The sequence below is a fragment of the Passer montanus genome, unplaced genomic scaffold (assembly GCF_014805655.1).
Source record: "Passer montanus isolate IOZ18808 unplaced genomic scaffold, ASM1480565v1 scaffold15, whole genome shotgun sequence".
Lineage (NCBI taxonomy): Eukaryota > Metazoa > Chordata > Aves > Passeriformes > Passeridae > Passer > Passer montanus.
In genome coordinates this window covers 13,372,889-13,508,064 of record NW_024362051.1, presented here as the reverse complement: position 1 = coordinate 13,508,064, position 135,176 = coordinate 13,372,889, and the positions used below count along the sequence as shown (strand labels likewise).

General features: G+C 59.3%; 6 protein-coding genes across 22 annotated transcripts; 2 read left to right on the top strand and 4 right to left on the bottom strand.

Moving 5' to 3' along the window:
• The first annotated feature begins 12,534 nt into the window (after window positions 1–12,534).
• Window positions 12,535–18,447, top strand: IL17B (interleukin 17B). 3 transcript variants are annotated; one of them, XM_039701470.1, is made up of 3 exons: window positions 12,535–12,916; window positions 17,408–17,694; window positions 17,837–18,447. In XM_039701470.1, the coding sequence occupies exons 2-3, from the start codon at window positions 17,435–17,437 to the stop codon at window positions 18,081–18,083; spliced, it is 507 nt and encodes a 168-aa protein (XP_039557404.1). In that variant the 5' UTR covers window positions 12,535–12,916; window positions 17,408–17,434; the 3' UTR covers window positions 18,084–18,447. The 3 variants fall into 3 exon arrangements, with proteins under 3 accessions (XP_039557404.1, XP_039557403.1, XP_039557405.1); XM_039701469.1 differs by lacking the exon at window positions 12,535–12,916 and adding an exon at window positions 15,640–16,564; XM_039701471.1 differs by lacking the exon at window positions 12,535–12,916 and adding an exon at window positions 16,575–17,054.
• An 807-nt stretch (window positions 18,448–19,254) lies between these two features.
• On the bottom strand, window positions 19,255–22,011 carry PCYOX1L (prenylcysteine oxidase 1 like). The gene is made up of 5 exons (XM_039701466.1): window positions 21,806–22,011; window positions 21,189–21,363; window positions 20,895–21,106; window positions 20,671–20,811; window positions 19,255–20,054 (listed from the first exon to the last, which is right to left on the bottom strand). Exons 1-5 carry the CDS (start codon window positions 21,828–21,830, stop codon window positions 19,396–19,398), a joined length of 1,212 nt encoding a protein of 403 aa, XP_039557400.1. The 5' UTR covers window positions 21,831–22,011; the 3' UTR covers window positions 19,255–19,395.
• A 2,021-nt stretch (window positions 22,012–24,032) lies between these two features.
• GRPEL2 (GrpE like 2, mitochondrial) lies at window positions 24,033–35,210 on the bottom strand. Its single transcript, XM_039701467.1, has 4 exons — window positions 35,012–35,210; window positions 30,981–31,149; window positions 29,784–29,865; window positions 24,033–27,875 (listed from the first exon to the last, which is right to left on the bottom strand). The coding sequence occupies exons 1-4, from the start codon at window positions 35,077–35,079 to the stop codon at window positions 27,517–27,519; spliced, it is 678 nt and encodes a 225-aa protein (XP_039557401.1). The 5' UTR covers window positions 35,080–35,210; the 3' UTR covers window positions 24,033–27,516.
• A 1,267-nt stretch (window positions 35,211–36,477) lies between these two features.
• AFAP1L1 (actin filament associated protein 1 like 1) lies at window positions 36,478–56,451 on the bottom strand. Of its 2 annotated transcripts, none has more exons than XM_039701440.1 (19): window positions 56,375–56,451; window positions 44,635–44,763; window positions 44,111–44,194; window positions 43,603–43,700; window positions 43,358–43,469; window positions 42,912–43,010; window positions 42,330–42,541; window positions 41,820–41,999; window positions 41,083–41,169; window positions 40,761–40,854; window positions 40,495–40,647; window positions 39,923–40,134; window positions 39,514–39,659; window positions 39,137–39,215; window positions 38,893–39,010; window positions 38,604–38,768; window positions 38,237–38,415; window positions 37,853–37,981; window positions 36,478–37,636 (listed from the first exon to the last, which is right to left on the bottom strand). In XM_039701440.1, the coding sequence occupies exons 1-19, from the start codon at window positions 56,388–56,390 to the stop codon at window positions 37,613–37,615; spliced, it is 2,316 nt and encodes a 771-aa protein (XP_039557374.1). In that variant the 5' UTR covers window positions 56,391–56,451; the 3' UTR covers window positions 36,478–37,612. The 2 variants fall into 2 exon arrangements, with proteins under 2 accessions (XP_039557374.1, XP_039557375.1); XM_039701441.1 differs by having other exon boundaries at window positions 38,893–39,007.
• Window positions 56,452–59,076: 2,625 nt separating this feature from the next.
• On the bottom strand, window positions 59,077–102,007 carry ABLIM3 (actin binding LIM protein family member 3). 9 transcript variants are annotated; one of them, XM_039701442.1, is made up of 23 exons: window positions 101,701–102,007; window positions 76,254–76,394; window positions 74,123–74,306; window positions 73,888–74,000; window positions 72,031–72,157; window positions 71,837–71,930; window positions 70,761–70,848; window positions 70,228–70,286; window positions 69,911–69,982; window positions 69,402–69,557; window positions 68,568–68,597; window positions 67,900–68,029; window positions 67,198–67,296; window positions 65,381–65,431; window positions 63,872–64,006; window positions 63,567–63,631; window positions 62,887–63,034; window positions 62,188–62,217; window positions 61,789–61,847; window positions 60,493–60,553; window positions 60,070–60,077; window positions 59,512–59,592; window positions 59,077–59,241 (listed from the first exon to the last, which is right to left on the bottom strand). In XM_039701442.1, the coding sequence occupies exons 1-23, from the start codon at window positions 101,711–101,713 to the stop codon at window positions 59,128–59,130; spliced, it is 2,058 nt and encodes a 685-aa protein (XP_039557376.1). In that variant the 5' UTR covers window positions 101,714–102,007; the 3' UTR covers window positions 59,077–59,127. The 9 variants fall into 9 exon arrangements, 8 of the variants coding, with proteins under 8 accessions (XP_039557376.1, XP_039557378.1, XP_039557377.1 ...); XM_039701444.1 differs by having other exon boundaries at window positions 63,872–63,991; XM_039701443.1 differs by having other exon boundaries at window positions 76,254–76,391.
• Window positions 102,008–107,882: 5,875 nt separating this feature from the next.
• Window positions 107,883–129,535, top strand: SH3TC2 (SH3 domain and tetratricopeptide repeats 2). Of its 6 annotated transcripts, XM_039701437.1 has the most exons (20): window positions 107,883–108,039; window positions 109,902–110,215; window positions 112,296–112,616; window positions 114,115–114,246; window positions 115,852–115,956; window positions 116,171–116,298; window positions 116,698–116,803; window positions 117,095–117,238; window positions 117,338–117,539; window positions 117,990–118,063; window positions 118,776–118,971; window positions 119,366–119,502; window positions 119,910–119,951; window positions 120,217–121,926; window positions 122,021–122,201; window positions 123,560–123,710; window positions 124,172–124,294; window positions 124,742–124,892; window positions 125,670–125,866; window positions 126,080–126,271. In XM_039701437.1, exons 3-20 carry the CDS (start codon window positions 112,490–112,492, stop codon window positions 126,269–126,271), a joined length of 4,098 nt encoding a protein of 1,365 aa, XP_039557371.1. In that variant the 5' UTR covers window positions 107,883–108,039; window positions 109,902–110,215; window positions 112,296–112,489. The 6 variants fall into 6 exon arrangements, 4 of the variants coding, with proteins under 4 accessions (XP_039557371.1, XP_039557372.1, XP_039557369.1 ...); XM_039701438.1 differs by lacking the exon at window positions 107,883–108,039 and having other exon boundaries at window positions 109,756–110,215; XR_005626693.1 differs by lacking the exons at window positions 107,883–108,039; window positions 109,902–110,215 and adding an exon at window positions 110,230–110,593 and having other exon boundaries at window positions 124,742–124,888; window positions 126,080–126,218.
• Window positions 129,536–135,176: the final 5,641 nt, after the last annotated feature.

Genomic DNA, 135,176 nt, shown 5'->3' with positions numbered 1-135,176 from the left:
CACCTGGCCTGGGGAGCGAAGATCCGGGGGAAGCAGGAGGCGAGGGAGGACGGAGGGAGCGGCCGAGCCCAAAAATATCTTTCCCAGGCGAACACTAACATCCTGAGCAGGGCTGAAGCTGATAAACAGACCATGCATCACGGCCCCAGCAGCCCCAGCAGCCTGATGAGAAGCAGATGCTGCATCTCTGCCATGAGCCCCTGCATCCGCCCGGCCCCCGGCCACGCGCAGCCGGCTGGGAGCGGGGCAGGAGCCACCCCGTGCACCAGGCTGGGCCCCACTGCTGCCCCTTCCTCCCTGGGGACAAGAGCCCTGTGGAGCCCCAAGATCGCAGCGTGCATTGCTGAGGAACGAGGGTTTGGAGCAGCCTTGGCCAGCACGAGTTGTGTCTGTACCAGCCCCGAGCCCTGGCCAAGTGTGACAAGAGCCACGGGGACCCAGAGCAGGGGAGGTGCTGCAGGGACCCTCCTGCCTTTGCAGAGCCTCTGCCTGGCCCTGCACGTCCCCAGGAAGGGGCTGATGTGCGTTCTGCAGGAGGGGTGTGTGCAACTGCAGTGTGCCCTGGGATCCAGCCCCTGGGATTTATCCTTTGGAATCCAGCCCCTGGGATCCAGCCCCTGGCATCCAGCCCCTGGGATCCATCATCTGGGATCGATCCTGTGGGATCCAGCCCCTGGGATTTATCCTCTGGGATCTATCCCCTTGGATCCAGCCCCTGGAATCCATCCCATGGGATCCAATCCCGCGGATCCAGCCGCTGGAATCCATCCTATGGGATCCAATCCCTGGGATCCAGCCCCTGGAATCCATCCTATGGGATCCAATCCCTGGGATCCATCCCCTGGGCTCCAGCCGCCCTGGCATGGCTGGCAGGGAAGAGGAGCCCATGGCTGTCCCTGCCTGTGCCCAGGAAAGGGCCCGTGGTGGTGGCAGCGTGGTGGCACATCATCTCTGCCATCTCTCGTGGCCATCTCAGGGGCTCTGCCATCCTCTCCTGTGTTCAGCAGCTTCCAAACCCCAGGGACAGCCTCGGCTGAGCCTGTAAAACACAGAGCATGGGAGTCAGCAGAGTGTGGAGCCACCACTCTTGGGTCTGTCCTGGGCAGCTGCTGTGGGGCCCCATTGGGTGCTCAGCACCCCTGGGCCTGAGGACAGCAGTGCCAACAGCTCTGTGCCCACCACAAACCCTTCAACAGCCACTCAAAATCCTCTTTTTGTTGCTCAAAGCCCACAGGAGTGGGACACGTCCCCTCTCCTGGGAGGTCCCCTGGGTGCGCCGAGCCCTGCTGGGCCTGGGGACGGCCCTGTCCCCCCTGCCACCATCCCCTGTGGGCACAGACAGGACAGAGCCTCGTGTGCCCCGTGCTGCTGGGAGAGCTCAGCTGCCGTCCCCAGGGAGGGGCTGGGGGGGAGAAACGCCGAGAAAGTCTGGAGGAATGCACATCCCGCCGGGATGGAGGCAGAACATCTGCACAGCTCGCCCAGAGAGGCTCCTGGGGCAGACACACACCCCAGCCCTCCCCTCATGTCCCCAAAATGTGACAGAACCCAGCACTGCGGGGCCTGCCCTGTCCCCCTTGATCCCACTCGCGGTTTTCTCCCAAATTCCCAAGGGAAGACGAGTGCCAGCAGCACACCACAGCTCACACTGCTGCTGGCACCTCCGTGGGGGGACACCAGTGTCCCCTGAGCCAGCAGAGCCACAGCCCAGGCTGCTCATCTCGCTCGTGCCACACGGAAGGATCCGGAATGACAAACGGCTGGATCGTGGGGCTGCCAGCACTGGGGATCCACCAGCCACTGCCACATCCCCTGTCCAGGGTGGCCAGAGGGTGCCAGGGCATGGCCAGGACAGTCCCCTGGCACCTTCCATGGCCACAGCTGGCACTGCCCATGCCCCGACCCTCCGCTCACCTCCAGCCTCGCCTGTCCCAAGCCGTGTCCCTGCGTGTCCCTGCGTGTCCCTGCTGCTGCTGGTGGTGCCCAAGGAGGAGGAGGAGGAGGAGTGGGCGAGTGCTCCGAGAGCTCCGTGGCCACCCCGAGCTGCTGGCGGCCGCGCTGGGCTGAGTCAGAGCTCGGCCCTCCCCGTGGTTACAACACAGCGCCCTTTCCCCTCTCCAGGCAGGCCTCCGCTGCAGGAAATGTCCTTTTTTAATAGCACTTGGGATTTGTTCCTCCTTGAAATTCCCCAGCCCTGCGAGGCCAGGCTGGGGCTCCTCAGGGACGCCTGAGCCCCCGGCCAGGGGGGTTCTGCTGTGAGCAGCTCACCACTGGAGGAGGGCAGGAGGGCACTGGGTGATGCTCAACCCCATTCAGGCGCCCTTTCCCCTCCTCCTGGCCCCCAAAATCCTGATCTCCACCAGCCATCCAACCCCATCCCTGCCCCAGACAAGCTTTAATCCATCAACTTCCCAAACAGCCCTGATGCCACCACCAAGGTAGCACCAGGCAAGGTAAATCCTGCCCAAGAACCCCCTCTGATGCCCCTCGTGGGTGCTGAGCACTGGGGTCAGTAGGAGAGCATGTCCTCGCTGGAAGGACTCACTCAGCTCCAGAAATGCAAGGGGCTGAGCCCAGGGCAGCTGCTGCTGCCTGTTGGGTGCCTGCAGGCAGTGATCCCACAGGATGCTGCTCCCTGGCACTCTGCAGCACGAGCTGGTGGCAGGAGAGCCCCAGTGCTCCTTCCCACCGGGGCCTGCCAGCTCTGCCAGCATCTCCATCCCGTCCTCAGCCTCTCCATCCCGTCCCCCACAGACCACAGCAGCCCCTGTGGAGGAGAGGTGCCTCCCCTCTCCCTTCCTCCCTCCCTCCCTCGCCAGCACTGCTATTAAATCAAAGGTTTATGAGAAAATGGAGGGGCCGGGGGAGATCCTAATCTGGTCACAGGCTGATTAACCCCGAGTTCAGGCTGAGGTCCTGATGCTGGGCTATAAATAGCTCTGCCTTCCCTTTCCCATCCTCCTGCCGGGGCTGCGTGCCTGCCCTTTTATGGTCAAAAAGGCAGATTTGGAGCCCGAGCAGCCCCCATCTCCCCCCATCTCCCTTGCTGGGGACGAGCCAAGGGGGCCCAGGGGGATGCTGCTCTGGCTCACTGGGTTTTGCTGCGATGAATTACAGTGCCAAGAACAAAGGAGCAGGTTTGGGGGGCTGCGGGCAGGGGATGGGTGCAGAGGGGAGAGAGCATCTGCTTTGTGGGGCCAGAGCAGGGAGAAATCACCTAATTTGGTGTCTCTGCAGAGCTGGGATCCTGCATATGCTGCTCTGCTGCTGGTGGCATGGCATGGCATGGCTGCAGGGAGCCCAGGGACCAACGAGGCCTCTGCCAGCCTTCTGTTTGTCACCCCAGGAAGGGCACTGGCCCCACTGTCCCTGCCTGGCCCCCGTGCCCGGTTCTGCCACGCAGAACCCACCAGTGGCAGTGCTGTGGTGAGGGGCTGAACCCTCCAGCTGCAGACCCTGGCCTGGGGGTGAGGAGTCTGCAGAAGGGGAGTGCAGCAGAGCAGGGACTGGTGGCTGGGAGAAGCCACGGAAGCTGCAGAAGAGCCCAGGCACACAGTGGTCACTGCCATTCCCACGGCCTCCGCTCTTCCCCGCCGCTGCCAGCCCTTGGATCACCCCATCCCCATCACCCCTGGCTGCCTTCCTCCCCCGGAGCTGCTCCCCATGCCCAGCCCGGCCCTGGAAGGGTTTTGGGGCACGGGGCTGGCCCTGGGGCACACGGAGCGTGGGAGCCCAGCGTCCCCACTCTGTTTACACGTCACATTCCGGCCTGCAGGAAGTGGTGCAGGGGTGAAGTCCCAGAGGGGACAGGCCAGCACGTCACCAGGAAGGGCTGGTGGGAACCCAGAGCACAGCAGGGACAGCTCCCCATGGATGCTGTTCCCAAGCAGTGCAGGGAGCTGCTCCAGCATCCTCCTGACCGCCGGGCTCTGCTCCTCAGCCCACTCTTGCAGGGCTCCTGATGGGACACCTGGGCGTGCAGGAGCTTCCCAGAACCTGGAGCTGGAGCTGCCTCCTGGGGCAGAGGCACAGCCATGGTGTGCTCCTTAAGCTGCCCCAGCTTTGGCTGCTTCTCCGAGTTCTATCATTATCTCTGCAGGTTGTAATTCACATCCCTCCCACAGGCTCCCAGCTTGCCCAGCCATCTAAACAATAAAAGGCACTAAAATGAAATGCCCTAGATGGCTCCAGTTCCCAGCAGTCAGGAGAGGAGATGTGGAAAAAGAGGAGAAAAATTGCACCAGGATTGGTGTAACAGGCATTGCTCCCCTGCAGCCTCCAGCAGGAATTGTGGGGCTGGGTGGGGAAGAATCAAAATGAAATTTTAAAAAATAAGGTTGAAAAAGGAGAGGGAAAAAAACCAAAAGACAAATCTGCAGTGAGGGATCCCAGTTAAAAAGGCCGAGCCTGTAGAGAGGCACAGTCCCAAGCACCAGTGGCCACCGAGCTGGTCCCACAGCGAGACCAGGGTGACCTGCAGGCCACCAAGAAGCATCTGCCCCACGTGTGGCACACCAGACCCCATAGCCCCTTCCTTGTGCAAGGGGAGCTGCTCCTCCTGGCAGAGTCCACCAGGGAGAGACAGCGCTGCCACCAAGGCAGGGCTGTCCCTGCAGCGTGGGGACACTGCTCAGGGCAAAGACGACAGCACCAGCCACCCCCACGGGTCCTGCTGGCCAGGGTGGGAATCTCCAGCACTGCCAGCACATCCCCGTCCCTGCCACCACACCCGGCACTGGCACAGCCCAGCTCAGACCCAGGCAGGGCCGAGCCCGCTGGGATCCACTGGGGCAGGTGGCACTGGTGCCACCCTGCAGGGCTGGCAGAGCCCTGGGCAGCCCCCCTCCTGCACCTCGACCGTCCCCAGCACTGCACACAGCAGGTTTCAGGCAGGGTAGGACAGGGAAGATGCTGCTGGCATCCAGCTCCTGCCTGGATGTGTCACCTCAAGCAGAGCCTGGGCAGGGTGACACATCTGTCACCCCCCCAGCTGGCAGCCATGCACGCTGTGCACACAATGGGGACACAGGGCTGGCCCATGGACCTGCCAGCCCTCCAGAGCCCCCTCCCCACAGGCAGCATGGCCATCCCCAGCTTGTCCACGATGCAGCTGCAGCCCAGGCACTGCCTCTGCACGGGGTCTGTGCCCAGCCCCTGCCCTTGGCTCCATGGCCATGCCAGCCTGTCCCTGCTGTCCCTGCCCTAAGCCAGAGAGTTGGGGCACCCCAAGGGCTGGGGGACCACCAGAACCTCCCAGACAGTGACCCTCTTTGGGGCCACTACAGGAGGAGGAGACCCTTCTCCCCTGTGCCCTCCCAGTGCCTGGCTGGCGGGTGCTGCTGGGCACACACTGCCCCAGCTCCCCTGGCATCCCCAGAGCGGGCAGGCAGCACATTCCCAGCAGCCAGGCAAGGAGACAGGGCTGGGGTGAGCACCCACAGTCCGGGCAGGCAGGGGGTTTGGGGTTCAGGAGCAGCAAGCACCCCCAGCACCACCAGCCTTCAGCCCCAGGACGTGCCCTGGGCCTCACCCGCCCTGGCTGGAGCTGTCCCTGGGCAGATCTGCTGCCATCGCCTGCTCTGTGCCAAGCCAAGGCCAGGGCATGGTGAAACAGCCCCAGAGCTCAGAGTTCAGCCTCTGGCCTCATTGCTGGGCTGCGCTGCCTCTGCCCTGCACAGGATCAGGTGCTGGGGCTGCTCTGGGGACAGCCGGGTCCCCAGCCTGGCACTGCCCTGTCTGTGCCACCCCACTGCCCAGCACCTGCATGGCACGGCACAGCACCCACCACAGCCAGAGCTGTCACTGAGCACAGGCAGCAGTGCCACAGCCAGAGCTGTCACTGAGCAGGGGACAGCAGTGCCACAGCCAGAGCCGTCACTGGCCAGAGACACCAGTGCCACAGCCAGAGCTGTCACTGACCAGGGGACAGCAGTGCCACAGCCAGAGCTGTCACTGACCAGGGGACAGCAGTGCCACAGCCAGAGCTGTCACTGAGCAGGGGACAGCAGTGCCATGGGCTGAGGGAGAAGCCCGTCCCAGCCCTGCTCTCCAGGGGCCTCTGCAGGATGATCCACCAGGCACCAAGCCCTGGCTGTTCCCCTCAGGAGAGGAGCAGGATGCCAGGGAAGAGCAAAGGCAGGTTGTGGGAAATGGGTTTGTAAAAATACCTGGGTGCTGCAGAGGAACAAGCCTGGGAAAAGCCTGATCAGGGACAGGGGTAGTTCTTGGACAGAAAAGGAGAGCAAGAGGGAAAAAAAGGCTCTTAATCATCTGCAGGCTCTCTCTTGACAAGCATGGAGGGAAATGCCACTCTATCCAGCAGCCACCCAGAGCTGCAGCCTGTCTAGACACAGCCTTTCCCAAATTCCTGCTGATAACTGCTTGGGAAATCTCTGGCGGAGCCGTCTGCCTGTGTTTGTTGGGAGCTGACTTCTCTCCTACCAGCTGGCAGTGAAGAGGCCATTCCGGTGTCCTTGGAGGGCTCCCTGGATGCTGCCCGGGGTCTGGGGAGCCAGGCTGGGCACAGGCAGGATACCCCGTGCCAGGGACATTGCCAGGGTGATGGGGACACAGCTGATGTGCCACCAGTGGCTCCCCAGCCCCATGTGCAGCATGCCAGTGCCAGGATGCTGCAACCTCCCCAGGGGCAGCAAGCAACAGAGAGAAAGCCTTGAGGAACAGCAGAGTGGGGACAGACTGGGACCGTGGTGGCCATGGCTGCAGTGCCCTGGTCACTGTCACTGTCCCATTGCAGAGGGACACAGAGCCTTACAGGACCTGTAGCCCCGGGGATGGCACCGTGCCCTGACTGGACCTGCTGTCCTTGTGCTGGACCCAAATAACACCTGGCAGTTGTCCCTGCAGGGGAAGGAGCAGGAGGACACCTTGCAGCCGCCGGGCACAGTGTCCCCAGGTGACTCTAGGAGGGGACAGCCACTGCCGGTGCTTTGGGAGCAGAGCAAGAGCACAGAGCCAGCCCTAAAGCCCACAGAGGCAGCCCTGAGGGACGAGGCATCACCCGGGGAGCCTTTGCAGGGCCATCAGCCCTGCTGGCCACCACCCGCTGCCCTCCTTGTGCCCTCCCTGCAGCAGGACGGGGCTCAGCTGCTGACCCCCAGTGTGCAGCCACCACTGCAGCTCCGGGGGATTGAGGATGCAGCCACCATTCCCCAGGAGAGCAGCAGAGCCAGGGAAGCGTCCCCGGCTGGGAAAATGCAGTTGGGGCAATTCCCAGAGGGGAATAGAAAGAGGCAGGGCACAGGCTGGGCAGTCCCGGGTCCCAAAAGCTGAGGGCAGCAGGGTGCTCCCAAAGCCACGGGCAGCAGGGTGCTCCCAAAGCCGTGGGCAGCAGCAGGGTGCTCCCAAAGCCACGGGCAGCAGGGTGCTCCCAAAGCCATGGGCAGCAGGGTGCTCCCAAAGCCATGGGCAGCAGGATGCTCCTAAAGCTGAGGGCAGCAGGGTGCTCCCAAAGCCTTCAGCAGCAGGATGCTCCCAAAAGCTGTGGGCAGCAGGGTGCCCCCAAAAGCTGTGGGCAGCAGGGTGCTCCCAAAGCCATGGGCAGCAGGATGCTCCCAAAGCCTTGGGCAGCAGCAGGGTGCTCCCAAAGCCATGAGCAGCAGGGTGCTCCCAAAGCCACGGGCAGCAGGGTGCTCCCAAAGCCATGGGCAGCAGGGTGCTCCCAAAGCCATGGGCAGCAGGGTGCTCCCAAAGCCATGGGCAGCAGGATGCTCCTAAAGCTGAGGGCAGCAGGGTGCTCCCAAAGCCTTCAGCAGCAGGATGCTCCCAAAAGCTGTGGGCAGCAGGGTGCCCCCAAAAGCTGTGGGCAGCAGGGTGCTCCCAAAGCCATGGGCAGCAGGATGCTCCCAAAGCCACGGGCAGCAGGATGCTCCCAAAGCCATGGGCAGCAGCAGGGTGCTCCCAAAAGCCGTGGGCAGCAGGATGCTCCCAAAGCCTTGGGCAGCAGCAGTGCGCTCCCAAAGCCATGGGCAGCAGGATGCTCCCAAAGCCACGGGCAGCAGGATGCTCCCAAAGCCTTGGGCAGCAGCAGGGTGCTCCCAAAGCCATGAGCAGCAGGGTGCTCCCAAAAACCATGGGCAGCAGGGTGCTCCCAGTCGGTGTGAGTGCGCTGGGAACGGCGGCTCCAACACCCTGCAAGCCTCGGGCTCTGAGCCCCAGCTCCATTCCCTCCCCAGCTCGTTTTCCCAAAAGGGGCAGCAGCACAGGAGCCAAGCAGGGTTCCATGTCCCTACTCTGGGAGGAGCCCACCTGCCCAGGCTCACCTCCGGCTTCCCGGATTTTCCATCCCAGACATCCACAGAGCAGGCAGCAATTCCTCCCCCAACCCCGGAGAGTCCATCCCCACATCTGAAGAGTGAGCCCCACCAAGCCCAGCACCAGGATGGAGCTAGAGGGACAGATTTTGGGACACCCCTTTGCCCAGGATCCCCTGACCCTGAGGAGGCTTCGGCCACTCCTTGCCAGCTCAATGCCCGGCAGATTTGCCAGCTCGTGGCTGCGCTCCACTCACCTCGCGGGGTGCAGCCCAGCTCCCCAGAGCTGCTGCTGAGCTTGCCGGGCTGGGCTGCAGGAGGGGATGCTGAGGAGCTGTGTTTTCAGACAGCTCCCACACCGCCCGGCAGCCCCACACCAACCTCCCCATCCCCTCTGCCCACACACCCACCCGTGCCCCCTCCCGCTCCCTCCATCCACGGCCGCCTACCTGCGAGCCCACAGCTGCCCTGGGCACCGCGGGGACACGGCCACGTGCTGCCACCTCCTCGTGGCACGTTACACCCCGCCACTGGCACCCCGGCCTCGCCGGCCGGGCCTTTTTGAAGCGGCCGGCACGGGAGCCCTGGGTGCAGAACTCCTCGCAGGCTCCTCAGAAGCTGGAAAAACCTTTTTCTTTTTACCTTATATGAGCTGGCGGGCGAGGCCAGGCCGCGGCGGGCAGCGCTGTCAGGGCCGCCGTGGGGATCCATTGGCTGGGGGGCCTCACGTGGGCCCCGCGCCGCCGCCAGGCCCCGTGTTGCTTTTACCCCCTAAGGAAGGGCCGCTTGACAATTTTCATATTTCTTCTAAATTTGGAGATTTCAGACAATGCTGGGAGGCTTGGCTCGGGCTGCCAGAGGCCCATGTGGAAGTCATTAAGGCGGAGAGGGGGAGCGGAGGGAAGGAGGGCTGGGGGAAGAGAGGGGGAGGAGGGCGGCCGGGGCTGTGCCTGGGAACCGGGGCCATCCCGGCCGGAGAAAGTTGTTTGGAATAACTCAAAACTCGCTTCCTCCCGGCGTGGCGCGCAGAGGACACGCATCCCACGGCCGTGGGGAGGGGGAGCAGGGGGCTGGGTGGCCGTGAGGAGCTGGAGCAGCATGGAGCCAGCGGAGGAAGCGGAGATGCTCTCCGGCCCGGCTGGAGCGGTCCCGTGACTGCCATGGCTTTGAAAAGCTCCACCTGGCCTGGGAAAAAAGGCCTTGCGGCAGCCCTGGGGCTCTGCTGGGAGTGCAGGGTGAGGTCCCTGCGTGTCCCCAGGGTGGGACACCCGTGGGGTGCTGGTGGCGAGGCTGGGGCTGCTGCACGGGGCCTTTCCCGGTTCCAGCGGTGTGGGATCTCCATCACCCAGCCTGGCCCCTCCTGGCCCCGTGTGGACTGAGTGAGTCCATGTATGGCCTCCAGCCCACACCGGGGCCCCACAATGAGCAGCAGCTGGCAGCTGGGGCGTTGAGCACCTTCATCCCCTGCTCCATCAGCCCCCGGCAGGGCAGGATGGGCTTTGTCCCTGCTCCGGGCACTGCTGCTCTGCTGGGTGACACAGGCAGTGAGTCCAGCACAGAGCTCAGCTCTGGAGCAGCAGGAGCAGCCTCTGCTGCATGAAATTACTGAGGGAGAGCCAGGGAGGCACCGCCAGCCTCAACTCTGGTTTCCCAAGGTGGTGACAGTCCCCGAGGGGAGCACAGAGCTGGGCTCTCATGTCCATCAGAACGTCCTGGCTGTGGGAAGGAGGCTGATGCTGAGCCATGCACAGGCACAGTGGTCGCTACAACCTGGATGGGGACAAATGTGGAGTAGGAGTCTGGCAGGGCAGCACTTCCACCAGAAACACATCCCAGAGAGGGCTCCTACCATCCTCAGACCCCTGAGCTGGTTGGGACAGCCCCAAGGCCTCTGTGCCATCGTGCCAGGCTTGGCACAGGGATGGTGTGGAGTGCTTGGCATCCCTGAGGCTCTCCCTGGACTTAGGCACCACCTCAGCACCAGAGCCAGTGCTGCAGGAGCTGAACATCCCCTCAGCACTTCGGGAACATCCCTCGTCCTGGAGGAGCTGCCCTGGCAGCTGCAGGGAACCAGCCTGTGCTGGACCAGGCACCAGGAAGCTGCCAGGAGAGCAGGGATGGGAGCAGCAGTGCCTGGATCTGCCAACAGCGTGCCCAGACCTGGCAGGGAGAGGCACCTGGTGGCCTCCGAGGAGCCAGAGCCACCTGCCAGGTACCTGGAATATGGAGCACTTCCCAAGGGCTGCTTGGAAAAAAGAAAAATAATAAAAACCCAACAATTCTTTACCTGCCAGGTACCTGGAATATGGAGCACTTCCCAAGGGCTGCTTGGGGAAAAAACAAAAAAAAAACCAAAAAAACAATTATTGTTTGCATTGCTGCACACACAGAGATGCAGCGGCCCTGGCAGCACGAGCCTTGGTTTCACCCAGGCCCAGGAGCAGCTCCCAGCAGGTCAGCAGGGCAGGGATGAGCCCAGGCTGGCTGACCTGCAGTGGGAATTGCACAGAGCACAGCAGCACAGCCCTTCCCCTGCTGCAGCCAGCCTTGGTGCACGGCACTGAGCTGGGACAGCACCTGTGGGACATCCCCAGGGCATGCTGGGGCTCTCCCTGGGCACAGACCCTCCTCACTGCTCCCAACCCCAATCCCCTCTCTGTCCCCAAACCCTTCTCTGTGCCCAGTTCAATCCCCATGCCCTGGGAGCCAGCAGGGAGATCTCCCAGCACTCCCACTCCCCTGCTCTGCTCTCGGAGGGCTGGCTTTGAGTGAGGCACAACCATTAAACAAACACTATAATTAGAAACCAGGTTCCCTAAATGAAGTGAAAAATGTAACGTTAGCCTCTGTTTGTTCGCTGGATGCTGCGCTCTTGTTCCATGACCCAGAGGGGTCGTGCCCTGCGGTTGCTGAGAAGCCTTAATAAGGTAATGTTTAGGAGGTTACTATCTTTACAGCTCTTGTCTTATTACAACTCCATAAGAAAAACATTTGGGGCAAAGCAGGATTCCTTGGCGCGGGTTTGTTTTTGTTACTCCTTCACTAAGATGCTGCCCAGCCATCCTTCCTCAGCACGGATTCAGTTTCAGTATCTCCACAAAAGTGACATTTTTTCCCACCTCCCGCTGACCTCCAGCCTCTCTGGCTGGGTGTGAGGGCAGGGGTCAAGTGGCAGTGCCAGCTCTGTCCCAGGCAGGTGGGGAGGGGACTGCTGCCTGCACAGGGGGTGATGCCACAGGGCAGTGGTGGAAAGGGAGCCCTGGGCTGCTCCCACCTTCCCAAGAGCCTGGGACGTGGAAAGAGAAACTCTTCTCCTGCAAGCCCTGCTAACATCCAAACACACCAAATTTAGAACCTTTTCATCTGCTGCCTGACATGGGAGGGGGCTGCTGGAGGGCAGGAGGGCATTTCTCAGCCCGGGTATTGTTACAGCCCCTGCTCCCTCAGCCCCTTGCAGGGCAGGACAGTGATGAACGGGCTGGAGCAGCTCTGAAGGTGACCTTCAGGACTGGCCAGTGCTGCCCTGTAAATCCTTCCCCCCTTCCTGCAGCACACGGGGAATGGTGAGCAGGGCAGGACATTGTCTGCTCTGAATTCAGAGTTCCCACCCAGGGATGATTCCCCAGCAGTCTGGGGGGCCCTGCATGGGATCCCTTGCCCAGGGGCACAGGGAAGTTTGGCTCAATCACGGCCCTCCAGTACAGACATCAGTGCCTCTGCAAGCTTTGCACTTACCTCTGCCCTTTGCCTTGCCCTGGGAACTGGGAGCTTGGACTCCTGCCCACCAGGAAAAGCCACCAAAGCCCTTCAGGGAAGAGGCTTTCTCCTCATAGACCCAGAGGGCACTGCTGCCCTGGCAGCCTGTCCCTGGGAGCACCCTCCAGCCCCCTGGCCTTGCAGGGAAGGTGGTGGGGATGGCTCCAGGTTGCTCCATGTGTCCCACATGGGGCTGAAGGACCAGCCCTTCCCTCAGCCAGGAGCTGGGATGCAGAGGGCATCCCCCGTCCTGGCAGGACTGTCTCACCTTTGCAGTCCAGCACAAAATGAAGCCACCCCTCCCAAGCACTCATGGGTTGGTGTGTGACTTCCTGAGGCTGCAGGGGGAAGGAAAACGGAATTATTTGGAAAGCCAGCATTGCCCACCCATGCTCTGTGCTGGTGGACAGGGGGCACAGCCAGGCCAGGCTGAGGCCAGGAGCCCAAAGGGCTGGAAAAGGCCAGAGGGCAAGCACAGGGAGCCAGGAGAGAGCAGGGCATGGGGCCAGGCTGGATGAGGGGACCAGGTCCTGCCTCAGTGGTCCCAGCCTGGAGGAGACCGTGGCTCTGTCCCCCTCTGTCCGATGGGGACCTGAGGCTGCCCCGCACGGAGCTCCCGGAGGGGCTCACCAGGACCAGGGTCTGTCCGTGCCGGGCACCCACCGGCCCCTCCAGCCCTCCCCGGAGCCACCACCGGGAACCACACACGGCAGGGAGGCACCGGGCCGGGCGCGGGGCCGGGCAGGGACGGAAGGAAGCGGCTGTTTCCAGCCCGGGGAGCGCCAGAACAGCCTTTTTCCATCAGGTGCTCTGTCTCCAGCAGCAGGAGGCAAAAGAAAACAAAAGGCAGGAGAGGAGCGGGACAGGAGGAACCTGCGCGTCTGGATCGTGTAAGCGGCGACGTGCAGTAAACGCGGGCGGGTGATGGATGTGCCGGAGGGGCCGCGCAGGATGCGCCCTCCCCGCATCTTCCCCTGCCCGCATCTTCCCCTGCCCGCATCTTCCCCTCCCCGCATCTTCCCCTCCCCGCATCGTCCTCCCCTCACCTTCCCCTCCCCGCACCTTCCCCTCCCCGCACCTTCCCCTGCCCGCATCTTCCCCTCCCCGCATCTCCCCCTCCCCACCGCTGGCCCCCGGCCCCGCTCCCCCCGGAGCCCCCCGTCCGGGGTGCTGCTGTCCCCCCAGCCCCGGGGGACAGCCCGGCTCGGCTCTGCCTCCCGACGCCCAAATCTGGCTGTTCTGGGATGCCAAGGGCGTGATTTACAGCCAGCCCCGAGCATCGCCCGCCCCGGCAGGCAGAAGGGCCGCCGGGGGAGCTGGATTGGGGCTGTATAAATAATATTGAGCAGGGCCCGGGGCAGCGAGATCTCGGGCTGCCAGCGTGGGCACCCCTCCTGCCCGCGGCACCCTGGCACCACGGTGGGGCAATGCCCCTTCCCTCCCTCGGGAACACCCCTCCTGCCAGGATGAGGGCTTTTGGGACAGCGGGGGCACAGAAGAGGAGGGGTCCTTGTCCCACAACAGAGCACCCATCCTGCTCGATGCCAGCAACAAATTCCTGGGCGCCCTGTCCAGCCGTGCCTGCCTCTGTGTTTATGCAATGGCAGGAGCCGGCAGAATGAAGCACTTTTTGTTTTTCCCTTTTTTGAGAATGGGGAGTTTTAATTCCCACCAAACAATGTTCTTTTTCCAGCAGGCTTAAAATAAGCTTTTTTGGCTCGGGCGTCTCTGGAGCCGTTGTGCAAATAAGGATGTGAGCTCCGTGCTCTGGCGGGGCCAGCGCTACCTGCCAGGGGGGTTTTGGGGGGACATGGGAGGCCCCCGGGCCTGACCCTCCTCCCACCACAGCACAGGACTGGCTCTGGCCGGGACAGCTCGCTGGAGCTTTCCTTTGATGAGTGGAAAATGTTGCTCACGCAGAGATAGGGATGAGGCCGCGCTGGAGCCTCTGCCAGAGCCGCCTGTCTGCCTGGGGTGGGTGTGAGCTCAGGTGTGCACAAACCCCACCAGGAGCTGCGTTCTGGAGCAGCCTGGTGCCCGGGGAAGTGGCCGTGCCCTGCAGAGTGGCACCAGCAGCATTGCTGCCCATTGCCCATGGAGGGGACTGCAGCCCCCACCCCAGAGCTCCCACCCCTGCAGGGACATTTCTGCTTGTGGGAAACTGCACAAAGCTGTTTTCTGCCAGCGTGGAGCTGTGGCCTGACTTGCCCCCACTCCCGTACCTGCAGTCCCCGTGGTGTGCTCTGCTCTGCCACACGATCCCTGCCCAGCACATCCCTGCTGCCAGGGAGCGTGGCACGACACGGATGCCCTGCATCTCTTGGCCTGGGGGGGGTTCCATGGGGCTTGTCTGGCAAATAAACACCTGGCTTTACTCAGGGCAGGTGGAGCTTTTCTTCACAGCCCCATCTGGATGCCCGTTCCCCATCTGCAGGCCTCGGTCTCCACCCAAACACCCATGGCAGTGTGGCAAAGTGCTGACAGCAGCAGAGATGAGCACGTACCAAACCTGAGAGCACCTCTCCTCTCCCCTCGGGGCAATCCCTGCCCAGGAGAGCCCTGGGGGGCTCCAGCACTCCAGCTCCAGCACACCCTGCTCCATCAGGGATGGCACTGGATGGCACACGGAGCCCCCAGCCCTCCCGTCCCAGCCTGGAGGCAGAGCTGGCCCTGACCCAGCCTCCCCATCCCAGCCCCTTCCCTGGGGCGAGGCCGGTGGGGAAAAGCCTCCCTCGCCCGCCCCCGCCTCCCCCAGCTTATCAAATTTGGCCATGTCTGAAAAGGCCTGGTTTCCTTTTCACCAAAAAAGATCAAAACTGGGTAATTGGCTGCCGGCACAGATGCCTCTGCGCCTCTCTCATGTGTAAACAGCATTGCCGAGCGCTGACACAACGCAGCGGCCGCGGCACACGCAGGCGCTGCCACCGGCCCTGCCGGGGCTGCCAGAGCGGGCTGAAGTCGCTGGGTGCAGGCAGGGCTTGGCTCTGCACCCCAAAAAATGCTGGTGGCCAAATGCCGGGTGCTGCCGCACACCCCAAGCACAGGCAGGTGGCTGCAGGGCTCCTCCGGCAGGTCCTGAGGTGACAAACGGGACACTCAGTGCTCAGGTCTCAGCCGAGGGGACAGCAAAGCCTCTGGAGCTGTGCTGGGGCTGTCCTTGGGGAGGTTAATGCGGGCTGTTCCCTCTGCATCCCAGGGCTGCCAGGAGGAGGGGGACAGCGCGACTTGGGGGTGCAGAGACCTTCACCCCATTTATGGGGTTTTCTAGAGGCACAGTTCACGGGCTGGGAAAAGGAGGTGGAAATTTCCCTCTGCCCTACAAAGCTCAAGGGCCTTGAGATCCCCGGGGATGCACAGTGAGGCGGGAGCAGCAGGAAAACATCCAAAGGAGCAGGGCAGAGCCTGCTGCCCGGGAGCGTGGGGAACAGCGGCGGCAGCCGGGGCTGCAGGGGAGGAGACAGGGATGCGGGGAGGGCGGAGGGATGGAGGAGGGATGGAGGGTGGAGGGATGCAGGGAGGGATGGAGGGTGGAGGGATGGAGGAGGGATGGAGGGGCGGAGGGATGCAGGGAGGGATGGAGGGCGGGATGAAGAGGAGGAGGAATGGAGGGAGGGATGGAGGGGCGGAGGGATGCACGGAGGGATGGAGAGGAGGAGGGATGCAGACGGGAAGGACTGGGAGCGCTCGGCTGGCGGACAGCACCATCGCGTGGCTCCTGACCGCACGGACAGCGACAGAGCAGGGGTGCAACGCCAGCCCTTGTCCCCTGGACGGGGAATTACAGTCAGCGCCCCCGTGCCTCAGTTTCCCCCACCGCAGCACCCTGCACCGCGGTGCCTGGCCCCGGAAGGCATCACCCTCCACACCCAGCCCCGCAGAGCCAGGGGCAGCTGTGGGCACAGCTGCTGTGTCCCCATGGCAGGAGCTGGAGCACAGCACAAGGGGAAGGGTCTGGGGACAGACAGACCAGGGGCGCAGGGAGTGATGGCTGCCACCATCTCACTGCTGGGCAGAAGGGTCTGGGGACTCCTGGGGACGGCAGAGCTGCTGCTGGGGGTGGCTCACAGATGACAGCAGACCCTCAGCCCCAGGTTACCTGCTCACCTTGCTGCCAGCACGGGGCACAGCCAGCCTGCCCCTGCTCTGCCAGCCCAGCAGCCGTGTCCCTCCGGCCCTGTCAGGCTGTGACCGTGCTGGTGACACCAAGAGAGCCCAAACGCCCTCCCCAGAGCATGTTATTGCCAGGAGAGCCCCTCAGGGCTGCCTGCTCCAGAGGGGACCCGCCACTGACCACAGTCGCCACCGCCAGCAGAGCCAGCGCCTGGGGCGGTGACGGGTGGCCGAGTCCCAGACCACGCTGGCCCCCTGCCCTGGCTGCTCCGAGGCTCCCTGGCACCCTGGGGACCGGACACACCTCTGGCAGGGCACAGCCGGGGGCTGGGGCTTTCCCTTTTTAGCTGCCCGGCTTGCAGGGACCGGCCACAGTGCAGGACAGCGGCCGGCACCCGTCCGTGGCCATGGAGAGGGCTCCAAACCTGGTAGGTGCCTCCCCGGCAGCTCAGGGCTTGCTCCTGGTTTTCCTTCTCTAACAGAATTATTTGCATGCTTGTTTACCTGGGGTTGTTTGCTTGGAGGTGCCCGCTGTGGCCTGCCAGGGCCATCGCCCCCATGCCCAGCAGGGTGAGGATGCAGCAGAGCCAGCCCAGCCGGCAGCCCGGCACCGAGCTGCCTGCCCCGGGCACTGCACACCCACGGGCAGGGTGTGGGGCAGCCTGGGCCACTGCAGGGACACCAACAGCAGCGAGCAGCACTACAGAAAGCAACTTTGTTCCCTACTGGGCAGCCTGCCGGGTGGCAGCACACGGCTGCACGGCCCGGCGAGGCCGGAGGGAGAAGGGAAGGAAAAAAGCATCTTTTCTCTCTCACCGTCCTCAGAGCACAGAGGGAGGGAGAGGAGGGCTTGGATAAAGATCTCATTCTTGACTGTCTCATCTCTGAAAGGCTCCTGTTAAACCAGAGGCTGCTCAGGTACAGCCTGAGCTGGGTAACTCCCAGCCAGCAGCTGCCTCGGGGTGGGCAGGGAGGGGACAGGGCACAGCTCAGGCAGGACAGGCAGGGGCACTTTGGGCAACACAAACTGCCAGCTCCGAGCAGGGTGAGGGGCAGCCACACGCATCAGCTCATCAATGACAGAGTGCCCTGCAAACTGCCCTGAGGTGTTTCTCACCTGCAGGCCAGCACTGCCTTAGGGCATTGAATGTGCCACCTCAAAGTCAGTGTGGTCCTGCCATCACCTGGTGACCCCGGGGAGGAGGGGGAGCTCCCCTTCCACGCCAGTCCTGCAGCCCAAGCAGCCACTCACCATCCTCCTTCTTCCTCAGCTGCTCCTCTGCATCTTCACCTTCGCCATGGTCCCGGTTCCCGAAGCCAAGGACCAGAGCAAGGCAGCCAAGGGCAGGAGAAGGGGCCTGGCACGGGCACCAACAGCCCCCCCTGCCCTGGCCTGGGCACCTGCTGACCCCTACAGCAGCATGGCAGAGTACGAGCACAGCATCCAGGACATGGTGCGCCAGCTGAGGAACGGCTCCGAGCCGGGGGACACCAAGTGCCAGGTGAACCTGAGGCTCTGGAGGTCCAACCGCAGGAGCCTGTCCCCCTGGGCCTACAGGTGAGCCTGGGGCAGGGACCTCGGGGACAGGCAAGGTGGCTCTGTGCCAGCACAGGGGCTGTGCTGGCTGCTGGAGGCTGTGAGGCAGAACCCAGCTTCACCCACTGCCCCCATCACCATCTCCCTGTCCTGTTTCCTCCAGGATAAACCACGATGCCACACGGATCCCAGCAGACATCCCTGAAGCACGGTGCCTCTGCACTGGCTGCATCAACCCCTTCACCATGCAGGAGGACCGCAGCATGGCCAGCATCCCCATCTACAGCCGCCTGCCCGTGCGCCGCCTGCTCTGCCCGCGCCCGGGCCGCACGCCCTCGGGCAAGCAGTGCCACAAGAAGTACCAGATGGTGATGGAGACCATCGCTGTGGGCTGCACCTGCATCTTCTGAGGCCGCAAAGCTACGCCCTGCAGCTCCCCCAGTGCTGGGCACCTCACCAGCTTGCTCTTGCTTCCCCAGCTTGCCCTTTGGGAGAGGCCACCCGGCTGGGCATCAGGGTGAGGGGAGGTCCCTGTGCAAGAGCTCCTCCAAATTCCCATGCAGGTTCCATCAGCCTCAGCCCCAGCAGCTGCTTTGGGGACACCCAGTGCAGAGGCAGCCCCTGGGAGTCACCCGGCCCCAGACACCGACTGCCCCCAGCCTCCAGGGAGGAGCTCAGCTGTGGGCTGGGGGAGAGAGGGAGCCAGCTGCCCATGGTCCTGTGGCTGGGCAGGGTCAGGGTCAGGATCAGGGTCAGGGTCAGGATCAGGATGAGGGTCAGGATCAGGAGGTGAGAGTTAGGATCAGGGTCAGGGTCAGGATCAGGATCAGGGTCAGGGTCAGGATCAAGATCAGGGTCAGGGTCAGGATCAGGATCAAGATCAGGATCAGGGTCAGGATCAGGGTCAGGCCTCCTCCCTTCCCAAAGTCCCCATTTCCCTTTGTTTGCTCCATCGCTGCAACAGCTCCCGGCAGCACCCAGCCCTCCTGTGCTTCCCAGTCCTTCCCAGTCCCTCCCAGTCCTCCCAAGTCTGTCCCAGTCCTTCCCAGCCATCCCACAGGTTCCTCTGTGCCAGGCTGGGCAGCACAAGGAGCGGGGTGAGCTGCTGGTGGTTTGGGCAGCTTCTGAGGTCTCAATAAAGTGCATTGCTGGCCCTGGTCTGAGCTGCTCTGCCTTGGCCCCTCACGCTGCCCCTCTGTCCTGCCCAGCTTCTCCCACTGAGGCTCTTCTGCCCCCCAGACACAATCCTGGACAGCCCCAGAAGCAGAGAGCGCCTGGCAGGAGCTGTGAGAGCCCCCCCTGCATCCCTGGAGCACAGGAGCAGGGCTGGGCTCCAGGCATGGGAGAGGCCGTGGGATCTGCAGCCCTTCCTGTGAGGCTCCCAAAGGCAGGAGAGAGCTGGGAGCTGGGAAGCTCGGGGGGACCCATCTGCTGCCAATGCCAGCCAGCCTCGCCCCTGAAAGCCCCCCAAGATCCCTCCCAAACACTGTGACCTTTTTCAGGAGAAGGCACAGGCTCCTTTCCAGCAGAGCCAGGGGTGAGGGAACAGGGAAACTGAGGCACACGGCGCAGACACAGCAACACTGGGCAGGAACTGTATTCCTGAAGGCTTTCAAGTCACCGGGACACAGCCTGTCCCTTGTCCCCCAGCCCCCCCAAGGCAATAAATACTCCCCAAACTACCACACACCAGAGCTCCTGGCCCACCACCCCTCGCGGGCGTCACAGCTCCGTCTTCACCTTGTGCATCAAGTCCTTCTGGTCGATCTTGTCCAGCTCCTGATGCCAGCGGTTGTAAGCCAGCAGGGCCACGTTCTTGGCGGCCACCGCCGTCATCTCCATGGAGCTGGCCACCCACTCCACGCCGCTGAGGTAGAAGAGGCTCTCGTGGAGCACGATGGGCGGCAGCGCCTTGGCGGCGTCGTAGCGCGGGTACGTCTGCCACTCCGCCACCTGCACCGAGTAGTAGGACCTGAAGAGGGTCTTCAGCTGGGGCTTGTCCAGCGGCTGCGGGGACAGCACGCGCCACACCGCCGCCTCCTGCGGCTGCTTGCGCCGGAACGCCGCCGAGATGTTGACGGGGCAGATGTTGTCCATGGCGTGGAAGAAGAGGTCGGGGGTGTCGGTGGTGAGGATGCTGGTGAAAGGGAACAGCTTGGGGTCCGGGAAGCCGAAGTAGGAGGAGTTGAGGTAGCCGTGCACCACCGAGGTGACGGAGGGCTGGAAGGCTCCGGGGAAGTCGGCGATGGGGGGGTGGAAGTTGTCGAAGGTGAAGTTGGTCCTGCCGGGATGCAGCGGAGTCGTCAGCACCACCAGGTCGTAGAAAGCCGAGCCCTGGCCTTCGGTGCTCTCGTAGTGGACCTGGTACAGGGCTCTCCCCTCTGAGGAGAGACAGGGGACAGTCAGGAGCAGCCCTGAGCCCCAGGTGGTGCTGCCTTGACCCTCTTTTATCCAACCCGACCTCCATCCCCTGGTTTTGCAGCACACACCAGTGCTGGACCACAGCACCCGATGGTTATGGATGAGTTTCTGATGCCTTAGGGTGGCAGAAAGGCTTCATTAAGACATAACATGTTTCCAGAGAGGCCCAGCCTAGTGCGGGCAAAGAGGACTGGGGGAACACAGCCCACATCCCAGGCCCCAGATATTCTTCTGCTGTGGTGGAAGGGGGAGCGAACCTGCAACAAGGATGGTGCCACAGGAGAACCTGGTGAACCTCAGGAGGGAGGGAGGGCAACCTCCCTGAGGTTGGTGCTGCAGGGTCCCCACTGGATCAGACAAAGGGAGAAGGACAGACCCTCAGGGCCGGAGCGAACCTGCAACAAGGATGGTGCCACAGGAGAACCTGGTGAACCTCAGGAGAGAAGGACAGACCCTCAGGGCGTCTCCCAAATGCTTCACCAGGACCAGGATGCCCTCCAGGCACAGCATTCCCATGCTGCCACCACCAGCCTCCCACCCTGGTGCACCCAGAGCCAAACCCACGCCCAGTCTCACCCGAGCTGTGCAGGGAGATGCCTGTCACCCTGGCAGAGATGACATTGGCTTTGGTCAGCTTCAGCAGACCTGAACACACCAGCTTATTCCCGCCTTCCACCGCCCAGGTGCTGCCCTGCGCTCCTGCCAGCGACATGGCCCCTGCAGAGAGGAAGACAAGGGTGGCCCCAGAGCCGCAGAGGGGACACTGAGGAGGGTCACCCAGCAGGAGGAGGTGGCTTCACCTGCGAAGGCGGGCACCAGCACAGACTGGCCGTAGCTGGAGCGCAGCACGGCGGCGATGACATCGTCCACGAAGCGCTGGGTGACACCGACCTCCAGCAGGGACTCGGCCACCGAGCGCTGGGTCATGTTCACAAAGGCCTCGCCCCCCAGCGAGCGCAGCAGCTCCTCCAGGCTGGAGAAGGCGTAGCCGTGTGCCTGGTACTTGTAGATCCTGGAGGGGACAGCAGCAGGGGGCACCTGGTGATGCTCTGGTGCCAGGGAAACAACCCCCCCAGCCCCACGGGCTCTCCTACCTCATGAACTTCTCCATCACCTCCTCCACCCACATCTGCAGGCGCAGGAAGCTGATGCCATAGTGCCACCAGAGGCGGAAGAGGTTGAGCAGGTACCAGTCGGTCTCCTCCAGGACGAAGTGCTCCCCGCTGAAGATGGCGCTTTTCCCGGCCACCTCGCGCCGCTGCTTGAGGCCTGCAGGAGCACAGGGACCTCGTGGCTGCCCCTCCCCGGGGCCGGCTGGCTCCTGGGAAAGGCCAGCACTGGACATGTCCAGGCAGGGATATGGGCAAAGATGCTCTTGGAGGAGCATCAGGAGTGAGACACCCCAAGGCACGGGCTCCCAGCCACATCATGTTGGGGCACCTCATGGAGCTGCTGCTGCCAGCTGGGACAGACTGGTAGGAGTTCGTGAACAACCGCCCAACACTAATTCCAGCAGGACCCCCTGATGGTGACCACCCTGTCCCTTCTCTCTCCAGGAGAGACAGCAAGGGGCTCACTACATTCCCTTGGGTGCCAAGGGGGACTGGCAGAAACCCACCGGCAGAAACCCACCCCACTCCCCCACGCACAGAGCCTGGGGGTGTCCCAGCCCCCAGCTCAGCCAGGGAGGCCATGCAAGCGCTGCTCTCACCCAGGATCTTGACGAAGTCCTGCATGTGGAGGCTGAGGGCGTGGATGGAGGCTCCCCGGCTCTCATACTGCTGCTTGTTGACGGTGACGGTGGCCAGGCGCCCGCCCACGCCCGCCGCCTCGTACACGTCCAGCTGCACCTGCGGCCCGAAGTGCTGCTGCAGGAAGTACGCGGAGGCCGAGCCCCCCAGCCCGGCGCCCACCACGGCTGCGGGCGAGAGCGGCGAGAGGCCGGGTCAGCATCGCCCCGGGGCCCCGCCGCTCCCGTGGCCGCGGCGGGGAAGCGCCAGCGCCGCCTGCGAGCGCGGCCACGCTCGGGGATGGGGATGCGGGGCGCGCAGCGGAGCGAGGGGCGCGGATCGCTCCGGCCCCTCCCGCAGGCTCGGCCCCCGCGCCCCGGGGAGGCGGCACCGGAGCCGGGGAGGGGCGCGGAGGGGGCACGGGGCACGCTGGCATGCTGCCGACATGCCCTGCCGTCCTGCAATCCTGCCCTGCCATCCTGCCGATATTCCCTGCCGTCCTGCTGATATTCCCTGCCGGCAGCTCCCTGCCCTCCGCTCCTCACACGCGTCCCACGGCAGCCCAGCTCAGTTTTCCGTGAGTCCATGTGCCCGGGTGATGCTCACGGAGCGGAGCAGGCTGGGTCCTGCCTGCCTCATACATGCAGCAGCAAAGACGTTTTTCCAGCTTTCGCTCGGAGTTGCTGCCCTGGGCAAAACAAGGTGCCTGACAGCGAGCGGTTTGTGCCAAGGGCATCCCACGGGAGCCCGCTGCTGCTCGGATTACAAAGGATAGCAAAGGCTGAGCAAAAACTCTCCAACAGGTTGGACGTGTAATTACAGACCCAGAGCCTGCTGCAGCCCAGGGCTGGCTCCTTACCAAGGGACAGAATTTTGTTTGAGAATACATCACTTCGTCTCCAGGAAACACAGCACAGGCACAGGCCCCTTCCTTTCCCCAGCCAGGAGCCACTTCAGGATTTCTGCATGGGGAGCACGTACAACCCTGAACCTCAAGGGTGAATATTTGGGGTGGGCACAGACAAAAATTACCCGTGCTCAGGTCCCACTCACAATGGGCAGGATCCCACTGGGATGGGGAGATGATGATCCCAAACAGCTCAAAACACAGCACACAAATATCTTTGCAGCATGTCTCGGGTTTTAACAAGCTCTTACTTAACCAGCCTGATTTCCCCAGGGCTGTGGGCGACAAGAAATCTGCTGTGCACACCGCAGGGCTCCCAGGCAGGTCAGCACTGCTCCCAGTCCCCGCCCTGCTCGCAGGAGTTCTGGATAGTTTATCATGCCATAAGCAAAATGCTCTGCCCCAAGCTCCGAGGCCTTTCTGCACATGGTGGTTTGAGAACTCCCAACTCTCCCTGTTGCTGCAGAGAGAAACCGGCAGGGCCAGAGATTGCCTAATGGCAGCAGCAGGATTTCCTGGGCTGGGGTGCATTTTAGCAGGATGAGGAAAAGCCCCTGCAATGGGCCATCACCCCTGCAGCAGGCTAGCTTTGCTGGCAGATCTTCAGCACGGAAATATTGATCTCACCCCCATAAAGACTATTTGTAAAGGGTCTTTTGCAAACGCTTTTTATTGCAGGGAGAAGTGCCCGGGGGCATCCAGAGCTCTGGGAGAACAAGGCCCACCCACACAGCCCCAAGTGGCACGGCTAAAGCAGGGATGGAGGCTCGGCTATTTTTGCAGAGAATGAAATCTGTTACAAACACGCCCTCACACAGAAAGCCTCGTCTTTTCTCCCTCAAATCTCTGCAATCACAGACTGCCTGTGGGTAGCACGGTGTGAAGGCACCCTGTAAATTAACAATCCCCTGGATTGCTGCAGCACAGCACACACAGGGGCAAAACAGGCAGCAGAGCCAGCAAAGATAAACCCACAGATCCAGATTTCAGCTGCTGGCAGAGCTCTGCTGATCCAGCCACCACCAGAGGCTGGCAGAAAACATTTCTCTCCACAGTCAGCAGGAGCAGACACAGCAGCAGGTGTGGAAATGCCTGGGCAGGTAATCAGTGCAGGAATCACTGACTCCATTTCTGGGAGTCCTCCTAAAGCATCGTTAATAAAATGTTCAGCCAAATGCCTGCTGTGGCCCTTTCACAGACAATGGGAGCAGGAAAAGCCAGAAACCTTCCCATGTGCAGTCCCAGCTGGCTGGAGTTGGAATGAGCAGCAGTTTGGGCAGGGAAAAGGCAAGAGGAGTCACTGCAATTCTTCTGTTTTATTAGCAAATGGACAGTATCAGGACAGCTAAAGGAAATCAGACCTTTCCAACATCAACACAAATGTTGTTGTCAATTTCTTGCACTGCTCTCACACATCTCTGTCTTTCATACAGCCAGAACCTTTGGGTAAACAAAGAGCACAGAAACACACAAAAATTACAATATATACATGTTTTGCCCCCACCTCAATGGCCTTGGATTTTTGGACATTAGCAACGCTTTGTTCGTTTGACTTTACAAATAATACCAAAACACCTCGAGTTTTAAAATAAAAAAATACTACAATATTCACAATATAAAACTTAAATACTTTTTTTTTTTAATTAAGGTACTGCTAGGAGCTATTGAGTGATCACAGCTCCTCCAACAGAAGCTCTGCTGCTGAAGCATTGGGAAGTTCAGGTTCACAAAGCAACATCCATGTCATTCTGCACTGCTCCTGGTCAGAGTTCAGACCTTGCCATGCTCATGACAGTGCCACCGGAGACTTGTCCAGGTGTGGAAATGACTAAAAGGTACAGGACACTTCCTCTCCTCTGCTATTCCTGCCCTGTTCATGTATTCCTGTGTTTTATTGAACAGTCACTGGATAAAGTGACTGCAGAGGAGCAGCTCGTGGGTCAGTGCCCTCCCTGCAGGAGTTACAGAAACAGGGCAGAAAAGGCAGCAAAAACCAAGGAGAAATTCAACCCACCCTTTCACAATCTCATCCAGAACAAAAAAAAAAACATCATTAAGTGTGCTTGAAAGGCAAGAGAATCAAATTTACCTGGGAAATCTGGATTCTGTGATGGAATCCAGGTTTGGTTATTTCATTTTCACTTCACCTTTCAAAGGAAGCAGAAACTGGGACAAACAATAGCTACAGGACTTATCTCTTTGGTAACATCTGTGAAAGTCTCTCAGCATTGCCTCCATTTCACAGGAATCATAAAACCTGATAGGATCCTGTAGAAGTTTTGCAGGTTTCACTGGGAGAAGAACTTGCCCCAAATTAAAGAGGGCCTCTGTGAGGGTGGGAAAGCCTGCAGAGGAGCTGGATCCCTCTGAGTCCTGCTGCAGCCACCCTGCAGTGCCTCAGTGAGAGCAGAGCCCAGACAGACAAACTGATAAATCCTCTCTCAGCACAGACAGAAGGTCTGGAGTGCATTTTAGGGAATTTCCTTAAGGCAGAAGTGGGTGATCACTGGCTGAGGAGACAGGCAGAGCTGGCAAACCCAAGTTGGACTGAGTGGCTGTAACACCTTTTCTACAGTCCAGTGGCTCCATGGGTGAGTTTAAAGAGGATTTGGATCCCATCACTGCTGGTCACACCCAGCTGCAGCCTCTCTGTGACAGAAAACTGTCTGTAGTGTAAAATGCCTGTGCTTCTGTTTGGTTCCTTATAACTAAAGTTTCACTTTCAAAGTTGGTTTCCAGCTCTCCCCTCACACTGCAAGACTCAGCTGATACAGCAGGGGCTGAAGGGGCAGCAGAGACTCCACTGTTCCCTCCAGCTGAGGACAAGGGTTCCTCACTTTTGAGAAGAACAGCCAGATTTGTAGGGTCACATTTCATTTTACCTATTCTTCTCTGGAGAAACAGCATACCCTGGTGACCTGCTCAGCACAACAATGGACAGAAATCCTGTTTATCTCTGAAACTTCCAAAAACATGGTAATAATACAAGACACTGAACAAGAGGTTTGCCCATGAGCTACAGCTGCCAGAAGTGCTGTTTCAGGGCTGAAATCTCCAGTACCTCCCTCAGAACCTACCTCACAGAGGAAGAAATCCACACTCCAAAAAGGATCCATTACAGACTCACACCACAGCTGCCACTAAAAAAGGTTGCATGGAGCAGGTTAGAAATTTAAATTCCTTAAATTTCTGGGATGGCAACCCACTAACTGCACACAGTCTCCCCAGGTGAAAGACTGGCAGCATTAAAGGCTGTGACAATCCTGAAGTCCACTACAAAAGGGTTTTTCAGCTGAAGCCTCCAAATGAATGGGAGAAGAACAAATTTTCTTCCAAACTAGGGATGGCATCCACTCTAACTAAAGCACTTTTGGAAGTGGGTTTGTCAGGTTATGGAACCAATTCCAGAAAGTAAAAAGAAGGAATAAATAAATCAGTAAGAAACAAGCTGAAAACCAACCATTCTTGGTTTTGTGGCTTAACTGTTCTTCTGTCATTTGACTGCTTGCTGCTCTGCAAAGGGTTAAGTTCTGATCCTCCTCAGTGACTGCATCCTTTCAGCTGAGATAAATGAACTCCCAGGCAATAGGGCCAGTGGGAAATACATATGTGCTGTGACAACAACATGCCTCCAACCAGGAGGACAGCTCGAGGTCAGCTTTCACTTCCTCAGCCTTCTGCTTCTCTTGCTTTCTTGTCACTGCTGCTAAAATTGGTTCAAGGGCACTTGAGACTTTGGAGCAGAGAAGATTTTTCTCCTTGCATCAAAACCCAAAAGGTTTCATATTTACTAGGATCATTGAAAGTAGAATCAGAATGTGGATTGGAAGTTGGTGTAATCTGAGGATCTTTACCAGAGAGCTGAGAAAACAGAACAGTCCAGATTTCCTGCTTAAGGGCACAGCTCCATTTTGCCAGCAGCTGCAACAAAGAGCACATAGTTTATCATGCTTGAAAGCTGCACAAATACCCACCAGGGAAGAGAAATTACTCTCCTCTAAAACATACATTTGGGTTGGAGATTAAGAGATGTGAGGACAGTTTTCTGGCTCCACCACAAATCACTGCTCCCTGTTTTACCTTTGGGAAGAAAGAGTCAAGCTGGAATTTTACCTGGAGAAGGAATATTACCATTAGCCTGACCTAACAACTGAATTCTTTTTAAACCCTCATCTCTATTCAACTCTAGTACAACAGAGATTCCATGAATTCCAGATTGTTTTCCTGAAGCAAGTAAGAAAAAGCTGCCCCTAAATGTTATTTCAAGTGATCATCTTCACCCCATCCGAGGGGTGTGGGGACAAGGGAAGACATCAAATCCAGGTGATAATAATACTCATCCCTCGGGACTTTTCCCAGTGCTTTGCACATGAAAAGCCTCACCACATCCCTGTGAGGTAGGTCAGTATTATTACAGTCCCTTAATACAGCTGTGGAAAGTGAGGCAGAGAAGTTCCTTTCCTGGAGGCCACTGCAGGAGTCTCCCTCAGCGATGGAACAGGGAGACAAAAAGAGAATTTCCCTTTCTCTCCACATCTCCCTTCTTCCCCATACAAACCATGGAGAAACAAGCAGAGAAGGAGGCTACAGTGCCCCACATTTCTGACAAACAGCAGGACTGCAGGGCTCCAAGGAGCATCATTAAACACACGCGTACCTCAGAACGAACGGCGACGCCCCCGAAGCCACCCCACGACACAAACCCAGCTCAATAAATAAGTAAACACACGCAGCTGTGACTGTCCCCAGCCCAGCCAGGTCCCAGGCGGAGCAGCTGAAGCCACGTCACTCCTGTGCCTCCACGGCCACGCCGACCAGAGCGTGCCTGATGGTGCGGCCGTGCAGTTTGTAGCCGTCCTGCGTGACCAGCGCCACCGTGCCCGGCTGCACGCCCTCGGCTGGCACGTGGCAGATGATCTCGTGCTCGTAGGGGTCGTACCTGCCACCCACGGGGTTCATCTTCTGCAGGCCGTGCTTGGCAAAGACGCTCTGCAGCTTGGCCTCGATGAGGGAGAGGCCCTCGTAGATCTTCTTCAGGGTGGGGCTGGGATCGCTGGGCTCCTGCGCGTGGCCCGCGGCGCTCTCGGCCGTCTTCTCCAGGATGTCTGCCACCTCCACCAGGTCCCTGCAGAAACTCTGGATGCCTGCAGAAGGACATGAAGGGCAGCTTACAGAACATCCAGAGCTCCAGGACCAAGGACAAAGTCACAGTGGCTTGAAGGCACCTTTAAAGCTGCTCATTGATTTGGAGTTAATTTAGCAAGACCAGGAGGTGTCTTCTGACTGCTGGAACCAAAGCTTCAGCATTGAAAGTAAGCTAAAGTCTCCCCAAACCAAGGTGTATGTAGGAAATGCACATCCATACCATGACTATATATATATTTGGTATTCCTGACAAAGCAGAGCATTAATGTCTCACTCCAAACACTTTTTTCAAGTCAGATTTGTCATTTAGGACTCTGCTCCACACCCTCTACTCCAGTCCCACTGACATAATTTTGTCACACAAATGCCCATTCCACAGGGAACAAACACAATGGGGGGAAGCAAAAACAATGCATGGCTATTCAGAAGTACAAAATCCCCAATTTATTCACAGTTTAAAACCACTGTAGAAGGACTGGACCAAAATGGTTCTTCAGTTGGTCATGAAAAGCCAGGCAGGTTTTGTCATTCAAAAATAATGACAAAGGGGTTTGACTGGCTGCATTTCCAGCAGTGGTTTCTTGTACAGCACAGAAATTCCAGGAAAAGCTGCCTCCCTCAGTTACATAAATGTCATAACTCTCTGACTGGAATGACACATTAGGGAAACAGAGAAAATGAGGCAATAGTCAGGTGCTGTCTGCAGCTGTACATGTGAACAAAGGGAGAGGAAGGAGAAGCAGCAAAGCAGCAGACAGAAGCCCAGCAATTACCACTCATTTCATGGAATCAGAGTCATTCAGGCTGCTCCAGACCTTGAAGATCATCAAGTCAGCACTGCCAAGGCCACCAATAAACCATGTCACGGTCTTTCCAACACCTCCAGGGATGGTGTCCCCACCTCTTCCCTTTGGCAACACTCTCAGTGAAGAAATTTCTCCTAAAATCTAATCTAAACCTCCCCTGGCACAACCTGAGGCTGTTTCCTTTTGTCTTGCCTCTCATCAATTGGGAAAAGAGACTAACCCTACCTTGCTATGATTTCCTTTCAGATTTTCCTCTTATCTACAGATCTCCAAGTCTCACTCTGCGAGCAATTTCTAATAAAGAACTTATTTTTTCTTCATGCTACATATCAAATCCCAAAAACTCAAAAACCCTTTCAAAATCAATCATCCTGTTGTTGATTATCTCCAAACTCAGCAGCCATTTTATAGCACCACGGGTGGAAGGTAAGAAAATACAGCAGCTCTAATTTCAAGGCTGCTAGAATTAGCTAACAATAACCTCTTGAGATCCATGCATTATGGAGAAAAACAGTTTTTCATTCTCAGAGATGGTTCTGGCACAGTGCAATGCCTGAACAGCACTTTCTTCCCCCCTCACCTGCTTCTGCTGCCAAAGCTACAAATCCAGCTCATTTCACTGATGCTAAAGTATTTATTTTAGAGGTTTTAAACATCTAATCTAGAGATTGACAACTACTGCCCCAGGCTGCATCCACCTCCAATGAAGTGAAGCAGAGGAGGCTGTTAATATAGTAAAGGAGATCACAGCCTGATGACACAGCTGAGTATAAAATACACCCTGCCAGAGCCAACCCTCAGCACACAGCAGAGCCTGCATTTTTAACCAACTCAGCAGAACTAAACTCAGCTGCACTGGGACTATTAAAAAAAATAGTCACAACTCTGTGATTCTGTGGGTAAACCTGACAGGACAGGACACAGCTGGACACAAGAGAAAAAAACAGTGATTAAGCCCAAATATCAAGAGTCCAGGCCAAGCATCACAGCAGGCTTTGGAATAAACGAGGGAGGGCAGGACAGGGGGACAGAAAAGCTGCTGGTCAGCATTTTCTGCTCGGGCAGGCAGGCCAGTGCAGTAAACACAGCCCTTGTGCTTACCAAAGAGTTTGGCATCTTCCACAAACTTCTGCGTTCTCCTGCGGACGTTCTCGGAATCTGCCAAAGCTCTCCGGTACCGCTCCTGTAACCAAGAGGGGACACATCAAACCAGCAGGTAAAACCCCTCCTGACACTGCAAACCCCCCAGAAATGCTTTAAAAAGAGCAGCTTGTGCTGGGCTCCTGCGTTTTCATACAAAGACAAGTCTTTCTACTGATTAACCAAAAACTGCAACTCTTTCACAAGGCCAAAAATATTCTGGGCACTGAATGGCTGAATTAGCTGAACAGCCACTGCCAGGCTGCTGCTGCTGAGATCCTCCTCTCTGTGACAGCTGATTTCTCACTCAGTGCAGGATTCTCAGGATGATTATCTCCAGAACAGCCCAGTGCTGTGGTATTTAATCCTCCCTCAGTCACGTGCGTTCTTCAATATAGAACCTGATTTCCATCACACACGGGCACTTAAAAGGGCTTCCCTCCTTGGATAATCTGGATCCAGTGTGACATAAAGCTGTTAAGGAGTGTCCAAAGGAGGAGCATGAGGGTGGGGAAGGGTCTGGAGGGGCCATGGGGGAGCAGCTGAGGGCACTGGGGTTGTGCAGCTGGAGGAGGCTGAGGGGAGACTCCTTGGGCTCTGCAGCTCCTCCCGAGGGGCAGCTCCGATCTCTGGCACAGGGACAGGGAAGGGCTGGAGCTGGGCCAGGTTGGATTTTGGGAAAGGTTCTTCCCCCAGAGAGTGTTGGGCACTGCCCAGGCTCCCCAGGAATAGGCACAGCCTGAGGCTGCCAGAGCTCCAGGAGGGTTTGGACAGCGCTCCTGGGATCCCAGGGTGGGATTTTGGGGCTGTGCAGGGCCAGGAGCTGGGCTGGATGATCCTGTGGGAACTCAGAATATTCCATGATTCTATGCCAACATGTGACACTAATGAGCACGAAGCTACTGCCACAAGGCTGTGAAAGAAGTGACCAACTCCAACACACAGCTTTTCCTGCCAGGAGCACACCATCAGTGCCCTGCTGCTGGCACTGCTGACAGATGGTGTTTTGGGGAAGCCAGGGTGGAATTTCACCCTCTCACACTCAGGGCACAGCTGCTCTTGAGCTCTGTGTGTGTGTTACAGCATTTAGGGAAAAATCCAGGGCTGAAAACCAGACCAAGCCAAGGGGACTGAAGCAAAGGCATCCAGCAGACTCACAGTCAAATCCCGGACTTGCTCTTCCAATTTGATGGCTTTGTGCTCCAAGGCACAGTCAGAGAGGGGGTGCTTGGGCTCCTCACTGGGGTCCTCTGGGCCACACTCGTCTCCTGTACTCCTCTGCTGAGCTGCAGTGCTGAAAGCACAGGGGCACCCTCTGAAATACAAACTAGGGACAAAGAAACAAAGTTGAGTAACTTCAGGGTCAATGAGAATTCAAGATTAGTGTCAGTATTAAAAGCAGGCTCTCTTAAAAGAGGTACACAGGATTCTACACACAATTTTAGTTCTTTTCACAAAACACAAACAGCAAAGAAACACAAAGAGGTGTTTTGAAATTCTTTTATTTTAGACTAGCATGGCACTCAGAAGCTTTACTCCACTTCTTTGGCATACCTTGGAAAGAGTCAAATTTTCACAGAAACACAGAATAAATGAGTTGGAAAACACCTTCTAGACCATCAAGTCCAACCTGTACCCAATTCCACCTTGTCACTAGCCCAGAGCCCTGAGTGCCACATCCAGTCATTCCTTGGACACTTCCACCACCTCCCTGGTCTTCTCCAACATAAACAATTCTGTGATTTCCTGACTGTGTTTCATTCCCCCTCCTACTGCACTGGCTTTTACAAAATAACCTAGACAGGGCTCATTCCTGCCATGTGAGCCTCAGCTCCACCTCCCTCTCACACCTCACACCAGGAAGAATCTGCAGAACAAAAGAGAATTTACTTCCAAAGCAGCTCCATCCAGGAAACGTTTCAGTACACACCTAACAAGGAAGGGTGTATTCTCCTTTTTTGGGAGTATCTGGGCTCTTCCTCTGAGCAAAGCTTTCAACACCCCCATCATGCAATGTTTTATATCCCCCCTATGTAATATTTTCCAAACATTAAGTGCACATCTACCCCGTGAAAGGCAGCACAGCCCAGAAATCCCCGTGCTGGCACCAACTCCCCTCCCTGTGCTTTTACAGAACAATTCCACTCTGCGCAGAGAGGCTCATTTAGACCCCAGAATCGATTCAGCTGAGCTCACATCACCAGGCCTGCACCATGAAGCATTCTTCCTCTTTAGCAAGGCTGCACTGCTCAGGTTCAATGTCACACAAGTGCACAGAACTTGTTCTGGGGTCTATCATGAAGCCTCACTGCTGTTCAGCTGTTTTGCCCCCTTTATTCCAGTACTGGAGCTGAGCAGAATTCAGTCTCAAGGAGTTAAACCAGCTGAAAAATAACCCTACAAAACAAGAGGACTTTTCTCTCAGTGTCCCTGAATAGGTGTGCTGATAGATCACATCAGTGCAAGTGCCAGTACCAAAGAGAAACCAAATATGTGAGATGGGGGCAGGGAGGAGGTGTCCTGAGGGTTTAGACTGGCTCAACCCTCAAAGCCCAGCTCAAGAGATCTGCATCTGCCCAAAGACCACCAGGCATCTCCTCCCACCCGCGTCTAACAGCCCAGATGTTTCCTCATTTAAATCCTTAATGGCAGGGTGCTAAATGTCCCACAGCACTAATGACAAACTTCCTCTCCCCACCTGAGGACATTTGCATGTTCAGTTTTTATTAAGTGGGTGTTTAAAACATCATCTGTACGTCAAACCACTCCTTTTCAACAAATTATGTGCCAAATACAAACCTCAAAGTGCTTTCTCTACTTATACTTGCTCTAGAGGAGGATTTTTCTCAGACTAATCTTTAAAGAACTGTCTGGTTTCCAGGAATGCCAACACAGGAAAAAAAACCCACATTTCATCCTTGGCTGCTGATTGGGGCACAAGACCCCAACCTGAATAATTTTTAAGATTCTTGTCACGTTCATTTTATTGACTGATTAACAGCACTTTATCAAAGCTAGAGAAAGTAGATTAAACTAGAGGGGAGGACAGAGCACAACCTCTTCACCAAGCCTTTAAAAATCAATCTGAGGCTTTCTTTGCACATAAAAACGTCCATGGGAAGCACCAGCTACAAGCTTTATCCTTTATCATCTCACATTTCATTTCAAAGAGCTGCAGGGATGGAAATCAGCCATGCTACAGACGAACCAAAGAACCTGAAACGCAGCTGAGAAATTGCGCCGGGCCCCTCAGAGGTGAAACTCCTGTGTTTTAAAAATAGGCTGTGTTAACTCCTCTGCCCCCGAGATGCCAAAGCTGGAGAGGTTTTTCTCCCTGTCGGTGGTTCCTGGCAGGGATGGGTGTGTTCTGCGTGGGAGAGGGGCATGGAGGAGCCGGTCCCAGCTGCCTACGTGGAGCAGGGAGCTGCCTGCATGGACTCCTCTCTGCAGCCTCCGAACCCAAATCCCAAATCCCAGAGCGCTCCCCCGCGCAGGGACGTGCCCTGGCAGCCACATGCTGCCTGGAAAAGTTATGGCCAAGAAATCCCAGCCTGACTCCAAAGGGAATTCTTCAAGCCTGTTAACGCGGGGTTGGAAGTGCCGCTCAATTTACTCCTTGCTGCAGGATGAAAGGAATTCTCCCCAACAAGTGGCAGGAGCTATTTACAGGCTGTCCACTGACTGGGCTCCATCTTCTAGAGGCTGGTTTGATCACAGCCACCCTAAAAATAGGCACGGGTCCCACGGGAGGAAGCTGACACATCCTGAAGCGACAGACACGTGGAAGCCCTGGCCGTGTGCAAGGGCGTTACACAAGTTGGTGTCACAGAAAGATTTACAAAGTGATGTCACAGAAAGCCAAAGGGATAAGAAAGAGCAGAGAAGTTGACTGCAGCCATATGGCTTAGGCCAATTGTCCTTCAGGATTAATATTTCAGGGGTGAGAGAGGGTTTCTGGTCAGAGCTATGGTATGGTCACCTCTTTCTGGCCATTCCGCAGTGGCAATCAGCTCTCTAACGCAAGGGTCCTTCCCCACCCTGCTGGAACACTCCCTCCTCCTCCCACATCAGCATGACAAAGCTCTCCAGTGCTGGAGAACATCTGCACTGGTTTCAGCTCCGATGAGCCTGCTTTGGAAGGAAATCTAATTAGGGCCCATTCCTCCGCGCTGTTTCACAGGGAGTGACCAGAGATAATGCACAGCGAGGAGGGGACTGTCCCGCTCTGGGCTGGCCTCACCTCCAGAGCCGGGCCACCTCTGCCTGCCAGGATGGGAGAAACACCCAAAGCTCCCAGAGAGTGTCCAGAGCAGGGACACGCAGATGGTGAAAAGCACATTTTCCAGTGGGGCAAAGCAGTTTCCACCCATATAAGAGGGAGAATTTCCTGACATGCATCTACACTTAGTCCCAAACAGTTTTTATTAAGTGGGTGCTTAAAACTTCATCTCTATGTCAGAACTTCATCTGTAAAACTTCATCTGTATGTACATAGCTGCCTTTACTATGCGCTGCAGATTTATTATATTTTAATAGTCTTTTAATAACCAAAGCACTTTATGGATTACTCTTTTCTAAGCCATATGCCGCATGAGTGCACATTGTCTAAATATTGACACAATTAAATGGATTCTCTTCCCGCGACCACCCAAAACACACTGATAGCACATGTGCCGCCTCACCACCAGAAACAGAACCCGAGGAGCACATTAAACCTGAATAATTAATGAATAAATTAACGAATACATGGTTCAGCCGGGCGAGACACATTACCCACCCACAGTGGCAGGAAACCACCTCCCAAAGTGACTTTACCGAGCGCGGAAATGCTTTGCCTTAAAAACGAACAATAATTTCAAAGAAATTTAAAAAAAAAAAAAAAACAGTTTTCTGGGAAAGCAGCTCGGTTATGGGGAGCTATTTCTGCTCCAGGGCGTTTTGAGGAGCCCAGAACGGCAATGCGGGGTTTCGGGGGATGATGGAGAGCGGCGGGACCTGGCTGTGGGTTCGGCTCGGGGTCCAGACCCGGGCCAGGGTCGTGGTTGGGGTCCGGATCCCGGTGTGGATCCGCTCCCGTTCCCGCCCGCCCGGGCCCGGCCCCGCGGCGCTGCCACGTCTGTCCCCGACACCCCGCGGTCCGGGCCGCCCCTGTCCCCCCGGCCCGGCCGGTCCCAGCCCGCCCCACGTACCTGCCGGTGCCGGCCTTGCCGGCCGCGGGCAGCAGGGCCCCGAGGCGGCGCAGGGAGTGGGCGGCCATGGCCCCGCACCGAGCGGCGGAGCAGGCGGCGGCGGTGCGCCCGCGTCACCGCGGAACTACAGCTCCCACACGGCCCTGCGAGCGGCCGGCGTGAGGGGCCGGGGGCGTGAGGGCGAGGCGGGCACGGGGCCGTGGAGGGCGGGCGGATGGTGCTCCGCCTGCCGCTCCGGTACTCCAGGACTCGGCTCCGGGCACGAGGGGCCGGGACCCCGGGTTTGGCTCCTGACACGGCTGCTGTCCCTCCACACTCGGATCTGGCACCGGGCTCCGGGACTGGGACCCGGACAGAGCTCCGGTGTGCCAGGGATCAGACCTGGGCACACAGCACCGGTTCCCTGGGGCTCGGTCTGGATACAGCTCCGGTGTTTCAGGGATCAGACCTGGGCACGCAGCACCGGTTCCTCAGAGCTCGGCCCGGATACAGCTCCGGTGTTTCAGGGATCAGACCTGGGCACGAAGCACCGGTTCCCTGGGGCTCGGTCCGGATACAGCTCCGGTGTTTCAGGGATCAGAGCTGGGCACGAAGCACCGGTTCCTCAGAGCTCGGTCCGGATATAGCTCCAGTGTTTCAGGATTCAGACCTGGGCACAAAGCACCGGTTCCCCGGAGCTCAGTCCAGATACAGCTCCGGTGTTTCAGGGATCAGACCTGGGCACGCAGCACCGGTTTCCCGGAGCTCGGCACCGGTCACCGCTCCATCCCCGGGACTCTGATTCTGAGCCGGCCCCAGCTCCTGCCCCCGGCGCAGTTCGGCCCTGGACACCGGGTGCACAGCTTGGGTCCCTGGGCTCAGACATGGGCACACGGCTCTGTCCCCACAGGGCTCAGACCCCGACACAGCTGTGCTCACCCCGAGACACACAGCTCACACCGCTGGCTGGGCAGGTTAAAGGTGATGACAGGTTTCACCTCCAGTTCATGAAAGGAATGGAAGAGACTGCCAGTGTTCCTTACCCGTGGTGAATAAACATTAACCAAAGCCCAAAGCCTTGGCTGAAGTTGCCAACGACTGCGTGAAGGATCAGGGGGAATGGCTTCGAACTGCCAAGCAGAGAGTTAGGTGGGATATTGGGAAGGAGTTCTTCCCTGTGAGGATGCTGAGGCCATGGCACAGAGTGCCCACAGGAGCTGTGGCTGTCCTATCCTGAAATGTCCAAGGCCAGGGTGGATGGAACCTAGAGGAACCTGGGATAGTGGAAGGTGTCCCTGGCCCTTGGAACGAGATGAGCTTTAAGTTCCCTTCCAACCCAAACCATCCTGGGATTCTCTGATGTGCTCTCAGGGAGCTGCTTGTCCCAGCAGCTGCTGCCACAGGGGTGCTGAGCCCAGCCCAGCCCCTTTCCCGGGCAGCAGGAGTGGCATTCCCACCCTGTTCCCTCAGCCACAGGACCGGGCAGGCCAGTGCCAGTGTTTTTATTAAAAGCTGCTTACCTAGGTACTAACACAGGGCTGTGCAAGAGCGAGCTCCAGAGGTTAATTGTGGCAGTCCATAGCATGAGAGGGTGATGGTGACTCCCTTGTTCCCAGCACAAAAGCTGGGGCCTTTCCTTTCCATTCCTGTCCCTTGTTTGTGCCTGTGCTGAATGACCTTACTCTATTTCACTTTTCTGCTCCAACAGCCCTGCTCTTTTGGCTTTTTTTTTTTATTTTTAGACTTCCCTTCACTCCATTTTGATCACATGCCTTACCAACCGGTGTCTGAATGCAGCAGCCCGAGTGTGAATGTGCTGTTGGCCAGGAGACAGCCCTGTCCCCTTCCCTGCTCCCCCCAAAACCAGCATGGGACCAGGGCAAGAAGCCGGCCTGCCTCCATCCCCAGCCCTCTGCAGCACTTCTAAGCTGTTTAGCAAAGGTAAAAGGTGCCCAGTGTTAATTTGCTTTCCAGTGCTGACACTTGAGCTTCCTTCATTCCAAGGGAAGGCAGCATGCCCTCACCCTTACTGCCTGGAGGACAAGAAGGAAATACTGGACAAAGGCACTTGGTTGAGGCACAGCAGGCTCGAGCCATGAGGAACCCTGAGATGAGACCCTGCAGAGCTGGGAGCATGAGCAGGGTGAACAACTGGCATCTCCGAAGTGGCTGGTCCTGAGCAGCTCCTGAATCCCAAAACTGAGGGGGCCAAAACCCCCAACGAGTCCGTGGTTGCTTTGGTAGATGTTAGCCTGGACACACACTGATCCCCCAAACTGGAGCACCTGCTGGGCAGTGCCAACTGCCAGCCCCAGGCTCTCCCTCCTTCCGTCTGCACCCACAGTTTGTGTCAGGCTCCTGGCTCTGGGGCAGGCTCCCCCAGAGCTGGGTTTCCCAGTAGTTTGTGACCCTGATCCACAAGGAACTCCCCTTCCCCACCCTCCTCCCCAGTCCCCTCCCGGCCCCTTCCCCAGGTTTTTAGTGGTGCTGGTGCAGCAGTGGTGGGGCTGCCAGAACGGCTCTTCCACCACGCCTTCCCAGCACCCTCCCAGCGTCTCAGAGAAAGGGGGCTGGCAGCTCCTCTGTGATCCCCAGTGTGTGTGCAGGGCTTGGCAGGCTGATTTAAGTCTGCTTCTTTTCCCATTCCTGCAGAAAGGAAGAAAAAAAAAAAAGGGATGAGAAGACATCACTGGAAAAGGAACACTTTAAGGCATCCCTCCAGCTAGGGGCTTTGGACCCAGCATCTTCCAAGCATTTCCCTCACCCACCCAGCCCTGCACTTCCATGATTTTGTGGTTAAACTAGGGGCAAAGACTGAGATTTCCTGCGGGGCCAGGGAGGAGAGGGAGAGCTGAGCAGGACCTTGGCTTTCCGCAGCACGCTCCCTGTGTTGGCAGGGATGATGGAGGGGCTTCTCTTCCTCAGCTCTGCCGCACAGTTCACAGGGACCAAGTGCTCAGGGGGGCTCCCGTTTGGCTTGTTTGTAGTTTCCTGTGGAAAAGGGGGAGCAAGAAAAGCTCAGGAAACCCAGGAAGCATTGACAAACAGATTAAAAGAAAAAAAAAAAAAAAGCATGGACTGTAGTGAGATAAAAGTTGAGGTGACCAAATTCAACTCACACACCTCTGTCCTCAAAGGGACAAAGCCACAGGGATGTCCCCTCTCCCCTGTGCTGCTCCCCACAATACCCCAACCACTTTTTCTTGCACAAGTTGGAGCTCTGAGTGAGGAAGAAGGGATGCATACCCCATTCTCAGCCTTGCTGGTCACGGCCAGCCCCAGGGCCGGCCCTCCTGCCAGCGACTGCTTCAGCTGCTCCTTCACTTCGGTCAGCTTGAGCTCCAGATCGACCCGAGACTGCTCCTTCTGCCGGCAGCGCTCCTCCAGCACCGCCACCCGCTGCTCCAGCTCCTGCAGCCGCGGCCCTGCTTGCACAAGCACCCAGCTCAGCAGAATGCACCCATCCTCCTGCACGGGGACACTAGATGGGGCTGCCAGCCCGGCAGAGCGCTGCAGCCAGCCCAGCTCCCGGCCGCACTGTCCCGGTGGCCAGCCCGGTGTCCCCGTGCTCCGTGCCCGACTGCCTGGCAGCGCTCGGATGGCCCCGACCTACCCGTGCTGCCCTTCATGGCTTCCCGCAGCTCCCGCTTCTCCTTCCGCAGCAACATCAGCTCGCTGCGGATCGACGCCTTCTCCTTCTCCAGCTTCTCCTTCTCCGTCAGGAATCGCCTGGCGTCCTCCTCGGCCCGGTTCTTGCCGTACCTGTACTGGTTGGCACCTGCAGGCACGGGGAGAGCCCATGAAGGGCTGCACTGATGGCACCCGTGGCCCAGCTGAGCCCACCCACATCCCCGTGGGGAGCTGGCCAGGAGCCCTGGTGACTTTGTGGCCCGGGGACTCACTGGACGCGTGTCTCTTCACTTTGACTTGCGGGTCCACCCGCCGCGACTTCTCGCTGCAGGACGAGGCGTGGCGCTTCACCTGAGCCGCCCCCGGCCGCCCCGGCTCCTCCTCTGCCTGCTGGGAGGAGAGAGAGCGAGCTGAGACACCTGCAGGGCCATCTCCCAGCTGAGACACCTGCAGGGCCACCCCAGCCCGACCATGGCTCCCTGGGCCACTGCAGTGGGAGCACCAAGTCGTGCTCACCTGGACCTTCTCGTAGGGGACATCATCATACACCACCCTAGAAGAGTCGGCTCGCTGGTCTTGGGAGGAGCTGGCCCACCTGCAGAAGGAGGAGTGGGGTCTTCCTTTCCAGAACATCCTTGCCAGCCCCTCAGGGAGCCCCTCCAGCTCAGAGGGATTCCTGCATCTCATGACCCCACCCTACCACACCCTCCATCAACACTGATGGAACCCTTTCAGCTTCCCATCCTGCCCTAGGGAACAACCCCTGAGGCACTGACTGTCCCTGAGATCCCAGCCACAAACCACAGCCCAGCCTGTGCCCATTCCAGGGACTCCACAGGGCCAAGGACCACCATGCCCACCCAGCCCCTGGCACAGCAGGAGCACAGCCTTACAGGTAGGAGTGTCTCACGGCCGTCACGATGTTGGCAATGGTCTCCACATCCACGTAGTCGTAGTGCAAGGCCTCTGGGGCTGTCTGAGAGCCTGTTTCCACCAAGAGGAGACCCAGCCAGCGACCCAGGTCTTCAGAGCAGCTTGCCTGGAGGACAGAGGAAGAATTGGGGTGCACACCCAGCTCCCAGCCCCTCATCCTTGCTGCCTCCTGACACAAAGCCCTGCTGTACACAATCCCCCTCTATGCACCAACTTCCCGTGCAGCTGCCCCATCTCACCCAAAAGGTGCCCTGAGCTTCCCAGGGGAGAGCAAAACACGGCACAGCTCGCATGAGGTGTTGATCACCCCAAGGGCTGCTCCCCCATCCTGGCAACCCCAAACTCAGCCCCCCGTCCCACGCTGCTCACCTCCAGCGCCGTCACCTCGTGCCCGTGGCGCAGGATGCGGAAGGCGAAGGGGTGCTTGGGGCCCAGCCCCGGGAGCACCTCGCAGCCGCGCAGCACGATGGCGTTCACGTGCGTGCGCAGGTCCGTGCGGTCCTTGTGGAAGTACAGCGTGTTGCCCTTGAGCCGACACCAGCGCTCCTTCCAGCACTGGTTCACCAGCACGCTGAGGTAGCCTGGGGGTGCCAGGGGAGGGAAGGGCATCAGCGCCTGCCTGCCTGTGCCTCAGGCAAGCTTTGAGAGGACACAGCTTACAGCACGGCTTCCTGCTCATCCAGCCCTTCTGTGCCTCAGTTTCCCCCCAGACAACCAGCTGGGCCCAGGGGAGATGCCAGCTCGGTACCACAAAGTTCCCCCCAAGCCTTTTTTTGGGGACATGGGTGACTCCTTGCCCATTCATCACTGGAATTTGCAGAGCCAGGCCTGGGCAGCATTGTGGCAGTGTCACACCCCCTCAGTGAGCTTGTCCCCACTCCTGACCCTTGATTGATCCCACTCCACTGTCAGCCCCATTTCTGCCCCCAGCCCGCACGAACCGCAGCAGGGGATGTCCTCCTCGGTGGAGGAGGTCTGGGTGTCCTCAGGGCATGGCTTCTTCTTGGAGAAGCTGATGATCCTGGTGATTTTCTTCCCCGCTGCCCGGCTCATCGAGCCCTTCAGGTCGGCCAGGCCGCTCTTTTTGCCTTTCCCTGGAAGGACAGGGTAGCTGTGTGACCCAGGTGTCCTGGCATCCCACCTGGCTGCAGAGGATGCTGCCCGGCTGGGGGCCCTGGCAGGGTGGGCAGTGGGGACAGGACTGTACCATGCTCTCCGTGCTCCCTGCGGGTGGCTGGGGACCCAGTGTCACCCATGGCCACACTGTCCGAATCCGAGGTGTGCTTCTCCTGGGACAGCCGCTGTGGGAGAGCAGAATCCCATCAGCACCACCCCCAGCCCTCCATCCCCCTGCTCAGGGCTGGGACTTCCAGCTCTTGTTCCCCTTTCCAGCCCTGCAGAGCTGCTGTGAGAATGGGAAAGGCTCCTCATGCAGCATCAGGAATTTGGGGTCCTCCAGCCCTGTGTTCCCCAGGTTTGTCCACAGCAGCCCCACACAGCCCCAGGACAAGGCCCCCAGAAACCATCACCTTGTCCAGCTCCATCTTGCACGGCATCACTGGGGAGGTGGGGGCTTCCATCCCTCCTGCTGCTGGACTGCTGGCTTCCTTTATCACCTGCACACACAGCCCCAGCTGTCACTTCAAAATGACCCCAGGGCCAGGGCTGCCCTCCCTGGCTCTGCTCCTTCAGTACCAGAGCCAGGCTGAACCCGGGGGACAGATCCTGGTCCCACAGCTCAGGGCAGCACACCCAGACCGGGACTGCTCACACCTTGGCCCCTTCAAAACTTTAACCAGTTCTGTGGATTTTGTCAGGGATTTTGGACATCTCAGAAGGGACAGACTTAGGTGCCAAGCCAGCATCACCCTGCCAGCACAGGACACCTCATGACCCCCATTTTAAGGTGTGGCGTGCCCTGGGTGTGTAAACCCCCCGTTCTCCCACATTTGGGGTGACAGCTGCATCGCTGGTGTGCTCAGAGCTCCTTTCCCACCCGCCACCCCTTCCCCGCAGCCCCCACTTCCCGGCCCCGAACAAAGGCAGGAAAAGGCCCTGGGGAAGAGGAAGGGGAGAGCAAACATCCCCCAGCCGGGGCTATCAGCCCGGAGCCGCCCAGGCCCTGGGAAGCGCCCGATAAGAGACAGGAGCAGAGCCCCTTCCCCTTCCAGCGGGGCAAGGCCGTTCCCAGGGCAGCCCCCTCCCCAGCTGGGGCAGGGAGGATGCCAGGGGGGTCTGTGGATGCCCCTGGCAGCAGCAGGGGTACCTTGAGCCACTCCTCAGCCTGCTCCTTGCTCTGCACTGCCAGCACCAGCGCCTCGGCCCCCGGCAGCGAGAAGCGCAGCTCGTGCTTCTTGCGCCGCCCGTCCTTGGGGACATAGATGACGTTGCAGGTGGTCAGGGGCACCTCCACGTGTGGCTGCCGGTCCTTGGAGCTTTTGTAGCACTGAGGGAAGCAGAGAGAACTGCTCAGGGCTCAGACACACCTGGCTGGCTGGCTGCTGTGCTGGGGGGTCCCACAGGTGGCAGCACAGGGTCTCAGGGTGCCTTGCTGGTGGCACAGATGGAGGTGGCTCAGGCTGTGCAACAACCTCTCACTCTGTGGTGTCCCAAAAATAGGGGAGCCCTCTATTCCCTTGCAAGGTAAGCAAGGGAAGCTGCTGCTTGTGTGGCAACCCTGGGGCTTTGTTTGAATGCTGCTTTTTTTTCCTTCAGCTTGGGTTCAGCCGCCCTCCCGACCCCCAGGAGGTGTCTGTGCCCCCCAGGGCAGGCTCACCAGCAGTTTGCCATCCCGGATGATGGTGAGCTGCTTGGCCCACTGCCCAAAGCGCTTCTTGCGCAAGAGGAAGGCGCAGATCCGGCAATCCTTCACCAGGTTCATGGAGGCCTCCTCCGAGGGCCACTGGTGTGTCAGCTGCTGGCCCTTGCCCTCCTCCTCCTCCTCATCATAGGACTCGTAAGAGCTGCTCATGGCATCCGAGTCATTGTCTGCAAGGAAGTGGGGGAGTCACCCTAAAGGTGCCGCACACCCTGCCAGGGCTCCCCTGCCCAGCAGGCTGCAGACAGAGCTGGCTGCCAGGAAAGGTGGATTCCGTGTCATCCTCTGGAAACAGCAGCGTTTGGCAGCAGCCACCTCCACTTCCCTTGGAATCCCAGCAGGATGCTCGTGGGCCGAGCGCCAGCCCCAGGTGCCTCTACCCAGAGCCCTGGGCTGTTTTATTTCTTTACAAGGCTCACACTTTGAAATCCTGCGTCTCCAGCCTCAACCCCAGCAGCCCCCAGCCCACTGCTCAAACCCCACCTCGGGCTGGACCTTGCAAAGCTCTCCCCTCCCTGTTGAGGACACCCAGATACCTACAGGAACTTTTCTGCTCCCCGTTTATCCTGGTGACAGGGTAGCTGCTGTCTGCATCCTCGTAGTAGCCGTCCTCGATGGAGTTGGGGGGGCTGGAGCTGTCTGCAGGGGAAGCAGAGGGGGCTGGGGCTGGCACACCTGGTTTTCCCTCATGGATGCTCAGTGGGGCACAGCCAAGCACACCCTCCCAGGGCATCCCAGCACTGCTCCTCCCGTGGCTCTGATCTCTCCCCATCACCTCATTCCCATCTGGCTGGAGCCAAGAACTCCTTGCCATACCAAGTGGGATGGAAGGGAGTGGGACAGGAGCGCTGCCGGTGGGAGCAGCGACAATTGCTCCCCAGGATGAGCTGTCCACCCCACTGAGTTTGTCAGGCAGGTGAGGGATGCAGCGGGCAGCTCGTGGGGCTCCCCCACCCTCGTGCTGGCCCGGCTGGAGCAGCACTCACTGCGGGAGGTGATGTACTCGGGGGCCTTGCCCGGGCCCAGGGGCAGCGCCTCCTCGTAGTAATCCTCAGGAGGGGGAGTGGTGGGCAGAGGAGGAGCAGGATCCACAGGAACCTGGAGCAGAAACACCTCCAGCATGAGCAGGCAGCAGCAGGGCTGAGAGCCCCAGCAGGGCACAGGGAGGGTCCCACCCTGGCCGCTGTCACCTCCCCACTGGGACCTGGCCTGGGGACAGGCAGGCACTTACAGGTTTGGCTGTCTGGCTCCCTGGCAGCTCCACGCCAACGGCGTCGCTGGTGTCCCCCTCCTCCTCCTGCATGTCCTGCAGGTCCCGCAGGTCACAGTCTGCATGGGATAAACAGAGGGTGAGGGGAGCAGGAAAGCAGAGCTGGACATGCCAGCTGCGCCCTGCAGGGATCCCCCTCCGTGGTCCTTCCCTGGGAAGGTGCTGGGAGATGGGAATCACTGCTCAACATAACTGGAGCATTGGTTTCCTCATGGCTGCTGTGCCCTGCAGGGATCTCCCTCCGTGGCCCTTCCCTGGCAAGGTGCTGGGAGATGGGAATCACTGCTGAACACAGCTGGAGTGTGGATTCCCTCATGGCCAGCCCCAAACAGCTCCAGGGGAGCAGGAACAAGCACCCAGAGCGATGATGCCCACTCTGGACACAAGGATGTAGCTGTCACCCTTCTTCCAAAGGACCCCAGGAGCAGCACGACCTCCCAGGTCACCCCTCCAGCTGAGCCACACGTACCAAACTCCTCAAAGAGGGACTCCACGAAGCTGGTGCCATTGCCCAGGGACGCTGTGTTGACGTACATGTAGTCCACATCCTTCCCTGGAATTGAGGGGGACGCTCTGAGCCTGGGGCAGGCACTGGCACCCCACAACCCCGGGGAACAGAGCAGGAGGAACCCCCAGGGATGCCATGGCTCCCCCAGGAGAGCAGGAATGGGGGCTCTGTGAAGGACCAGGTGCACAGAGCCAGCCTTCCCACGGAAACCCCTGTGCTCAGCACAAACCCCGGCAGGAAGAGCTCTGGAAGCAGCGTTTCCGCAGGGCAGGAGCAGGAGCAGCCCTCCCTCCTGCAGCCGGGCCATGGCTGACGCCAGCCCTGCTCCTGGGCAGGGAGGAGTTGGGAAGGGAAAGCAGGGAGCAAAATGCCCCAAAGGGGCTGAGCAGGTGCTGGGCTCATCCCTGCCCTGCAGCAGCTTCTCCCTGCACTGCTGGGGACACCTTGGGAACAGCCACAGGCCACCACAGGACAGGCACACAGACCTGCAGGCGGCTGCAGCTTCTGCAGGATGGTGGAGACAGCCAGCTTCTTCTCCTGCGTGGTGGCACTCAGGTACTCGTGGTCCAGCAGCTTGAGCAGAACACTGAGCTCTGGCAGGAGCTGGTCCAGCACTGAGGGGAGCAGCAAAAATCCAATCAGCCAGGGGGAGTTGGGATGCTGGGGTTAAGACAAGGCAAAATGGGCTGGAACTGCAGCAAACTTGGAGCTCTGGACGGGGCAGAAGTAAAGCTACAGATTATCCCAGTGCAGGATCCCTCCTCTTGGCAGCCACCAAACACCCTCCCAGCACAGCTGGGGTGGCACACAGCTGGCTTTGGGTCTCCAGGGGCAGAAACAGAGGCCAAGGGTCACCACAGAGGCAGCTCGGACGTGCTGACCGATGGGGATGGCTCCAAGGAGGGACAGCGTGTGCCCCAGAGCGTGGGGACACCCTGGCTGGGCTGTGGCTGTCCCCACACTGCTCCTTGGCAGGGCAGGGAAGCAGCAAGGGCTGGCACAGGGTATCTCCCAGAGGAAGGGAAGGATTCTGAGCCTCTGATGGGATCCTCCCTCCTCATGTAAGGAACGTGGAGCCAAGAGCAGCACAATAAAAGTTCCAAAGGGTGAAGGGGAGCCCAGCAGGAGGGGCACGATGTGGAGCAGTGCCGGCCAAGACGAGCCCCTGGGCACAGAGACAACGTGCCAGCCCAAAGTGCCACCGTCCCAGGACACAGGGCAGGATGTGGCTCACGAGGCTCTTCCTGCCTCCCTGCACACGTCCTGCTTCCTCCTCCCTCCCCAGTGCCAAGCTGCAGCCTCAGCCCTTCTGGCCACAGCCCCAGGCAGTGCCCATCTCCCACGGGCAGAACAAGCCAGGACAGCCCCAGGCAGCAGGAGAAGCCTCAGCACTGCTCCAGGAGGAACAGACAGAGCCCTCAGACCTTGGGGAAGGAGAAGGCAGCCACAGGGAAAGGGATTCCTGCTCCTGGAGCTGGAATGACGCCCCACAGCCAACACACAGCCACGGGACAGTCCTGCCCACGCTCAGCTCAGCCCCTGGCAGCACACGCCTGCCATGGTGGGACCTGCTGAGCCTCGGGGTGGGCTGAGCACCCAGCTCCCAGGGCCCCTCTGCACAGGCAGGTAGGGAGGGAGGAGAGGAGAATCCTCCCTGGGATGTTGCAGAGGGCTGCAGAGCAGGGATGGGATCAGGTCCTGCTGGTGATCTCCAGGAAGGTGAGACACCCTCCCTGCAGGGCTTGGCAGGGCAGGGGACTGCAAGGGAGCAGCTGGGACCAAGAGCCAGATCTGCCCTGCAAACATCTCGGGAGTCACCCACCCTCCTGCTGCCCCAGCTCAGCCACAGCTCCCACAAGGGGATGGAGACTGTGCAGGCTGCTCCCTGCACTGGCCTTCCACAGCTCACCAAACCCCAGCCCGTGGGGTCAGCAGCATCCTCCCACTCCCAGGACACCCCAAACCTCAGGCCATGGTGTCAGTAGCATCCCCCCCACTCTCGGATCACCCCAAACCCCAGGCCATGGTGTCACCAACATCCCCTCCACTCCCAGGACACCCCAAACCCCAGGCCATGGTGTCAGTAGCATCCCTTTGACTCTCAGATCACCCCAAACCCCAGGCTGAGGTGTCACCAGCATCCCCCCCACTATCAGCTCATCCCTAACCCCAGCTTGTGGGGTCAGCAGCATCCCCCCCCCTCCCAGGACACCCCAAACCCCAAGCTGTGGTGCCAGCAGCATCTCCCCCACTATCAGGTCACCAAATCCCATGCCATGGGGTCAGCAGCATCCCCCCCCCCTCCCAGGACACCCCAAACCCCAATCCCGTGGTGTCACCAGCATCCCCATCCCCTGCCACGTGTAGGACACGTCCCATCACAGGCACCAGCTCCGTGTCAGGGCTCTGGGCCAGCCAGGGGCCAAAGGGCAGCCTGCTTTCTATGACCAGTGCCCCAGCAGGCAGGGAGGGGGCACGGGGACCCCGCTGGGCAGCAGAGCTGAGGTGCCTGACAAGGCAGGGCTGCTGGCAGGGCTGAGCTCAGCAGCAATGCCCCGAGCTGGGCACACTCAGCACGGACAGAGAGCTCTGAAGGCGCCTTTGTTTCCCCCAGCTGAGCTGTCCCCTCCATCTCCCTTGTTAAACATCCTCCAAAATACAACGGGGGAGGGAGGGGGCAGTCAAAGAGGCCTGTGATCCCAGGAGGGCACGCTGAGCAGAGCCTGGGGGAGCACAGGGAGGCGAGGAATTCATTTCCTATGCTCGTTAGGCTTCCAGGCTGAAGGAAATTAATGGGGGGGCTGCAGGAAGTGAGGGGAGATTGTTCCAGGGGGGCAGCAGGGGATGGTGGGACACCCAAGGTCACCAGGTAGGCAAGGACAAGCTGGTGGGAGCAAGCACAGAGCCACAGAGCTGGCCCGGGGACAGGGACACATCTCCTGTGCTGGTGGGCACTGGTGCCAGTGCCCCTGGGGGCTCTGAGCCTGGGGACAGGGACAGCAGGACAGCAAAGGGCTCCTGGGAGGAGGGGAGGGGTGTCAGAGTGACCACGGGTGACACCCAGACCTTGTGTCCCCTGCTCTGGGACACCTCCAGATGGAGCTGGCAAATGGCTCCCACCTGCTGGGGCTTCTCCTGCATCCAAAATCCGTGGGACCACCCCAGTGCCCTGCATCCAGGCTTGGAACAGCCAGGGACACACAGGGACACCAGGAACGCCCTCCTCTCCCCGTCTGCAGCAGGATGGGACATGTCCACGAGCTCTGTGGGCCTGGGAAGCCAAGGACCCATCCAGCAGATGGCTTTAGCATTAACTAAAGCCCTGGACAGGCTGGGGGACCTGGGGTGGCCCTGCTGGGACAGGGTGACCCAGGGGACAGCAGCAGGACACTGCTGCCATGCAGGACACCGGGGCAGTGCTGCCAGATCCCGCCAAGCATGGTGCTGCAAGGGAGCTGCACCATGCCCTGCAGCCCCCCTGTGCCCCCAGAGCAGGCCAGCTCTATTTTTAGAGCCCACAAGTGCTCAGGAGCCTTTTCCCAGCACACAGATAAGGGCTGGACTCAGCTGCAGCTGCAGAGCCTCCCTGCCCCAGCACAGCAGCAAAACCAGGTCCTGCTCCAGTAACTGCAGAGAGGAGGAAGAGGAGGAGGAGGAGGAAGAGTCCAGCCACGCCAAAGCAGGAGTTTCCTGGTGTAGAGACCCAGCTTTTGCAAGGGGAGAGATAAAACAATCCCATGGAGGTGTCACTCCAAGAAAAGCCCAGGCTGCAGCTTGAGAGAGCCCCGGGGAGGGGAGAGGCTGAAGCACAGCTCTGACAGCAGTGGGAGGCACAGGGACCCCATCCTGTGTCCGCAGCTCTGCTGCCTCCGGCCACGCTTCCTCCACACCAGGTGATGCCTGGGGCCGGGGGGAAATCGGATGCTGGGAGTTAACAGCCATTGTTTGTAGCTAAAATAAAACCCAGGCACAAATAAATCCTTCCTGTGGGCAGGGCAGGGCCCTTGGCTGCTCTGCCTGCCTGCACAGGGCTCCCCGCAGCAGAGCAGCCCTGAGAGCTCCTGGGGTGTCCTGAACAGGTGGGGACAGCACCAGGGACACGCCAGCCCCCGGGGGAGCCCTGAGACAGACCCAGAGCTGCTCTCTGAGCACACAAACCCTGCTCACTGCGCACAGGTGGATGTGCAGCCACCTGCAAGGGCCCTGCAGGGCTGGGACGTGGCCCCAGCACGGCATCCCCAGAGGGGTGAGATGCTGGCAGCCCCTCCAGCCCAGCACTGCTCTCTGAGGGTGCCCACGGCCTCCTGGGCACTGTGCTGGGCTCCCAGGGCAGCTCCTGTTCCCATCCCCTCTCCCAGGGAGGTTTCTTCCCGCTGGGGAGGAGGAAATGCCTCGGTGGGGGCGGCTCCCAGAACTGTTCCTTTGTGCAGGGGACAGCAGGACAGAGCTGCCTGCTCCCTGCCCCTGCCCAGGCAGCATGAGATGGGCAGTGCTGGGTCCTGGGGGTGGCAGGAGCCAGGCAGGCTCTGCTCCCATCACCCAGCACCTGCAAACTGGGATGGACTGGGAGAGCCAGGAACAGCAGCCTGGAAAAACCTCCTCCTCCTCTTCCTCCTCCTCCTGCCAGTGTGTCCTGCTCCAGGCTGGAGGGCTTCCAGGGAAAAGCCAGCCATCAATGATCACTCTTGAGCCCTGGCAACACCCCCTGCCAGTGGAAGATTTGCTGAGGGGCCACTCGGTGCACATGAATCATCTCCTCCCTGCAAACAAGGGCCCCTTGAGTGGGGAGGGTGGGGGGAGCCTCTGGCTCTGCATCCAACAATTCCAGCAGCACTGAGCACCCGGGGCTGGCTCCTGCCTGCCTGGGACCCTGCCACCCTCCCTGCCCCTCCCTGGGTGCTGGGGAGCACAGGGCAAGCTCAAATCTCCAATCTGAGCATTTCCAGCAGCCAGGCACAGCCCCTGGGGCCCTCATCATCGTGGCCTTGCAGTAATTAATATCCTGAACTGATAGCCTTGGAAAATCAGTCCTGGGAGGTGAATGTGGAACCTGACTGCTTGAGGGGGCTCAAAGACCCCTGGTTCTGCCCCAGAGCAGCAGCCTCTGGCCTTACACAAGGGCTTGGAGAGCTCCTCCATCCTGGGAGAGGGGCAGATGAGCCACCAGAAGGGTTCCTGGCCTTACACAAGGGCTTGGAGAGCTCCTCCATCCTGGGAGAGGGGCAGATGAACCACCAGAAGGGTTAAAACCACAAAGGGTGCCTGGCTGTGTCACCAGAAGGGTTAAAAACCCACAAAGGGTGCCTGGCTGAGCCACCAGAAGGGTTAAAAACCCACAAAGGGTGCCTGGCTGTGCCTGCTGAGCCTCCTCCAGCAGTGCCCCCTGTGCTCCACACACCCCAGCAGCTCTGGGGATCCCTTCCCAGCCTGGCTCCAGTGGCACCAGTTCACTCCAGCAGTGGCACCAGCTCACTCCAGCAGTGGCACAGAGGCTCCTGGCCTGTCCCAAGCCCCGGCCAGCTCCTCTCCCCAGGCTAACAGCCCTGCACAGAGCCTGATCTCACAGCCCTGCCCAGCCCAGCCCAGAGCTGCTCCCCCAGCCCGGCTCTTCCCAATCCCCTGCCCCAAAAACGGGAGAAGAGCCAGGGGGGCTGTGGGACACCCCTGGAGCCACAGCTGTGCCCTGCACGGGGGAATTGCACACAAGCAGGACTGCAAACACCCTGTGAGCACACTCATCCTGGAGGAGAGAGCCTCTCACATCCTCCTGCTCCTGCAGGAGGAAACAGCAGTCCTGAACGAGGGAAATGTAATTCCAGGCTGATGGAGCGTGCAGAGGGCAAAGATTATCACCAGCACTGGCGCCCCTGGCAGCTCACACCCTGCAGGAGCCATCGCTCACCCGGGGGGCAGAGAAACCTCTCCCCTCAGTAATTAGATTAAATGGGAACAAGGACTAAACGGGATCCCAGCCAGGACAGCCCAAGGGAGTGGTGCTGAGACCCCCAGGCTGGGTCTGGGCTCTCCTGGTGGTCCCACACCCCGAGCACTGAGGGTGGGAGATCTCCCCATCAGTCCCAGCCCCTCCCCTGGGCACCCCAGTGCCTCCCCAGCACAGCCATGGGGCACAGAGGGACAGAGGCTCCCTGCAGGGCTGCAGGGCACGTCCTTGCTCCCAGCAGCTTCAGAGTGCTGCAGGTAATTATTAACAGGCTGATTAAATCACCCACCAGCACCTCCGTGTGACCCAGGCTGCCCACCACCCCCCTGTGCTGTGGCAGGAGCCCTTCTCCAGGGGCTGTCCCCCCTTCTCCAGGGGCTGTCCCCCCTTCCCCAGGCGCTGTCCCCCTTTCTCCAGGGGCTGTCCCCCTTCCCCAGGCCCTGTCCCCCTTTCTCCAGGCGCTGTCCCCCCTTCCCCAGGGGCTGTCCCCCTTCCCCAGGGGCTGTCCCCCCTTCTCCAGGGCTGTCCCCCTTCCCCAGGGGCTGTCCCCCTTCCTCTGCCTCCTGCAGAAGGTTCTGGCTGTTTGCTTCAGCTCACCCAAAGCAAACCTCATCCCCCTGGCCTGGAGGCTGCAGCCGCCCCCACAGAGGAGCAGGGGCTGGTTCCTGGGTCACCCCTCACAACCGAGCACAGCCAGAGGCTGAGCAAATAAAATCAGCCAGGGGAGAGATCTGAGTGACCCTGCTGTGTGCCCAGAGCAGCCTCCACACTGCTCCTAACCCCAGCCACGAGGGGTTCCAGCCCCAGCTCGACACAATCGGCTCTGGAAAATCACATGGAGCACTTTTTGTAGTCCCAGACTAGATTTTAGAACCCACTGCCAGGCCCAGACTACATTTCAGGACCTGGTACCAGGCCCAGACTACATTTTAAAACTCAGTGCCAGGCCCAAACCACATTTTAGAACTCAGTGCCAGGCCCAGACTACATTTCAGGACCTGGTACCAGGCCCAGACTACATTTTAGAACCCAGTGCCAGGCCCAGACTACATTTTAGAACCCAGTACCAGGCCCAGACTACATTTCAGGAGCCGGTGCCAGGCTCAGCAGGCTCATGGCAGGATGCTCCAGCCTGGGAGCTGGGCTCAGAGGCTGCTGGCTGGAAAACAGATTTAAATAATGAATGAAAAGGAGAGGTCTGAGATGCCCTTTAAAGGAATAGTCAGGCAGGGGCGAGACCTGCTGAGTAATGTATAAAAAACAAGCTTCAGCCAGAGGAGAGATGTTAGGATTACTCAGGACCCAGAGTAAACTGTGCTTCCTCCAACCAAAATTTTGGTGTCGGCCTTTTCCAAACAAACTCCAGCACCAGGTTGGCCTGGGCTCCTCTCCAGAGCTGGGAGAGGCCCTGGGCTGGTGCCCCAAGCCTCTGCCCACCCCTGTGCCCACCCTCTGTGGTGGCACAAGCCTGCCTGGGTCACACCTTCCTGCCTGGCGGACCTGGAGCTGTCACCTCCCTGTAGCCCTTGGTCTCCTCCAAACCTCAGCCTCCACGAGAGCTGGAAATCCAGATAATTGCAGGAATTCCAGCTAATTGCAAGAATTCCAGCTAATTGCAGGGATTCCAGCTAATTGCAGGGATTCTAGTAGGAAACCCCAATTCCCACCAGTCCACGCCACCACCCAGGGCTGGATTCAGCCCCTGCATCCCCAAAATCTCCTCTGGTCGGGGTGGGAAGCTCTCTGCGCTCCAAGAATCACTTCTTCACATCCTGTACATCCCCATTTCCCAAAGCCAGGGTCCAAAACGCCTCGGATGCAATTCCCAACCTCCTCAGTGAGATGTGGGGAGGCCACCAGAGCTGGCACATCTTCTTGGGAGGAAAAGTCACCCGGGGAGCTTGTGACAGATCCTGAGCAGGATCCAAACCCTCACCCAGCAGGGGTGGGCAGGGATTTGCAGGATCAGCTTTCCCAAATCCCTCTGCACTTTCCCAAACGCCTTCAGCAGCAGATGTGGATCCTTTACAGCGCTGGTGGGAGGAGAACCCACAGATGCCAGTGGGGGAACATCCTGGCCCTGGGGCAGGGAAATGTGCCCAGCCCCAGCCTGGCATCCCTGCCCTGACCCCAGCAGTGCCAGGAGCTCAGAGCTGTGCTGGACACCAGTCCCCCTGCCCGCTGGGGGGGTTGGGACCCTCTCAGTGGCCACCTCAGCCCTGTCCCCAGGCTGGGGCACAGCAGAGGGTCTGTTTGTGGGGGCTGGGTCCCCGGAGGACCCTCGGCCAGCAGGATGAGCATTATTTTCTCAGCCCTTCCCTTTCCTTCCCTCGCCAAGCTCCGCCGGGAGCATCAGGTGCAGCGGCAAGGCCACCATCCCACGGCATTTCCGACCCGTTTAACCCCTGCAGGGCCAGGGAAACCGGGATGTCCCAGCGGGAACGGTGACAGGGTGTGAGAGCGACTGCTCGGGTGGCTCCACCAGCGCTGGGGCTGGCTCACCTGCTTTTAACTCCAAAACCTGCTGCTACTTAAGTTCTATTCCTTCTTCTGCCCTTCACAACCAGTCTCCCAAAATTCTGGACCACGTAAAACGAGCAGCTGTTCCTCCATCACAAATTTGGGTGGGTTTAATGCTCAAAAAAACAAAAACCCTGGAGAAAGCCAAAGCCATTCTTCAAAGTGCTCCTTACACATCTCCTGCTAATTGGCAGCAATCAGAGCATACCAGCGTCTCCCCCAGCTCCCTCTTATCACTTCCAGGATCAAAAGCACACGAAAACCACTTCAAAAAAAAAGAAAAAAATTATTTTGAGCATGGAAACCCCTTGCAGCAAAGCTGTTTTTGTTCCAAACTGTTACGAAATGTCAGTGTTTTCCCTCGCCTGCCAAAGAGCCGGCTTTGATGCCACGGGGAGGCTTTATCAGGAGCAGGAAAGGAAGGAGCTGCCGCGGGGGGAGGCTCGGCGAGGTTATTTTATCCTTCCCCACTGCAGATTGCCAGCCCAGAAGGTACCCAGGGCCCTGAGCTCCCCAAATGCCAGCGCCTCGGGGTGATGACAGGCGGCTGCTGCCTGCCAGGGTGCCCTCCCTGCTCTGTCACCTCCTGGGTGCCCTGGCTGGGGTGCCAGCCCCCTGTTTGTGCAGGGCTGCCAGTGGAAGGTTTCCAGCCCCACTGTCTTGTCGCTGGCCTGGGACAGTGACACTGAATCGATGTTTTGCAGGAGAGAGAGTTGTGTCGTTAATTTGAAGGTTCCTTACGTGCAGGAGGAGATTGCTCCTCAGGAGGGGTGTGAGCTGTGCCAGACTAGATAGAAGGAAGGGTTAAGGGGTTAGGACACAAGTCTGGGAAGCCAGAAATCACTTCAAGCCTCCACTCTGCTCCACTCTTATCTCCTGTCCCCAGCAAGTGATTTGGCCACTGAACAACAGGCGGGCGCAGTGCTCTGCTCTGGGAAGGCTCCCCACTGCCTGGGATGAGCCAGCTCCTTCCAAACCTTAAACAAAGTTTTCCTGGGCAGGGATAGGAACCTCCTGCAGGCCCTGGGAGCTCAGGCACAACAAAGGGCACGGCAGCCCCGCAGCTCAGCACGTTTGCACAGGAAAAGAGCATTTCCAGGTCAAGAGTGGGAAAGAGGCAGGTTTTCCAGGCAGATAGGACAGTCCCCAGGGCTCCTGCCTGGGGGACACCATCCCACAGTGTCCTTCCCCTCTCCAGAGCTGCCAGGAGGCTCCACATGGATCCAGCCTTTCCCTGCTACAGCCAGCGCTGCACACAGCAAAGATTGGAAAATCCAGAGGGGCAAACAACCCCAGCGCCTCACCAACACCTTCACCCCACCTCCCACCCCGTTCTACCCGCCCCGGGGGGCTCAGCCCCGTCCCCACCTGCCCCGGGCTGGGAGCAGGCGGTTCCATGGAAGGAATGGCTGCAATGCAGAGCAGAGCCCGGCGCTAACAGCTGTCCTGGGCTGTGCTCCTCAGCCCCCCGAGCCCTTCCTTCCACCGGCAGGATTCCTGCCGGCAGGAATGATCCCGGCTCCCTCCCACCCGCCCTGCAGCCTCCCCATTCCTGTGGGCGAGCTGGAGCCAAGTTTATCCCTGACACATCTCCGTGGCTTTGCTGGATTTAGAGCCCAGATAAGTTTGGGGCAGGACCTAAATTCTGGTGGCGCAAAAGGTCAGGGAAGAGACACTAATGAGGGAGCAGAAGCCACGTGTGAGCACAGGCATGTTTGAGCAAAGGAGCCTCCCAAATCCCACTTGGGGAGCTGGGCTCTCCATCAGCACAACCTGCAACAACTCTGCCAACAGCACCAATGCCCCAGGCAGGCACTGGTGCAGAGCTGGGTGCTGCCCAGCCTGCTGGGCAACGAGAAAAAACCGGCAGATGTTAAAATCAGGATACAGCAGGGCCTGAGCAGGTGAAGGAAGGGGCTGCCAGAGGGTGGGAATGGGCACAGAGCTCCTGCCTAACGCCAGACACCCCTTTCACTGGGGAAGGGAACCTTCCCTGCAGGAGTCCCAGCCCTCAGAGGGGTCCAGCAGCTCTGAAGGGCTGGGGGAGGTTTCCATTAGCACGGAGCCATGCAGGTGCCAGCAGCAATTCATCACGAGCACTCAAAACAAAGCAGGCAGGCGCTGCTGTCGCTGCCGTGGCAAGCACCAGCGAGGGGGATAAAACGGCTCCTCCCTGGCAGGGTCAATGTGGAGAGCCCAGACCATGCCCAGACACGGCTCCCTCAGCTGGGCATCCCCTCCTTCCCTGCCATGAGGTCCTAGGTTTGATTTTTGGTGTGCAAACAGAGAATTTCCCATCAGCTCACACAGCATGAGAACGGGGAAGCCGAGACGCTCTGTCCCCCCTGTCCCCAGCAGTGATGTCCTCTGGCATCAAGTGTCACTGACAACACTCCCGTCCTGCCTCAGCTCCCTCCTCCAGAGCAGGCAAAGCCACCCTGGCTGGACAGGGCCACAGGGACGCCTGTCCCTGTCCCTGTCACCGTCCCTGTCCCTGTCCCCGTCCCTGTCCCCTCGCGGGCTGCAGGCACCGACACCGAGCCTGTGTTTGCAGCAGTCCCAAACCCCTCCGAGCTGTTTCCACTGCGGAAACGCCACCCCATCCTTTCACATGGGCTGGGGGAGCTCTTGACCGCCGGCTGTGTGTGGTGCTGACCCGGGGCTGCAGACACAGCGCTCCCGAGCCGCCCCGGCACCGCAGCGAGCTCCAGCCCCACAGCCACCCCTGGCCACTCTCGTATCGCTTCTGGCTTTCTGCAGCACCTCCCAGGACAGGTCAAGGGCCAGCACCCCGTGCTCCATCCTGCCAGCTCCTCCCGTGCAGCCCAGGCTGCAATCAGCAGCAGCAAAGGGAGCAATGTCCCTGCAAAGCTGCCCGTGCCCCTCCAGCACCCGGCAGCCCCAGCAGAAAGCCGGGACCGTCTGTGCAGAGCTGGCCCCAAGCCCTGGCAGGTTCGTACAGATCCCAGATCAAAGCCCAGGAGCTCCGAGAGCCCGGTGCCACGGGCTGGGATCCCACACGTGCGGGAAGGAGCTGCTCCCAGCAGGGCGGGGAGAGAACCCTCCGAGGGTCTGGGAGACTCCGGGACAGGGAAACCCTGGGAGACTCCCGGCAGGGAAAACCTGGGAGACTCCCGGGCAGGGAAAACCTGGGAGACTCCCGGGCAGGGAAAATCTGGGAGACTCCTGGGCACGGAAACCTTGGGAGACTCCAGGACAGGGAAACCCTGTCAGACTCCCGGCAGGGAAACCCTGGGAGACTCCAGGACAGGGAAAACCTGGGAGACTCCCGGGCAGGGAAAACCTGGGAGACTCCTGGGCAGGGAAAACCTGGGAGACTCCAGGACAGGGAAACCCTGGGAAACTCCTGGGCAGGGAAACTTTGGGAGACTCCAGGACAGGGAAACCCTGGGAGACTCCCGGGCAGGGAAGCCTCTGAACCCATCAGCCCCATGGGATAACGCCACCTCCCTTTCCACCACCACAATCTCCCTCCACAAGCGCGTACACCCCACAGCCTCCCTTGCAGGCTCGTGCTGTTCCACCCATCCCAGCAGCACGGACAAACTGGTTCCAGCCGCTGCCGCAGCCGCCCGTGCTGGAGGAGCGCTGGGGAGCAGGATCGCGCACGGAGCCGGAGATGCGCGATGGGCATCCGCACTGCCCTGCGCCTGGCACGGGCATCCGCGCTGCCCTGCGCTGTGCCCGGGGAGGCGCTGCCCTGCCCTGCCGTGCCCTGCCGTGCCCGTCCCGGTGCCCCTTACCGCTGAGCCGGTCCATGGCGCGGAGCCGCGGCCGCCCCGGGAGCTGCGGGCGGGCGAGTGCGGCGGGCAGCGGCCGCCCGGCGGGGCCGGCTCTCGCTCGGGGCGGCCAATCCCTTCACCCGCCCCTCCTTCCCTCCCTCCTTCCCTCCCTCGGTGCGAGCACGGCAGCGCCCAGCCCCGGCCCGGCACGGCACGGCAGCGGGGACAGCCCCGGGCTGGGGTCCGCCGCCTGCCTGCATCCCCAGCATCACCCAGAGACACCCCGGGAAGGGCGGGGGTCGTGAGTGAGCCACCTCCACCTGCCCGGCTTGGGCGACTTCGGTTTAGGGGAAAAATCCCGAATTCCCGCAGCTCGTAGCGAGTAGAGCTCCCCTCTGAGCCCTCCTCGTGTCCCCCTCCCCAAAATCCCCTCCACGTCTGCTCCCTGCTGTGCCCGGCGTGTCCCTGGCCATGCCACTGCCATTGTCCCTCCCCAGCACAGCCTCCAGGGAGACCTGTGGGACAGGTGACAGTGTCCCCGGCATGGCAGCAAGGACACAGGCTGCTGGCACTGCCGGGACAACCCGGGCTGCAGGACTGGGACAGAGCAGTGATGGGACAGAAATGTGATGAGCTTTCACATGTACCCAATTATTATCACCGGGAAAGCAGGAATTGAAATATCAGCTGTGAATTAGCAACTGGCCTGGAGAAAATTCCCCTTTTTGGGGCAGTTTCAGCCCAGGGAACTCAGCCCCTCTCACCCCCCACGCCCGGCTGGGAACCAGCCCCTGCGTGGATGGTCTTTGGTGTCTCTCCATTCTGGACTGAGCCCCAGTGTTCTTCCACAGCTCGGGATCTCCTTTGGGGCAGGAATCTCAGCCCAGGGCTGCCAACGCTGCCAGGCTGCTCTGGGAATTGCAGGGACAGCTGCCAGGGCAGGTGGTGGCACATGGGGTGTCCCTGCTCCCCACCAGGGCAGTGGGACAGGGACCCCTGGAGTGTCTGCTACCCCAGAATGGAGCTGGAGGTGCTGCCCTGGCTCTGAGAGAAAAAACAAGCCCTGCCTCAGTTTCCCCACCTTTGCCATGCAGGTCCTTGTGGAGGAGCGTTATTGTCCATAAAATGCTCTGGAAATGAAAATATCCTGCTGCTGAGTTATTACTGTTATTAATAACACCCCCCAGGCTTCCTCACCGGAATGCTGCTGGAGAGGGAAGATTCCTACAGCCACAAACGGCTCAGTTTGATTTAGAGAGCCCTATTTTGTATGAGTGAAATAATTACAAACCGACTGGGCTCATTTGCTGCTGCACTGGAGCAGATGAGCAGCTCCCAGGGCAGTGCTGCCATCCTCACCTCAGTCCCAGCCCTCTCCTGGCTGGCACAAAGCTCCAGAGCTGGAGCTGGCAAAATCCCTGCCCTGAGTGAGCCTGTGGCAAAGCCCTGCAAGGGGAACCTGCTGATGGAGTTTTGGGTGATTAATTGGGAAGTTTTGGATGGCAGGAAGGGCACTGAGTCCTCTCCATGGGGACACCAGGACAGGAGGGATTCAGAGGGGACAGAACGTGGCACAGTGGGGGTAAAACCTGTGCTGTCCCCTCACAGCTGACCCAGCTCCTGCTGGCACCCCACAGGTCCCTGCCCCTGTTTTTGGGACTGTCCAACCCTGCTGCACGCCTGAAAATCCTGCAGAAGGAGGAAACAGGAAAGCAGAGCACCACAGACAGCAGGGAAGGTGTTTGTGTGGAAACAACCTCATTCCTTTTATGAAAAAAAAAATAAGGCAAAAAAGCAAAGTTATCCCACAGAGTTTGGGATACAAACATGAAGAGTTTGCAGCGGAGGGAATTGCCTGCATTCCCAGAGGATTCATCAGGGAATGATGGCAGTGGTGATGGGGGGTTCAGGAAAACCCAGGAGAGGTGCAGCAGGTAGTGGGAGCTGCATTTCCCACTCCTCTCCTCTGCTCCCAGCTGGAATACCCTGGAATATCCTGGAATATCCTGGAATACTCAGCCCTGGACAAACCTGAGGAGCAGCAAGAAACTGCACAAGGCAGGAGGTGGCTTTGGCTGTTGCACTTGAGAAGGGCTGGGTTTGGGGTGGAAAGTGGCTATTCTGGCACCTTGGGAGGATAAAGTGGCTCTGGAGGAACGCAGGCTTTGCAGGGAAAGCCACCAGCCCAGGAGGGACTGGGACTCAGGGTCCCCTCCACTGCTACCCCTGCCCCAAGCTCTGCATTGCAGATGCTGAAGTGCCCCCAGTCCTGGCCATGTGAAGGCAGGGATGGATTTAAGGAGCCTGGAGTGAGACCCCACTTTCCTGCCATTGTGCCCAGGGCCTTTTCCACCCAACTCCACAGCCCAGCTGAGCAGGAGGGGATGGGACACCCCAAAAATGCAGCCCCCATCCCAAAGCCCTGCTCCCTGCCAGCCCCAAGCTCCGTGGCTGCTGAAGGAAAATCCTCCCCATCCCGCGTGTCCCTGTGGAAATGGAAATACCAGACATGAGTCCCCCCCTGCCCTCGTGTCCCTGGGGGCAGCAGTGACACACACCAAGCCTGGGGAGAGCCCGGGGATCCATAAAAAATCAGGCTGGAAAAGGAAAGCACACACAGAGCACCAAACGATCTGCAAGACTCCAATTCACTCTCAGGGGTGCAGGCAGGGCCCCTGTGGCCCTCACAGCCCCGGGAATCATACAGAGCTGCCATATAGAGATCTCTCTATGTATATATTTATAGGTATGTATATATTTATAGTGCACTGTGTTTAAAACAGCCGGGCCTGCTTCTTCAGCTCGTTCCTCTTCCACAGCGCCAGGCGGTCGAACTCGGCCATGGTCATGCCGAAGATCTGGTAGAATTCCTCCTGGGACAGGTGCCTCTGGGGAGAAACAGGAGGCTGGGTGCCTGGCAGGGGCTCTGAGGGCACGCCGTGCCCGCTGGGACACTGGGGTGACACCAGCCCAGCACGGGAAGGGGGGACCTGCCTCCCTCCTGCCCCTGCCGAGGCACAGGAGCCCTGTGACAGTGCCCTGCCACTCGTGTGCCCCTGAGCAGCTGTGGGCACGCTCCTCACAGAGCCACGAGCCCCACGCACCGCGTGCCAGGGCCCTCTGTGCCCTCTGTGCCCGGGGCAGAAGGCTCTGCTCACCTCCAGCCGAGTCCTGTCCACGTCTTTGGGCAGCTGGTTCCTCCCCCTCGTCTTCACCAGCAGCAGCTCGTAGGGGTAAATCTGCACAGGACAGGGACAGGGACACCGTGGGGCAGCCACAGGCACTTGGGCACCCTCGGGGGCGAGGGCAAAGCCTCCTGCTGGATTCACAGGGTTTGGGGGGCACAGCTGCCTGCAGGGCTGGGGTGGGACGAGGACAGGTGGGAGCTGCTCTCGGGGTGACTCTGATCCACCCTGAGGCTCCGTGGTGGCTCTGGGACAACCTGCTCACCCTGCACGAGCAGGAGTGACCCGGGCATGGCCGTGAGCAGGAGAGCACCAGCACAGCCCCCTCCTCACCCGGGCACAGCCGTGCCCAGCAGCACCCAGTAGCTGCAGCAGGGGAGGGGCTCGGGGTGACCCCCACTCCTGGCATGGGCTATCACCTCCAGGACGGAGCAGAACAAAGGCAGAGCTGCCCCCTGAAGAGCCTGGGACACACGGACACCCCCCTGGGGCTCTGCCTGGCGGCCTCTCCTTGCAGCAGAAGGGTCTTACCTTGTACTCTGTGGGGAGAGCAGAAAGACAGACAGACATGAGCCACCCTTCTGCTGCCACCTCTGCTGCCACCACCCTGCCCCGAGCTGCGTGTCCCCATCCCCCTGCAGAGCTGCCAGGGGGGGCTGGCAGCCCCATCCCGTGTCCCCACAATGCCAGCCCTGTCCCGGGGGGGTTGGCAGCCCCATCCCGTGTCCCCAGGTGCCAGCCCTGTCCCAGGGGGGGCTGGCAGCCCCATCCCGTGTCCCTGTGATGCCATCCCTGTCCCGGGGGGGCTGGCAGCCCCATCCCGTGTCCCTGCAGTGCCAGCCCTGTCCCGGGGGGGCTGGCAGCCCCATCCCGTGTCCCTGCAGTGCCAGCCCTGTCCCGGGGGGGCTGGCAGCCCCATGCCCTGTCCCCACAATGCCAGCCCTGTCCCCTCACCTCGCATGCCCCAGTTGACGGCGTTGGTGCTGTCGTAGTGGAACAGCTCGGCGCTGGGAGGCTGCGGAGGATGGAGAGAGGGCAGTGAGAGGGAGGCTCCCCCAGAGCCCCACGTGGCACCTCCCGTGTCCCCAGGGGGACACCGAGGTCCCCACCTCTCGGTCCCCTACTGTCAGGATGACCTGAGTCCCTTTTCTTGCCCGACAGCTGAACAAAGAGTTCAGCTCGTGTTCACAAGGTGGTTTATTATCTATTATCTAAAATATTTTCTCTCAGACCCGCAGAGGTCTGATCTGCAGCTCTGTCACGGGCACACTGGGCTGGTGTCTGCATTTTATACTATGAGTTACTTATACTTTATTTATCATTATTTTCCAATATCTATTGTCTATGTTAGACTGTCTGCTTCTAGTCTAGGCCAATCTAAATGTGCCACCATCACCCATTAGATGGAGGCTAGGAAGAAGAAGAAGAAAGAAGCATGGGACAATGCCCATGTCCCTCCATCTTGCCCCCTAGACCCCCTATAACAAAACCCCCAGAACTCCATTTTTCACCCGGTGATTAATTCATTATTACTCAAACTTCTGTGACTTGTGATTCTTCATACAAGGTTGGGAATTTGCTCCACGAGTTAAAATCGAAATCCCAAGTGTCTTTGGCCTCCTGCCAGGGGCACATGTCACCCAGGGCACACAGATGTCCCGGGTTCCCACCCAGCAGCAGGGAAGGCGAGACACGAGGAGGTGAAGTGACAAGCCCGGGTCACACGGGGGCAGGAGCAGAGCTCCTGATCCCAAACAATCCCCAGGATACAAAGCAAAGCTCTTCTGCTGGAGAGCAACACCAGCATCCCTCTGGAAATTGCCCCGTGGGAGTTTCAGGGCAGACACTGCCTGGACAGGGCTCTTTGGACCCAAATAAATCATGATTATTAATGATAATAATCGTTTTGGATTGCGGAGGAGGGGGGAACAGGACATCCCAGGGATGGAAAGGGAGCACTGGGGGCTTGGAGGAGCTGGGGGAGAAGGGGGAAAGCCTGGGAGATTGGGAATGCCTGGGAGAAGAGATTGGGAATGCCTGGGACAAGGGGGAAAGCCTGGCACAAGGGGGAATACCTGGCACAAAGGGGAAAGCCTGGCACAAGGGGGAAAGCCTGGCACAAGGGGGAATACCTGGCACAAAGGGGAAAGCCTGGCACAATGGGGAATGCCTGGCACAAGGGGGAAAGCCTGGCACAAGGGGGAAAGCCTGGCACAAGGGGGAAGCCTGGCAGCAGCAGGAGGCACTCACCCTGTGCAGCCCGTTCCTCCTGTAGGCAGGAAGGGAGGCCGACTTGGAAATGAGGGGATCTGCAAAGGAGCCCCCAAGGGCATCAGGGAGAAAGCAGCAATGAGCCTCAGAGCCCAGACAGCCCCCACTGGGCCACCTCTGTGCCCCCAGCTCTGTCTCCTTCCAGCTCCAGCTCATTCCCAGCCTGTGCTGACATTCCTTTCCCCAAAATCCCTTTCCCGTGGCCCCCTCCCACCTCACCCTGCAGAGCAACACTCTCCTGTGCCAGCTCCCCCTCTCCATCCTCCCTGCCCTGCTCCAGCTCTGTCCTAATCCAGGCTTTCCAGGGCTCCTTCTTGGCTTCCCTTCTCCCCTCCCTGCTCCAGCTGGGCTCTGCCCCGGGCTGGGGCGGGCACTCACCACTGTCGGCCAGGTAATGGGTTCTGGGAGCTGCAAGGAGAGCAGAGCTGCTGTCAGGGAGGGCCAGGCACCCCATCCCTGCACAACTGCCCATGCCCAGCCCCACGGATCCTCCCTGGGGCTCCCTGGGCATCCCCAGCCCCACAGATCCTCCCTGGGGCTCCCTGGGTGTCCCCAGCCCCACGGATTCCCCTGGGGCTCCCAGAGGTGTCCCCAGCCCCACGGATCCTCCCTCGGGCTCCCAGAGTGTCTCCAGCCCCGTGAGGGCACAGGTGCCATGAGGAAGAAGAGCATGGAATGGACAGGGCATCTGTGCTGCCAGGCTCTGAAGTGCCCCCTGTGGCCCCCAGGGCAGGGCTGGGGGCTCTGTGAGAAGAGCAGGGCAAGCAGGGCAGCCCTGGGGTGCCCAGAGGTGCCAGCCCAGAAGAGGTGCCAGCCCCCGGGCATGGCTGTGCTGCCAGATCCCCCAGGGATCCTTCAGCCATGCCAGGCTGCCCAGTGGGCAATGCCCCATCCCAGCTGGGCCACAGGGCACGGCTGGAGCCCTCCAGAGAGGAAAAGACCCTCCCGAGCCCAGCTCCATGCCCAGCACCTCTGATCAGCCCTTTGCTCACCCCATTCCTCCCTGTCCACCCCGCAGATGCCCCGAGGGGCTGGGGCTGTGCTGGCTGGGACAGAGGGACAGAGGGACAGCCTTACAGCCATTGAGGGAGCCCTCGTAGCCCACTGTGTGCAGGGCCTCCCTGCTGCTGGCCGAGCTGCGAGGGGGTGTCCAGGGGTCTGCGTAGGAGTTGGAGCGAGCCTTCATCTCCTCCCTCAGGATCAGCCTCCCGATGCCACTCTGGATCTGGCAGGGGGGAAAAGCCACCTGGCACCCTTCCTGTCCCTGCCCAGCCCTCTCTGGCACACCACGGAAGGGCACAGCATGTCCTGAGGGTGATGCTGGGGTGGGGGTGCCTCAGCTGTGCCCTCCTTCAGAGCTGGGGGTGGCCAGGAGGGGACAGATGCCCGAGGGCAGCAGGGGTGGTGGTGGCACCTTCTCGGGTGGCAGAGCTGGGCTGAGCCTTCTCCCCAGAGCCAGCTTGGGGACACCCCTGCTGTCACCCAGGACCCCCCAGAACCACCCGGGATCCTTCAGGACCTCCCCAAATTTTGCCTCAGTTTTGGAGCCCTGGTGTCCCTCCATGTTCCCACCCCCTGGTGGCCTCTGGTGTCCCCAGCCCTGTTCCTGTCCTGGCACTTGGGGACCCCTCTGGTGTCACCTCAGGAGCCACTGAGACCCCCCAAACTCTGCCCCAGTTCTGGAGCCCCATGTCCCCAACCCCTGTCCCTGTCCTGGCAGCTGGGTGCTGGCTGTGCCCAGCAGGGCTGGCACTCACCTTGTGCATGCCCCGGTCGTACCCATCCTCCTCGCCACCTGACGAGAACCTCCGGGCCCGGGGAGCTGCAAGGGGACAGTCAGGGGTCACAGGGGGACAAAAGGGGGACAGGCAGGGAGGGGCAGTCCCCACTGCCTGGGGACAGTCAGCTCCCAGACACTGCTTGGGTTTTGGGGTCACCTTGGCAGGGATCTCAGCCCAGCCCCACTTTTGTGTCCAGACCCAAATGAAAACGAGGATTCCTCCCAGAAAACGTGGAGCAGGAATGGGTTTCCCTTTCTCGCAGCCCAAGGGGAATTTGTTACCTTTGGGTGAGCCTTGGAAGGACCAGTACTCGGACTCGGAGTGGTAGTAGGGGTCAGGGGAGTAGGCAGGGCTGTACTTGGATGACTGGGCGATGTCCTCGCTGGTTTTGCTCTTGGTGGCTGCACAGGGGGTGTCTGCAGGAACAGGCAGAGCCAAGGTGAGCATCTGCAGAGATCCCCCCACACCAAGGCAGAGCCAAGGTGAGCATCTGCAGAGATCCCCCCAAACCAAGGCAGAGCCAAGGTGAGCATCTGCAGAGATCCCCCCAAACCAAGGCAGAGCCTCTTCCCTCCCCAGGACTGCCAGGGATTTGTGGCTGGGCCTGGAGCAGAGCTGGGAATAATCATTTTTCCAGCTGCTGACACCTCCTCAAGGGTGCTGAGGCAGGACAGTGGGGACAGTGACAAGCAGGGGATGTCACTGATGTGGCTGGGAAGGGACCCAAATGGCTGAGAGCCCACGGCACCACACGTGCTGCCTCCTGCTCATCCCAGTCCCAGCAGTGCCACTGCTCCTGCGCTGTCCTGTCCCCAGGAGGTGACAGAGGGGACGGAGGAAGGTCCAGACCCAGCAGGGATGGGGCTCTCTGGGTTCTGCCAGGGAAAGGTGGCAGCAGAGGGGCTCTGGCAGGGCTGGGTCCTCATGGCAGGGACACACAGGGTGCTCAGGCTGGGGACAGAGCCTCCACAGCACACAGGGGTACCCGGGGGGAGTTCTGCTGCACCAGAGGCCAGGAGAGTGACAGGGGAAGGAGCAGCAGGGACAGGAGGTGGCAGGGCCATCCCACACCCCCGGCAGGCACAGGGGACCCAGCAGGTACTTACAGCAGCAGCAGCAGCAGCAGAGGGTGGTGGGAGGTGGGCAGGAGGGAGGGCAGAGAGAGGAGACACGGTTACTGCTCAGGGGGAGCTGCTGTCCCTCCCGAGCAGGAGGGGACAGAGAGAGCCAGCCCCTCTGAGAGCCACCCAGCACCGAGAGCCACCCGACACCAAGGGCCACCAAACACCAAGGGCCACCCAACACTGAGAGCCACCCAGCACCGAGAGCCACCAAGCACCGAGGGCCACCCGACACCAAGGGCCACCCAACACCGAGAGCCACCCAGCACCGAGGGCCACCAAGCACCCTCCCCAGCCTGCAGCACCCCCAGGCCTGTTTCAGGCTGGAGCAGCCACCCACAGTGGGCTGCATTTTCTCCAGGGCTGCGTGTGAAACTGCAAATTGCTTTTTTCAGCCCTTCTCCGAGGGTGCTCTGACTGCCTTGTCCCACCAAGGCCCTGCTCCCCCTCCCACAGCCATCCCTGGTGGCACTGCCAGCCTTTGTCACAGCAGGGCCGTGCTCCAAAGTCACACGTGTCCCCCCCTGAGCCCCTCTGCTGCCCAGAGCAGCAGCAGGAGCATTCCCCCGGAGCCCAGCACCCAAACCCCGGCGCCTGCCCCACTCCCCCCAGCCCAGAGCACCGGGTCCCCTCCCCGGGTGACACGGGGACACGGCCACCAGAGCGTACCGTGGCGCTTGTAGATGGGCGGCTTCCTGTAGATGTTACTCTCGCCGGCAGCTGGTGGGAGAAGAGAGGGAGAAAGGGAAGAAAAAGGGGAGAGGGAGGTGAGTGGGGGCGTGCTGGGAGCGCGCAGGACACGGGTCCTGCGGGAGCCGCCATCCCCGCGCCACGCTTCCATCACACAGCGCCTCCAGTGACCCGGGGTTGTCCCGGGATTGTCCCGGGATTGCTCCGGGAGTGCTCCGGGATAGCTCCGGGATTGCTCCGGGAGTGCCCCGGGAGTGCTCCGGGAGTGCCCTGGGAGGGCTCCGGGATTGCTCCTGGAGGGCTCCGGGAGTGCCCCGGGAGTGCCCCGGGAGTGCTCCGGGAGTGCCCTGGGAGGGCTCCGGGATTGCTCCGGGATTGCTCCGGGATTGCCCCGGGATAGCTCCGGGAATGCCCCGGGAATGCTCCGGGAGTGCCCTGGGAGGGCTCCGGGAGGGCTCCGGGATTACCCCGGGATTGCCCCGGGATAGCTCCGGGATTGCTCCGGGATAGCTCCGGGAGTGCTCCGGGAGGGCTCCGGCATTGCCCCGGGAATGCCCCGGGAATGCCCCGGGAATGCTCCGGGATTGCTCGGGGATTGCTCCGGGAATGGTCCGGGATTGCTCCGGGGATACCCCGGGATTGCTCCGGGATTGCTCCGGGATTGACCCGGGATTGCCCCGGGATTGCTCCGGGAATGCTCCGGGAGGGCGCCGGGATTGCTCCGGTCCACGGGCCGGGCACGGCAGCGCGGTCCCGGCTGCCCAGGAGCGGCAGGACATGCAGCGAGCGCCCAGCGACAGCATGCACCGTGCCGGGGCACAGCCTGCAGCCGGGCACCCGCGGCGTTCTCGGGGTGCCAGCAGCCGCCAGAGCCGCCTGCGAGCACCCGGGGCGAGCCAGCAGCAGACAAAGCCTCTTTCCGCAGCACAGAGAGAGAAAAGAGCGAGTCGGGAGGGAAAGCGAGCTGGAGCAGGGATGGGGCCATCCATAAACACCGGGCGGCAGGGCAGGGATGGGCAGGGATGGGCAGGATGGGCAGGATGGGCAGGATGGGCAGGGATGGAGCTGGGGGAGCCTCCGCGTGTCCTCAGGGCATCAGCGATGCCTTGGCGAGGGTGCCACGCTGTCGGGGCACGGGGAGATGCCAAGAGCCGGGTGGACGGTGCGGGGTTCTGACCCCGCCGAGGGGTGCTGGGCAGCTCTCCCTGCCTCCCGACCCCCTCTCCCTTTCCTGCCCGCTCCGGCCCCGGCCCCGTGGGCTCTGCGGTGCCGGGGGCGGGGGGTGGCCCTTACCTGGTGGCCCCTGCAATCCCTGCAGAAGGGGAGCAGGCATCTGGCAAGCCCAGAAGACACTGGGGGGAGGGAGCGGCGGGCCCTAGGGGGAGTATAAAATAGTCATCTGTAGCGGATGGGTGTGGAAACGCCTCTGGCACACACGCTCCGGCTGCTGATCCTGGGGGCGAGGCAGGGCAGGGCACGGGCTCTCACCAGGGCACTCGTTTGGCGTGGGGAAGAGTGGAGGGAGGGCAGGGAGGAGGAGGAGGAGGAGGAGGGATGCTGCGAGGGTCAAGCAGGCTGCGGGCGGCTCTGGCACCTCGCGGTGGTGACGGGGAGGAGAAAAGGAGCAGAGTTCAAGCCGCAGGTCCTGTTTATGGATGGCCTCTACCGGGCTGGATCCTGCTGCCAGCTGGCTCTAGGCAGGCGGCGGAGCTAGGCATGCGACACAGCGGGGACGAGACACGCGGGCATGCCACGGACACGGCGCTCCCCGGGCAGCGGGGCGCTCCGGAGCCTACCTGGGATGTGGAAATGCTTGGGCGCTTGGTATGAGGTTGGAGTGGAGGACCTCACATCTAACTGGCTATAGTAGGGGGAGCTGCGCCCGCTCTCGGTGCCTGCGCGGGGCCGAGCAGAAGCAGCCGTGAGCGACCGAGAGAGAGAACAAGAGGCAGAAGAAAATGGGTGTTAAATGCAGCGGTGTTAGAAGAGCGGCGGTGACCCGTGGGATGGGGGGCTGCGCTCCAGGAGGGGCGGTGATGGAGCGGGGCAGGGCTCCCGCAGCTCCGGGATGTGCGGGGGAAAGCCCAGCGTGCTGCAGAGGCAGGGATGAGCCCCCGGCGGGGCTCTCGGTGAGCTCGGAGGGTTCCGGTCCTTCCTCGGCAGCTGCAGAGGACAGGAGGCACGGCCAGGCACGCTCTGCTCCCCGCCATGCTCGGGCTGTGCAAGGAGCTCCCCGGGCACAAGCACTCTCCTGCACACCCCTCCCAGAGCCACCAGGGCACCTGAGGGGTCTTTGCCTCCCACCCCATCCTGCCTGAGCCCCAAAAATTCCCCTTGGCCTCTCCTTGCTGCTGGCAGGAGTTTGGGCCGGGGGATGTGCAGAGCCAGGCGCTGCTCCCACCCCAGGGCCACTCCTGCTGAGAAACCCCAGAAACCCCAGAGCTATTTTTGGGATCCTCTCTCCAGCTGCCGGCTGGGGCTGCAGCCCAGAGCCTCACCTGAGCGGTAGAAATGGTGGGGGGACCTGGGCATGGTGGGGGACATGCCCTGGCGGCCGTAGGTGGGGGAGTCGATGTAGCCGGGGCTGGAGGCTCGCCTCTGCCGCGGGTCAAAGCTCTCGTAGATGTCCTGGCGAGGGGAAGGGGTGCAGAGCGGGGTTAGAGCTGCCAGGGGGGGTCCCAGGGCCGGGGTCCCTGCCTGGGCTGCTCTGGGTGTGGCACCGGGCAGTGGCTGTGTCCCCTGAGGCTGGAGGGACACAGTGCCTGTGTCCCCAGGCAGCAGAGCCCAGGGGCTGGGAGCAGGTGACAGAGGCTTGCTTTAAATAGGTGTTGGCATCAATAATGAATTCTGTTGCTTGTGTGGTTACTTTTTGTATTTAGGAGCTCGTGAACTTACACTGTGTGTGGTTTTAGATTTTTTTTAGGTGTTAGATTGTCCCCTTCCCTTGAACTCGTTCCCAGTTACTGGGGCTCCCTCCACAGGGCAGAAGCTGCACCCTGGGGCCATTCTACCAGAAAGGGCTTTGACCCTGCTCTCTTTGGGGCCTCAAGGACACAACAGTCCCCCTAACCCACCTCCCCACACCCTGGGACAGCCACCAGCCCAGGGGGATGAGCAGCAGAGCCTGGACAGAGGGACAGACCCCCAGAGCCCACAGGGGCATTACCTGAGAGTATGGGGAGAGGGTCCCCAGGGACTGCAGGCAGCAGGAGGCAGAGTGAGGAGGAAAAGAGAGAGAGACAGCACGTGGTTAAGGGGAGCAGGGACAGACTGGGGTCCCACAGCAGTTATTCCCTGGGTTACACTGGAGCTGAACTGGGGCAGGGAGCCCTGGCCAGGAGAGGAACTGGCAGGAGCACTCAGCAGCTGTCACCTGTCAGAGAGCTCTGTGGAGAGGGGGAGGCACAGGGGCCACGGCCACGCTGCCTGCACCACCCTGGTGGGCTGCAGGACGCCAGGCTTGTGGCAGAACCGTGGGGTGGGGATGGGAGAGGGGCTGCTGCCAAATCCTCTGACAGCACCACTTCAGTGCCCCTCTGGGTGAGCTGCTCAGGACCTCTCCTTCCTGAGCTCCCTGGGCTCCCCAGCAGCCCCAGCTGGGCAGGCAGGACAGTCCTGTGCCTGAGCATCCCCTGCTCATGCCCTGCAGAAATGCAGTGCCCCAGCCCCTTCCCTGGCTGCAGGGCAGCACCCCAGAGGCAGCCCTGCTCCAGAGGAGCTGCAGAGGAGCTGTGCTGGCTGCCTGCAGGATTGGCTGCCTGCAGGATTGCCTGCTCAGGGCTGGGAGGGATGCATTCCCTGCCCATCACTCCTCTCACACAGCCCTGTGTGTCCCTGCACACGCCCTGAGCTCTCTGGGATCTCTCTGGCTCTACAGCAGCATCACCTCACCTCCATCACAGACCCTGCCCGGCTCCCCCTGGCATGAGCAGCCCCCCAGAGCTGTGCCCGGGGTGGGGCCCGTCCCTGCAGCCCCGCAGGGCCCCTGCAGCCCCAGTACCTCCCCATAGCTATATCTCTCCAGCGTCTCGTCCGACGTGTATCTGTGGTAGGGCTCGTAGGAAATGAGGTCGGGACGCTGCACTTCATAGATGGCTTTAATCTTGGGAAGAGCTGCCAGGTCTTTGTAATTAAGGATCTCATTATCCACTTTAGCCTAGGGAGAGGGAGAGACAGACAGAGAGGTGGAAAGGAAGAGGAGGAGAGAAGGGAAGGGAGGCTGCAGCGCAGTGTGGAGCCAGCACAGGGCAGACAGAGCCCATTGTCACCCCAGCAGCAGGGACAGCTAAGAGGAGAGGCCTGAGAGGCAGCAGGGGCAGGGCAGAGGAGCTGGGAGGGCAGGGCTGTGCCCCTGGCTGCTCCCGAGCTGTGGCACGGCACTGGTGGCACAGCGTGCTGCAGGGACAGGGGCACTCGTGCCTGCTGTCCCCAGATTCTGGGCTTGTCCCGCTCAGGAGTGGCTGTGGCACTGCTGTCCCCACCCCCGGGGAGGGGCAGGGCTGCACTTACGCAGATGACACGGTTTGGGGAGCCGATGCTGGAGCCGGGGGGCGAGATGGAGGTTTCTGAGGTCCTCCTGTGCTGTGGAGGCACAAAGGGGAGGGCAGGTGAGAGCAGGGCAGGGAGGGCCCCCCAGCAGGCAGATTGGTGGTTTGGGGCTGGATTTCACTGCCACAGCCCCAGCCACGGCCACTCATCCTCCCCTGGGCAGCCTCAGGAAGCCACTCCAGGTGTGGGCACTGCCAGAACAGTTCAGTTCCAGCAGGGATCAGGACAGTGGCACCTGGGACGTGCCACCCCTCCGATCCCCTCGCCCTGGTGCCTACCTTCAGCTTCTTCTCTGCTCTGGCTGCCTGCTTGCAGATGGGGTGCCACACCTCAGAGCCTGCAAAGGGACAGCAGAGGGACAGTGCTCAGCCCCACACACTGTCACCCCGTCCCTGCCAGGGCCAGCCAGGTCCCCCTGCCACCTCCAGCAGTGCCACAGCAAGGTGCAGGGCAGTGGGACTGAGTGTCTGTGATGAGGAATGGAACAGGGCAGGGCCAAACCTCAGCTGGGACAGCAAACTCGGGTGGGTTTGGGGTGGCCCAACCAGTTGCTGCTGGTTAAACTGGGGTGACACTGAGCTGGGGACAGCACAACACCTCCCTCCTTCGGGCTGGAGTGAGCAGAGATCGGGCTGTGCCCAGGTGTGCAGGAGATGAAAAGCTCCCAGCTCAGGGGCAGGGCTCGTGGAGAGCAGAGATTTTTGCCCCCAGCAGCTGAGGGCAGTGGGAGGGGGATCTGCACACAGAGACCCTTCCAGGGGCCACGAGGAGCCAAACCCCCCGTGCCCCCAGCCCTGCTGTCACAGGTTACCTGTCAGGTACATCTCCTCTCCCTCTGTGAACATCTGGTGGCAGCGCACACACCTGGCACACGTGGGGTGGTAGTGCTTCCCTCCTGCCTGTGGGGTGAGCAGAGAGGAGCCCTGAGCCAGGCAGGACAGGGGACTGCCCCTGTCCCCTGTCCCCTGTCCCTGAGTGACCCTGCCAGCCCTCTCTGCTGCCCACAGGGACCAGGTGACAAACAGGGCTGGCCCTGGAGGCCTCCACGGGCCCATGGAGAAAACCAAGAGGGCTTCAATGCCATTGGGAACCTGCTGGGCTACGAGTCCACCAGGAACAGGAACTTCCAGGAACACCAGGAGCTTCTGCTCTCCTCCAAACCTTTAACACCAATAGAGCCAGGGGTCCCAGACCAGCAGGGACAGTGTCCCTGCAAAGCTGGCACTCTGGGAATTGCCAACACCCTGGGCAATCCCTGTATCCATGCTGGCATCCCTGGGCAATCCCTGCATCCCTCCCTGGCTCTGCCAGAGCAGTTCCTGCTGCCCAGCCAAGCCTCCCCTGGTGAAGGGCAGCCCCTGCTCCAATTCCTGCCATGCCAGGGGAGGTTCCAGGGGGTTCCAGGGGGGTTCCAGGGGAGTTCCAGGGGTGTTCCAGGGGGGTTTCAGGGGATCAGTGCCCCCGGGAGGGTGCTGCAGCCCCTGCTCTGGTTCCTGCCATGCCAGGGGGAGTTCCAGGGGTGTTCCAGGGGTGTGCCAGGGGATCAGTGCCCCCGGAGGGTGCTGCAGCCCCGGAGCAGGCTCGGCAGCGGGCAGCAGTGTGGGATGCGTTTCCAAGGCAACAGGCAGGCTGCCGGCACAGGGATGGTTTGGGGACACGGCAGCAGCTGCTGGGGCCGATGTCCCACAGCCGCAGACGTGTCCCAGCTCCCAGGTCACTCCCGCTGTGTCCCCAGCTCCAGCACCCACGGGCTGGCCTTGCTCCCCCCTCTGCCACCCTCGGAGGAGGCGCTCAGGCTGTGACAGAGCTGCTGCACGGCCCCAGGGATGGCCTGGGGACCTGTGCCAGGTGCCACCCTCCACGTCGCCGCCCCAGCCCCGCACTCGCCTCCAGGACGCGGCCGCTGATGTAGCGGTCGCAGGTCTCGCACTTGATGCCGAACTGGGCGTGGTAGTCGGACTCGCAGTACGGGATGCCATCCCTGGGGAGGGCACAGAGGGGTCAGTGCCAGCTGGGTGGGAGCCAGGCGAGCCCCCGGCCCGGCTGGGCAGGGCAGGGCAGGGCAGGGCGGTGGCACTCACTTGCTGATGTACTCGCCGGTGAGGATGACCCCGCACGTCTGGCACTTGAAGCAGCTGACGTGCCACTGCTTCTCCAGCGCCAGCAGAGACTGGCCCTGCTTGATCTCCTCCTTGCAGCCGGCGCAGTCTGGGGGGACAGCAGGGGTGTGGGCACAGCGGGGACACCCCCAGCTCTGTGACAGCCCTGGCAGTGCCCTCACCCCCAGAGGAAAGCCCTGCCCCGGAGCACGACCCTGTTACCAACACCCTGCTGCTGAGGCAGCCTCGTGGGGATCATTTCACTGTGGCAATCTGTCCCCTCTGCTTGTCCCCAGCACGGGAAAGCTGGGACCTCGGAGACACCCCTGGCACCCGGGCACAGCCCTGAGCTGGGCTTGCCTCGGGGTGAGCAGCCTGAGCCAGGCCAGCTGGACATCAGGACAAAAACCTTATCTGAAACAGTGACTGGGCACGGCAATGATGTGCCAGGGAGGAGCCGCAGTCACCGTTTAAAAGAGATTTAAAAGAACCTGGAGGTGGCACCCAGGTTTAGCTGATGAGGGAGGAGCTGCTGGGTCACAGCTTGGATGACCTCAAGGCTCTTTTCCAGCCTGGTTCGGTGTGTGCCGGGCTGTGGGAGGGCCCCGCGGGGCTGGCAGGTGCCCAGGGCTGGGCAGGGCCGGCAGAGGAAGGGCTGTGCTGTCTGGCCCCGCTGCGCCATCCCCGGCCTCCCTTCCTGCCCTGCTCCCAGCAGGAAGGGCCTCGCACCCTGACCTTGGCTCCTCCTTGTCCTCTCTCCCCTGGCCAGCAGGGCTGCCTGGAGTTTCTTTAACCTGGGGTTTCCTTAACCCCATCCCTGCCACGGGGGAAGCAGGAGCAGCCAGCCCAGCCCAGGCTGCTCCATCCCAAATCCCCGCCTGGAGGATCTCTGAGCCCTGGACGAAAGCAGGATCTGCTCCCTGGCTGGGGTCCTGCTGCTTTGGGGCTGTTTGCAGGGCTGGGGCTGCAGGGGGAGGCTGGGCATGCTGCTGCCAGGGATGCCTTGGCTCCAGCAGCCTGCACAGCTCCCTGCCACCCTGCTGGTGGCACTGCCAGGGCCAGCGGGGCGGGCGGGGACAGGCTCCGTGTGCTGCAGCTGCCGGGAATGAGGCATGGTGTCCTCGGGTGACCCCTGTGCAGGGCCCAGCAGCGCCGGGAAGGGGATGGGGAGGGAGAGGAAGGCGGGAGGGAGGCAGAGCCTGGCTCCGGGAGCCCACGGAGGAAGATGAGGGAATTCCTGTCCTTTGGCTCAGTCCAACCCTGCCACGTCCCCTCCATGGAGGGGAGAGGCAGCTTGGGGGGCTCACAGGGGTCCTTCAGCACCAGTCCCACCACCAGCAGTGCCACCATGGTGACTGGGTGACAAGGACCACGGGTGACACCCTGTCCTGCTCTGGCCTGGCTGCAGGGCTGTGTCAGGCAGGAAGGGAAGGTCCTCCCAGCCTGGGGTCAAAAGCAAGGCCAAAGCCACCCTAAAGAGCTCGTCCATCGCTCCAGCTGACTCTTAGGGGACCTCTGGGGTTCACCAGGGCAAGGGGGTGAGCACAAAAACCCTTTCAGTGCTTGCAGAGCCAGCAAGGAGCACCAGAGCTGTGACAGCCCCAGGAGCATTCCCAGCACAGCCCTTGGACACCAACAACTGCCTGGGAGCAAACCCAGCTCCAGAACCCACCATGAGCTCTGCCAAGGCCACCAATAGGCCAGGGGAGATTCCAAAACCTGGGTGGAGCTGCAGGAGTGCCCCGTCCCTCCTCCCAACCCTCGGTGACACCCTGGCTCTGCAGGGTGGCCCCAAAGCTTGTCCTGTCCCCCCCTCCAGGGCCACCTGGCACAACTTACGGCTGGGCCCGTGGATCTTGATGGGCTTGGTGCTGAGCAGGGCGTGGGAGCAGTTTTGGCAGACGCAGTCCTTGCCGCTGAAGGTGACCTTGTCTCCGATGGGGAATGGCTTCCTGCATCCAGGGACAGTGGGGAGGGGTCAGCAGCGTCCCCAGGGGCTGCTCCTGCCCTGGGGCCAGCAGGGAGCTCCGGCAAGGGCTTCTCCAAGGGGCCACCAGCCTTCAGTGCCACTCACCTGCAGGTGCTGCAGACGAAGCACTTGGGGTGGTAGGTCCTGCCCAGGGCAGAGATGACCTCGCCGGTGATGAAGTCCCCGCAGCTGTCACAGCGGGTCCCGTAGAGCTGCTGGTAGTCGTGGGTGCAGATGTACTCCTGGTTCTTGAAGAAGAAGCCCGACTGGGCCAGGTCGCAGCCGCACACTGCGGGGAGGACGCGCAGCGCTCACGGCGGGGCCGGGGTTGGCAATCCCCGAGCTCCGCCGCCTCGCCAGCCTCCTGCAGGTGTCTCCGAGGGTTTCCCCGGCTCTGGGGCCTCCCACAAGGTGTCAGTGTCGGGCTGCGGGATGGGGCCGGGATCCCGCAGCCGGCAGGGAGCCCCTGCACTGCAGCGCTCCTGCGGCTGGGCACCGCCCGGGCATCCCGCCCGGAGCTGCCCCTCCGGCTGGCACTCCCGTGGCGTGGGGAACATGGGGACAGGGCTGCGAGCGCCCCAGGGACGGCTGGGCTGGGGTGTTGTCCCTGAGCCACCTGCAGTCCCGGCATGGAGCCCTGCCCTGGCGGGAGCAGCTCCTGGGAACGTTGGAGCTCTCCCTGCTCGTTGTTCCACGGGTGTCCAGCCCAGCCTGGGAAGCGTGGGTGGTGCACAGCCCATCACAGGAATCCAAGCAGACGTGTCCGGCCCTGGCCTCAGCATCATCCCCCTCCTACGGCCTCTGCAGCCAGAGGGACCAGCAGAGCTGGCAGTGCAGTGGCACAGGGTGGCACAGTGGCACCATGCCCAGCTCATCCTGCAGGGTGACACGGTGGGGAGGGGACCACAGAGTGACTGGCCACCCGCTGGCACAGCCCACCTCGGTCTGTGTTTGTCCTGCAGCCCCTCTGTCCTGTCCCTGCAGCTGTGGGACAGGGATGCAGCTCCTGCCCTGGGCTGCTCCCCTTGCAGCTGCTCCCTGGACACCCAGCAGGGCAATTTGGGTCTCCCAAACATCCTGTCAGCAATGAGAGACAGGCCAGCAGCTCGGGGACACATCAGGAAGCAAATGCAAGATAAAACGAGGCTGCTGTGTGCCCTGTTTGCTGTGGGAACAGCACATCCCGTGGCTCAGTCCTGTGCCAGCTCCCGGGGACAGGCAGCGGGGCTGGAGCCAGCCAGAGGTGGCAGGAGGTGAGAGCTGCGAGGGAAGGTGAGACAGGAGGATTTCCTCTCATTATTTATTCCCTTTCACTTGGAAATCGGGCAGAGAGCTCTGCCAGGCTCTCCCTGCTGGCTGCTGCTCCCTTTGAAGCTGGCTGAGCTCTTTGTCTGGATGCTCAGCTCCTGCTGGATCCTCCAGGCCGAGCTGGGAGAGGGCAGCACGGGGCCCTGCAGGTGCCAGTCAGCCCTGAGGGCATCCCGGGACAGATCCCCTCTCCCAAAACTCTGGGGCTGCCCCTCCCCAGGGGGGACAGGGCTGCAGCAGGGTGGGGACAGCTGGGGAGTGTCACCTCTGCTCTGGCAAGGAGCAGAGGGTGGCCAGGGGGATGGATGCTTAGCACGGGGAGCTTGGAAGAGCAGAGGCCTTTAAAAAGCCCTGGAATGGGGAATTTTACAGCCTGCAGAGGCTGGTTGGGAGCAGCTGCTCCAATAAAGGAGCTGAGGAGCAGCAGCAGCTCTGCACCACGAGCTTTACAGCCCTGCTGCTCCAGGAGGATCCAAACAACCTCTCTGCCCCACTTCTGCCAGCCCTGGCGGGCACCAGGTGCCAGCTGAATGCCATGGGCGGGTGGCAGGGGTGTCACAGGGATGTGTCAGCCAGCCCCAGCTCTGTCAGAGCTGCTCTGGGCATCTCCCCACCTCGCTGCCTCTCAGCCAGGCTGGCAGTGCCTCCTCCCCCTGCTCCTCCTCCTGCTTTGGGAGCAGCTGAAGGACACAGTGACCCTCCCAGACACAGATGGGGACACATTTGGGACCTGCAGGCTGCTCTGGGGTGGGGACACCGGACACCCAGAGGTGTCACCGGCTCTGCCATCACTCAGGGGCTCTGCCTGCCCTGTGCCACCCGTGCCACACCACACCCCCCTGCAGCTGCCACCTCAGTGGGCCAGGCAGGTCTGTCCCCGGGGCTCTGGGACACCCTGGCCAGGAGGTTTTGGGGAGCCGGGTCCTACCTTGGCAGGTGAAGCAGCGGATGTGGAAGTGGTTGCTCTGCACGCGCACGACCTCGCCCTTGCAGGTGTCCCCGCAGCGGTAGCACTGGATGGCAGAGGAGCTGCTCCCAGGGCTGTAGGGGTTCTGCTGGTACGGAACTGCTGGCAGCAAGGAGAGAGGGGAAGGGTCTGTTAGGACGTGGGACACGGCCGGGTGGCACCGCGCTGAGCTCAGCCTGGTGGCTGTGACACGGCCAGGCCAGCACTGAGGGCAAGGACAGCACCCACTGATGTCACTGTCACACTTTCTGGAAAATCCCTTCGCCAGGATTTTCTCCTGGGAAGCTGAGAAGCCTCAGAGAAAAATGAAAACAGTAATTATCTGATTTGCTTCTCCTGTGTTTTGCTGCTGTGGAATGTGTTTGGAGATTGTTTTATTGGTTTATGGGAATTGTTTTGACTCAATGACCAACCACTGTCAGGCTGTGTTGGAACTCTGGAAGGAGTCACGAGTTTTTCAGTGGTATCCTTTAGCCTTCTGTAAGTATCCTTTCAGTATTCTTTAATATAATATAGATGATAAAATAATAAATTAGCTTTCTAAGAACACGGAGTCAGATTCACCATTTCCTTCCTTCGTCTGGGAACCCCACAAATACAAAACAGTGACCCTGAGGGGGAGCCCAGCCCTCTCTGGATCTGGGATTTCCCTGCCCCACAGAAGATGCTCACGGGCCTGCAGTGCCAGACTCTGTCCCTGCATGGACAGCCAGGTGACAGCATCACCCCAGAGCTCCCCAGTGCTCTCCTGTCCCCACAGCAGGTGCACAGGACACTGCAGGGACACTGCAGGGACAGTCCTCACTGCTGCTGGCCCTCAGAGAGCTCCGAGCTGGCAGCAGCTCAGGAAGGAACTGCTGGGCTTTTGGAACTTCCACTTGTTTGCTTAGGAGCTGGAGGAAGGAGCCATTTGTCAAGGAGCTTTCAAACATCACAGCAATGGAGTGCCTGGCCCTGGTGGGGCTGTCACCTCCTCAGCCACGAGCAGCAGCCCAGCCCCAGGGCTCCTTCCAGAGCAGGGAGGTGCTGGGGCTGCATCAGGGCAGGGCAAGAACTGAAATTCTCCTGCTGCAGACAGTGCTGGGCTTCACCTCCACTCCTCATCCCCTGGGACACCACACAGGTGATGCCCAGCAGCCTCAGGACAGAGCAGGAGCTGAAATTCTCCTGCTGCAGACACTCCTCACCCTCTGGGACACCACACAGGTGATGCCCAGCCTCCCCCACGCTCCAGGGTGAAACCCCCCTGCTCTGCAGGGATCCTTCTGCTGTCTCAAGGCAATTCCCAAAGAAGCAGAGAAAACAGAGCAGCTCCTGCTGTCCCTGCCCCACCCAGGAGTGCTGGGGCTGGGCAGGAGCTCCAGCCAGGCTGACAGCACGCCAAGCACTGCAGGATTTATTTGCTGTAAGGTTTCCGACAGGGAGTCACAATCTGGGCAAGTCAAGCAGCAAAAAGGAGGATTTCAATGGGCCAGAGCTTTTCTGACCCAGGGCTGAACTGCATTCCCAGGAAGAAGAGAAGCAGCTGATTGAAAGGCAGCCTGTGAAGCGCCTCCAGAGCAGGGGAGAAGGGCACAGGACAGAGCAGATCACTCACCAGAGGCTCCTCGCTCGCCGAGGGGCAGATCAAGTGACAGGGAACAGAAACAGCCCATTATCAGCTTCAAAAGCCAAGCAAGAGAAGTCAAAATGACATTGAGACCGTGGCACAGCAAAATCCCGTTCCCCGTGCCAAGGGCGCAGAGGCACAGGGGCTGAAGCTCCTGGAGCACGGCTCCATCCTGGAATGGGCTGCGAGGGGAGCTCCCAGCGCCCTCCTGCAAAGCTCAGACCCCAGCCCTGACTTCCAGGAGCTGCTGGGATTTCCCTTCCCCGCGAGCCAAGGGCTCTCAGAGGTACCCGAGGCACTAAAGGACACCAAGTGCCAGCAGGGGGGGGACAAAATGGGAGTCAGGCCTGGAGCTAGCCCAGCAGAGACTAATTAGTCTAGACCTAATCACTGTGAGGTCCCAAACAAAAGGAAGGGAGCAGGGAACCCCCACCCAAGAGGCAGCAGCCCTGGGAGCAGGAATGCAGCACCAGTGATGGTCGCTGGTGTAAGGGGTGCCCAGGAGCTCTGCAGCTGCCTCAGGGGACCAAGAGGATCTCCCAAGGCTGGAATAAATCAGGGATCTTCTCTGCAGGGATCTCCAGCAGAGCAAGAGTTACAGAGCTGAGCCTTCCTCCCACGCACCCCGAGCTCACACCCTGGCCCAGAATGAAGCCAAGCCCTGGAAATCCACAAAGCTGGGAGAGGAAAGCAGGACAGAGGCACGGGGGAAAGCCAGGAATTCATCCACTCTTAAACACTCACAACAAAGAAAGGGGGGAGACAAAAATAATAATAATAATAATAATCTGTGTCGGAACACGCAGGCATCACTCAGTGCGGGCTTCTGGTCTCCAGGGAAAACTTCCTGGTGTCCATAGCAACACATCGCCGAGCCCTCGCTGCTCTGATGGCAGAGAGGCAGAGGAAAAGGAGCTGAGGATGGGCAAGATGCTTTTAGCTGTGCTCCAGAGCTGGATCTGAGCCATGGCTGCTGGCTGTGCCCGTGGGGACGGGTCAGGAGCCGGCTCAGGGCACCCTCACCCTCCTGCTCTGTTCAAAAACTCCCCAAAGCTCCCTGATTCGTGCTTAACCTCCAGGCCAGGCTGGAATTGTGGCCGGGAACATTGGTGCATTGTGTGCCTGTGCTCAGGCAGCAGCTGCCCGCCTCGTGGCCCCGTGCAGGAAGTATTACACAGCCCAGAGCCCGAGCACAGGGCCAGCTGAGCGGGGCAAAGCTCATTACACCAAATAATCCCCTAATAATGTAAGTAGCATTAGTGGCCTGGCAGGCTGGGATGCAGCAGCCGTGCACAGGGGGTGGGAGCTGCCCATGGAATGCCATAATCTGCCCCCACTTTGCTCAGGCCAACAATTCCTGGGTTTGTGCTCCGCTCCAGTGCAAAACACGGCCAGGGCCAGGCTGCTGTGGGGCTGTGCCCGTTCCTGGCTGGTTCCTGGGGGGCTCTGGGCACAGCCAGGCAGGCAGGGAGCTGCCACGGGGCTGCGTGGGCACTCGGCAGATTTGCCAGTGATCCGGATTAAGGTGGCACCTCCGGTCAGGGATTGCTGCCCCAGGCAGCCCCGGGGTCAGGCAGCGGTGCCCGTGCCCAGGCAGTGTGTGACCTGGGCAGGGACAGCCCCCAAACACCCCCAGGGCACAGCCAGTGTGTGACCTGGGAAGGGACAGCCCCCAAAGACCCCCAGGGCCGTGCAGAGCAGCCCTGCCCCCCCAGGGGGGCACAGGGACCCTGCCCAGGGGCTGCTCCGAGCTCACAATCCGCGGTTCCCCCCCTGCAATGCCCTCCTCGGCTTTGGGGGGGTCAAGGACCTTGTTTGGTTTCCTGTGCTCTTCCTGCCCCGTGTCCAGCCCTCCAGCAGGATGGGGAAATGCTGAACCTCTGGAACACTCTGAGCACTTCAGGAGTGGAAGGATAACAGGAGAATTCCATTCTAAGCTCAGAACAAGCTCCTCCAGCAGCCTGGGTTCCCCCAAACCCCACAGCCCCACATACCCCAGCAACAGCTAACCAGGAGCAGCTCTCCATGAGCATCCAGAGGCATTTTTAAAGATCCATCCCTCCTTCCTTGCAGGGCCCAGAGCAGCTGGTGCTCCTTTCCCACCCATTTCCCCCTTCCAGCCCACTGCCCTCCAGGAAGGTCTGTCAGGGAGAAGCTGCTCCAGGAGGGGTTTGGATCATTGTCCACAGGGAACTGGAAATTCCCACCCAGCCCTGCTGCCAGCATCTCCACAAGAAGATGGGCATGCCTGGCTTAATTAACATTTACACAGTGCTGGGAGAGCCACAGGTGAGGGGGACTGTGGCAAAGCAAAGCATTCACCCTGAAATGAGTAAGGAGAGGCAGTGCCACCAGGGGAAACTGAGTTTGGTGGGTGCCAGGGGGATGCAGGGACTGAGAGCTGGCACCTACAGCAAAGGGGTGCCAGCAGGGGATGGATCCAGCCTGGAGCGTGGAGGGAGATGTGGGGGTGCCAGCAGGGGATGGATCCAGCCTGGAGCATGGAGGGAGATGTGGGGGTGCCAGCAGGGGATGGATCCAGCCTGGAGCGTGGAGGCAGATGTGGGTTGTCACCAGGGGATGGATCCCTGGGGTGTGGAGAGAGGTGTGGGTGTCATTGGGGGATGGATCCAGCCCCTGCAACGCTGGATGCTGACAGATGATGTTGGCAGGAATCTCCAAATCTCTCCAGCTCCGTGGGGCTGAACTCCCTTCCAGCAGCTCCCCAGTGCTCCCAGTGCTCCCAGAGCTGCCTGGCAGCGGGCAGTGTCCCACCCCATCCCCTGCGGGCTCCCTGAGGATGGAAATCCTCTTCTCAGACCCCCCTGGGGTGGTGGCAGCAGCGCGGCACGGGCTGGGGTGGGATGCGGGGCGGGTGAGGAAAGGTGGGCACTGCCGGTGGGCATTCCCGGTGGGGTGGGCATTCCCGGTGTGCATTTCTGATGGGTATTCCCGGTGTGCATTCCCGGTGGGAATTCCTGGCGTGCACTCCCAGAGGGCATTCCCGGTGGATATTCCTGGCCGGCATTCCCGGCAGGCATTCCCATTGGGCATTCCCAGTGGATATTCCAGGCGGGCACTCCCGGGAGACAAAAATGATGGGTATTCCTGGTGGGTATTCCCAGTGTGCACTCCCGGTGGGCATTCCTGGTGTACATTCCCAGCGGGCATTCCCAGGCGGGCATTCCCAGTGGGCACTCCCGGTGGGCATTCCCGGTGGGCATTCCCGATGGGTATTCCTGGTGGGTATTCCCAGTGTGCACTCCCGGTGGGCATTCCTGGTGTACATTCCCAGCGGGCACTCCCAGTGGGCACTCCCAGCGGGCACTCCCAGTGGGCATTCCCAGTGGGCATTCCCAGCGGGCATTCCCGGTGTGCATTCCCGGCCGGCACTCCCCAGGAAGGGCCGATCCCAGCGCTCCGGGGCTGGCACAGGCTGAGGAAGAGGAAGCCCAGCCCTGGCAGGGCTGAGTGGGCAGGAAGGAATTTCGCTGGAAGCTCGGGAGAAGCCGGGGTGAAGCGGCACGGATGGCACCCAGCGAGGTCACACAAGCCCCTGGGCTGGCCCTGGGGAAAAGGAGGGGACCCTGCAGCGGGGCTCCAGGGAGGATTTCCCCTCCGGCAGGAGCGGAGCCTGTCCCGGGGGGCCGGGGAGGAAGGGTGGGAGCTGCAGGGTGTGGGTTTCTCATCAGCAGCAGCAGCAGGGCCAGGGCTCGGTGCAGCCTCAGAACGCCTCGGGCAGGAAGGGCAGGCTGGGCTGCGAGCAGGAGAGCCCCGGGCTGTGCCCTGTGGAGCCTGGCACACGGGAACGTGCCCGCTCCAGACACAATCCCAGCCAACCAGGCTGGAAAAGAGCTGGGAGAGCAGCCTGCTGAGGAGGGGAGGCTGCTGGGGGTGCCAGCACCCAGGTAAATCTCAGCCAAATCCCCCCGAGGTAAAGGGAGGGCCCAGCAGCCGGGATGCTCAGCTCTGCAGTGAACCTGAGCCTGCACGGCCACCTCGGTGCTCAGGCCACTGCTTCCATGGGGCTCCCACCGAGAAAATCCATTTCCATCAAGGAGACATAACCAGATTTACCTCTGGACAAAAGATTTTCTCTCCTGATCCTTCCTCCCAGTAAAATCCAGAAGCATCACGTGGTTCTTTATTTAATATTTACATTTTGAACCTGGGGAGGGCTGAGTGCTGCTGGTGGGCTGAGGACAGGGGTCTGCTGTGGGGCAGTGTGAGCCTGCAGCAGCCCCAGCTGCTCCTCCAGTGCTTGTCCTGCACCCCTGAGGGCTGGGACAGTGGCCTGGGGACACTGGGGAGCACGCAGCTCACCCAGAGCAGCCCCTGGGCTGTTCCCAAACCCGTCAGGCAGCTCAGGGTGTATTCCAGGCAGGATCAGAACCCCCTCCAGACCATGCCAGCCTCTCCTGGCTCGCAGGCAAAGCCATCTGTGGCTTACAGCTCAACACCCTCCCCTGCCACGGCTCCTAATCCAGCCCTAGGCTTCCCTAATTAGATCAGCACCAATTATTGCCCCCACCTGGCTCACCCCGGCCCCTTGGGTGGGACACAGGACACAGATGAGCTGTGGGGATGGCACCAGGGAGATGGAGTGGCACTGCCACCATGGCAGAGGGCACGGGCACCACACCAGGGAGAGAGGGAGGGAGGGATGATCCCAGCATCTCCCAGCAGGACTGCAGTGAGGGTGGCTGAGTGCCACAGGTGCCCAAATAGGTGCCAGAGCATGGTGAGGGCACGGTAGCACACTGTGCCAGGGGACACGCTGCACACACAGACAGGAGGGAGGTCAGCAACACCCCGAGGAGACAAAGGAGGGAAGGAGACAAGGAGAAAATCAAGGGGATAGAAGGAAAACAAGAAAAAAAAAATCGAAATAAATGAAGCCAGGGCCCTGCCTGCAGAGCAGAATTTGCTTCTGGCTGCATTTGTGGAAATTATTGTCCAAAGGAGTGTGGAGGAAGCTGTGCTTGTCCCCCCAGGCTGACCTGGCTGCAGGCAGCTGCCCGTGCCTGCCTGCAGGATGTTTACTTCCCACACAGGCAGGGCTGGATGTGCCAGGGACACCCAAACCCCCCCTGGGGCTCAGAGCTGTCACCTCCCGCCTGCAGGAGCCCCCAGCCCCATTCCTGCAGCACCTCGGGTGTCCTGAGGGATCTGGGATCAGCCTGGAAGCACTGAGTGCTGCTGTGATCTGCCCAGATTCCCGAGAAAAAGAGGGAAAAGTTGTTTTTCTAGTTCTCAGAGATTTGATGACCTGAGTGCAGACAACAGGAAGGCACAGCAGGGCTGTGAGCTGCACCCTGGGCAGGGCCGGGAACACGCTGGATCCCGGGAATTCTGCTGGATCCCAGCAGTTCCACTGCATCCCAGGACTCCAGCTGGATCCCAGGGGTTCCACTGTATCCTGAGAATTCCACCGTATCCCAGGAATTCCTCTAAACCCTAGGAGGAATTCCCCTGTATCCTAAGATTTCCACTGTATCCCAGGAATTCCTCTAAACCCCAGGAATTCCCCTGTATCCCAGGAATTCCCCTGTATCCTAAGAAGTCCAATGTATCCCAAGAGTTCCCCTGTATCCCAGGAATTCCACTGTATCCTGAGAGTTCCACTGCATCCCAGGAGTTCCACTGCATCCCAGGAATTCCTCTAAATCCCAGGAATTCCCCTGTATCCCAAGAGTTCCCCTGTACCCCAGAATACAGGGAGTTCCCCTGTATCCCGGAAATTCCCCCCTCTAAATCCCAGGAATTCCCCTGTATCCCAAGAGTTCCCCTGTACCCCAGAATTCCCCTGTATCCCAGGAATTCCCACCCTGGCAGCAGCCAGGGAGCCCCACGGGCACCTCCTGGCTGTGCCATGCTCCCACCCAGGGCTGCAGTGACACCCCCAGGGAGAAGAGGAGGGTGAGGGTCCCCCCTTCAGCATTCCCAGCACCCCCTGGGCAGTGCCAGTGCCTGAGCCCCCTTTCCATGGGGAAATTCCGGCTGTGCCCACCCTGAGCCTGCCCTGGCCCAGCCCGAGGCCGTTCCCTCTCCTCCTGTCCCTGTTTGGCAGAAGTGACACCTTCCCTTCCCTGCCAGCACGGCTTGGGGACAGCAGGAGGATGAGGGCACAGGAGGGTGGCTCTGCACCCCCAGGGTGGGAATTTGGGGGGCACAGAGCTGGGGAAGGGCTGGAGCAGGGCAGGGGTTAACCCTAGGGGATCAGAGGTTCAGCTGCACATCCACCCCTGCTGGCAGCCCCAGCAGGGCATTCCCGGGGATCCAGGTTCCCTCCTGGCAGCCTCCCTCCCTCCCTCCTGCCATCCCAGCTGGATCCTTTCCCTGGTGACACTGGCACATCCCTGGTGACACTGGCACATCCCTGGTGACACTGGCACATCCCTTTCCCTGGTGACACTGGCACATCCCTGGTGACACTGGTACATCCTTTTCCCTGGTGACACTGGAACATCCCTGGTGACACTGGCACATCCCTGGTGACACTGGCACAGCTCCATGGCAACAGCAGTCCCTGCACTGCAGCTGCAGCCCGGGCTCGGGGCTCACACCTTTGTGTCTGCACAGCTCTGTGCTCCACTGCCCAAACTGGGACCAACTGGGAGCCCAGACTGGGACTGAATGGGACCCCAAACTGGGACTGAATGGGAGCCCAGATTGGGACTGAATGGGACTTACTGGGAGCTCAGACTGGGACTGACTGGGAGCCCAAACTGGGATCCCAAACTGGGACTGACTGGGAGCCCAGACCGGGACTGAGTGGGACTTACTGGGAGCTAAAATTGGGACTGAGTGGGACTTACTGGGAGCTCAAACTGGGACTGACTGGGAGCCCAAACTGGGAGTGACTGGGATCCCAAACTAGGAGTGACTGGGACCCCCAAACTGAAACAGGGAGTGACTGGGAACCCTAAACTAGGAATGACTGACACTTCCAAACTGGGACTGACTGAGACCCCCAAACTGGGACTGAGATTCCCAGACTGGGACTGACTGAGATTCCCAAACTGGGACTGACTGAGACCCCCAAACTGGGAGTGACTGGGACCCCACAAGAGGCTGCTGCCTGTGTGCCCAGGCCTTGGGCACAGCTTCCCCGTGCTTGGCTGGAGCTGCCCTGCAGGGACCCAGTGCCAGCCCCAAATCTCCCGTGCTGCAGAGCAGGAGCACCCAAAAGGCTCCCCCAGCTCCCCCCTCCCCTGTGCCCACCCCATGGCCAGGGAAGGGGTCCCTGTCCCTGGCAGGGGGTGGAATGAGATCATTTTTAATGTCCCTTCCAACCCAAACTGCTCAGGGCTGCTGTGACATCCCCACTGCCCCCCTCCCTCCAAGTGCGGGGCCAAACCTGAGCTGTCACTGCCTGCAGGAGCTCTGGGCCACCCCAGCCCCCTCCTGCTGCCCTGGCAGGGTGGTCTCGAGGGACGCAGCCCCTTGGCAGCCAGGCACTGGCCAGGGTCCATCTCGTCCCCTGGATTTGGTTCCTGAGGCGTGACAAGGGGGGAGCCCCAGCCAGCGGAGCCAGCCAGAGCAGGGGGTGGCCTTGCCTGAGGCTTGGACCCAGCCCCAGCCCACAGGATGCTGTTTGCAGCTCCAGCTGGGCTGGACAGGTTTTGGGGGGTCCACGCAAGGGGCTGCACTTGGGCCCTAAAGCTGAGGGATGTGCGGAGGAGAAGAATCTAAACTTGAGGTCCTGGCCAAAAGCTGAAAAGCCTGAGCTCATCACTTTGCTGAGGCCAGATTTCCTGCTGAGCAGGGGCTGTGTTCGGGGCTGGGACACAGTCCTGGCTGTGTGGGAGTGCAGGGAGCCCGGGGGGACTGTCCCCTGCTGCCACAGCCACCCACAGCACCCCCGGGCACGCCTGCAGCAGTCTGAGCCAGCTGGAGCACCAGGGACACATCCCAGCTGAAAACCCCCAAAAAACCCCAAAGAGAAAGCAGCAAAGGGGCTTTCTGAGGAGGGGAAAGCGCAAAGGAGCTGTCAGATGGTGGCATCTCCTGCTGGGCACCGTGGTGGCAGTGCCAGGGTGGCCAGGACAGGAGGTGACACAATGGAAACATTCATTGCTGCTCACACGAACACCCGGAGACAGGCAGGACAGAAAGGAGATTATTGCTGGCTGCTGCGGGAGGGATTTGCTGTTTGCTGCTGCTGTGTTTTGTGTTTGCAGCTTCCCGTGTGGAAATGCTCTTTCCCTTGAACCTCCACCCACCAGCCCCGTGGATTTCGGGGCCGTTTCCCAAACATATGGCGCATCCATCAGAGACATAAAGGCTGCTATATTTAAAATATTACAAAAGAAAAGCCAGGAGCTGACATTTTTAAACTAGGCCAGCGTCTGAGAGAGGGAGAAATGTGGGGATTGAGGATTTTCCCTGCCAGATCAGAGCAGCAGCCCCGTGGGATGAGGCAGCGCCAGGCTGGCACCTCGCCACCCTGCAGCAGACTGTTGCTTCCAGAGTCTGGGAGCACTTTTGGGAGAGGATCTGCCTGCTCTGTCCCTGCCTGCACCTCCGAGGAGGCTGAGCCCAGCCCTGCTGAGCTGCTCTGCACGGGGAGCTGCACCACTGGGCTCCTTCCCTGGTTCTCCTGGGGATGGAGAAGCTCCTGAATTCCCGCTCTCATCTCTCTGTGTGTGCCCAGCATCGCTGACCTGCCAGGCAGACAAACTCCTGCCTGTTTCCTAAAGCCAGAGGCTCCTCCAGCTCCTTTCTCCCGTTCTGCAGAGTGCAGAGCACTCCCTTGTTTTATTTTAAACCCTATTCCTGTCGGCATTGTAACTCCAACCTGGGAGACTGCGTCAGAGCCAGGGAATGAGGGGTGGTGGAGTTGCTATTTTTAACTCTTTCTACTCCGGGGAGCCAGCTGAAATCAAATCCCCACCCAGAGGCACTGTATGGATATTAATGCAACGAAATGGGAATTTGGGCTGGGGGTGACAGCTGGCAGAGCAAGCCCTGGCGTCACTGAGGGGACAATGTCCCCAGAAATAGGCTGCGGGGCAGGGATATTTGTTACAGAGCCCTCTCAATGCAGCTCCATTCCAGGGGATGAGTTACAGCTCGGGGCTGGGGGCAGAACTCCAGCAGGAACTTCCCTGCCTGGCTCAAGATTCCTCCAGGTGCTCCCAGGGCCTGGAAGGGGCTGGCTGGAGGCGCTGGGAGCTCTGTCAGATCCGCGGCTGAGCAAGGAGGGCACTGCCACATCCCCTGGAGCCTTCCACTGGGAGCAGAGCCGGGTCCAGCAGGGCCGGGCCCAGCGGCAGAGCCAGGCAGGGCAGAGCCAGGCCTAAAGGCTCCAGGTGCTCCCAGGGCCTGGAAGGGGCTGGCTGGAGGCGCTGGGAGCTCTGTCAGATCCGCGGCTGAGCAGGGAGGGCACTGCCACATCCCCCGCAGCCTTCCACTGGGAGCAGAGCCGGGCCTAGCAGAGCCAGGTCCAGCAGCAGAGCCAGGCCCAGTGGAGCCAGGCCTAGCAGAGCCAGGCCTAGCTGGGCGTAGCAGAACCAGGCCCAGCAGCAGCACCAGGCAGGGCAGAGCCAGGCCTAACAGAGCTGGGCCTAACAGAGCCAGGCCCAGAAGAGCTGGGCCTAACAGAGCTGGACCCAGCAGCAGCACCAGGCAGAGCAGAGCCAGGCCCAGCGGCACAGCCAGGCCCAGCAGTAGAGCCAGGCCCAGCAAAGCTGGGCCTAGCAGAGCCAGGTTCAGTGGCAGAGCCAGGCCTTGCAGCAGCACCAGGCAGGGCAGAGCTAGGCCCAGCACAGCCATCCCCAGCAGAGCCAGGCCCAGCGGCAGAGCCGGGCCCACCAGAGCCAGGCCCAGCAGAGCCGGGCCTAACAGAGCTGGGCCTAGCAGCAGGGAGCTGGGCTGGGCTCGGTTCCCCAGCAGAGCCGGGCCCAGCAGCAGCACCAGGCAGAGCAGAGCCAGGCCCAGCGGCACAGCCAGGCCCAGCGGCAGAGCCAGGCCCAGCAAAGCTGGGCCTAGCAGAGCCAGGTTCAGTGGCAGAGCCAGGCCTTGCAGCAGCACCAGGCAGGGCAGAGCTAGGCCCAGCACAGCCATCCCCAGCAGAGCCAGGCCCAGCGGCAGAGCCGGGCCCACCAGAGCCAGGCCCAGCAAAGCTGGGCCTAGCAGAGCTAGGTTCAGCGGCAGAGCCAGGCCTAGCAGCAGCATCAGGCAGGGCAGGGCCAGGCCCAGCAGAGCCATCCCCAGCAGAGTCAGACCTAGCAGAGCCGGGCCCAGCAGAGCCAGACCTAGCAGAGCCGGGCCCAGCGGCAGAGCCGGGCCCAGCAGAGCCAGGCCCAGCAGAGCCGGGCCCAGCAGAGCCAGGCCCAGCAGAGCCAGGCCCAGCAGCATGGAGCTGGGCTGGGCTCGGTTCCCCACGTGGGACCCGGGCAATAGCGAAGCTGTTCTGGGATGCTCTGCCTTGGCAAAGCCCACTCTGCATTCAGGCTGAGAAAACCAGAGCTGAGCTTGCACAGCCCCAGACTTCTGCCCCAGGCAAGCAGCGGGACACACGGGCACAAGCAAATTTGGCAACTTGATGCTTGTTAAATGTGCATTTAATTGAGATTTATAGGGGAACTTGCAATAGCAATTGATTATCAAAATCAGATTATTTATGGAGGTTTAGCAGCTATACAGGAGATTAATGCTGGTTGCAGGATAAATCCTCAGTAAATGTATGTTTCCCCAGTAATCAGCTAATAACATGTCAACCTAATTATCTCCTGAAAGGGGCCCAGCAATTCTGACACACACTGCAAGGAGATATTGTCATCTGCAAATGGCCACCAGAAGGCCACAAGCAGCTCTGCCTCCACACCCCAGGGACTCCCTGTGCTGCTGCAGCTCCTCTGTTTTCCTCAACTAGTGTTTGCTCATTAAAAAAATATTTACTGAAGGTTTTATTGATATGTTTCTGCAGCAGTGAAGCTGTGCCACACAGCCAGCCCTGCACCCCAGCCCTGCCCTGAGCTGCTCAGGGCCACCCCACGCTGTCCCCTCCTCTCCCCAGATGCCAGGATGTGCCACAGGGATGTCCCCAAGGAATCCCATCCCTGCGAGGGGCAGGAGGGTGCCCTGCCTCTGCCATGGCCAGGGCGGGCACAGGACCATGCTGTGGGATGCAGAGATGCTCTGGCAGTCACCATGGCAACCCCAGTACACAGCCAGGAGAACAAAGCTGCCACGAGAGAAACAGGAGAAGGGAAGAGAAAAGGAAGGTGGGAAAGGGGTGGAAGGGAAAAAGCAGGAAAGGCAAAAAGCCATGGAGCAAAGGCTGGGGCAGAGGGAGCCATGGGGAGGGAAAAGAGCAGTGGTGGAGGATGGAGGCTGCTCCCCTCGGGATGACCTTCACACCTCTGAGACATTCCTGTCCTCTTCCACTGTCCCAGCAGAGGATCCCTCCAGGACATGGCCTGTCCCCTGCCAGTGTCCCACTGTGGTGCAGGAGGTGACAGCTGCCAGACCCCAGAAGAGCCCTGAGGCAGCTCAGAGACCCTGGGGGATGAAGAGATGGATCCATTGATGGAGGGATGGATCCATTGATGGAGGGATGGATCCATGGGCCAGGTGATTCAGGACCTTCCCCTGTCCCAGCACAGATGGGCTGGCTCTGGTTTTGGGGCACAGCCCAGCACACACACCACAGCAGCTCAGGGCTCTCCCCCTCTGCCCCAGCTCTGGGTTCAGGCACATTTCTCAGCCCAGATGTGCCAGCTCTTTGTCCTGCTGCTCCCCAAGTGGAGCAGAGCTGCCTGAGCCCCCTAAAAGGTATTTTATGGCTCAGAACACAAACAATAACCAGTCCCAATTCCACAGCAGTGCCTGGTTGTGAAGGGAGCCTGGAACCAGGGGAAAACAAAGTACAGGACAATCCACGCATGGCTCAGGGCTCCCCTGAACCCCAGAGCAGGGCCAGGGTGGGGGCAGAGATGCAGCCACCAATCCCTTGTACAGCAAAACACATCCACACTCTCCACTCTCGCTTCTCCTCCCCGCTTCAAAGGCAGAGAATCCAAAACCAGACGCCAGGGTTTGGGTCAGAAAGCAGCAGCTCCAACCTCTCTCAGCAGGAATGGAAAATAACATCCCACTTGGCTGTTTATCCTAATGAAATAACAAATCCAGAGGGAAGATCCCCTCTGCAGAGCAGCCCTGCCTGCAGCTGAGCAGAAATCACAGACACAGCCTCTTGCTGTGAGAACAAGAACGGGCATCCAGAGAGCTGGAGGAGGTCACAGGTACATGGAAACCTGGCAGGAATGGGAGAACAACAGAGAAAACAGCCAGAAAAGGGACTGGTGAAGCAGCTCAGCCATTTCAGCACATTGGAGATAAAAGGAACCACTGAGGTGAGTGGCAGAGGTGCCAAGGAGCTGCTGGAGCAGGGCATGGGCACCCAGGAAGCTGCTGCAGTGGGAGAGGAGTCCCCACAAGTAAAACCACCCCTCTGCACCAGTGTGACACTCCCAAGGGGGCTGCACACCCCCCAGCCCCACCCTGAGCCTCAGCTGGGGGACGTGGGGCTGCCCACGGGGCAGGGCCACAGCTGGCCAGGGATGGCAGGGACGTGGCAGGACAGGCACAGCCCAAACAGTGAACCTCCCTGGGCACACGAGGGGCTTGGCACAGATGGGATTCACAGAATTCAAATGAGGGCACCCCTGAGTCTCCTTTTCTCCAGGCTGAGCACCCCCAGCTCCCTCCTCTCCTCCTTTCCACACTCGTGCTCCCCTTGGCTCCCCGGTTCAGAATGCTGACTGCCAGGGCAGGGGGAGCTCTGGGCGGGCAGACAGGGCTGGCTCCTGCTGGAAGCCCTTAGTGCCTTTCACGGGGGCTGGGCAAACAGAGCCTTCCACTGGCGGGCTGCAGGCGAGGGCCAAGCCCTGGCACGGCTCCTGCTGCTCGTGGGCACAGACTGAGTGCTGCTGATGCCTTCAGAGGCTCCCTAGAGTGGAGGCTGGACTGGAAAAGGAATAAAGCAGGGATTTATTGAAAGGCCTTCAAAGGTTACACCTTGGGCAGTGCAGGAGCCCGGCCGTGGCTCCACCCCACAGGGACTCCTGGCCACGAGTTCTCACTCTTTGATCAGTTCTGCTCCATTCCCACACTGGGTTCAGTGTCCCATTCCAGCCCCAGGTGATGCAGTCCCACCCTCCCAGGCTGCTCTCCTCCATCCCCTGTGGTTGGCACTTTTTGGGCTGCAGCTGCAGCGGTGTCCTTGGTTCTGGGCTGGAAAAGGATTGTTCTGTGTGCCTGAGCTGTGAGGAGAGCTGCTGGCACTGGGTGTGGAGTGCAGAGTTCTGCACCAGGGCAGTGCAGAGCTGGGAAATGCCAAAGCATCACTCCCTCCTGGCAGGGTGGGCTTAGCCCTCTCCATCCCACCTCTGCACGTGGAAATAAATCCATCTGTGGGCAGGAAAGCGCCAGGGACCCTCTGAAGCCGAGCTGCGGGCACAGAACTGGAGCATTCCTCGTTAACAAACCCATCCATGCAGCTCCGCTCACCCTTCCCCGCTGAGATGTCCCTCCCAAGCCGAAGCGACAGTCTGTCCCCAAGAGCCTCTGCATGCCACTTCGCCCAGCTCCTCATTAGCGACAATTAACGGGCAATCAATGGGCCCGGCAGAGCTGGCACTTTCCGGGAACAAGTCCCCTTTCAGCGGGGGGAAAATGAGCGTGGTGGGCTTTGTTGTGCTTTTGGTTAAATGAGCCAAAATCTGCCTGCCAGGGAACAGAACTGTGACCCAAAGTGGAGCCTCGCTGCCACCTGAGCAGCCAAGCAGGCAGAGAGGGCTGGGGCTGCTGAAGGGTCGCCTCCTGGCCACCACAGTGTCCCCTCCTGGCCACCACAATGTCCCCTCCTGGCCACCTTCAGGTGTCCCCTCCTGGCCACCTGCAGGGTCCCCTCCTGGCCACCACAGTGTCCCCTCCTGGCCAGCTCTCCCTCTGGACACCCACGGGATGCTCCCAGCCCAGGGCAGGCAAGGTGGGAGCAGGGACCAGGGGTAGAATCCTGGAATGGTTTGGGATGGAAAGGACCTTAAAACTCATCTCATTCCACCCCAGCCATGGGCAGGGACACCTTCCACTGTCCCAGGTGCTCCAAGCCTCATCCAGCCTGGCCTTGGGCACTGCCAGGGATCCAGGGGCAGCCCCAGCTGCTCTGGGCACCCTGTGCCAGGCCTGCCCACCCTCACAGGAAGGAATTTCATCCCAATATCCCACCTAACCTCACTCCCCAGCAGTGTGAAGCCATGCCCTGCATCCTGCCACTCCATGCCCAGTAAATTCTCTCTCTCCACATCTCTTGCAGGCTCCCTGCAGACACTGGAGGCCACAACTGGGTGATCCCAGAGCTTCTCTCCTCCAGGCTGGACAATCCCAGGTGTCCCAGGCTTTCCCGGAGCCCAGAGCAGGATGCAGCCCTGCAGGTGGGGAGTGGATGGACACTGTGCAGCCAGCACGGTGCTGCTGGCTCAGAGCCACCCCCAGGGACCAGGCAGCATCTCCCCAGCTTCACTCTCCCCTGGAGCTGGGCACTGCTAACCCTCCCCAGCCCCTGCTTCCCTGAGTTCCTGTCTAGCTGAGAGAGGAAAAAAAAAAAGATTAAAAAAGGCAAGAAAGCAAGAGGGAGATGGCCTGGATGTGACAGGCTGGGGGGTGACACAGGAGCCTCGTTAGCAGCATTTTTCCCCTGCAGTTGGAGCAGGGGCAAAGCCAAGGAGAGTTTCCCAGCTCCTGCACAGGGGCAGAGCTGGGTGGGCAGTGGCACCCCAGGGTTCAGCTGATGGCTCCTGCCACATCCCCAGCATGGGAAACTCTTTGTCATCCCTCCACCACGCTTCCTGCAGCTCAGGGGGAGCATCTGACCATGCTGTGCCTGCCAGGGCTGAGTCTGGGGGGGTTTCACACCCCAAAGAGAGCTCACAGTGCCTCGTGCCTCTGGATTTCGGGAGCACAGATCCGGGCCAGCCTGGGGACAAGAGGGGATGTGGGGCTCAGCAGTGGCCACAGCAGACTGCAGCAGCTCTCCAGAGCAAGGATCAGGCAGATCTCTCAGCTGACTAAGAGCCCTTTGTGCCCAGTGGCTGTGCTGCACCGAGAGAAGCCAAAGCAATTAGCATTTCTTGGAGACACTCTGGAAAATCCTCCCCGAGTGCTGGGGAGAGCTGCCACAAGCTCAGCAAAGGGCCTGGAGCCACCTCCCCTCCAGGGCGACGCTGTGCTGGCAGTGCAGAGCAGCACTGTCCCCCCGGGGGGCTGTGCCCTCCTTGCTGAGCCCCCCGCCAGTGCCACCCCCCAGGTGTCACCCTGGCCATTACACCCTGCCAGGGGCACAGAGCCTGGCAGCTCCCAGCTGGGAAAGGGCACTCGGGGAGATCCAGGAGCGACCCCATCCCCAGCTGCAGCCTGCAGGAGGGGAGCAGCAGTCTGGGGATCCCACAGGAGCAGCCTGGGGGTCCCACAGGAGCAGCTTGGGGGTCCCACGGGTGCAGCTTGGGGGTCCCACGGGAGCAACCTGGGGAATCCCAGAGGAGCAGCTTGGGGGTCCCACGGCAGCAGTTTGGGGGTCCCACAGAAGCAGCAGTTTGGGGGTCCCATGGAAGCAGCTTGGGGGTCCCATGGCAGCAGCAGCTTGGGGGTCCCACGGGAGCAGCAGCAGCTGGCCAAGGCACGGATTATTTTTAACACTTCTTGTAGAATGCAGGGAGAGCCAGGCCCGAGCTGCTGCTCACCCCAGCCCCGTCCCCAGCACGTGCAAGGCACAGATCTGCCGGGCAGGCTTTTTATAGGGTTTCCTGCTCCTGCTGGGCACGCAGCTCGGCACGGCCACAGCGTCCCCTCCCTCGGCAGCCACTCACATGCCGTGCACCAGAGTCTTTCCATTCCCCCTCGAGCTGTTTCCTCTTCTCTCCTTATTAGGGATCCACCTACCTATCCATCTTCTCATTCTCTCCCCCTCTGTGGCTATTTTTAAGATGCCATAAAAGCTTTCAACGGGGAGCATCCTCGGGGAGGGAAGGGATTTTATATGTAGCCCATCAGAAGGAGTCATCACCACATAACTCACCACACAGGCAGCGCCTTTCCTTCTTTTATTTTTTTTCAAAAGCAGGGGAGGGGAGAACATCCACACTCAATCCCTCAGCCAGCTCATCCAGGCCATCCTTTTCCAGAGGGGAAGGATCAGACCCAGCCCACTCCTCTGCTGGTGGGACAGCAGTGCCAGCTCTCTGCAGTGGCATCTGGGGGTGGATGAAGGGATGTTCTGCTCCCTGAGCAAGGCTCCAAGCTGGGCTCACCCAGCTTTGTGCCTCAGCAGCTGCCACCAGCCGAATTTTGGCCTCCTTGCTGAGAGGGGGCTGAGCTCCCCCTGTGTGCCCACACTGCTGGAAGATGCTCTTGGTTTGTGAGTAAAAGGTGGGGGAAATTCCAGCCCAACTGCCTCCGAAGGCCCCAGGGGATCTCATTCCCTCTTTTAGGAAAAGCCCTCGAGCATTTCATTCCTTCTTTTAGGAGAAGCCGTGGAGGGTTCCATTCCCTCTTTTAGGAAAAGCCCTCAAGGATCCCATTCCTTCTTTTAGGAAAAACCCTCGAGGGTTCCATTCCTTCTTTTAGGAAAAGCCCTCGAGGGTTCCATTCCCTCTTTTAGGAAAAGCCCTCAAGGATCCCATTCCTTCTTTTAGGAAAAGCCCTCGAGGTTTTCATTCTCTTTTTTAGGAAAAGCCCTCAAGGATCTCATTCCTTCTTTTAGGAAAAGCTCTCGAGAATTCCATTCCCTCTTTTAGGAAAAGCCCTCGAGGATCCCATTCTCTTTTTTAGAAAAAGCCCTCCAGGGTTTCATTCCCTCTTTTAGGAGAAGCCCTCGGGGATGGAGTGCAGAGGACAGGGCAGGGCAGAGCAGGTGCCAGGGCAGCCCTGGGTGAGGATTCCCCTTCCTTTGGCAGCCCTGGGCCCTGCAGGGGCTGCAGCTCCTGCCGTGCCTCAGGCAGGGGTTTCACCCTTGGATTTGCTCCCCCTGCTCCTCTAAAGCTTTGAGGTGTTTGCTCAGGGCCACCCTGGGCCACCCACCCTGCTGGGACCCTCTGTGCCTGCCCTGGGAGCCCAGGCTGGCAGCAGCTGGCACTGGGAGATCCCCACATGTCCCAGCAAGTGCCTCTGAGCAGGCAGAGACCCACCCAGTCCCCACGAGGATTCAAAAATAGCTCCCATTCTCCAGCAAGAGCAATCCCTGGAAGTGTCCAAGGCCAAGGTGGGCAGGGCCTGGAGCACCCTGCTCTGTGCAAGGTGTCCCTGCCATGGCAGGGGGTGCTGCAAGAACCTGGAGGTCCCTTCCAGCCCTGAAAATCCAGGAAAAATCCAGGAATAATCCAGGAAAAAAATCAGGAAAAAAAAATCAGGGAAAAAAAAAACAAACAGGAAAAAAAAAAATCAGGAAAAAAAAAAATCAGGAAAAAAAAACAAACAGGAAAAAAAACAAACAGGAAAAAAAAAACAAACAGGAAAAAAACCCCAAACAAACAGGAAAAACAAACAGGAAAAACAAGCAGGAAAAAAAAACAGGAAAAAAAAAAATCAGGAAAAAAAAACAAACAGGAAAAAAACCCCAAACAAACAGGAAAAACAAACAGGAAAAACACACAGGAAAAAAAAAAACAGGAAAAAAACAGGAAAAAAAAATCAGGAAAAAAAACAGGAAAAAAAATCAGGAAAAAAAAACAGGAAAAAAAAACAGGAAAAAAACCAGGGCTGGCAGCACAGCACAGCTGGGTGTTGGGAAGGACAGGCAAGGTGCAAGGTGCTTTCAGAAGCGAGGTGGGGCTGAGGGGGGCTGCTCAAAGCAAAGCTCCTCCTGCCCCCCAGCTCGCCACACGTGCCACTTGTTGCCAAGAAAAACCAGAATCCAAGGGGATGGCTTCAAACCTGAGGCACTGCTCCCCTCTTGCATGGCTGTGCTCCTCAGAGAAACCTTCCCACGAGGATTTCCCCAGGTCTGAGCCTTTTCCAAGGCTCAGGAAGAAGCTGATTCAAAATGGAAGTGGAGTAAAATATCCATGAAGAGAAAAACAAATGATCCTCGGGGCTCTGCAGACCCTGCCAGGCCAGCAAGGGTAAGAAGAAAGGAAGGTCAGACAGGCTGGCTCAGGAAACCTCAGCAGCAGCTCCTTTTTCTTTCTGCTCTCTGCCCCAGGCAGTGGAGAAAGCTCATCAATTCCCAGGGCTTATGGCTGATACTGATAAAGCATTCAGAAAACTGCACCTGAGCTGAAAAATGCACCCAGAAACTCAGGCCTATCAAATACCTGAGCCACCAGCAAATAAATGGAACCCGTGCAGGCCAGTTTGCTCCTGGGAGAGATCACTTTGGGCCTGATAAAGCTCAGGCAGCTTTTCCTGAGAGCCAGGAGTGCCCACGGGGCTGGGGGCAGTGCTCTGCCCTGCTCTGCTCCCCAGGGATGCACTGAGCCCCTGGCCCCAGAGGTGCTGGGCACAGCAGGACCTGGCACAGCCCAAATCCCTGCTCCAGGCTTCCAGTGCCCTGCCAGCCTTGCCCAAAACCAAAATCCCTGCTCCAGGCTTCCAGTGCCCTGCCAGCCTTGCCCACAGCCAAAATCCCTGCTCCAGTGCCCTGCCAGCCTTGCCCAAAACCAAAATCCCTGCCCCAGTCCCCTGCCAGCTTTGCCCACAGCCAAAATCCCTGCTCCAGTGCCCTGCCAGCCTTGCCCACAGCCCAAACCCCTTCTCCAGTCCCCTGCCAGCCTTGTCCACAGCCAGAATCCCTGCTCCAGTCCCCTGCCAGCCTTGCCCACAGCCCAGATCCATGATCCTGAGGCACTTGGTCCTTCCCTCCACATTCCCTTCCCTCCTGCAGAACTCTCCATCATCCCTCAGCCCAGCTCCTGCCATGACCACTCCACCCCCAGCTGCTTTCTGGAGGTTCTGCAGCGCTCACAACTCAGGCACTGATGCATTTAAGATCTAAAAATACCAAAATAGCGAGTGAGGTGTTCCCAGCACTTCGTGATGGCCCCAGCACGACAGGACTGCGGGGTCTGGCAGGAACTGGGTGGGTTTTTCCTCCCTCCTTCCCAGCAAAGGCAGCAGCACATGGACTCCTGTCATCAGCCCAGCCTGCTGGCATCCCAAACGCTGTTCCCCTGCTCAAGCAGCAGCAGCTGATGATTAGAAAATGTGCTGTTTGTTTCAGAAGAGCACGCTGGGCCCTTGGAAGAATTCACTCGCTTCCACTGACCGTACAGCACACACCCCACGGGTCTGCAGGGCCACTCTCCATGGCTCCTGCCCTTCCAAGGGCCAGCTGCCAGGAAAGAGGGTTTGAAAGAGCCTGGCTGAGAGGACAGAGCCCATCCACCAGCCCAGGGACAGAGCTGCTGCCTGGGATTGGAATTCTCTGGCAGCAAAGCAAATGCAATGGGTGATTGTCCCTCAGGCTGCCCAGGAGAACAGGGGATGATTTGTGTCTGGTTGTTTGTCACAGTCAGGGCACTGAGAGGACTAAAATGCAGGCAGGGAGTCTGGGAGTTCCCCTTGGTGCCCAAATTCTGGAAAACACCCTGCTCAGGACATCAACAGGCTGACCCCTCCGGGTTCCCTGCATCTCTGACCACAGGAACCCTCCCTGCAGGACCCTCCCTGCTGCTGTCCCCAGGGTGGGGACACCTGGTGAATCACCTGCCCCAGGAGCAGGGCTGGAGCTCCCAGAGATGTGCAGCACCACGGGATTCCTCTTTAATTACACAGGGCCTTAATGGAGTTTGCTGGTAAACACCTTGTAACCACATGTGCCTGCAGATTACGGGGTAATTACGCTTAGAGGATCACGATCTAAGAGCAAGCATGATTTAGGGAAGACAAAAATAACCAGGCAAACATGCTGCATTCATCAGGATCTGTCAGGAAGCCTCCCATCCCAAATGCTTCGCTGTCCAGCCTTTCCTCTCTCAGAGCAGGGGCAGGAATTTGAGAGGTGCCAGGGATAGGGACGAAACTTTCCACTTGGCATACCAAACCTACTTTGGGAGCTCTCCGTGCTCCAACAGCTGCTCCAAGGATGGGGAAAAATGGCTGAGCCCACCCTGAGCTGGCTCACCATCAGATTCTGGCCCCATTTTTGCCAGGTGCACGTTGGAGGCAGGAGGGAGGCTGGGGGTGTGAGCCAGCCCCCATCACCCCGGGCACACTGATCCAGACCCTGCCCATCCACAGCTGGCCAGGGTTTCACCCCCAGGAGCTGGGATGTCCTTGCTGGGACCCAGAGCAAGCAGGGGCACCTCGCTGATGCCAAAAGCAGTGCCCAGGCTGGCAGAGCCCAGGCTGGCAGAGCCCCTGTGCCACCCCAGAGGAGCTGGGGATGATGTGCAAATCCCACGGGGTGACTCACAGCCAGCACTCCACGGACCTGCAGCACCCAGACCTGCTGGCTCCCTCCAGAGCAGCAGAAGGGATCCTTCCCACTGTTTCAGAGGCTGAAATCCTCGGGGCAGTGGCAGCTTTAACCCTTTCAGCACAAACACAGCATCAGACTCCCCGCCCGGATTCCCAGGGAGATGCTGGCTGCAGGCAGAGCCGACTCCAGGGGTGATTTTAGGGGATGTTCTCTTGGCCAAGGGTTCATCCTACAAGCTCCAGCTCCCACGGAAATGCCAAGCAGCAGCACAGACCTGTTTGCTAGGGTAGGGATCCATTTGTAAGCAATTAGTGAGAGGCAGTGATAGCCTAACAAAGGTAAACAGCAGCACTGTGCCCTCCAAACCCTCACTGCACGTCTGGAATCCCAGGAGCAGAGGCCACCTTCCCACCCTGCCACCCTCAGGGCCAGCTGAGCTGCTCTGCAGCCTCAGGACAGGAATTTACACCTGACATCAAGTGGTTTTATCTCTTCACCCCAAATACACAATTTTCACCTGGCTTTGCCTTCATTGTGGGACAGATGCTGACATGGTGACACCCACATCCAGGCTGAAAAGCGACCCCCTGTCCCCTCAGCAAGGCTCCTGTGCATGGAGCATCTCCGGGGATAATCCCAGCAAATCCTGCCCAGAGTTCCTGGAGGCCTGGCAGATTTGCTCAGCAGCGTGGCTCGGGGCCAGCCGTGGCCCACAGCCACAGGTTCCCTGCCTCACATCAGCTCCAGGCAGGGGAGAAGCGTGAACAAAATGCACCCAGCGAAATGGGAAGCAGTGGTGGGAATTCACAGATCAGATGGTGGCATTCTGTCCCTCAGCTCTGCCTCTCCTTCCTTTGCCAGCCCCAAAATTTTAGGCCTGCAGGCACAGGCACACCTGGGCATCATAAATTTGTGCACAATCTGGCTTCTTCAGCCTTTGTCCTGGGGGGAAAACAGCCAAAAAATGAAAGCAGCAGGCCTGGCCATGCTGGGAGGGCTGGGAAGCCTCTGGCAAGTGGCACCAAACTCCAGTGAGCCACTGGCCACCAGCAGAGGGGTGAAAAAGCCATGGTTGGTCAGTGCCAGGGGCATCACGGGGGTGACACAGAGATGGCACTGGCACAAGGCTGCAGGATTTGGGTTTTGTGCCTCGTGGATGGATTGGAGGGCTACAGGCTGGGGAGGGATGCCCAGAGCTGGGTGAGGCAGCTCTTGGCACCATTCACAGAACGTGCTGAAGGCAGAGATGGCCCCTCAGCCCAGTCTGGCTCTCAGAGCCGTGCTGGAACACAAGTGAAGCAGCATTTGGGCATCCAAGCCCTGCTCGGAGCCCTCCAGCTGCTGGGAGAGCAACTGGGAGCCCAGGAAGGCAGAGCCAGCCCCAGCAGGGCTTGCACAGCCCTGGGGGGGTCCCAAAGGCCCCTGCAGTGACCCATAAAGCACCAACCCCCAGCACCCTGAGCAACCAGGGGGTGCCACAGAGTTACCAAGCCTTGACTAAACAGGTGGCTACTTAAACTGGGGAAATGGCAACTTAGGCAAAGACTGCAAAGCCCCCCAAAGGGCTTGGCAAGAGCCCTGGCAGCTGCTGGCACTGCTGAGTGATGTGCCCAGGGCCACAGAGCCGGGTGGTGGCAGAAGGAGGAGCAGCTCCCAGGGACTTCTGGCTGTGCCCAGTAACCTCCCTGTGTGGCAGGGCAGAGCAGGAGACAGGCAGCAGGGCTTGTGTCCCTGGCACCTCTCTGGGCAGAGCAGGGGGCAGGCAGCAGGGTTTGGCACCTCCCTGGGCAGAGCAGGGGGCAGGCAGCAGGGTTTGGGCAGAGCAGGGGACAGGCAGCAGGGTTTGGATCCCTGGGCAGGGCAGGCAGCAGGGTTTGTGTCCCTGGCACCTCCCTGGGCAGAGCAGGGGACAGGCAGCAGGGCTTGGACAGAGCAGGGGGCAGGCAGCAGGGCTTGGCACCTCTCTGGGCGTGGGAGGCCGCAGCTGAAGGAGTTTTGCAGCACCATCAGCTAGCTGGAACACAGCAGTGCCACAAACAGCCCTTATCTCCAGCAGCAGCTATTACGAGCTGGCAAGGAATCCCAAAAGGAACCAACAGGCGTTTGTCAGAATCGGCTCCGAGGAAGCCCAGCAGTCCCACCTGGCCACGGTGGGCACCGACCCCAGCAGGGCTCTGCAGCAGCCCCCAGGAGCAGAGGAGGACCCTTTGTTTCGGGCATCCTGCAGGATCAGGATCAGTCCCTATTGTTTCCCACCTAGGCAGCTCCAGCCCCGCTCCCCCCGAGGGGGCTCGCTCCTGCCCCAGGTGTGGCTCGGGCACAGGGCACCTGGAAACTTTGCCTCTGACACAGCCCAACAGAGCTGGAATCACCTGTTCTGTTGCCTCGCAGCGTGCCAAGGCATTTTTCACGGTGTTTTGCTCGGGAACCACCCCAAGCCCTCGGATTGAGAAACCTCAGCACGCCAGTGCAATGGAGAAGTTGCTGCTCTGCTGTTTTGTGCCTGGGGGAGGGCTTGGCTCCTCACACAGCTCCAGGAGCCACGGGAGGGCCAGGGGGGCTTCCCTGGGCAGGTTAGCCCAGGAGGAGGCCCCTCAGGTGGCCTTCAACAGCGACTCCTTCACCAGGGACTTGCTGCTTTTAAAGGCAGGATCACAGCCGTGGTGCCAGCGAGGTGGGCACAGCTGTCACCCAGCACGTCAGGCAGGGAAAAGAAATTGACTGCGACTTGCTCAACCCTGATCAATCTTCCCAGACTTTCCAGCAAGGGCACAGAATCCAAAGTGAGCAGCCTGGTGCCAGTTCTCGTCTTATGCAGCACATTTCCGAGCTCTGCTTCTTTAGAAATTCATCCACAGCGCATGAGTGCCTCCGTCCCTGTCTCACACGCACAATAGCAACACCCACATCCCCAGCTGCAGAAGGTTTGGGGTTTTTTTTATTTTTCCAGGATTGCACCTGTGCTTTGCTCAGGTTTCTGGGTCTCTCCTCGCCCTCCTCCTCCTGCCCTCCCGTCCATTTCTGCCCAGGCAGAGGCAGCAGCAAGTGAGGCTGTGCCTGTCAGAGCGCTCCTGGCTGCCTCTCACCATGTTGCGTATCGACATTTCAGTCGATGCTCTGCCCTCCAAAACCCCAGAAATCCAAGCCAAGAAAAGTACTCCGCGGAGATAAGCGCCACGGCTCAGCCCACATCAAACACAGCCGAGCCAGAGCCTGTCAGAAAGCAGGCGAGCAAAAGGCAGGCAGGAAAACAACCCAAAATCCATCCCGCTAGGCTTGTCAGCGCCGGGATGACATTTTCTTTCCGATTGCTCCCAGCCAGCTCGGTGCGGTATCAGCCCCATTCCCCAGGCAAGGCGAGAGGACGCCGTACTCACTGCTCGTGCTCATCCTGCCGCTCCTTCCCCGTCCTCCTCACCCAACAAAGGGGCGAAGATGCTCTTCAAACCCGCTTCTCCTGCCGCGGGAGGAGGCTGCCGCTCTCCTTCTCCCCGGAGAATATTCCCGTGCGATCCGCCGCCTAACGCATCCCACGGCGGCTGTCCCCAGGGCTGTCCCCGCGGCCGGCGGATGCCAAGGTCACGGCTGGCGGGGAGGGGGCCGGCGCCGACACCGGCCCGGGGGAGGGTCCCGGGGGAGCGGCGGGGGCCGGCCGGAGCTCGGCCATGCACTGCGGAGCGCGGAGGTGGCTGAAGGATGCTCAGCCTTGGCAGTGCCCTGCCCTGCTTTGCTCTGCCCGCTGCCCTCTTCTGCCCACTGCTGTGCCCTGCCCAGCTTTGCCCTGCCCTGCCCTGGCTGCAGTTGTGCCCACAGCCCTGTCCAGCCCAGCCCTGCCCTGCCCTACCCTTCCAGCTGCCCTGTTTTCAGTCCCCTGTCCTGCCCTGCCCTGCCCTCTTCTGCCCAGTGCCCTGCCCTGCCCGCAGTCCTGCCCACAGCCCTGTCTGCCCACAGCCCTGCCCAGCCCAGCCTTGCCCTGCCCTGGCTGCAGTTCTGCCCACAACCCAGCCCAGATTTACCCTGCCCTGCCCTTCATCTGCCCTGTTTTCAGCCCCCTGCCCTGCTCCCTGCCCTGCCTGCAGCCCCTGAGCCCCCTGGCTGGTCCCTCCTTGCCACAGGGCTCCTGCCAGCCCCGGGTGCCCTGCTGCCTGCCCTGTGCTGTTTGCTGTCCAGCTGAGCAGCCCAGAAATGCTGTCCCAGGACAGAGGGATGTGGTTTTTGCAGTAAGCTGGATTTCCTCCCGTGCCAAGATTCCCTCCCGCAGCTGTCCAGGCTGGCAGCCCTGGCTCTCCTGGCAGCCTGGGCATCTGTCCCACGCCAGGATGGGGAAGGGAGCTGAGGGTGTCTGCACGGCTGTGGGACAGAGAGGGGCTTTTCCCTCGGGATCAGAGCAGCCTTCCCTGCTGGCTGCACCTCGGGATCCCTGCCAGGGCTTCAAAGCCATGAGCCCCTTGTTTTGTGGCCAAAACACTCTCAGTCAGAACAAAGCCATGCCCAGGCTGCTCCCTGGGTGCCCACAGAGCTGTGCCCCCTGCCCGTGCAGCCCCCAGGAAGCCGTGCTGTGGTTCCAAGCTGTGGTTCCAAGCTGCGGTTCCAAGCTGCGGTTCCAGGATCTGAGCTGCAGCCCTGCCACTAATGACAGAGGTTTGTCATGCAGCGTGACAGGCGCCGCGTCTCCCGCGCTGCTGGGGCTGCAGAGCTGCTCAGAGAGCCCCTTTGGCTTTCCTGCTGCTTTATCTGCAGCAGATGCTGCCGGTGACGTGACAAGACAGGTAGCAGGTCGCCTGAGCTGTGCCGGTGCTGCCAGCTCTCTGCACGCCCTGCTGCCTGTCCCCTTGGGCTGTCCCCTCCCCTGAGGTGTCAGGGAAGAGCAGGACGAGCAGTGGGAGTGGGAGCCTGGAGGTTCCTGCAGGGCTGGGGGGAGCAGAGCTGCTGATACAGGAAAGATTGAGAGATGCTGTTTACGAGAGCATGTAGTGACAGGACAAGAGGGAGTGGCTTTAGAGGAGGTTTAGATTAGATATTGGGAAGAAATTCCTCCCTGTGAGGGTGGGGAGGCTCTGGCACAGGGTGCCCAGAGAAGCTGTGGCTGCTCCTGGATCCCTGGCAGTGGCCAGGGCCAGGCTGGATGGAGCTCAGAGGCACCTGGGCTAATGGAAGGTGTCCCTGATCCCTTCCAACCCAGGCTATTCTATAATTCTGTGGTGATTCTATGGCACAGCACGGTGGGATGGCTCAGGCTGCACTGAGTTTGGCCTTCTGTAAAGTTTCCTGTGCCTGATGAGTGTCCAGGAGTGCCCTCCTCAGGGAAGGTCCCCATCCCAGCCAGACTGTCGTGAGTGGTGCCAATGACACCCATCTGAGGAGTCAATAAAGCAGCCAGGACGTGAGCTGGTCCCCACGGTTCAGCAGCTAATTGAGCTCCTTCCACTGACCTGGTTTCCAAATCTCGTTAACTTGCTGCCTTTAGAACAACTTGAAATCTCCAGCACAGACAGGCTGGGCTTGCAGGGGGCTGCACAGGAGGATGGGGTGCTCTGGTGGAGCTCGGGGGGCACCGGTGCAGAACCTCTGCCCTGGCATCCCCTCCCCAGCGGGGTGGTGCTCTGTGGGCAAGGGAAGCGGGCACTGCCAGGCGGGCAGGGTGCCGTGCTCCCTGCAGTGGGATCTGCGAGTTTTGGTGCTGTGGAGGTGGCAGCAAGGAGCTGTGACCCTTGTCACCTCCCCAGCCCAGCCAGCAGCTCCTGGGCGCTGCTCCGAGCCCCTCACCATCACCATCAGCGCCGTCCCAGGGCGTTTTGGAAATCCCATTTCCTTTCCTTTGTCTGAGCGAACTGCCTGCGAAAGCTGCCGGGAGAGGATGTTGGGGATGCCTGAGACAGGGGTCAGAAAGGAGGAAATGTCAGGATGTTAAGGCAGCCTCCTTTCATCCCTTTGTGTCTGTGCACTGCAACATGAATTTTCACAGCAATTATTGGCTGTGTTTTTCCCACACGACTCCTGCTCCGTTCAGCACCTGCAGGTCCCACAGAGCTCGGGCTGTGCAGAGCAAGGGGAACCCTGCAGAGAAGGGACACAGGAGTGATGGACACAAAAGGACAGAGGAGAAAAAGGTGCTAATTTCATTTAATTTTCCTTCCCTGGACACTGGGATTTTTATCCCTCCTCCATAAGATGCTGAGAATCACCTGAACCAAACTTCCCCTGCCTGCTCAGTCGCCGTGTTCCTCCTTTCCCAGTGCCTGATCCCAGCTGGAGAGCTGGGAGCTGCTGGTTGAGCGTGGAACCACTGCGAGCTGGGCTCAAACACATCTTGTGCCACACCTGCGCCAGGAATTGGGAGAAATCAGGCTCGGTGCCTCTCCACGTGTCTCTGCCGTGTTTCCATGTGAGGCTGTGCTCAGCTGCTGTCCCTGGGAAGGGATTTTGGACCCCAGGGCTGCAGGAGCATCCCAGGGAATGGGATCCCCCCTCACTGCCGAGGGACTCGGGACAGATGAGGAATGGTGAGGCTGCAATTTCGGATAGCAGGAGCTGGGAGAGACAGTCAGGAGAGAAAAGGAGCACAGAAACAGCCTGTCCTGGAGGCACAGCGGGATGGGCCCTCAGCAGCCTGGGCTCCGGCGTTTCTGGTTCATTGGGAGCCGGAGCATCCCTTCAGCACCCCGGGACACCGCCCACACCTCCGTGCTGGCAGCACCACCTTCCAGCGCTCTTTCCCAGCCTCTTGCCTTCCACTGGGAGTCATTTGGGTGCACAGCCTTTGCTGCCGGGCTCCGAGAATCCCCGGCGGGCTGGAAATGCCCCTGCCGGGCATGGCAGCTGCAGCGCCCATGTGTCCGTCTGTCCCTGCGGCTCCAGCTGGCCAAACGCGGCCCTGCCAGCCCAGCCCCCGGCCCGGCTCCTGCCCAGCACAGCCTCTCCTGTCTCCAGGAAGACACGAGTGCAAAGAACAGCGGGGATGCCCGTGGGGACAGCCCCACGCCTCGCACGGAGCAGCGGGCAGGCTGCAGAGAGGCACGACTGACTCATCACAAGCTGGTGACATTTTCCAAAAAAAGCCTCTAAGTCCGGGGCTGTGATGTTCCCAAAAGGCAGCAGAGGAGCCTAAGGGGGCTGGAGACCCTGTTCTAGCACGGCACATGGGCTGTGGCATGGCATGGAGGAAATTCTGCCTCGCTGGGCAGTTCCCATCCCTTTTCTCTTGTCCCTGGTTGCCCTGGGAGGTGGGATCTGCCAGGGGTAAGGTCAGGCGTGGGCAGATCCTGCTGTCCACTGCCCCAGTGCAAAGCCAGGCACTCCTGGTGATGGCAGAATTATTTCCCATGTGATGGAAATGAATATTTAATTTGTGAGTCCCTGGACCACAGAGCAACTGGGAGCAGAGGCAGTGAACTGGGGCCCTGGTGCCTCGTCCAGCAAAGGTCCCCTCTCTTCCTCCTCCTCCTCTTCTTCCTCACAGCCACCACCAAGGCATTTGCCAGGGGTTTGGCTTTCTTCCAGTTTCCCCAGCAGAAACCCTTCTTCTTCCCTTCCCAGCAATTCCCCACATCAGCAGGAGACACAGCCCGGCAGAGGCAGATGTTCCCCGGGCTGCCTGCATTAAAGTGATAATCAAATGATAGATTATTTTCAAGCAAACTCTCATTTTCAGGCATTAATTTTAGTGCTGTGCAGAGGGAGGCAGTGAAAAGAGCACCCAGGCAGTGGAGGATGGGTGGGATCTGGAAGTGCTCCAGGGAAAGCTGATGCACCACAGCCCATCTGGACCTGGAGCCATCCTGCAAAGCCATGAAGGAATGGCTCCATCCTTTGGCTCCTGCATCCTCCTTCCTTCTTAGCCTCACCAAGGCTGCCTCTGGCTCAAATGCAACAAATATTCCCAAACCAACAGCAGGTGAGTCAAAGCACGTCCTGCAGAAGCTCTGCACATCAGGAATGCCCACATTCCCTCCTGAGAGACCTGGACACCGGGAGAGGAGAGGTGCTGCATGGCCTGGACTGATCCAGGAGTGATGGCAAAGGTTTAAGGGCTTTGAAAGTCAGTGTTTTCCCTAAAACCTGTGAATCTTTCACCCCGGAGTGCTCTGGAAAAGGAGGAGCAGTGGTTGTGTCACACAGCAGGGCTGGGGCTGCCGGGCTCTGTCAGGGCTCAGTGCCCGAGCTGGGGCTGCATCATTTCCCTGGCACACCCTGAGTGTGACACAGAGGGACCTTTGTGGGCACAGCCACGCTGCTGAGCCCAGCTGGCAGCTCCTGCCTGGCACACAGAGCTCAGTTCCAGCTGCAGCCTGGGTCCCTGCCCTGCTTTCCCCCCTCTGAAGGGCAGGGGAAATCGGGGCTCATTTCAGTTTTCTCTTTGAAGCTGCCCTGCAGCAGCCAGGGCTGCTGGCAGAAGGAATTCCTGACTTGGGTTGGGATCAGGAGATGCCCATGAACAGCCTTGCCCAGCATGAGCCACCAGTGGGAAGCCCAGCTCTGGGATCTCTGCACTCCTGGAATTCCTCCTGCCTTCCCAGAGCTCCTCAGGGAGCACCCCCTGCTCAGCAGCACCTCGGGAAATGCTGCTGCTCTCTTATTGCTGCAGTGGGATTGTCACAATAATTCAGTTTTCCTTTTGTTCCTCAGATTATTCCATGAGAAAACCAGGAATCAGGGTGATTCTGGGGGAATTTAGGGCACCTGCAGGAACTGGAGCTCAGGCCAGGTCTCCAGATCCTCAGGAGGAGGCCAAATGCTGTAATTAAGGAGAGCTAATTTCTTTTTCCACTTCTAAGCTGCAGAATGGCTCGCCCCAGGTAAGCAGCAGGTTATCTCTTTTCTAGGAAATTTCACTCTGTTTTTTTTGTTCCTCAATCTAAAAATGGAATGCAGACCCTGAAAATAAATTCCCAGAGAACACCACTGTGCAAACATCCCAGGCTTTGATTCAAAGTGTTTGGATTAATTAGCTTAAACTGAAAGCTTTCATTCTGATTTCAGCCTCGGCTTTATGGACAAAAAAATTAAAGCAGCAAAGCTTTGGAAGTAGAAAAATCAAAATGTTCCAGCCTGGAAATATCAAAACAAGATGTTGAGCCTCGCTGAGCTGCTTTGTTGCTTTCTAAAAGCAAATGGCATCGAGACCAACACCTTTACAAGAAGCTTGGATCATTAAGCACTTCAAAAAAAAAAAAAAAGCCCTAGTTCAGCATAAGCAATTAATTTCTTAATTAGATTTTCTCTTTTTCTTCCAGAGGGAAGTCTAAAAATATTGATTTTTTCCATTTTATCCAAAGATTTCTTTAAATATGATTCCCTCACTGGATGGTTAAGCTGGAGCTTGAGCTGTGGGAATTACATGGGGTGGTTCATTTAAATTCACTTTGTCATCTTTCCTTCTCCTTGTCCTGTTTATTTCTGTTCCAGTGGCACAACAACACCAGGGTAAAAGCAGAGGATAATGCAGAAAAGAGAGACTGAAAGGAAAATTGAACATGAAACATTTTGGAAGTCTCATTTTCTAGAGGTGAAACACGTTTCCTTTGGAAGCCTCTCGGAGAAGAGCAGCTTTGATGTTTGGAGCAGTTTTCCCTGCTGGTTTTCAGTCAGCTCCATCCAAAGCAGCACCTGGATGAACCTTGGCTGGACATTCCCATCGGGATTTGCCACAGCATTACCTGACCTGGGCTGTCTTTAACTCAGGAACCATAAAATCCCTGCAGCAGCCTCGCTGACCAGTGAGTCACTGGGAGCTCCCAAAATCCCTGGAGAAGGGCTCCAGAGGGTTCTTTTCTCTGGAGATGTCCTCCAGACATGGCTCTTGTGTCCCTGCTGCTGCTCAGGGTGCTGCTCCCCGATTTTGGAGCTGTGCCTCGCTTTTCCTGGCGATCCCAATCCCGCAGCCCCACAGGGCTTGGGGGCTTTTGCCAGCCTGGGGAGCTGCTGGGGCTGGGGACAGCGGGGCTGGGGACAGCCGGGCAGGGCTGGGGACAGCCGGGCTGGGGACAGCCGGGCAGGGCTGGGGACAGCCGGGCTGCAACCGCGTTTTTCCGGGCTGGGATGCGGTGCAGCGGTTCCTGCTGCCATCTAATGGCTCTGACAATTAACGCCCGGCAGGGAGGGCCGGGCTGCAGGCAGGCTGCTGAGTCCCTGAGCTCTCCCGGGGGCTGCAGGAGGCCACACCGAGCCCAAAACACGGCACGATGTCCCTGAGGGGACACTGGGCACAGAGGGAAGGCAGGGACAGACATTCCTATTGCGAAGTTCAGGACAAGCTCCTTAGGGATGATGGGATGGTGCTTCTGGTGCCAGCGGCTCTGCCCTTCCTGGGCAGGGTGAGTGCCCCTCACACCCTGAAATGCAGGGATATGGGAACATCCTGAGCTGCAAGGACCCAGAGGATCAGCAGTGCAGCTCCTCACCCTGCACAGCCCCAAAATCCCAGCCTGGGATCCCTGCTGTCCAAACCCTCCTGGAGCTCTGGCAGCCTCAGGGCTGTGCCCATCCCTGGGCAGTGCCAGCTCTCTGCCTCTGGTCCTCCCTTCCTCCTTGCCATGCCTCATCCATGTCCTCACTGCCCTGGCTGTGTGTGGGGACACTCTGGAGGCTGTCCTGGCTGGTGGCACTGATGGTGACAGGCAGGAGCAGGGAGGGTTCCTGGGATTCACACCCAATGCCAGGGAGGAGACCTCAAACCACAGCTCCTGCTGTGGCAAAGGCCCCAGACCCACACGGATCCATCCACCACACACACACAGAGCCAGCTTTCCCATTTTCCAGTTTTGCAGTTTTCCAGGAGGGTTCATTTCCTCCCCTGGCTGAAAACAATGCAAGAGGAGCAGGACTCAGCATTTCTGAACACGCTGAGTTCAGCTCAGTTCAGCCCCAGAGCCCTCTTAACCCTTTAGCTGTGGGATGGAGCAGAATTCCCAGGGCAGCAGCAGCAGCTCTGGATTGCCTTGTGTTGAGAGAAGTCAGAAAGGGCTTGGAGGTGGAAGAAAATTCCCGAGGAGGAATTGTCTCTCCATCAGTGAGGAAAAAGGTCTGAGAGCCAGGCCAGCCTGGCTGCACTCAGGGACTGGCCACACCAGTTTGGCAGTGAAAGCCTTGAGATTTCCGTGTGCCCTCAGCCACGCATGAACCCCCCCTTCCCCAGTGCCCCGTTGCCAAAAAACCTGGGAAAATGCTGTCCCAAGGCCAGCCAGCCTTGGGGATGGAGGTACACGAGGGAGGCAGGTTCTCCAGGTGAGCAGCCCCAGGCATCCTGGATTCTTGGAAAACCTGGAGAGGGCAGGTGCTTATCGCTGCTCTGTGCCCATTTGCACAGGGTGACAGCAAAAGCAGAGCTCTGGAATGAGGAAATGTCCCCGAGGAATTGTCCCCTGTGCTCCTGCCAACTCCCAGCCCTCCCCCACTGCGATTCCAGAGGCAGGGAAGGGAAGCTCTGCTCCATCTCGCACCAAAGTGGGTGCCCCCACCCCTACCAGAGGATCAAACCATCACCCAAGAGTTTCTTTGGCCTCAAACAAAACCTTTCATCTTTTTTGTTTGCTTTTTCCTCCAGCGAAGCCGGGTCTGGGCTGACTTCCTCTGCTTTCAGGTTCAGTGTGAAATAACAAGCTGAAAAGCCACAAGGCTCCGTTTTTGAACCTGCCAAGGGATGGCCGACTTCAGAAGGAGCAGAAACGTCGGGAAAGCTCGGCGCTAACCATTTCATCGTTTCCAAGAGGAAAAAACCTCCGTGTGACTCCCTCTGCGGCGGACTTCAGCACAAATCCTGCTGTGCCCACAGATCCCCCGTTCCGTGCGCCTGTGTTTGCGTTTTGCCAGGGAGGAAGGGGGGTCGGAGCTGGGATTCCCCAGGGAATGCCTCTCCCGGGATTCTGCTGCCGGGATTCTGCCAGCAGGACACAGGTGAGGCCGGGAGAGGCTGCTCCTGCCAGGAGCGGGCACACGGTGCCCATGAGAGCCTCCCTGGCACCGATTCGTGCCGAGCTGGGCCAAGGAGGCGCCCGGCAATTCCGGGAGCCGGCGGTGCCGCGTTTCCAACCCAGCCCTGGGTAACTCATTGACCTCTGCTGGGAAGCGGAGGTTCCCAGGATGATAAGGAGCCCTTGGAAGGAATTCCTTCCCTCGTGTGAGGGAGTGGCAGCGACGGGCACGCTCGCAAACACGTCCGCAGCCCCGGCAGCTCCATCCCGGCGGCTCCGAGGGCTGGAATTGCGTGCGGGGCTCCGAGGGGCTGGAATCGCATGCCGGAGCTCTCCCGGAGGGAAGCGGAGCTGGCAGCAGGTCAGTAGAGCCGCTCTGTGTCCCCGGGGCTGTCCCCTGCCCTTTGTCCCAGCCGGGTGCTGGTGCGGGTGGCTGGGGCGATCCAGCGCCTCTGGAATTCCAGGCTGGGTGCGGAGTTTGGGGCTTTGCCTCTGCCTGGGTCAGGGGCTCGGGGATGGAGTTTGGGAACTGACTGGAGAAATGGGCTTGGGAAAGGGGGTTTGGGGGTGGGGGGCAGCCCCCAGAGCTCTGTCCCCAGCCGAGGGTGCCCGCACTGCCCCTCTCTCTCACCCCGTTCCGTGCCCAGGGCAGGGCAGCGTGGCTGGCACCGGGATTGCAGAGTGAGCAGAGCCCCCGGAGAGCGGGCACAGGCAGAGAACCCCCTCTGGAACAGGCTGAGATCCCAGCAGATATTCCAAACCTATCCCTGGCTTTTCCAGGGAGGCCAGGCTGCAGCAGCAGCAGCAGGGGGGGCTCTCCAGGGGACAGCCAGGATTTCTTGGGAAGCAGAGGGGTAGGAAGTGGAGTGAGAGGTTTTCAGCTTGCTGGCCAAAAGGCAAATTCCAGCTCAGGTCAAACAGGAGGTGACACCTTTGCTTGTACAGGGATGGGTTTGGTTGCTAAGTTGTCAAGGTGGACTTAAAAACAAAAAGACATTTCACAACCACAAAGGAAGACATTTGTGTTTAAAAAAAATTTAAAGCCCCATTTTGTTGATTTAAAAAAAAAAAAAAAATCCCCCGTTTAGAAGAAATTGATGCTAGCTGATGAGCAGGAGCTGCTGAAACCAAGAATCTTCTGAGGAAAGCAAAAAGCTTTGTTTTAAAACACTGCCCTGCTCGAGCTCTGAGAACCTGGACAGCATGGGCTCAAAGCAGCAACAGCCCTTGTGTAAAGGTGCCTGAATCCATCACAAAATTCCACCGGTGTGCCCTGAGCACAGCCAGGCTGCATTCCCCCCTGACTCTGCACCTTCAGAGCAGCTCTGGGTCGGCTGGGGAGGTTTTAGCTGTGGAAATTCCCAGGGTTGGTGAACAGGGACCTGGCTACTCCCCTTCCTGCAGCCCTGGGTGCACAGCCCTGGGGCTCAGCAGGAGGATGGAGGGGATGCTCCCTTGTCCAGGCACTCCTGGCATTTGGGGATCTGGATCAGGAATCCCCACTCCTGCTCTGACAGTGTGCCCTGAGCTGCTCCCAGTGCAGCTCTCCCTGCAGAGGTTTGGTCTGGCTTTCCTTTCCTGTGGAAGCTGCCAGCCCAGCCCCATGCCAGATGGGTTCCATCCTGCCACTCCCACAGCTGGGCACTCCTCAGGCTTTGCTTTAGGGGCACTGCAGCTGTGCCAGGCATGGGAATCTGTCTGGTGAGAAATTCCCTCTCTGGGTCATGGAATCACAGACATCACCAGCTCTGGGTTAAAAAGGACTTTAAAATTTACCTCTGTTCATAGGCAGGAACACCTTCCACTGCACCAGTGTGCTCAGAGCCTCTTCCAGCCTGGCCTTAATCACTCCCTGGATTAATTATTCCCTGCTCTGGAGGAGTCCAAGGCACTGCCATGGCTTGGGATGCAGTCTGGGAGAGCCAGCAATGCTCCTGGAGCAGCCCCAGCACACAAATCCCTGCAGTGGTGGCACTGCCTGGTTGCTGGAGTAAAACCCATCCCTGAAACCCCTCCCAGCCTGCAAGCTCTCTCCCTAAACCCTTGTGGGTTTTATTTTGCAGGGGCTGTGCTGCTGTTGCCCAGAGATGCTCTGCAGACCCCCCACAGCACAGTGAGCCCTCCCAGCCACCCCAAACCCCAACCCTGAGGGTGGGGAAGCTCTGAGGACCTGAGTGAGGAGGGAATGAGGCTCACCCTCATCCTGGGATGCCCGCGGAGCAGAGCTGCAGAGCTCACCTGGCTGTAGCTGGCAGAGATGCCCGTGGTGCTGCCAGCTGCCCCCACGGTGATGCGGGAGCAGCAGCGGGCAGGAAGGAGGTGCAGGATCCCGGCCAGCCCCGCATGGAGGACGCTGGGTGGGCCCCAGCTGGACATCCCCGAAGGTGAGGAGCAGCTCTGCCTCTGCAACCGGGCGAGATCAGCTTGGAGGGAGCAGCTGGGAGCGCTGGGGCAGGCTTGGCACAGCGAGGGATGCCGAGGAGGAATGCCAGGAATGTGCCGTGTGGGATGGGCACTGCCCTCCCCGAGGCAGAAAAGGAGGCTCAGGAGGGACCTGGTGGCTCTGCACAGCTCCTGACAGGAGGGGACACCAGGGGGGTCGGGCTGTGCTCCAGGGAACAGGGACAGGAGGAGTGGAAACCATCCCAAATTGCCCCAGGGAGGGTTTGGGTTGGATATCAGGGGAAATCTCTCCTTGGAAAGGCTTGGCAAGCACTGGCACTGCCCGTCCAGGACATGGTGGAGTCCCCATTTATAAAACACATGTGGCACTTAGGGACACAATTTAGTGCTGGCCTTGGCAGCATTAGGTGTGTGGCCAGACCCGATGCCCTTAAAAGCCTTTCCAAACCCGAGTGCTGCAGTGGCTCCATCCCCAGCCCTTCCCGTGCCCGTGCCCGCCGCCCCCGCCGTGGCAGTGCCCGCTCAAAGGGGACATTGTGCATTGTGGCCGTGCCCCGCCGCGGTGCCGGGCGGGCAGCGAGCAGCCCTGCCTGTGCCAGCCCTCTGCCAGCCCTCTGCTGGTGTCCCTGCACACATGGGCTGCTGCCTGGGGACCCCCTGGCACCCGGACCTGGCGCTGGGATGCACAGGTAAGGTGCCCGTGGGGCTGCAGAGCTCCTGCCATGGGATGGGACCCCTGGGGACACCCTGGCACTGGGCACTGAGCACTTTTCTTTCCTCTGGGATGGCTCCTGGTGCTCTCTCCTCTTGATTGGGGTGTGTAGGGAGTGAGGCAGGGCGTTTTGGCCGGGGAGGGCACAGGATGGCACAGGATGACTCGGGGGTTGGTTTGTTCCCATGCTGTTGGCGTTTCCCCTCCCTGCCCAGGAGCCCTCCAAGCACAGCCCCTGCGCTGCTGGCATCCCCCATTCCCATTCCAGGGTGTCCCAGTGAGCTGGAGGAGGGACGTGGCTCAGGGCCAGCCACTGTGGCCACGTGTGGCCCAGCATGGCCAGGGCCAGGAGGTGCCCTGAGCACCCAGCCCTGGAGCCAGGAGTGCAGCCCTGAGTGCTGGAACCTGCCCTGGCTGGGGCTGGAGCTCTTTCCTGCCCACTGGCACAAAATATTTTGGCACTGAGGAGGTCAGTGAGTCACTGGCACGGCTGGGAACAGCTCCCCAGCTGCACTTTCAATTGGTCTCTTGAAAAAAAAAAAAAAAAAAGCTCCCAGTTCCCTTTCTGAGCCTGGCTGAAATGAAAATAAACACTGAGAGCAACCAGAGTGAGCCCTGGCTCCGGGGAGCCATGGACAGGCTCTGCCCTGCTGCTGGCACAGGTGGCACGAGCAGTGTCCCACCTGCCACATCCCAGGGACACCTCTCAGGCTGGGAGAGTCTTGCCAGGGATCTGGACGCCTCTGCCCCCGCTCCGTGTTCCCCAGGTGAGGAGTGTGAGTCCTGCTGGCCCCCCTGCCCCGAGCTCCTGCCCCCCGGGGACCGCCTGCATCGCCGGGGACAATGGTGGAGGGACACGAGCACGGCACCGGGGACACGGCCCCAGGACATGGCACCAGGTACCCAACAACAGGGAATGGCACTGGGGACACATCCACAGGGAATGGCACCGGGGACATGCCCCCAGGACGTGGCACCAGGTACCCAACAACAGGGAATGGCACCAGGTACCCATCCACAGGGAATGGTATCAGGGACACATCTTCAGGGAATGGCATCAGGTACCCAGCACCAGGTACCCAACAACAGGGAATGGCACCAGGTACCCATCCACAGGGAATGGCACCAGGTACCCATCCACAGGGAATGGCACTGGGGACACATCCACAGGGAATGGCACCAGGAAAACATCCACAGGGAATGGCACCAGGGACCCAACAACAGGTAATGGCATCAGGGACACATACCCAGGGCATGGCACCAGGGACATGTCCACAGGACATGACATCAGGTAGCCAATCCCAAACCCATCCCCATGGCGTGGCACAGGGACACATCCCCAGGGCATGGGATCAGGGACACATCCCCACCCCCATCCCCAGGGCATGGCACTGGTGCCCACCCCCATGCCCATTCCCAGGGCATGGCACTGGTGCCCACCCCCAGGCCCTGCCAGGCTCTGCTGGGCACAGAGAGGGGAGGAGGGCAGCAATGGCCAGAGCCAGCTCAGATTTGGTTCTGCCTCCCTTCACTTCCCCTTCTCCATTTCCTCATGTGGGGGGCATGGAGCTGGCACATGAAACGTTAAGACTTTGTTCAATGTAGACTCTTTTCTTTCAAAGCAAAACTTATTCATGGCCTGTCCAGCCTTGGGCTGTTCTTTTCTACTTGCTAGCTCTACACGAGAATTCTATTTCTCGAAATAAGAATTCTATTTCTGCATGCAAATACCAATTTATTTGAGTGAGTGGCAAAGCTGGCTCAGTGAAAAGAGCTGTAGAACAGAGTTCTGGTCAAAGAAGTGACTTTAAAAAGCTGCTGCACATTCCACACCCCCAGGTACATGTTGATGTTACAAATCCTGTCTGATTACTGACAAAAATTGGGGTTTAATCTGGTTATCCCTCCACTGCCAGTGCAGCTGTGAAGAGCAGGGCTGGAGTTGTGTGTGCCTCAGCTTTCATTAACATAATTAGCAGCTCAGGTTGCAGGCCCTGAATCCTTTATGGCAATAGCTGGTGATGTGTGGAGCAGGGAGAATGCTGCTTGGATTTTGGATACCCAGCAGAGCAGGCAGGGGAGACAATCTCATTTTGATTTTTAAATTTTTGAACAAAGACGTTTGCAAGGCCTTGGCTCTCCTGTGCTGGGGAGTTGAGGCCTCCTCCAAAAAAATCCATGTTGGGGATTCACCCATTTAGCAGATCTGCTCATCTGAGAGTCTGGCCAGGAGAAAGGAGGGAAATCCCCTCACTCCAGAGCCACTCCAGCACTGGGAAAAAAAAAACCAAAAAAAAAAAAAACAACATCAGGAGAATGATGGAGTTAGACCCCATCACTCCCATGGATCTGTCCAACCTTGAGCATGACTCCAGGGTGGTTCCAGAGTCCCACAGTCCCAGCCAGACGTGCAGGGCTGTGCTCCCAGGACTCTCAGCTGAGGCAGGGCATCCAAGAGCTCTGCCACAGCATTCCCAGCAGCTCTGCTGTTCTCTCCTCTCCAGGTAAGGCTGGGCTGGCAGAGCAGAGCAGCCCCGCTCCCGAGGCAGGACAGGGCCCCCCGGAGCCCTCGGTGGTGCTGCTGGCTCCCAGGGACAGCTTTCCCCCAGGTAAGGAGCTCCTGGGGCATCCCACAGATTTCCTGGCTCCCCGCGGTGCCTCGGGTCTCACCTGGTGCCTGAAGGATGAGCACGGGCAGTGCTCGTGTTGTGTGAGCACCACAGCCAGGCTGGGGGCTCTGGTGGCCCTGGCAGGGTGGCAGGGGTGGCTCTGGGTGCCACGGAGCTCCTCCTCCCCTTTCATCCTGCTCTTTTCCCTTCCAAGAGCTCTCCCTCTCCTTCTCCGTGGAGAGCCGCTCCTGCCGCTGCCGCAACGCCCGGCTCCAGGAGGCTGCCAGGAAGAAGCTGTGGGCTCTGGAGAGCGATGACAGAGGTGTCTGTGCCCTGTTCAAGGTACAAACCCCGAGCTGGCATGCTGCCATGCTCCTGGAATGCTGGGAGGTGTGCTGGGGTGCCAATCCCAGCCGAGGAGTTCCTCCAAGGCCACTGCAGGGGACTCTGGAGGGGACTGGAATGATGGGGAAGATGAACTGATGGTAGGTGAGAGGCAAAGCTGGGCCTTGTGTTGTTTTGGGGGATCTGAGCCTAAACAGCCAGGAATTCCCAGGGCTGGGATCACCAAATCCACGTCCCTGCTGGAGGGGACAGCTCTGGACAGACACAGAGCTCTCAGGCTGGGTTTTATACAAACAAATCCCAGCTACAGAGAGGATGCCTGGACTGCACTCTCCTTCCCTGCTGGATTTCAAGGCTCCAGGAGTGTCCCTTGATGCTGCTTTGTCCCCTGTGCAGGAGCTGTCAGCCAGGCTGGTCTGCACGCAGGCACACGAGGATCGTTTCCTCCTCACCTTCAAAACCCTGGAGGAAGTCTGGAAGTTCTCCACCTATCTGACCTTAGGTAATGTTTCCAAGGTCTGAGCAGGCAGTGTGAGAAGGGCTTTTGGAGAAGGCATTGCCTGACACTACAGAACTGCAATGTTCAGGCTGCACAGTGAGAAATTAATTAGAAAACTTTGCAATGTGTTGTTTATGAAATCTCTGTTTGCATCAGTGAGAATCAGGAGGATTCTTTTTGGGAAATTTTGGAGACAAAATTAGAAGCTTTTGCCTGACATTTGGAAATCCCCAAGACCCCTCCTGCTGCCCAGGGAAGGAGGTGCTGATGCTGCTGCCCCTCTTGGCTCCTCAGGGTACGTGGGGACCTGCCTGGAGCAGCTGCTCTTTGCCCAGGAGTTCTGGCTGGACTGTGCCCTGGTGGAGGACACAGAGATCAGGGTCACCGTGGATGAGGAGCACCTGGCCACCATCTACATGGATCTGCTCCTCCAGGAAGGTGTGATGGGAACGCACACGGGGGAATTCCTGAAAATCCCGCGGCAGGGCTGGGCTGCAGCCCCTGGTGCACTGATCCCACCTCTGACTCTCTCTGCAGGGAACTTTTTCTGCAGGGCAGTGCCTGGCGTCTGCAAGTTGGAGCAGGAGGGAGAGGAGGGTCTGCAGCTCTGCAGGAACGAGCTGATCCACGTGAAGAGTGTTGGACAGGATTCCAAATGGGAAGGGATGTCCCTGCTGACAGGGCAGCGAGGCGTGGTGCCCGGGACTGCTCTGGAGCCCATACCTCACCCCTTTTACCAGTAAGTGGTGAATGAAAGGGCTCAGAGCAGGATTCTTTCCTGATCCTGATGCATGACTGGTACCAAGGCTGGCTGGGAAATTCCCCTTGTCTTTGGCAAAGGGCAAGAGCCTCACAATTCCATGAGGATATTTCCAGGAGGATCCACGTTAGGCATAAAGGCTGGAATCAGTGCAGGTGCATTGGGACACAGCAAGGACATGCTCCTACTTCAGATGTGGTTTTTGTAAGATATTGATTGAGGTCATACATGAGGTTATCTCTGATTTACAGATGAAGAAGTGGCAGAAAAAAAAATCAGGCAATGCCAGCCAAAGTGGAACTTAACGTTCGTCACCTGGCTGAGCCTTTTACTTGGAGAAAGATGGCAAATTTATTGTGCTCTTCCCCTGTGGTGTGACACCATCCCTGAGCTCAGGAGTGCTCATTGAGGGTCCCTTTTGCCTTGCAGGTGGTTCCTGAGGAATTATTCTGTGAGCTTTGGCCTCTCCCAGGAGATCAGTGGGACGAGCTCTCGGGCCATTGGTGAGTGACACCTGTGCAAGGCACTGTCCCAGGGCTGGGCACAAAACCTGGGTTTGCCCACAAATGGCCACAAATCCATCTGTTCTTCTGGGCCTGACCCCCCTACAGGGGCTCTGAGGGAATGCTGCACCTCTGGACTCTCTGGAATGCAGATCAGAACTTGCAAAGCACGTTCTGAGGAGCACAGAGAGCTGCTGGTGACACCCTCCTGCCACTGGCTTGTCCCTGTCCTACTTCAATTTTATGTTTCTTTTCATTCTTTGAGAGTGAGGTTTCAAATCATGAGGTTCCCACCTTGTGCTCACATGAAACCTGTGTCCACCACCCAGCCCTTAACCCAGTTCAGTCCAGAGCAAGCTGGGCACAGGAGGTCCCTGCAGGTGCGGCTTTGTAATGTAGGGATGGACATTTGCACTGTCCAGGATTTCACTCCTGGCAGAGTTGACATAGGGCAGTGTCTGTAAAAATTCATATTTCCAGTCTCCTCCCAGGCTGCAGCTCACAGAGGGGTGGAGTTATCCATCCCTCTTTTATTTTGTATTATAACCCACTTCTCAAGGAGAAAAGGCAGAGAGCTGGGCCCAAGATCACAATAAATCTTAAGGGAGAGAGGGGCAGCCCTCTCCAGCCCTCTCCCTGGCCAGGTCTTTTCCAGGGAGGAGGTTTTAGCAGGAATCCCACTGAAATTCCCTTTTTTGCCTTGGTTTCCCAGTCAGAGGCAGGTGCATCGCCACCAAGGACCACAGAGGAGCAGCGTGGGATGAGCTGAGCTTCTCCAAAGGAGATCCCATAGAAATCATTGGATTCTTCATCCCTGGGCTGCCCTGGTTTGTGGGCAAATCCCTCAGCACCAGGAGCATTGGCTTCGTTCCCACCCAACACGTAAATCCCGAGGCTTGCGAACCTCTGTGAGTTTATTTAAATTAAATTCTGGAGAAAAGGGAGGGGAGGCTCCAAATCCCACCTTAAGGCTGTGTGAGAGCCCAGGGCAGGTGATTCCCCTTGCAGGACCTTCACAGAGGGTGGGTTTGAGGTGTGAGCAGAAGCTTTGGCTTCCCTTCCTCTGGCACCTTTCTGTTCCTTCATGGAGAACATGGATGGGGAAGGTGTCCAGAATCCTGTGTTCATCTGCAACACAACTTCTGTGGTGGGAGGAAGAGAAGGCATGGGGAAACTTCTCATCCCATCCCATCCCATCCCATCCCATTCCATCCCATCCCATCCCATCCCATCCCACCCCAGAGGCCAGCTGCAGTGTCAGGGGCTGGGGACACGCTGACTCTTCTCTCCTGCCCCACCCAGGGGAAAGGGCTTTGTGTTTCTGAGCGAAGAGGAGAAGTCCCCAGTGCTGCACATCCCCTGCAATGGTGACGAGCAGCACTTTGCCACCCTCCTGGGGGAGCTGGCACACACTGACATCACCTCTGTGTACAGGCTGGGTGAGTGTCCCCTCCCCTCACATCCCAGCCCCTGCACCCCCAGGGAGAGCTGGGCAGGCCTGGAGAGCCCCAAGGTCATGGGGGTGCAGTGGAGGCAACTTCTGGGGTGGAGGCAGCACAAACGCGTGCTCAGCCTGGTGACGGAAGCTGAGGTGTCCCCAGGAGGTGACCCTGCCATGCTGGACTCTGTGGGGACATTCTCTGCTGCCAGGGCAGCTCCTGAGCTGGGATTCACCCTGGCAGACCCTGCTCTCCACTGAGCCTGGTCTGCAGCACCAGGGTTGGGGTTTCTGGGGGCTCTCACCATCTCTGTTCTGGCTGGGTGGCTCTGGGACTTCAGCTGGTTTCTGCACATTGACACTGACCAAGGATTTGGGGTTTTGTTTTCTGTTTGTCTCTCTGTACAGCTGGGTTTGAGCCCACAGCCATGTTCCCACAAGTGCCACCAGGTGAGTACTAGGAGGGGACAGAGGGGAGGCTTTGGTGATGGCTTCTGAGGGTGAATTTGGACAGGAGGAAACATCAGAGAATAGTTTGGGTAGGGAGGAACATTAAAGGTCATCCAGCCCACCCTCTGCCATGGTCAGGGACACCTTCCACCATCCCAGATTTCTCCAAGCCCTGCCCAACCTGGCCTTGGACACTTCCAGGGGTGGGGCAGCCACAGGGAAGAATTTCTTCCTGATCCCACTGTGGTTTTCCTGTCCCTTCCAGAGGCTGCTCTCCATGGCAGTACAGAAATCCAGGTGCTCCAGTCTTGGGAGGAGATCAATGACTGGGCTACCAGCAGCACCTCGGAGCTGTCCAGCCCAGGCAGTGAAACAGCCCCTGCCACACTGGAAGATGTTCTCCTGGAGAAGCTGGACGACTTGGATTATCCCAAATTCTTCATCGACCTCAATGCTGGCCACATGGAGGATGCTGATGTCTTTGACCCCATATTGACCTTCCTCAACCAAGACAGTTTCGTGCCCAGCTTTCAAAGCTTTTATGATCTCAGCTTTTCCTTTCTCCACTCCACTTTTTATGGTTTCTCTGATGAGGATGAACTGGTCCTGTACCTCGAGACTTCCCGGAACTGGGCCAAGAGGACTCGTTCAGTTTGGGCTCACGTCAGGCTCTGTTTCCTCTTGGGGAAGCTCTGCATCAAAAAGGTCAAGTTCTCCCAGGCCCGGGTGTACTTTGAGGAGGCCATGAGTGTCCTGGACAGGGGCTTTGGGGACCTGCCCCTGCTGGCAGCGCTGCACGGGAGCCTCGCCTCCATCTACCTGAAGCAGAACATGAAGCACAAGTTCTCCTCCCTGCTGGGGAAGACGGTGACCCTGCTGGTGTGCCTGCCTGGCCGCTCCTTCAGCTCGGAGAACGAGCTGGAGCTCCTCACCTACATCCTGAGGGAATCCATCGCCGTGGGCAACGCTCCGCTGGAGGCCCGCATCTGCTTCCTCATCGTCAAGCTCTTCCTGCAGCTGGGCAGGACCGAGGAGGTGCTGCCCTTTCTGGAGCACCTCCAGTGTCTCAGCACCACCTGGCTCAGCCCGGGCACCCGTGCTGGGCCCCTGGATGCCGCTGCCACCTTGGGCTACCTCTATGACAAGAAGTGCCTGCCGAACATCGCGCTGGCCTCCGTCAGGTCCTTCGTTCCCAGCAGCGCCAAGGGGACGCCGACCCCCATCTGGCGAGCTGGCTTCATCCTCCAAAATGCTTCCAAACTCCTGGGGGGGAAGCAGCAGCTGGGCAGGAGCAGCATCCCAGCCCTGGCTTGCCTGTACCTCAGGCAAGCGCTGCAGTTCTGCTGCGAGAGCAGGGCCGTGCCCATGCAGCGGACGCTCTGCGCCATCCTGTCCAGCACGTACCTCCAGCACGGGCTGCTGGACGGGGCTGTCCCTTACGCAGCCAGGGCTGCAGCCCTGGGCAGGCTGCTGGGTGAGGAGGAGGCTTTTGAGTCCTCGCTGTCCCTGGCGTGGCTGTACCTCCTGCAGCGGCGGCCGGGCCCGGCCGGGCCCGTCCTGCGGCAGCTGCGGCGCTGGCTGCGCGGCGCGGCCTGCGAGACGCCGCGCGGGGCCCTGCACAACCTGCTGGCCGTGGCCCTCGGCGCCCAGGGCCGCGTCCAGGAGGCCGCCGAGAACTTCCTGAGGGCCCTGCACAAGGCCAAGGAGGCGGGGAGCAGGAGGAACCAGGCCGTGTCCCTGGCCAACCTGGGCCAGCTGAGCCTGTCGTGCGGGGCCGCCCAGCTGGCCGAGCTGTACCTGCTGTGGTCGGTGCGGCTCTACGCCGAGCTCCAGGGCCACCAGGAGCTGGACACGGAGCTGGCACAGGTGCTGCTGTGGCTGGCACAGGCCATGGTGGACAGGCAGAGGATGGGAGATGCCAAGCTGTGCTATGAACTGGCGCTGGGGTTTGCCCTGAGGTGGCAGAACCTGAGGAGTGAGTATGGAAGGGAGCTGGGCAGTGTTTGACCATGCCACGTCCCCAACGCTGTCCCCTGAGCTGTCCTTCTCCCTTTCCCCGTGCCACACAGGTCAGCTGCACGCCACGGAGCGTCTGTGCCATTTCTACAGCAGCGTGTGCCCCGACCTGCGGGCCTGCATCACCTACCACGAGCACTGGGCGTCCCTGGCACGGCAGCTGCAGGACAGGGAGCTGGAGGCCAGTGCCAGGCAGGCCCTCAGCCGGCTCTACCAGGCTTTGGGCACCCCTGAGTGAGTGCCTGGGCTGCAGGATGCTGCCAGAGTGCAGCGGCTGTCCTGGGGTGTCCCTGGAGCAGGGTGGGAAGGGCTGTGGTGGTGGCTCCATCTGCCCCACGGTTCAGGTTCTGGGATTTATGAGCTGTCACCGTGCTCTGAGAGGGAGCAGCTCAATGTCAACCAGAGCTGGGCAAGTGTTGTCCCAGACAGAGCTGGAGTGTGGCCAGACAGTTTTTCAGGACACATCCAGGTTTCAGTAGAGTGACAGGGAATTCATTGCTTCCTCTGGAAGCTTATCCCAATGATTAATCACCACTCCCCAGCAAGAACAGGCTCCTTATCTGCTCTCTGAGTAAGGCTGGTTTCAGCTCCAGCTGCCGAGGCTGCCCTTCCTATATCTGCTGTGACATTGTCCCCAGGGAGGGACTAAAGACACAGAAGAGGTGCTTAAAATTCAGAATCAGCTCACCTTTAATCCCTGCCTAACACTGCCTGGGAGAGGAGAGGAGAGGAGAGAGGAGAGGAGAGGAGAGGAGAGGAGAGGAGAGGAGAGGAGAGGAGGAGGCTGGGACAGGCCACAGACCTTGAAGACAATCAGATCAAAGAGTGGAGAGCCAGTTGCCAGTCCCAGCAGGACAGATGGGCAGGGCTGTCCCCAGCTGGGGTGTTCACCTCCCCAGCCAGGTCACGGTGAGTGCAGGGGGAAGGTATTTAGGGAGCAGATGCCTGTCATGTGAACAGTGCTATTTAGGATCACAAAGCACCCCATTCCCTGGGCTCCCAGGACAGCTGGGGCCTGCTTGCCAGGACAGACACCAAGCAAACAAAGTGTCCTGGACACTGCTGGCTCTCCCTTCCCCACAGCTGAGTTCGTGTCCAGCCCTCTGGCTCATCCCACTGCCTGGCCCTGTGTCCTCCAGTGACCAGGGGCTGCAAAAGGGGCCTGGACATGTAGCCAGAGATCTCACAAGGGACAAACTCCAGGCAAAGGTGTGGGTTTGGGACATGTAGGTACAAGCATTCCCTGCCTGTGCTCCCATGTGGAGCTGGGAGTGACTTTGGGATCAGTTTAGGGAGGCAAATTGGGTTTGGAGGTGACCTGGATGAAGCCCTCTTAATCCCACAGGGGTGAGGAGCAGCCTGAGTAGGACCACTGGTCCTAAGGTGGCCAAATGCCCATTAAACCTGAGCATTAAAGCATGGAGATGTCCATGATCCTACCAGGACACCTTGCTCAGAGCTGACCACGTCCTTTTGTCCCCAGCCTTTGGTAACTACAGGAGGAGAGGGCAGGGGGTCAGTGCCATGGGGAGGTGGCCTGGGCACAGCTCTGTGACTCCTCTGAGGTGGCTTTTTGCCTGTTGCCATCGCAGGGCTTTGAGACAATCCCTGGACTGCACCAAGCAGAGCCTGAGGATCTTCATCGACCTCGAGGAGGTTGTGAAGGCAGCAGAGGCCTGGCTGCAGGCAGGAAAACTCTATTATCTTCTGCAGGAGGATGAGCTGGTGGAAATGTACTTCCAGGTATGGGGGAGGTGGCTGGAGCTGTGCCATGCATTCCCTTCACAGTCTTTTGGGGCTGGGAAACCTGGAAGGGAAACTTCTGAGCACTGTGAAGCTGCTGCTGGAAGGAGGAGCTCTTGCCTTGCCCTCAGGCACTGGATTTCCTCTCTTTCTTTCCATCCACTGAGTTTACAGGATTTTGGGGTGAAAAGAAGTGAATTCATTGAGTCAGAAAGTGATGTGGGAGTGCCAAAAGAAGCTGGAGGTGCCAAGTGAGCAGTTCCCATTGAAATATCCATAAATAAGGGATAAGTGCCAGGGAAGTCCTTGGAGTTGAAGACTTCTGGCACCTCTCCATCTCCAGCATTATTTTACCAGCTGAGCTGCAAAGTGGAAGAGCAGCTCCTGAAACCTGGGGTTTATTTAATCACACCAGTGTCTCTGCCTTTCCAAGTGTCACTCCAGCCCCTTTTTCCTCGCAGGCAGCCATCCAGACTGCTCTGAAAGGGGACAACTTCTCCTTGGCCATGGATCTCTATGAGAAAGCAGGTGACACCTTCTTCAACGGCAGCCGGAGCAGGGCCCGGGCAGTGGAGTTTTACAGGGTATGGAGCCCTCTGAGCACTTCTGTCCCTGTGTCCCCACAGCGTGGGGCTGGGGGGGCTTTGCCCCAAGGATGGAGGGTGGAGAGGGATGGGGTGAGGGTGCCAGAGTGGGAGGCTTGGAGCACAGGTTTGCAAAAAAACCCAGAGATCATTTGGGGTTGGGAATGGGGTCCTTCCATTACAAATCCTGGTGGTGTTGAGTGTGAGCTGGTCACTCCTGGGTACACCCAGTCAGAATTCCAGGCACCCAAGGAAGGGCACGGATGTGAGGCTCAGGCTTTGAGAGCCACTGGGATTTAAAACTCATTCTCAAGGGAAAGAAGGGACTAAAACCTAAACCTGCAGTGCCCATCCCCAGCCTCGGTCCCTGTCCTGCTGCTCTGCCACCCCTCCCAGGCAGTGCTGATCCTCCAGGAACCCCCTGAACTCGCCATTCTCTCTCCTCAGGGAGGAGCTGTGCCCTTGGCCAGGAAACTCAAGGCCACCCAGACAGAGCTGCGGCTGTTCAACAAGCTGGCAGAGCTGCAGATCAGCCTGCAGGGCTACGAGAAGGCTCTGGAGTTTGCCACGCTGGCAGCCAGGCTCAGCCTCAGGGTCGGTGAGTGATTTACACCAAAAGTTACTAGGAATTACTGGGCAGTGGGTGATTTTTTGAGGGAGACACTGAATCTTATGGATGGGAACAAGATCCATGTGAAAAGGGGATCTCCTGCTTTCCTGACACTGCTGGACCTGCTCTTACCCAAAGTCATGACAGCTTTTTAAGGCCATTTCCCCTTTTTTTCAGCTGTGTGACAGCCGAGGGTTTTTGTTACCCCAGAGCACAGGAAGTCTGGTGAAAGCACAGGACTCAGCAGTTCCTCTCTGCCCTGGTTCTGCTAAAAACTTCACCCCTTCCCAGAAATAGTTTGGATGGGCAAAATGCCAACTTAAATATCTGGGATGGGACCAATCTTACACCAGCCCCTTCCAGCACCCAAAAAAATCCCCTGGCTGAATGATGCTCCTGTCCAGCTGTGCCATCAACCACCCTGCCCATGGCTCTGCTTTCTCTCAGATGTATCCATGCCCCCAAGGCTGCTGAGAAGATGCATCCAGAGTGGATCTGCAGGGCTGGGGATGGATTGAGCTGGATCAGCAACTTTTCCAGGAGATTCATGGCAGGAGCTGGTTAATTGCACACACCTTTTTCCAGATCCATGGCAGGAGCTGGTTGATCCCACCTCTCTCTTTCCCAGGAGATCAGCTGCAGGAGCTGGTTGATCCCATATTTTCTTTCCCAGGGGATCAGCTGCAGGAGCTGGTTGATCCCACCCCTCTCTTTCCCAGGGGATCAGCTGCAGGAGCTGGTTAATCCCACCTCTCTCTTTCCCAGGGGATCAGCTGCAGGAGCTGGTTGCCTTCCACCGCCTGGCCACAGCCTATGACCTGCTGCACATGCACGAGATGGCCGAGGATTGCTACCTGAAGACGCTGGCCATGCGTCCCCCTGTGCTGCAGAGCTCAGCAGAGGCCCTGTACTACTGCAAGGTCTACTGGCACCTGGGCAACCTGGCCCTGCACAAGCTGAAGGTAAGAAAGGAGCCCTGCCATGGTGCTGTGGCTTGGATGGAGAGCTGAGGGTGGAGGCCACATCTTCTGCTTTTGAATGGAATGGTGCTGGCACTCAGCTCCATTGCAGTGAAATTGGTGTCCCTGGGTCCTGCCTGGACCCCCAGGCTCTGCTCCAGATCCCCCCTACCCCGTGAGCTCCTTCCTAACTCCTGTCCCGTGTTTTCTGCTCAGGATGAACAGGATGCAGCCTCCTACTTCCTGCTGGCCCTCGCCGCAGCCACCGAGCTGGGAGACCAGGAGCTGCAAGCCCTGCTCTGTGCCAAGCTGGGTGCCATCCCCAGAGCCCCAGGGGCACCTGAGGGCACTCCAGGCTGTGCCACCGCCCGGCCCCGGTGGCTGAGCGAAGGTGGCCACGTGGTGTGACCCTTGTGCCACCCTGGGGACACCAGTGGAGCCATCCAGCAGCACCGTGCAAGGTCCGTGTGCCCTCCAGGAGACTCCTGCACCACGTCCTGAGGGGCTGGAAGGGTTTGGGCTCCTCCTCCCAAGCACTTGGGACCCTGCCCATGTTTTTCAGGAGCAGGGCTGTGCCCAGAGCGGAGGTGGCACAGCCAAGGCAGGGCGAGGCCCAGCAGAGGTGCTGGAGCTGGGGGTGCAGCAGGGCTGAGCTCCAGGGGGGTTCAGGAGTGCCCTGCCCAGGATGGGGATGGGGAGTGCTGCCATGTGCCTGTCCCCACAGCTCCCCACACCTTGCAGCAGCTCAGCCCGACCCAAACGTGTGTGGAATGGCAGCTCCTTTATTTACACCTGGTTTTTATCCTCGTCTGCCCCACGAGTCTGTGAGGGCAGCTCTGCCAAGCCCCTCTCCTGTAAAAAAAAAAAGCTTTTGGCAGTGAGGGAGCAGAGGTGCTGGAGCTGGGGGTGCAGCAGGGCTGAGCTCCGGGGGGGTTCAGGAGTGCCCTGCCCAGGATGGGGATGGGGAGTGCTGCCATGTGCCTGTCCCCACAGCTCCCCACACCTTGCAGCAGCTCAGCCCGACCCAAACGTGTGTGGAATGGCAGCTCCTTTATTTACACCTGGTTTTTATCCTCGTCTGCCCCACGAGTCTGTGAGGGCAGCTCTGCCAAGCCCCTCTCCTGTAAAAACCACCACCAAAGCTTTTGGCAGTGAGGAACAGAATTAGGGAAGCAAGGAGCAATAAAGGGGCTGGTCCAGCCTTATGGGGGGCAGAAACAATGCTCAGGGGAGAGGCAGAGCCCACCCTGACCCCAGCCCTGCCACCCAGCCTGGAGCAGGAGCACAGAACGGGGAGCTGCTGGAGTCCCCATCCCCGGAGGTGTCCAAATGCAGAAGTGGCATTTGGGGACACAGATTATTGCCGGGGCGATGGTCGGGCTCGATGACCTTGGAGGGATTTCCCAGCCCGAGCGGCTCTCCCGGGCACGGGCAGGATGCTCAGCTCTGCTCTCAGCCACCAGAGAGCAATAAATGCCCATTTTTACAGCGGGAGCGGCTTCCCTACAAACCCGAGCCCGGCACAGGGAAGAAGGAGAGCTTTTCCCAGCTGATCCCTTTGCTTTGGCAACCAGTGGCCATGTGGGCTTCACAGCCAGACCCCTCTCCCAGCTCCTCCAGCTCCCTGCCCCTGCTGCCCTGCCTGGCGTTGTTAAATGCACAATATTTATTTCCTCCCTGCTCTCTACAAAAGCTGAATTCAGCTTCCCCTCGCAGTCCCTTCCAGGGGTTTGTCACCGGGGCAATGGTTATTTACTGCTTGTTTACCGAGCATTCCTGCACTGCTGCCTCACACCCAGCCCGGGGCAGGGGGATCTCCATCCTGGGGGGAGCCCAGCTGGCTCAGGGCTCCCCAAAACCTCCCTGCCCACCTGACCTCTGCAGCTGCTCGGTGCTCACCACGCCAGGGCAGGATGCTTTCTGCAGTTTTTCACTCAGTTCTCCTTTTTCTTTTGGTCTAGATGGTCTGTAAGGACCATTCCAACCCCTTAACGTGCTCTGGATCCTTTCACACGTGGAGAAAAGTCACATCTTTGTGGCAAGTAAGGACCATTCCGACCCCTTAACGTGCTCTGGATCCTTTCACACGTGGGGAAAAGCACGGTGTCACACCTTTGTGGCAGGAGGAAGGTGGACAGCTGGAAATCAGGGTGTGGAGAGGAGCTGGGATGGCTCTGGAAGCCCTGAGAGCTTTGTGTAAGCACACAGGCTCAGTGTCTGAGCTGGCCTGACCCAGCCCAGCTCCAGGAGTCAGAGTCAGCGATGTTCTGATTCAGGGACTCTGGAGCTGCTTTGGAGCCAAATGTGTCCTTAAATCACAGCAAAACAAATTTGTGGTGCCTGTACGGGGAAAAAGTCTTCCTCCTTGGGAGCATCCTGTAAAATATCATTTTCTCTGTTCCTCCCCTGCCTGCTCCCACATGCTGTGATGCAGTGTGATGAGAGCTCAGGCTGGCCAGGGCTAATTAAAATTCACAATACAGCGAAATTTAAAGCTGTTGTTCATGTGCACCAAGGAAATTTCCATCCCTCCAGGCACCAGATTTATGGGCTGAGAAATCCGGGGACTTTGTGGCAGAGGAGGTCACCAGGTGGTGGCTCAGCTCCTGCAGCTCCTGTCCTCCAGCTGCCCAGGATGGGGACACTGTCCCTCCTTCCTGGGGCACTCTGTGGGACACTGCAGGAGGGATGCCCCTGAGGGCTGCAGAGCCTGGCCAGGGCTGTGCTGCTGCTCCAGGAGAAGGCTCTGGGAAGAGAAGGAATGGGGGCACACAAGAATTCTCCTGCAGAAAGCATCGACCACCAGCGTCCTGCTCCCTCAGGCAGAAATAGGGGAAAGGGAAGGGGTGGATCAAATCTCCTCTGACACCAGCGGTGCCCTGGCGTGTGACTCCTGCCCCAGCCACATGTGACTGCCTGTTCCATGCCCAGGCCAGGAGTTTTCCTTCCTCCCTGCAGCCAGAGAGGCTGGAAATAGGCCTGGAGGGAGCCACGTGCAGCAGCACGTGCTGCTCAGAGCAGCTCCTTCCTCCCAGCACTTCCAGAAGCTGCTGGGAGCTGCAGGGACACCCCTGCTTTGGATTTGGTGCCCCAGTCCTTCCCCAGTTTGGCCTTCCAGGCACCAGCACCCCCAGTCCTGGCACTGGGGTCCCTGTGTTTGTTTGATGCCTCAGGGGGCCGTTTAAGGCCTGGAGGAACGAGGAGCTGCATTTCTCTCCCATATGTTCATTCTTGGACAGTGGAAATACCACGACAGGAATAATTCTTGCATCATCTGAGCTCCGGTGTGAGCCTCCCGTGGAATGGGGAGAAAGGAAATGCTGACAATGGAAATACAGATATGGACAGAGAGCTGGATTTGTTTGGATTTTCGTGGAAATGACTCGTTTCTGCAGAAATACAGCACCCAACAATAACTGCTGTTATCAGCAGACATTTTTTCATCATTCCTTCGTGGCACAGTGGTGCAAACTGGGCTGGATGAGAGACCTGGCGTGGAGGAGCAGCGAGGCTGAGGCAGAGATAAGCCCAGAGCTCGGCTTATCTCAGAGCTGGCTGCTCCTCTCTGGGCAGCATCTCCTGCTGTTGCCTGGCTCAGTAATGAGGAGTTGGTAAACACCAGCTGTTCTGCTGAGCAGAGCTGGGGGGAGTGTGTAAACTGGGTAATTTAGATTAAAAATCATTTATTTGCACTGCAACCTGCTTGTTCAGTGATAATTGGGCTCATAAATATGTATGGAGGAGGAGGAGCAGGGGCTGAGGCAGAGCCAGGAGTCACCAAGTGTGGCTGCAGGGGCTTGAATAAAACCTCCATCTGTGCCCTGGGGTGAAAACACCTGGAACAGACCTGGGATTCCTGCAGTGCTCTGGGCCTGCCCTGAGAGCTCACCCTGCTCCTGGGACAGGGGAGAAGGGGCAGAGGGGCAGCAGGGAAGTGACTCTGGATGGGGAATAGAGAGGCCAGATGTAAAAATAGCTCCCAGCAGGGATTTGAACCTCCTCGTGCTGAGGTGGCATCAGGCAGGGGGCACTCCTGGAGCTGCCACCTCTGCTGGCACTGCCCACAGTCACCCGAGTGTCCCTGGCACTCCCCACCTGGGATGGGCATTTCCAGGGAGAACATCCCTGTGGGCATGGAGAGGGCAGGGAGAGCGAGCTGCTAAAGATGGGGCACTTCTTTAACCCCTTTAACCCCTTCTTTAACCTTCTAAAACCCCTTCCAAGCATCCAGCTGGTGAAACCCCACCTGCCAGTGCCAGGGACGTGTGGATGTGGCTCTGCTGGGTGCCAGGGGATGGTGACAGCTCCCTGCTCCTGCCTTGTCCCGGGTTAGGAGGTGCCAGGGTGAACTGGGGGTCCCAGGGAAGCTGCTCAGAGCTCCTGTGGGCTGTGCCAGGAGTGGCAGCTCCTCACAGAGGGAAAGAGGCAGGAAAAGAGCAGGAAACAGGTGGGAAACTTGGAGGAAAAAGGAAGAAAACTGGGAGGAAACTGGCAGGAAAACTGGGAGAAAACAGGTGGCAAACAGGCAGGAAACAAAAAGGGAAACTGGGAGGAAACTGGGAGGAAATGGGCAGGAAAACTGGCAGGAAAAAGGCAGGAAAACTGTCAGGAAAACTGGGAGAAAATAAGTGGAAGACAGGTGGGAAACACGCAGGAAACAGAGGAAAACTGGGAGGAAATAGGCAGGAAAATTGGCAGGAAAAAGGCAGGGAAAAGGCAGGAAAACTGGGAGGAAACTGGAGGAAATAGGCAGGAAAACCATCAGGAAAACTGGGAAGAAACAGGTGGGAAACAGGCAGGAAATAGGCAGGAAACAGGTAGGAAAACTGGGAGGAAACTGGGAGGAAATAGGCAGGGAAGAGACAGGAAAGCTGGGAGGAAAGAGGGAGGAAAGAGGGAGGAAAACTGTCAAGAAACTGGCAGGAAAACTGGGAGGAAAGCTGGCATAAGAGTCTCTCCTCCCCACAGCACTGGGGACAAGTGTGGGATGCAGCACAAGTGCCAGCAATTGCTGTCACACTGCAGGAGAGGGAGGGAAATGAAAAAGACTCCGCATTTGGCCGTGGAGACTCTTGGAATGCAGTCCAGGAATCGGGATGAACACACAGAAATGAGCTCCTGAGCAGCAGATGGGTTTTGAGGAAGGAAGAATAAATCCTTACATAACCAAACTCCCTCTGTGCTCTGGTTATGGGCTGCTTGTTTTCTTTTGCTGTTTTGTTTGGGTTTTTTTCTTTCTTCTGCACCTGCTCTGACCGTGGCACTGGGGCCACACAAGAGCATAAAGCCACACTGGTTATAAATACTGCATCTGCAGGATTTATGGGCTGGTTGTGGGGTTTAATCCTCCCTGGGACACCCTCAGCTCCTTGCAGCTGATTGTTTAATGGCAGCATGATTTTTTCTTCCCCTGTCTGAGATTTAAGCCAGGCTTGATCCCAAAGTATTCCTACAATATGAATCAGGTTAAAAACCCCTCCTTCCTCCAGTGCTTTGGGAAGGATTTAATGAATTCCTACACGACTCCAGAGCATCAGAATTCCCCCCCAGATTTCCCTGACCCCTCAGCTGGGTTTTGCCATTTTTATCTCATTATCCACAGAAGGATGAGCTGTGTGCTCTGTGCTGGGGCAGAGCACTGAGGGGCAGGGATGCACCCAAGGGAAGCCAAACCTGGCACCTTCAGAGCCATCTCTGTCTTCTGTGCCTGCACAACACTTATTTCGGGAGTTATTTTGTACCCCAAAAGATTTGGGGGGTGTCCCTGTCCTGCCTTCTCTCAGTCCTTTCTTCCTGCATCTCCTGAACTCCTCCTTACAGATCCTTTGCTGGCCTCAGATTTTCTTCTGAAATCTTGCTGCCGTTTTGATAAACTCCCATGCATGAGCTATTTCGTTCTCAAATCCTTTCCAAACCTGCCCTAAAACCTGGCACAAACACTTTGGTGATGCATCCCTCTGGATTCACCTCCAGCTGGAAATCCCTTGATCTTCTTGCATTTCCACCTGGAAAGATACAGCAGCCTAAGGGACGCTGAGGAAAGCCTCTGTTGGACACTCTGCAAATCCTACCGGACCCCTGGTGATTTTTCTTTTGGCAGGAAGGCTCTTGCCTGTGGAATCCAGCAGGAGATGTCACAGCAGCTAAAAATTCCACCCAATTTCGCCCTGTCACTTTTTTTTTTTTTTTTTTTTGGGTGGCCGAGACGCTGCCAACCCCCTCTGGCCCAAACCCGTGCGAGTGCAGGAGGGCAGGGCGTGGGTGTGAGAGAAACTCGGGGCTAATTAACAGCTCGTTAACATTTCCTGCTCTCGGGGCTAAAGGTCGGTGCCTCGAGCATCCTCCCGGGCACCGCGGGGCTCCCGGCCCATCCCTGCAAACGCAGCCGCCGTTCCTGTGGGATGTGGGAAACGAGCCCTTGCCTTTTCCGTGCCCTCAAACGAGGGCGAGAGGCTTGGCTGAGAGAGGAATAGAGGATTTGTCTTTCCAGACAAGCTGTGGGTCTGCTGGTAAATAAAACTAGAGCTGGGAGAGAAAAGAAACAATGGGAAGGATTCCACTGGTTGATGAATGGAAAAAGATATTTGGTTTTATAAATAAACTTTAGGTTTGCTGATAAATAAAATTAGATATTGAAAGATGAAAGAAACAATGGGGAAGAAAAACCCTTAAATTCTGTAAGAATTAAAAATTAAAAGGGAGGGTTGTACATTAGAGGGAAATCTTTGGTGTCAGGCGTTCTGGGAAGTCTGTCCCTCTCAAGTACCTCAGAAATGGGGAAAGAGAGAAGGGAAATGTGGTTGGGAAACTAAGATAAAAAAGAGACTGCATCCTCCAAAAATTTGAGACATCCCAGAGGAATGCTCCATGGCCTCTCCCTTTATTCGAATAAAGTCACAAAGGACTCCTCTGTCTCCTTTTTGGACACAAACCTCTGGTGTTTGTGGCTTTTCCTAACAGCTGAGAGAAAAAATAAACACGAGCCATGGATGGGACAGAGGGGTGTCCCCGGTCCAGCTGCTGCCTTGGGAGTGCCTGTCCTCCCCAGCCCAGAATCTCCTGAAAATCCTCTGCACCCCTGCAGAGTGGGATTCTCCCAACATCTGGATTTGTGCCGTGGTTTGGTTCACTTCCCTAAACCTGGCGTGAGGAGCAGCAGGGGTGAGGAGGGAGAGGGCAGGGGGGCTGGAGTCACTCCTGGGAGCTGTGACATTGCTGTGACATCCACCCGCTGCCAGCCTGGGCATCCCGGGAGCAGAGCCCAGCCCGGGCTGCTGGGCTCAGCAGAGCCCATCCCCTCCTGCCAGCGCCTCCAGCTCCGAGCCTGCCCGAGGGAAACAGCCGGGGTGGGCAGGGGTCACCATGGCAGGGAGCTGCCCCAGCCCCTGCGTCGCTTCCAGCCCCAGCTGGGGCCTGGAGAAATCCCCCCAGCAGCCAGGGCTGCTGCACATGCAGGCACACGCCAGCTGAACCTGCTCCTTCAGCTGCAGTTGCACAGCCATCACATGTTGATTAAAAAAATCGGATTTTTAAAAAATTACTGATATTCAATGACTGCCCAGGAGACAGGGATCTATTTCCTGCTCATTAGACAACATTATTATTATTATTATTATTATTATTATTATTATTATTATTATTATTATTATTATTATTATTATTATTATTATTATTATTATTATTATTATATAATATTATTTATTATTATATTATTGTTGTTGTTATTAATATATTTTCTAATTATTTTATTATATTGTTGTTGTTGTTAATATTGATATTCTATTGTTATTATTGTTATTATTCTGCATCGTTGGATTGAGTTTCACACACAAAAAGTGCTGAAACCCAAAGGGATGAACATGAGATGCCTGTAACTTAATTTATGTGGAAGAGCTTTATTAGCTCCAAGCCTGGAACATTCCAGGAGAGTTTTAGCCACATTCCCCCACCAAATAAAGGGTTTTAAAAGGCTGTGTCTCACTGCCTTGAGGGGGGACACGCTCCCAGAAAAGCAGGATTTTCTCCCACCCCTCCTTCCAGCCACTTGGGAATGCAGGAGAACCCACGGGGTTAATGAATTTTGGGTGTTTCTGAGCGATTCTCATTTCCCAGGTGCTCCCACTGCAGTGTTTGTCACCACATCCCCTCCCAAATGCTGTCAGGGAAATGCCACACGCGGTGGCCCTGTCACTCCTTGTGGTGTCACAGCCTCATCACGTCTCATTAGTTAATTAGAGCGCGGAGGAAGAAGCCGGAGGAGCCCCGGAGAAGGTGTGAAAATGTTCAGCGAGCTCTGGCAGCAGCGCCAGAGGTGCTGCCCTGGGTGACAGCCACGCCTGGGACAGCTTGTCCCTGTCACCGGGATGAGCAGGGACCAGAGGTGGCTGCTGGTGACATTCCGGGACAGCTCCGCTGGGAAAAGCCACTCAGTGCAACGGGAAACGAGGCGGTGTTAATGAAACCAAAATAAAATGGGAGTATCTCAGGGGAAGGAGAGAAAAGGGAAAATTCACATTTTTGGAAGGGAACATCCCCAGAGCCCCCTGTGGCACACTCTGCCCACCCAGGGCAGCATTCCGGGTGATTCCCGGTTATTCCATCCCTGGGTGCTGCCCGAGGAGCTGTGATTCCTGTGCTGGGAGCCCAGGGAACATTCCCGGGTAATTCCCGGTTATCCCAGCCCTGGGGATGTTGCCCGAGGTGCAGAATTCCCGGGTGATTCCCGGTTTTCCCATCCCTGGGTGCTGCCCGAGGTGCTGTGATTCCTGTGCTGGGTGCTGGGTGCCCGGGGCACCATTCCCGGGTGATTCCCAGTTATCCCAGCCCTGGGGATGTTGCCCGAGGTGCAGAATTCCCGGGTGATTCCCGGTTATCCCAGCCCTGGGGATGCTGCCCGAGGTGCAGAATTCCCGGGTAGTTCCCGGTTATCCCATCCCTGGGTGCTGCCCGAGGAGCTGCGATTCCTGTGCTGGGTGCTGCCTGCCCTGCTCCCATTTTGCCCAGGGCTTGATCTCCTCCTTTCGTTTATTTGCCAAACCCCAGCATTTCCCCATCTCTGCAGGCAGCCACCACCAGAGAGCAAAGCCCCAGCTCTTGGCCCCACCAGCCCTGGAGGAGAACAGGAGGAAATCTGGATTTCCTCTGCCCAAAGCAGCTGGAAAGAGGAAGATTTTCATTTCCAGCAGCGCTCTCCTCCTGCAGCCCCACCACAGGCAGGGAAGAAAGGCAGCAGTGAATCCTCCATGGCAAATTCCCAGAATTTGCTTTTCCAGGTTGATTTTTAAAACCCCTCTGCTGGTTATTTACTGCTGAG

Excerpts from the sequence above, each read along its gene's own strand:
- AFAP1L1 (XM_039701440.1), bottom strand. Across the intron at positions 43,701-44,110 it reads GTCCCTCTTTGAGGAGTTTG|ACTGTGACCTGCGGGACCTG; the intron begins GTACGTGTGGCT and ends TATCCCATGCAG. Across the intron at positions 40,648-40,760 it reads CAGGGAGCACGGAGAGCATG|GGAAAGGCAAAAAGAGCGGC; the intron begins GTACAGTCCTGT and ends CTGTCCTTCCAG.
- SH3TC2 (XM_039701434.1), top strand. The coding sequence starts at position 113,979 with ATGGACAGGCTCTGCCCTGCTGCTGGCACAGGTGGCACGAGCAGTGTC. Across the intron at positions 117,239-117,337 it reads GGATCTGCTCCTCCAGGAAG|GGAACTTTTTCTGCAGGGCA; the intron begins GTGTGATGGGAA and ends CTCTCTCTGCAG. Across the intron at positions 118,972-119,365 it reads CCCGAGGCTTGCGAACCTCT|GGGAAAGGGCTTTGTGTTTC; the intron begins GTGAGTTTATTT and ends TGCCCCACCCAG.
- GRPEL2 (XM_039701467.1), bottom strand. The coding sequence starts at position 35,079 with ATGGCCGCCCACTCCCTGCGCCGCCTCGGGGCCCTGCTGCCCGCGGCC. Across the intron at positions 31,150-35,011 it reads GGCAAGGCCGGCACCGGCAG|TTTGTATTTCAGAGGGTGCC; the intron begins GTACGTGGGGCG and ends CTTTGTCCCTAG. Across the intron at positions 27,876-29,783 it reads GGAAGATGCCAAACTCTTTG|GCATCCAGAGTTTCTGCAGG; the intron begins GTAAGCACAAGG and ends GTCCTTCTGCAG.
- PCYOX1L (XM_039701466.1), bottom strand. The coding sequence starts at position 21,830 with ATGCAGGACTTCGTCAAGATCCTGG. Across the intron at positions 21,107-21,188 it reads GTGATGGAGAAGTTCATGAG|GATCTACAAGTACCAGGCAC; the intron begins GTAGGAGAGCCC and ends TGTCCCCTCCAG. Across the intron at positions 20,812-20,894 it reads GCTGGTGCCCGCCTTCGCAG|GGGCCATGTCGCTGGCAGGA; the intron begins GTGAAGCCACCT and ends TCCTCTCTGCAG.
- IL17B (XM_039701469.1), top strand. The coding sequence starts at position 16,544 with ATGGAGAGGGCTCCAAACCTG. Across the intron at positions 16,565-17,407 it reads TGGAGAGGGCTCCAAACCTG|CTGCTCCTCTGCATCTTCAC; the intron begins GTAGGTGCCTCC and ends CTTCTTCCTCAG. Across the intron at positions 17,695-17,836 it reads CTGTCCCCCTGGGCCTACAG|GATAAACCACGATGCCACAC; the intron begins GTGAGCCTGGGG and ends TGTTTCCTCCAG.
- ABLIM3 (XM_039701442.1), bottom strand. Across the intron at positions 70,287-70,760 it reads AGAGGAGATGTACCTGACAG|GCTCTGAGGTGTGGCACCCC; the intron begins GTAACCTGTGAC and ends GTCCCTTTGCAG. Across the intron at positions 62,218-62,886 it reads CGAGGGCTCCCTCAATGGCT|CTCCCAGAACCCATTACCTG; the intron begins GTAAGGCTGTCC and ends CTCTCCTTGCAG.